Source organism: Colias philodice, chromosome 16 (assembly GCF_061535455.1).
Source record: "Colias philodice isolate Cphi_HAF_F1 chromosome 16, ilColPhil1 Martin Lab GWU primary, whole genome shotgun sequence".
Classification (NCBI taxonomy): Eukaryota; Metazoa; Arthropoda; class Insecta; order Lepidoptera; family Pieridae; genus Colias; species Colias philodice.
The window spans coordinates 9,241,089-9,371,744 of NC_143101.1; the positions used below are offsets into that span (position 1 = coordinate 9,241,089).

The window sequence follows — 130,656 nt, forward strand, 5'->3', positions numbered from 1 at the left end:
TATAAAAGAAGTTGGGACTCTGGCCGTAGCTAAAAGACCATAATATATAGCGTATTTATGTGGAGGAAGGAAGGTGGAATTCCTCCATCGAAAAAGGGAGGATCTTCGACCAGTCTACTCGACTGGCCGGCCGTGAAGGCCCCGATGGATGATGTCGGAAAGTTGTATATATAGCTCTGTAGCGAAAACATTTCGCTTGCGCGATTCAGAGCGAGGTGTCGCTACAGGACTCCCCTCCGAGACCGGAGGTCGTAGTACGAATTGCCTTGCCAGTGCCAGGTATGTTCCAGTGAGTCGGAACAGGAAGCCGCTAGTTCACAGTGAGTCGGAACTGAGTGCGGTGATGCTGCGTGTAATGCTCCAGTGAGTCGGAGTGTGCAGTGAGGGTGGCTGTGGAGCTGACCAAGCATGCGCGATCGCACATGGTAGTGGACAGGACTCCATTTGAAGCCGAGTGCGCTGGCTGGCGGGCGGTGATCGTAGGCGGGGAAGGGATAGGTGGGCATGGACATCATGGATGGACAGAAGGAGTTGTGAACTGTCAGGGGTCACCACTGTGGAGGAAGGAAGGTGGAATTCCTCCATCGAAAAAGGGAGGATCCTCGACCAGTCTACTCGACTGGCCGGCCGTGAAGGCCCCGATGGATGATGTCGGAAAGTTGTATATATAGCTCTGTAGCGAAAACATTTCGCTTGCGCGATTCAGAGCGAGGTGTCGCTACATTTATGTCAGCAATAAAGCTTGAAAATCTCCACTTCTGTATCACTTTCATTTTTAGTATTTTTTTCTATACTTTGGTTAAATAAATGCTGTGGGTGGGTGTGATATACACTGTAAATTGACATTGACAGAAGTCAGAAATACATTTTTGACAAGTGACAACAGACAAATTTTTATTTGCAAACTGCCCACAAGTGAAAAATAAACCTCTTACACCACATTTTTTAATTGTTAATACTACAGCACAGTTTGCCATTCCCTGATAAACATTTATCGTCGTTCTTTGCGTGCACTTCGGTACCTACGTAAAATTCGATTGATTATTCAAATAACGACATTACACTTTCCAATAGGTGAGTATTGTTTGTCCTCGATCGTAATATTTTGTCAATTCTTATTTCACTTTTAATGAATACAATTTCCTTGTTGCCTTTGCATTACTTAGTTTTCATTTATATTCATTGCAGCCTGTCTTATGTATACGGAAGACAAGTAAATATATGTTTATAATATAAATTTGATGTATTATTAAAATGTCAATAAAACCAGAAAATGACGATGATTCGTTTATAATAATCCTTGGATCGTCTCCCGGCGCGAGTATGGATGTGAAATGCAATGGAGGGGATGCAGGCTTAAATAAATCAAACTTGGAGGATGCTATGAAAGATTTACCTGACCAAGCAAATATGGCTTTCAAGGCACAATTTCAATTGGGAGATAGTGTAAGTTATAATCAGTATATCTATGTTAATTTTATGCATCAACATTGATATATGTTTAATAATCAAATTGACGGGAACTGTTGATTGATAATTTTGGTTGAGTTTGATAAAACTTGTCCAAAATAAACATTGATAATACAACTACATTTTCTGATTATTTGCTATTTTTGTGGCCTAATTTGTTGTTTTTTTTTGATATTTAGTTGTTGTTTTTTTTATTAATGAACTCAAACTTTGGTAGAGATTAAACATTTAAACATAGATGGTGAAAATATTCAAAACTAGCTTTCCACTAGTGTCCGACCGAAACTGGTTTCCAGGCCGAAACCGAAACCGAATGTTCGGCCGTGGCTTCAGTTTCGGCCGAAACCGAAACCGAAACCGAAACTCACGTGGCCTAGTATGAAATTTCTAAAAATACTGAACTTTGGTGCATTTTACCTATTATTTTGCCTTAATTAGGGCATGAAAGGAAAACACAGTAGGTATATTAAATTTGTTGTAATCATTTATTCAATATAAAATAAAAAAATAATATTTTTTAAATATTAATTTAATTTTTATTATTTTTTCAAATTAAGTTCTCGGTAAAATCAGTCATCTAAATCAAATCAGTAATTGTTACTGTTACTTTAAATACTAAGTTTTGGTATTTTGAGATCTTTCTCTTTATTAAAGAGTCTTTAATACTTTGGATTGGTATTTGTACTTAGAAGAATAATAAGTCTCTTTTAGGTACCTCTTATATAAAAATAATAATTATAAATTACAATTACACCCAGTTCCAATCTCAACATAGATAATCAAAAATTGTTTCCACCAGCGTGGGTCAACCAACGTTTTGACAGCGTCCGTCAAAGCGTTGCCGAGGAAAACGAAGTTAGGCGAGCGTGAACGTGTGTGAACTAAGTTCACTGAACTTGCGAAATAAGTTTCGGTTTCGGCAAAAGTTTCGGCCGATTTTGGCCGAAACCGAAACTGCGGCCGAAACTTGATTTTTGGCCGAAACTCGGCCGAAACCGAAACCGAAACCGAAAGTTCGGTCGGACACTACTTTCCACCCTCGGCTTTGCCCGCGTTTACAAAGGAAAACCTGTTCCCGTAGGATTTCCGGGATAAAACCTATCCTATGTCCTTTCTCGGGTATCAAAATATCTCTATACCAAATTTCATTCAAATTGATTCAGTAGTTAAGGCGTGATTGAGTAACAGACAGACAGACAGAGTTACTTTCGCATTTATAATATTAGTATGGATTGTTATATCAAATGTTTGCATTATAAATATCTGATGCTATTGTATAATAGCTTTAAGTATATTTGATACCAATTATTTTAAATCATGTCTATTCAATAACAATTGTCTATACTAATATTATAAAGAGGAAAAGTTTGTAAGTATGTATGTATGTATGTATGTATGTATGGTTTTCACGCATAAACTACTGGACCGATTTCAAAAATTCTTTCACCATTAGAAAGCTGCATCTTTACTGAGCAACATAGGCTATATTGCATTTTCAAAAAAATTAGAGATCCTTACCAAAAATGCAATAATGTAACCCAAGGTGTAAAAAAATCCTCAATAAAACTTCTGTCATCGCGTGCGCTGCGGAATCTATTGAAGATAGAACAAAAAAATGTTCTACGGTATTATAGAATGGATCAATATCTACAAGAAAGTCCGCGATACCATATGTCCATCTTCGGTAGTTATGTTACTACAACAATTTTTTTACGTTTTCAAAGTAAATAGAAGTGCCGTCAGTAATCAAACCATGTTATCCATACACATATATTAATCCTTATCCCATTAAATTATGTTTTATTATAGACTGTTTCAATACCAGCAAAATACTTTTTAAATGAAAAGAATTGGATATTCCATTCAAAAGATATAACGAATTTTTAAAAGTGTCAATCTACAGAAAATAGTAGGTATACTGTTCGAGCAGGCCGTAGCGCGGGGGTCACGGAGGAATTCTACCAATATGCGTCTTGACGGAACATAGTGGGGTTTTGGTCGGTAGGAATCCGACATAACTCACGGCCCCTCCCCCGGAGGCCGTGGGTATCTATGAAAGATTTCCCCACTAAAACAAAAAAAAATAAAAAAAAGGCCGTAGTGCGGGACGGGGTAAAGGTGATTTTCATGTGAATAAAAATTAAATCTATAGTCCGACCTATAGTAGACTTTTCACTGTAACGATATCGCTATCTATGCGGGTGAAACCGCAGGGCATTGCTAGTCATTAATAATTTTCAAGCACAACTACCTTTGCTATTTAAACATACTTATTTGTGTTTTAGAATCATTATTCTTATTAAAAGACAATCTATTCTAATATTATAAAGCCAAAAAGTTTGTTTGTTAAAATATAAAGCCAAAAAGTTTGTTTGTTAAAACGCGCTAATCTCGGGAACTACTGGTCTGATTTAAAAAATTATTTCGGTGTTAGATAGTTCATTTATAGATGAAGGCTATAGGCTAGATATCATCAAGCTAAGACCAACAGGAGCTGAGCCACACGGGTAAAACCGCGGGGCTCAGCTAGTGTAAAATAACAAGGAAAACAATGTACTGATAAAAAGTAAATAAATAGGGACTTTACCTATAAGTCATTTATAGCTTGTTCATCATAATATGATTCTTGATAACTTTTGCATAGGTGTATTGTTTTTACCACATATCAAGTTACATATGTAAATAGCAGTGTTATATTCTTAGTAGAGGAATTCAACTATTATTTATGTGGGTAGTAAGATGACACTGCTATTTTATGAGGGTAATCTATAAACACAATAGTATTTTTTATCAATGGATTACATTTTTTTTAAATTAATTCATACAATATAACAAACATAATCAGCTAACCTTTTATAATAATGTTTTGATGATTTATTACAATTTTTCTTTTGACCTATAAAGTACATTTTCTGGTCTTTTACTACACACATTCACATCATTTAATTATTTCAAATTGTAAATAGATGCATATGCATATTAGTCAGTTCAATAAAGAAACGAATCTTCAATGGCGGCCAAAGCTGACTTTGACAGATGGTAGGATCAGCAAAAAAGAAAATAAAAATAACGTAAATTGATAATTATTTTATTAACTATTTCAAATTGTTTGTTGACAAACTTTTTTGTTATTGTATTTGTGTATTTATATGAATTATCATATTTACGTATACAGAATGTAATAAAATCCCCATAATACTTGTAATAAGCCCATAAAACTGAACAACTTTTCCCAAAGAACATATTTTGTCAAATTCCAATAAAACATTATTTACTTTCGCAAATGCATAATTGTCATTGTAAATTTATGATAAAAACTATTATAGGGAAAATCAAATACATTTTAGTGATTTTATTTTTCCATTTTTTTTTTGCATACCGTACGGCCGTGTGTGAGCGAGAGGGAATGATAAGCGCCGCCATTGAAGATTCGTTTCTTTAAAGAACTGACTAATACATGCCAATGGTGCCAAATAGTAAATTATAAAGTTGTATATATTAATATAAATTAATCTGTATGATCCACTATTTTTTGCTTGTTCACATGTTATACAGTTGTTGCCATTTATGTTTAGTCTATGCTCAGCCTAAAGTAAATAAATATTTTAATGATAATGTAGCTTTACACTGTATGTTTAGGGTATGTTTATTATTGTAGTTCTTCTCTTTATGGTCATACTTCAAGTCAATTGAAAATTGTATCTATTAATAATGGTAATATGTTTTGATTGCAATTATTTTTAATATCATACTTATAAGTGACAATAACTCTGACAGCATATGATTTAATAATAAAATACATACAGTACAGGCTTATTTTTGAATATTATGAATCAGGAAGTATTGCACTTATTCTTTTTCTATTTTTATCTGATAAGGTATGTAAATTTATGTATTGCACCACAATTTTTAAATGCCACAGATTTGGACAAATGAGGTTTATTTATAAAAACTCCATACTTCAAAAAAATACTTGTTAAATTGCAGTGTTTTATTTTCTTAATAAATTACAGAAAACTTAAGTATTTAAGAATTAAAAAAAAATATCTTTCTCTTCAGAACTGTATTGCTCATAACCAATCTTATCTTCCAAGCAGATTTGGTTTTTATATGTTTCTCAAATTAATAATAGCCAAAATGTCAAGCTTCATTAAGATCAGTTCAGCTGTTTGATTTTAAGTGGTGTGATTTACCTGATTTACTATTTCATATATGAATAGATTATGCTATAAAATAGTCATTTCCATGTTTCTTGTCAATTAGCTTAGCGACATTCCAATTTACAGAAACATAAAAAAAAGATGTGTGGCACTCGGGGGCTGCCGCGGTAAAGCTATTGCATGCTATGCCTTCAAGCCACACCTCCGTGTCCGTCGGAGTGGGGAGCGTGAGGTTTTTTCGTTACGGAATTTCTCGATTCGGTCCCCGCGCTCAAGGCCCGCGAAGCCCGCGAAGCTATGCAATAGCTTAAAAATGATTATCCATAAACACAAAAATTAACGAAATACATTACATTAACAGCCGTCCCCAGCCAGCATGATGGTGGCCAGCACAATCATAACGGACGACAGAAGTACAGAAGAATTACAGAAACGATTCGGTGAGCTTCTCGACGAGAATGTAGTACTCAAAGAGACGTTGAAACAAAACAACGATTCGATGAAAGAACAGTTTTCGTTGATAGCCTCATGCCAAGAGGATATGGTGAAAACTCATAAACTGCATAAGGAGAAGTTTGATGAAACGAGAGAGCTTGTGGAAAAGGTATTTGCTTGCATTTTACTTTAAAAAAAGAGCGCATGTTTTGGCAAAAGTTAAAGATACCAAATTGTCGCCTTACTCCATGGTATTGCTATGACGCATTGAAATTTTACTCTCAACGCGCCTAAAGAAATTTCACTTCAAAAATTATAATAGCACACCATCAACTTTTAAATTAAATGTTAATAAAATGAACTAATTAATCATGTGATTTAGTTGTGGTTGACTTATCTGCTACAAATTGAATAAAAAGTGCTTTTGAATCATGTGCGTTAATAAACCAAAGGAAATGAGATAAATTATAATAAATCTAGTTTACCCATTAATTTGCTTATAATTTGTCTAATTTGAATAATGTTATCATAATATTTTGGGATTCCAGCCATTCTTCTGTTTTTTTCTTATAAAATTCATTGAATCCATACTGTGATATTATAAATGCGAAAGTAACTCTGTCTGTCTGTCTGTTACTCAATCACGCCTAAACTACTGAACCAATTTTCATGAAATTTGGTATGGAGATATTTTGATACCCGAGAAAGGACATAGGCTACTTATTATCCCGTGAAAATGATGCAATCCCGGAAATCCCACGGGAACGGGAACTACGCGGGTTTTTCTTTGGCTGCGGGGGCGAAGCCGCGGGCGGAAAGCTAGTGGTCTATAAATTTTGAATGATATCTAGTCTATCTATAATGATATCTAAATTTTGAATATATATATAGATAACTTCCTCATAATCTCTTTACATAAAACTTTCAACACAACCTCATTGGTTAAGTCCGACCGTACACGGACTTCTCGAGCAGTAAACGGCTGAGCGACGTACAGGGACTGCTCGAGCTGTCGCTACAAACCGCGCAGTTGACGACTTGAAGCGGTTTCGACTGCTCCAACTTCCGTGTACGGCAGCAATGAATATATATAGTTCACTGCGCGGTCGCGGCTTCAAGCCGTCGGTCTAAACTGCTTGAAGCGGTCCGTGTACGGCCGCCCTAAAAAGAAAATTTAAACTGTGTATATTTTAACCGACTGACCGGTTGGCTTGGTTGGTAGTGCCGCTGCCTTCCAAGCTAGAGGTCGTGGGTTCGATTCCCACCCGGGGCAAATATTTGTGTGATGAACATAGATGTTTGCTCTGTGTCAGGGTGTTAATTATCTATATAAGTATTTATTTAAAATTATATAATATGTATATTTATCAGGCATCTGGTTTCCAATTTCCATAACACAAGCGAAAGCTTAGTATGGGATCAGATCGTGCCGTGTGTGAAAATTGTCCTGAAATATATATTTAATTTATTTTATATTTATTTAATAAATCTATTTTACAGCTACGTCTAGAAAACAAAAAGCTCAAAGACGATATAGTGCGTCTATCTCAAACAGATATACTTACAAACGGTGACGTGAAGTCTGGCGCGTCGTCCACAGTGGAGTTTGTGACGTCACCAGATGATGATACTATCAACAAGTTGACAGCACAATTGGAATTAGTTGAAAAACAACGGAGACAGGTATGTTATATGTATGGTGGAGTTAAAACAGATTTAAGTAATCCCCTACTAATATTATAAGTGTGAAACTCTCTCCTTAACGCTTAAATCACATAGCCATGCACGAAATTTAGTACAAATATATGGTAGTGAGAAAGGACATAGGATAGGTTTTATCCCGGAAATCCCTTCCATCCCTTCCCCTTGGATATTCATTCGAAGTGGACGTCTTTTTTGTTTAGATTTAAATTTAAAAATAATTTATATCAAAGTAATTCAGTGTGAAATAATAGGAGTGCATAAAATAAAAGCAGTGTTGCTCAAGTGACGCGTGATCAACTCGCATAAGTAAGTTAATCTAGCAGAGGTCTCGCTTAACTGGACGGAATGGTTATTTGTATGAAATCACCGATCGACGACCATTATACAAGACCTCTCCGCTTGTAATGCATAAACGATAACTGTTCGATACTTCTGCTTTCCTAGTACATTTGTTTCCTACTTGGAGTGTTATTTTAAATGAAGATAAGTTTGGAACTAAATAAATTGTAATTAAAAACACCACCTACTATTTTATGATATCCTGGTATATGAGTGCATATATTTTATAAAATAAAAATGCCGCTTAAACGAACTCCTCCAAAAACTAAACAAATGATTAATATTACTTCCGAGAACATTTCATCTGCTGCGACAGATACCGAGACGGAGGGCGCCACTTGTATTATGAAGCAAAGAACCCGTACACGGAAAAGACAGCATGATGACGAATTGTCCTTATTTATGACAGAAATGAAGAAAACTTTTGATGAATTTAAAGAAACTGTTATGTCGGATCTCCATCGGTGCCTGAATGAATTCAAAGAAGAACAAGAAAAAAAGTTTTCTGAACTAAATAGCACTGTGTGTGAAATTAAATGTCAAAATAGTTCTATTATGGAGACTGTCGCTTTCATTTCTAAGCAATATGATGATATGAAAATAAAATTGGATTTATTTGACAAGGAAAAGAAAGAATACCAACACCGTATTAACTTACTAGAAAGTAAAATTGAACATTTGGAAAGAAATCAATTCTTATCAACTATAGAAATTAGAAATATACCTCCACAAAAAAAGGAGAATACGCATGATCTCTTAGGAATTGTATCAAAAGCCACGAAACTAATTGGTGTTCCGCTTAATCCGAATGATATTTCTAACATCTTTCGCATAGGTTCGAAACCAGAATCAAAACCAATAGTGGTTAAGTTCTCAAACGTTTTTATAAAGGAAAAGGTTTTGTCAGGTTTCAAGAAGTACAACAAAGATCAACAGGAAAACAAACTATGCACAGCCGATCTAGATATTGTTGGTAATAGCAATAAAATATATATGTCGGAATATCTCACTCCTAAAACAAAAAGACTATTTTTTCTTGCTAGAGATTTTGCTAACACATCTGGCTATAAATTCTGCTGGACTGCGAGTGGAAAAGTGTTTCTACGCAGGAAAGAAGGTTTACCACCAATTAGAATCGAAAGAGAGGAAGATTTGGATCAACTTAAAGCCCATCATAAACAGGATTAATATATACATTTTAGACATAACTTCTCTTCATTCTGTAATTTATGTTATATTAGTAATTTTTTTCTATCATTGTTTAATTAACTGTAAAATCTACTTGAGCACGTATAACGCTAATATTATATATTTAATACACTCATATTACAACACAAAAAACACACCTAAAGACTCACACAAACACGTTAACATATCATCTGTTTTACGTATAATCTCAGCATGTATCATAATATTTATATCGGGTTTTATAGTATGGCATTTATTTTTCAACTCTTTATGTGGTCTAATCATGCACTCTTTCAGACTTATTTACAATAGTTGCTTTATTACTGTTCTTTATATTATAAAACTTAAAAATGGCTTCGTTAAATGATATTCAAGTAGATCTTGATATGGTGACGATAGCTGACTCAAGGGTTTGCGATCCTGACCAGTGTATCACTTTTATGGACTGTGTAAATGATAAACTAAAAATAATGACGCATAATATTCGTAGTATATACAAAAACATGGATCAATTGGAGCTCCTATTAGACAGTATGGGGTTAGATTTAGATGTACTGGTCCTTACGGAATGTTGGTTGTCTGAGGAAAAAGATCCTCCTAATCTTAAAGGCTATAATCATCATTTTTCATCCCATAATATTAACCAAAATGACGGTCTTACTTTATATATCAAAAGCGATTTTAAATATCATGTAAGGGAACCGAAATTTGATGAAGCGAATTGTCTAATTCTAACTGTTAATGACTGCGCTATTATTGCTGTCTATAGGCCTCCATCATTTCGTTCCACTGATACATTTTTAAACGGCTTGGAAACTGTTGTGAAGAGTGTGAAACATGTTAAAAATATAGTTTTAATCGGTGATATGAATATAGACATCAAAACAGATTCTAGAGACAAAAATTCGGGTTCCTATCTAACTCTAACCTCTCAGCTAGGTTTATTGCCAGCTCATACCATACCTACAAGAGAATTAAATTGTTTGGATCATGTTCTTTTAGGCTCTCATTGTAATGCTCAAGTATTTATTATAAATTCTTTCATAACTGATCATAAACCGATTGTGCTCACAATGGACACCGATGCACGTGCTGTCAAACCTATGATCTCTGAAAATTCTGTAAATAGGACTGATTGGGAAGAGGTTTCTCGTGATCTAGATAAAATCGATTATACTACTGTCTTACAGGCTACGAACGCAAACACTGCTGCAAACATATTAGTTGACACCATTAAGGAAATTATCCAAGCTCACACTAAAAAAATTATTAGATCTAAGCGCAAAAAAATTCTTAAGCCCTGGATAACCCCGGGTATACTAAAATGTATCAAAAACCGCGATAAATTGCACATTAAATCTAAAAAACAGCCTAACAACGAAATTTTAAAGTTAACTTATACTAGATACAGATCATTTTGTAATAAATTGCTGAAAAATGTCAGAAAAACTTATGAGAAGTCTAAATTGCAAACATCCCTTAATAATCATCTCTGTCAAACTCACTGTGACAAGTACGTTGTTCCCTTAGTTCTTTCCAAGTTTTAAATATAATTATCGCACAAACACTTGTTAAAAACATCCCATTTTAGTGATAACCACTTATTAAAACTATCAGCTGTTGTGAATTATAACAATCGTGCATTAATCTTCCGTAACATTCCATATTCCAAAGTGTACTGTCGTCGTGTTCTTATCTATAATACGTCATCGTCGTTGCGAGCGCTTGCCGGGACTACAAACCTTCGGCATGGATAACATAATATGTAAACGTTGTGATGAAAATGTTTTAGACGGTGCGATATGCTCACTGTGCCATGTTACTTACCACTATTACTGTGTGAGCTTAACGGAGGTAGGTTGGCGAAGGCTCGGAAACAGACAATCATCCTGGATGTGCCCAGAATGTAGAAAGAGCCCGCTTCAAATAGGCATGACTTCCAAAAATTGTACCTCACAGGATGATACTACGCCCTATCGTGTACAATTAACAAGAATTGAAGAGATGCTCGCACCCCTAACATCCTTGCCAGGGCATGTTGAACAGTTACGGCTTGAATTAAATGATTTAACATCGAAGTTTAATGCGAATGTTATTGAAGAGGTTTACACCCGATTGGCCGATATCGACCAAAAATTGAGCGTTGTGGAATCCTTAAAGGATGAATTAAAAAGATCTAAAGCTCAGATCGCCAGCTTGGGTAATCAAATCCAGACCATTCATTCTGATATTGCAAAAAAAGACACCATTATATCTAATTTGGAAAAAAAAGTATCGGTGATAACTACTGAACACCAACGTTCACAACAGAAAACGCGTTTTCTAAATATAGAAGTTGTCGGCATTCCTGAAAAATCTAACGAAAATTTAATCGATTTACTTCTTCGTCTATCAACTATACTGGGCTCTAATCTAGGTAAAGACGATATCGAGTTTATCACAAGAGTACATTCTATTCGTCAAAAACCAGGCCAACCTAAGAAAATTATTGCCAAACTCAAAGACCGAAGATGTAAGGATGACCTATTAGCCAATTTCAGGAAACATAACAAACAAAATGGTCTTACTTCATGCGACCTTGGCTTCACTGAGAATTCGATGAAGATTTTTGTCAACGAACACCTCACAATTGCCAATAAAATTCTCTTAAATAATTGCAAACTGCGCGCAAAGGAACGTAACATTAAATTTGTTTGGGTGAAGAACTGCACTATTTACATGCGCCGTAACGAAAAATCACCACCAAAAGCAATTACATCTGAAGAAAACTTGATGGATTTTTTAGGGTCGCTTTAATAGTTACATATTATTCACTATTATGGTTTCAAAAACTTGTTATATTGGTAAGACGTACCCATACATATTTAAATTATAATCATCTAAATAACACTACAATATTACACTTCAAAACTTCATCCATAATTTTTGTTTGCTTTAATTTTAAAATTTTCATTATATTTAATAAATTACTCCAGAATACCAAAGGTTTAGTATCTCTTAACATCTATGCTTACTGCGTTAATATTACAAAGTACCCGCAAAACTACAACTTTTTTGCTTATAAGAAACGTAATAATGATCCGATAATTGTTCATTTCAATTTTATAGTTAATAGGTATGAATTGTTTTATATTATAATATTTTGTGCAACCGTGACTCAAGATCTCAATTTACATCATCAACAATCATTTTATCCACTTCACAATTTAGTACAATGGAAGGCTTAAATACACTAAACATTTATTATCAAAATGCCCGCGGTTTGCGCACAAAATTACATTCACTATATAAAAACATTGAAAGCAGTACTTACGACATAATAATCATTACTGAAAGTTGGCTTTGTGACGGTATTCTGGATTCTGAAATATGCAATAACAACTATGACGTATTTAGGTTTGACCGTAAGCACAAAAAAAGGGGCGGAGGTGTGTTGATATGCGTTAAAAAAATTCTTGCGGCATTTTGTCACAATATAAACTGCCCACAACTTGAGAGTGTATGGCTTACAATACCTAAATCTTCTTTTAATGTCAAGTCTCGCTATAACAGCAGTGACCTACATGTTATAGGTGTTTATATTCCACCTAACTCTGACGCTCCACAGCTACTTAGAGATTTTGATAATTCTTTGAAAATGTTTCATAGTAAAACGTTAAACGACAAATTTTTGGTAACCGGTGACTTTAATCTTCCATTTATTAGTTGGTACAGAGACTTTAGTTTTAATTTTACAAAACAATGTAATACAGAACTTTCAGATTCTGCTTTAAACTTGTTAGGTACATTTAATTTATTAGGTTTAAAACAATATAATTTATTTCAAAATAGCTGTGGTAATATCTTGGACCTTCTGTTATCAAATACACATTTATATTGTAATATATGTCATGGACCCCTCGTAAATGTTGATCAATATCATAGCCCTTTAGAATTTGTTATTAAAGATTTATATATAAAACCACTTCAAACTAAAGGCCAAGTTATAAAAAAGTACTTTAAGGCCGATTATGATACTATAAACTGTAAGCTGAAAACCATTGACTGGCATAGTCTCTTGCACTCGGGTTCTGTTAATGATGCTGTCAAGAAATTTTATGATATTGTTTATTCTATTATTGAATCGTATGTACCAACTGTAAAGCTTTCATCACGTTACAGGTATCCTAAATGGTATACACCTGCACTTATAAATTTAATTAAGGAAAAATCTAAAATACATACAAAATGGATACGCTTTAAAAATCCTCGCGACTATAGTTCTTTTTCTTTGCTAAGAACCCGAGTTAAGAAGTTACAGTCAGAATGTTATGATAAATATATATCTCGTTGTCAAAGTAGTATTAAAACATCACCTAAAGAATTCTGGACTTATGTTAAAAACAAACGCTCTAATCACGGCATTCCCCAAAACATGTCTTATAAAGGCTGCTTATTGACTAATGGTCAAGACATCTGTAATTCTTTTAACGAATTTTTTCAAAGCGTATTTCAGCAATCTGATCAGTCCACCCCTACATTTTCTAAGGAGGCCGATATCTCCGATAATCTCAATTACATTGAAGTCAATGAGAAACTTCTTCAAAAACTGTTGCAACAGTTAGATCCACAGAAAGGCGCTGGTACGGATGGAATACCTTCAATTTTCATAAAAAAATGTGCAACTGGTTTGATGACTCCTTTGCTAATACTTTTTAAACGTTCTTTCTCAGATGGTATCTTTCCGAGTCGATGGAAGGAAGCACAAATAGTTCCAATTCATAAAAGTAAATCAAAATTGGACATAACAAATTACAGAGGTATATCTATTCTTAATGTATTAGGTAAAATTTTGGAACGTATCGCTTATGATAACATATATTATTTAGCATTAAAATGTATTCCTCATAATCATCATGGTTTCATTAAATCACGTAGCGTTACATCCAACCTTCTTGAATTTACTCATTCTATCAATATGGATTTAGATGACAAGTCACAAGTCGACGTCATCTATACTGATTTCGAGAAGGCATTCGATCGGGTCGACCATAATATATTGTTGACGAAACTTTATGCCATCGGCATAAGAGGAAACCTCCTTAGATGGATTGAATCATACATAAGGAATCGTCATCAAGCTACAGTTATCGGTGGATTCCGATCAAACTTTATTAAAGTAACATCCGGTGTACCGCAGGGTTCGCATCTCGGCCCCTTATTATACAACGTATTTCTTTACGATTTATCTGATTGTTTTCTTGATTCCAAGTTCCTTGTATTTGCAGACGATAAAAAACTTTACAAAAAAATCAACAGTCTAGAAGACTGTATTAAGCTGCAAGGCGATCTCGATCGACTGACACTGTATTACAAAACTAATAAAATATCTGTTAATATTAGCAAATGCCAATTAATTACTTTTACCCGGAAAAAAAAGGATGTCATTAATTTCAATTACAAACTAAATAATGTATCACTCGAAAGAACAACACAGGTTAGAGACTTAGGTGTTATTCATGACATTAAACTTACGCATAACGATCATGTTGAATTTATTATACAAAAAGCGTACAAAAATTTAGGTTTCATACTTCGGACTTGTGATGCATTCACAGATATCTTATGTTTAAAAGTGCTGTATTTTTCGTATGTGCGAAGCGTACTAGAATTTGCGAGTCCGATCTGGCGTCCCTCTTATCGCTGTTATATTGACCGCTTGGAAAATATTCAAAAAATATTTGTTAGAAAACTTAATTTTATATCGAAGACCTCTAATTGTGCTAATTACCTTGAAGGATGCTCTCTCCAAAGGATTAATACACTCGAACAACGGAGAGATATTATCGACATGATGCTGCTTTACGACATAATGCGTAATAGACTGGACTGTCCAAATATTCTCGGTAATATCTCACTACAAACACCGTCATTACGAACAAGGCATTGCCAACTATTAAAGGTTCCCCTTGCTTCAACCAAACACCTGCAAAATTCTACACTCTTCCGTCTACCTGATATTTACAACAAGAAATTCTCAAGTGTTGACATATTTCATCTCTCCCGTAACAGTTTTAAAAAAGCAGTAACAGACAATATCACCAATTCAATAATTTCTTAGTTTACCTTTAAACATTCTCACCACACTACACCATTATACACTACACACACAGTACACACATTCACACATCCATACCAAACATTCTATAATGGGTACGTTTTCCTCTTTTTTTTTTGTATATCATGTCCAAAAAAAAAAAAAAAATAATAATTTTTTCCACTTTATCATTGTAATAATTAATGTAAAACTACTGTCACATTAATTGTCTTATTATTGGTATTCCTTTTTATTGGCGTATTGTTTTGTTAAAGTTAATTATAAATATTGTAATACAAATAGCTGTAAGGAATCTATGTATGTAAAAATAAATAAATAATAAATAATCCAAAACTTTTGTGGCGGTCCATAAAAGAAATTGCTCAAATGAATATTAATAAAAATTCCCCAACACCTTTAATAAGCGGTAAAGATTCTCCAATAAATACATTAAATAATATTAATAGGTATTTTTCAAACATAGGCCGGAAATTAGCTGAAAAAATTCCTGATTGCTCTAGTTCCCAGTCACAACATAAAAACGTAAATTTTCATCCACCCTGTAATTCATTTGTACTGCTACCTACTAGTGAATCCGAAATTTTATCAATAATAAATAATTTAAAAAATGATTCTGCTACTGGCTGGGATGGTATACCTACCCATTTAATCAAAATGAACAAAAATATTTTGGCTAAGCCACTAACTAAAATTTTCAACCTATCCATTGAAACTAGTAGTTTCCCTAACTATTTTAAGAAATCTCTCATAACCCCGGTATTTAAGGGCGGTGACAGGAACAGTGTCGAAAACTATAGACCTATATCAGTTTTACCAGTTTTCAGTAAAATTTTCGAGAAAATTATAAATAAGAGATTAATGAACTTTTTTACTATTAACAAGCTTATAGCTCAAAATCAATTTGGTTTTCAGGCGGATAGATCTACAGAGGGAGCAGTATTGGACTTAACTAATTATATAACCAATAGGCTAGATAAAAGAGAAAAATGTTTAGGCATTTTCCTCGACTTAACCAAGGCTTTCGACACTGTTTCTGTTCCCATCCTTTTGTCTAAATTGGAAAGTTTTGGAATACGCGGGGTTGCACTTGATCTTTTTACTGATTATTTAACTGCCAGAACTCAAAGAATTAAAATAAATAATCTTGTGAGCACCGATATGCCTGTATTTTATGGCGTTCCGCAAGGCAGTGTACTCGGACCTAGTCTATTCTTAGCCTACATCAACGATCTGTGTCTTCTAAATTTAAACTGTTGTAAAATAATTACATTCGCGGATGACACGGTCCTGCTTTTTAATGGTACAAGTTGGAGGCATGTTTTTCACAACGCGCAAAGTGGTTTTCAAATCATACTGGACTGGCTTCGTTGTAATAAGCTCACAATAAACCTTAAAAAAACTAAGTGTATTAACTTCAGTTTAAAAAATGATGTTTTGCCGATCGACCTCTCAATCAAAGCTCATACTTGTAATTATAACAACATAAGTTTGTGTTCTTGTCATACAATTGAGATTGCTAATAATATTAAGTACCTAGGGGTTATTCTAGACTCCCGTCTGACGTGGCAATTGCATATCGATAATTTGTGTTCTCGTACTCGTAAACTGATCTGGACCTTTAAAAAACTACGACAGGTAGCTGAACTTAACCTACTTAAAACTGTTTATCTTTCTCTCTGTCAGAGTATACTTAGGTATTGTATTGTAGCTTGGGGTGGCACTCATAAAACTATTCTTCTACCTTTAGAGAGATGCCAGAGGTCAATACTTAAGGTGTCAGCTTTTAAGCCAGTTCGTTTTCCCACAAAGGTTATATACAGGGTGTAATCGTTAAGTGTGCACAGGTGATTATTCCGTAACTATTACAGATATCAAAAAACTTTAAACTGATATCGAAAGTACTTAACCTAATGAGTAAAATGGCCATAATAAATTTTTAAAAATAATACGAGAAATATCTAAAAAATTAACTTTAAACCCTCCCATACATTTAGTATGAGATATGAATATCCCATGTACATGGGTTGATCCAAAAGTAATGATAATCAATATTAAACAAGGTCATTACAGTTAAAATAATTATGTATTTCTCTAGATAGTCTTCTAACTAGATAATATACTTCGATATTTTTTTTCCTTAACTTAGAAAAAAAAAAACTTTGACTTCATCTACAAAAACCCCTCAAAATCGGCCATCACTTCGCTGTCGTCTTAAAATTTCTTGTATCGACGGTGTTTCTTGTGCCGAGGTAAGAGATAGAATTAACTAGGAGCTAGATCTTACAAACAGGGTGGGTGTTTAAGCATTTTCAATGCCGATTTTTGATTGGCAGCCATCGCAACTGACGCTTTGTGATCTGGTGCGTTGTCTTGGTGAACCAACATTCAAGACCGAAGTTTGCCATGTCTCTTTTTCTTACTAACCTACCCGCAATCTTTTAATTTGGTCTGTGTAGTAAGAGCCCTGTGTAGTAGTGGCTACCTTCTTAAAATATTCCACATTTCTTCAGCGTCCCAAAAAACTACGGCTTTAATCTATCCCACTAATTTTCACTTTGAAAATCTTCACCGTCACTTTGGAAGCTCGCATCCAGGCCATTGATTGTTTCTTGGTTTCAGCATAAACATGGTGAACCCAGGTAACGCCCATGGTCACAAATCAAAAATCTCATTAAAAATTTAGAAATTCACCCTCTAAATGTCGAATCGTTGTTTCTTCTTTTCGTCGGGAAACATTCTGGCTCGCACTGTTCACATTAAAATTAATGTTAATATGTACTTGGAAACGTGGCCTGTAGATATAATTTTTTTGTGATAACTTAGTGATTACATGAGCAAGCATAAAACATTTATTTTATATTTTTATTTGCACAGGAAATACCCAATTATCATTACTTTTGGATCAACCTATACATTTAATATGAAAGATTTTAGCTTTTTTTTGTTTTTTTGGTTTTCTGCTTTAATTACTTCGCAAATTTGGAGGGAAGTTCATTTAGAAACTGTAAATAGACCTCCTCATTGTATTGCACAATAAGGACGTCACTTCGAAAATCTACTATGAATACAAAATGTATGGGAAATAAATTGTATGGGAGCGTTTAATGTAACATTTTTGGTTATTTCTCGTTTTATTTTTAAAAATTTATTATGGCCATTTTACTCATTAGGTTAAGTACTTTCGATATCAGTTTAAAGTTTTTTGATATCTGCAATAGTTACGGAATAATCGCTTGTGCACACTTAACGATTACACCCTGTATAATTTATTCAATGTATTATCTATTAGACAACTCTATATATTAGACACTGTCCTTAAATTCCATAATCTAATAAACATTAATGTAAGTTTCTCTAACATAAACTTAACTCAGCGTTCAACTAGAGATGTAGTAAAACATCAAACTTTCAATACGACCTTTTTCCGTAGGCAATTTCTATATTTGGGACCACACTTATATAATGTAATAAATAAAGAGTTGAAAATATTTAATTTATCACGATATAAAAGTAAAAAAACTATAACTAAATGGCTGCTCTCAAAGGATTACTACTACACAGAAAATGTAATTATCTCTAAGACCCGCTGTTAACGTGAGAGTCTATATAAGTTATTCAAACGTAAACACATTCTACTCATGCTCTTCTACCATTATATGAACCCACACTCCTCCAATCATGCACACACGTAAGACATGTCACACACACACACACACTCACACTCACACACTCATACACTCACAAACACACCCACAGACACAACTTTTACATTATATATACTATATATATTTTACTTTATTCTCTGTTTAAATTACGTCACTATATTTCTCAACTGTAACATGGAAGGACATCGGTACCTGTAATACAGACTATAGTCTAGTACGGGACCATCGTTTTTGTATATTTTGTAATTGTGGTTGTGAAATAAAGATATTTTTATTTATTTTTTTTTTTTATCCCGGAAATCCTACAGAAACAGGAACTATGCGAGTTTTGCTAAATGGGCGAAGCCGCGGGCGAAAAGCTCGTATTTATATAATTTTTACAATATTCTATCCTACTTATTACTTCCTACAAATATTATAAATGCCAAGTCTGTGAGGATAGATTGATGATGAATGTATGTTTGTTGCTCTTTCATGTAAACACCTCTGAACGAATTCTAATGATGTACTAGAATAAATAACACAGGTGCTATAGAAATACTTGCTTTTGCGGATGAAACCGCGCGGCACAGCTAGTATGCCGCAAACATATGGATAAAACTACTTTGGACCGATTTTGCTGTATTTTTACCCAGTTAATAGTTTATACTGTAACAAAAACATTTTCAATAAATAATAATTTTTTATCGTTTTTTCAGGTTATAGTAGAAAATGAGAAACTAACATGGCAGAAAGAATCCTTAGAACATATAGTCGATGCGACGTCTAAAGAAAGGGATGATGTTAAAGAGAAATTGAAGAATATTGAGGTATAATTATTTTATTTTGCAGTCACTTATTAAAGTAAGTATTAGACCGGGAGATAGTGACAGAAATTATTGGGTCATTTGTACCACAATGGTGGTTCTTCAGGGGTCTTAGTATGCAATGACAAAGAAAAATGATGGTGGTTTTTGATAGTTAAAAGTGTAAGATTAAAAAATACAAAACTGCTGCATCTATTTTGATAATATATTGGGTTGTTTCAGTTGGAGTTCTCACATTATAAATGCGGCATGAACAATATGGTCAAGAATTATAAGGAGCAAGTAAAAGAATTGAACACAAAACTACAAGAGGCTTCGAAAAATGTAAGTGTATTAAATTTTTTTTACTAAAGGTACCATGCTATTTGGTATGGTGCCATTTTCGTATATTTCTTAACTATTTATTTATTTAGAGATATTTTTCGAGGTTTTTTAAATTAAAATTTTACTCCTAGTAAGTACATAGATATTTTGAAAAAAAAAAATCTCAATTGGGATATGGCAACATATTATAATAAATTTTAAGAATTTATTTGCATAGAAATCAAACCAATAATTAACCATTGTACAAATAAAATTAACTGTTATAACTGTGCTTCAGGAAATTTCTCCTCAAAATTATGTACACCAGATTTAGAATACGCTACAATAAGCCTACAGGCTTAGGGCGTATTCAGAATGAAAGCTGGAAACTTATAAGCGCTTACCGGCTCTTGTCAGCGCTGGTAACCCGCGCAGGAAAATATATGAACAAGCTCCAATAAGCGCCGACAAGTTCCGACAAGCGTCAACAGGCGCTGGGCGTTGCCATATAAAATTTTTATTAGTCTGCTTCAACCTGCTTCCTTTGTGTAGAACGAACCAGCGCTGACAAGCGCCGGTAAGCGCTTATAAGTTTCCAGCTTTCTTTTTGAATATGGCCTTATATCGAAAATATTTTTCAGGATACTTCGAGTTCTGAAATAACTAAAAGAGATGAAGTTATTAAACAGCTAAATGGGAAAATAACGGCTCTTCAAACTGAATACAAGGCGGCACAAATGAAAATATTAGATTTGGAGAATATTAAGGTAAGGTTGTGGTGTTGGAAGTAAAATTGCAAGGTCGCGTCATGGCAATACCGTCACGTCATGGAGTAAGGCGACGATTTTGGTATCTTTGAATCTTGCCAAAGAAGTTTCACTTCTGACACGTGTTTTCGTCACTCTTTTTTATCTAAATATGTATATATGGTTTTTTTTTAAACCAAAATTAAACAAATTGCTCTATTTTTTGCAATTTGGTTAACTTTGATCTGAGACAAAAAACTGTTTTAACTTATATATTATTCTGTTTTTTCCCAAGAAAAAATGGCAGTTAAAAATTATTCAAATCATTTTTAATGAAAGCAATTTATTATGTACATTTATTGTTAATTTCAGTTGGAGTTTGCACAATACAAATGTGGTATTAACGATATGGTGAAAACGTATAAGGAACAAATACAAGAATTAAACCTAAGGATTAAGGATGTACAGAAAATTGTGAGTGAAAATACTATATTTGATTCTAATGACTTTGCTTATAAATTGTTACATATTATAATACCTGAATGTTAATGATAATAAAATGTTTAAAATTTATCAATTTAATTATATTATTAATGTAGTATTGGAAAATATATTATTCTGTATTGGTATTAAATTGTTGTAGTCTTAAATTTTAGTAATTAGAAAGTGATTTAAAGAAGATTCCTTTAAAAAACGTCTTAACCTTTAAAGGTCTTCAAGGGTTTGACTATGAAAAGTGCATTCTAAAAATCTGTTTTTATAGTAATACTTTTTGTAATGCTATAAAATACACTGGTCATCAAAAAAATCGACCCACCTACACTATGTTTGCTATTTATCGATTATTTCACAAATAAGTCGTCTTATATTGTTGTATTTTGTTGTAAGGGTCTGATAACATGCTAATCATTATGTTTGTCGTAAATTTTACTGCACTTAATGCTTCTTAACAAATTTTTATACAGAAATACTGTACAGTGTTGTTTTGACGGTTTACGGCGGGACAAATTATGCCCGTGTTCCCAGTTCTAAAATGACTTTTTTCGGGATCTCTTGTTTATAACGTTAAGTTTAATAATTCATGCTGTAGATTTGATAAATTTTGTCTCAAAATAACGGATACTACTGTAGCTGAGGGGGCCCAAACTGTGGCTCTACTAAAACAGGGGTTATGTCAACTTGCCGTGGCTAAAAAGTAAAATCTGAGCTGTTTTGCAGTTCGATGAGTTTACCAAAGGTTTCTAGAGACTGGGCAGTATCGATGAAAACATTGATCTGCAAGAAATAGGGCGGCAACTCAAAGGGACGACCCCTAGATAATGTAATCAACTCTACAAAATCGACATCTGTCTGGTGTAGATCTCTAGTGACGCCTGCGTGAAGATAAGGAGGTGGGTATAAATGACAGAACTGTTAGAAGAAGACTTTAGGAGTAGAACCTAAGACCACACACGCCAGAAACAGGGCCACAATCAGCCACAGCTCATCGACAAACCAGACTTCAATTGACTCGAAATCACGCAAACTGGACTATAGGCCAATGGGAGTCAGTACTTTTGGGTGACAAGATGCGAATGACTTTATATGGTGCTGATAGACGTTTTTATGTCATGCGATGACCAGATGAACGATTTGTTCAGGGCTAGGTAAGAGAAACGGTTGATTATGATGGAGGCTCTGTAAAGTTCTAGAGTGGCATTTCTTTGACAAGACGCACGGAGCTTGACGATAAAAAGATGCTCATTAAATGCTGTTCAATACATTACCGAGGTTTTGGACTATCATATGGTGTAATATGCCGGCTGTATCTGCAAAAACTTTGAATCTATGCATGATAATGCTCGGAAACACGTAGAGCGAATCGTGATCCAGTATTTGGAAGCGGTCCGCATTACAGTTACACTCTGGTTAGCAAAAAGTCTCGATTTAAAACCTACAGAGCACATGTGGGACAGTTAAAAAATAAAGCTTAGAGCTCGTAATTCAGCCCCTACAACAATAGGAGACCTGAAAACCGCCATGAGGGAAGAATGATAACGAATTCCTCAAGAGACCATCAAAATCTTGATTATTTCTTTAAAATGGTGAACGCAGGCTATCATTCCAGAAAGAAGAGAAAGTACTGAGTATAAATTCGAAGGAAACATGATCATAAGTTTCATGATTACAAAATAAACTGCATTTGAAATTAAATAAAGAAAAAGCTGAAAATTGAGGATTTTGATCTTTATTCGAAATTGACAATTTTTTTTATGATGTTAATGATTTTATGTGTTTATATTCGTGTAAATATGCACGTTTAATTAATCAGTTCAGTTTCCAAATAAATTTTTTCTTTAGTTTGTGAGAAAACCGCAATTTTCCGTAAAAATGCAGGTGGGTCGATTTTTTTGATGACCAGTGTAGTTTTATAACTTAAGCATATTACTTTTTATGCTATAATTAAATTATAGGTATTCCAACCAGTATATACAACAAGCGATGGTGCTGAGAAATCTTCGCAATATGCTGGCTACTTGACAAACGTGCAAACGTATAATCGTACACTTAAGCACTTAGCTGAACACTTAAATAACTTGACCAGTGGGTAAGTTACACATTTATGTTATTTTATGTTTGTGGCTTTATTTTAAGCTATATTATTTTATCTCAAACTTTGAGCGCAGCGACCGAATGTAAATTCCGTAACGAAAAACCTAACACCCCCCACTCCAACTGGCACAGCGATGCGATGCTATGCAATAGCTTTACCGCGGCAGTCCTCGAGTGTCACACGTATTTTTTATTATAATATATAGGATGTAGAAATACCCGTCTAAAAAGATTGAAGTTTTTGGGAAATTATGGTGTTTAAATACAAACAGTAGAATTATTACCTAAATAAATAAATACTTATATAAAATAGGTGGAATTTACTTATTAATTTCCGTAAATTAATGAAGTGATTTTTCTTTAATTTAGTTGTTTGTCCAAACTGGTCCGTTTGTTCATTTTTCACTGTCATAAAAAGGAGCTTCTATGTTCCGATGTACTATGACATATTTATTTAAGAATAATCAGCCATTTCTTCGTCACTTGTGGACGAAATTTTTTGTTTATTCGAAATTCTATTTACAGTTTTTTTTATTCGTAAAAATCGTGAAAGAAGCGTTTGTCGGACTTTATCGAAGCCTTGCAATTATGTTGTCAAAATTCATCTAAAAATTGTGTTTTTATAATGGTTTTCATTGAAAAATGTTGTTATGGTTTTCAGATTATCCGATGGTCTAGTAAAAGTACTGGGCGCTATAATAACTGCGCAAGAGTTGAAACTGGAAAGGGCCTCGTTAGAGAAACTGCGCAGTAGCCTCGTCGAAGTTAAACAACATATTGAGAAACAACATAGCACTGTTGTTGGTAATATGTGAGTATTATACGCGATTCGCTTCGCATTCGCTTCGTTTTCGCTTCGCTCTTGTAAAATTTTGAAGTGAAACTTCTTAAAAGAGAGTAAAATTTCAAGGTCGCGTCATGGCATTACAGTCACATCATGGAGTGAGGTGACGATTTTGGTATCTTTAAATCTTGCCAAAGAAGTTTCACTTCTGACACGTGTGCTCGGCACACACGCTCTTTATTTGTACATTATAATATTTGTGAACAGTCGCACTCGAAACTTTTATATTCGCGTAAAGTGTAAACTATTATTTCAGTATCACAACTTTTAAATAACAAATCCTACTAATATTGTACATGCGAAAGTTTGTATGTTTGTTTGCAAAATCTGCTGAATCGTTTTTGACAAAATTTGGACAGATATAGCTTGAGGCCAGAGGCATGGACGTATAAAAAAAGACGGACGGTATATCGCCTAAACATTGAGTGAAGCCTAGTAATGGCGGCGAAACATCCATGTGTGTGTGCCATGTTGCCATGGCAACAGCAGTCCTGATGACAATGGCGGCTGTATTTTTTTTCTATAAATTTTGCCGTAATAATTTTGTCATTAAAACATAAAAGAAATAACTTGCTTCCCTGTGGAATGTAATCCCTTGTGTTTTGTTATTTAAAATTGTACTGTTGCGACACCATTTAACCACGCAAGACGGCATTTTAAATATTTTTTGTGAAACAGTGACGCAGTTAATCAGTCGGTAGTTCACGACGTAATGGCGGCCGACTAGCTTACTATGGTGAGAGTGTGTGCGTGTTTATTGTCTTTACACGATCGCTAGCTTACTATGGTGGCTTCACGTTGTTTGTTCGTAATACGGCGTCCGTCTTTTTTTATACGTCCATGGCCAGAGGATAAATTTTATCTCGGAAATCCCACAGGAACGGAAGTAACTACGCAGGCGAAGCCGCGGGCGGATAGCTAATTATAAAAGTATTGGAAAACTATTTTTAAACTTTTTAAACCATTTTAATTATATTTGAAAAACATTGCTTACTTTATGGTGTAATAATATTTTTTTTTCAGTGGCGAAGTGAAAGGCACAATGTCTATATTTGAAGGGATATTCAAGGATTACAATGAATTATTGAAGAAGAAGGTCACGAAACAAGATAGTGTGAGTGCAATTTTTGTGTTTTTTTATTTATTATTAATATAAAGCCTTTGATAATTCAAAACTGTTCACATACATATTTGTCAAAATTCTAGTCGAAAGAAACAAATGTTAAAGCAAAACCAAACTTATTAGCATTATTTTAAGGTGCATTGTTGACAAGCAGGTGTTGACAAGTACTAAAAGTATCGGCCTATACTTGCCGTTTACGCTTATACTGTTTAAATTTATTTTACACGATTTTTGGTCGAGCAAGCAAGCGTGTGCGTGTGTGAGCGTGTGTGCGTACATTTGCGTGCGTGTGCTTGTGTGAGCGTGTGTGCGTACATTTGTGTGCGTGTGTGCGTACCTGTATGCGTGTATGTTGCTGTGTTTATTGTTAAGCTATTGCATAGCTTCTATCGCGGGCCTTGAGCGCGGGGACCGAATCGAGAAATTCCGTAACGAAAAAACCTCACGCTCCCCATTCCGACGGGCTCGAAGGTGTGGCTTGAAGGTTTGCTATGCAATAGCTTTACCGCTGCCACACGTCTTTATTACTTTTCTCATACAATTGCAGCCTCCGCCGAGCGCAAGTGTGGAACAATTAACAGCGGCGTTAGTTGCTCGCGGTGAAGATGTGCAAGCGTTAGAGAACGAGATAGCCATGTTGATTGGGAATAAGGAGGACTGCGACTTGTTAAAGGCGCAAGTCGAGTTGTACAGGTTAGTGATAGTATTATAGTCGTATTTTTAATTGAAGAAGCTAACCGACAGCAGCTTATGTCACTTTGTAAATAATGTGGTAATAATTTAAGTAATAGTGATTGAGTTCTCATTCAATCAGATGAATTATATTATTTCTATTTATAATATACTAGCTTACCGCCCGCGGCTTCGCCCGCTTTGTCCAAAACCTAATAAATTACATACTAAAACCATCCTCTTGAATCACTCTATCTATTAAAAAAAACCGCATTAAAATCCGTTACGTAGTTTAAAAGATTTAAGCTTACAAAGGGACATAGGGACAGAGAAAGCGACTTTGTTTTATACTAAGTAGCGATAAAGCTATATCTAATACATATTATAAAGGCGAAAGTTTGTAAGGATGTATGGATGTATGGATGTATGGATGTATGGATGTTTGTTACTCTTTCACGTAAAAACTACTGAACCGATTACAATGAAATTTAGCACACATATAGAGAGTAACTTGGATTAACACATAGGATAGTTTTTATCCCGGAAATCCCACGGGAACGGGAACTATGCGGGTTTTCCTTTGCAAACGCGGGCGAAGCCGCGGGCGGAAATCTAGTAGGATATAAGTTATAGTAGAATGTAATTACAATCGGTTTTTTTTATTTTTACTGTTACGCTGTTTTTTTGTGACGTTGTGTTTGATGTTATTGTTGTGTTTATTTGATGTTATATTGTAACACACAAAATATTCACTTCATGAGCGAGGTAATTTCATTCATTCAGGATTTTATCGATCTTTCACTTTGCCACAACACTATTTTTATTTCAACAAAAACTGACATCACCGTAAACGTCAGTTGACGTCGTCTAATTAAAAATACGACTGTAGTTAACTTACGGTGCATTTACACCAAACGAACAAAGAGCTAGTTCTACAGCAAGATCATACTTTCGTGATCTTTTAGTGTAAACGAAATCTCGTATTCAGTGTTGTTCAGTATAAGAACATTGCATAGAATCTTTTCGAACGCATTAAGAACAACGACAGAATGCTCTGCGACTGTTTATTCAAAAAGAATTTGACATAGTAGAATAAGAATGAGCATTCAATGTTTGCTGTAAATGCACCGTTAGAAGAACACCAAAATTGACGTTACGCTTTAAGTGCATTGAAGTGCGTCGGAGTTGTCGTATGTGAAACTAGTGTAAAGAAGGTTGGTGAAAAAACATGTTAAATTGTTTCAGCTTGATAGCTGTGTTTCTTAAAACGGAATAGCTTCAAGCAGTACAAATCAATATTTACGTAATAATGATTTGTACTGTTTTTATTTTTGTTTATAGAAGCGACTTCGAAGCGGAAAGACAATCTCGCGAAATGATGGCCAGCGAAAAGGAAGTGTTAGCTACTGACCTCAGGGTGTTGCAGAAGAAGCACGAGGAATTAATCAAACACGTAAGTTTTTTTTATAACTTTAATAAAAACTAACCGCCATCGCCTTGAAATCGTCAAAACTAGACCAAATTTAAACATTGAATCTTCTAAATCGGTTCACCCAGTCGAATGCTCTGAAAAACCAAAACGCGCTAATCTCTAGAACTACTGGTCCGATTTGAAAAATTATTTCGGTGTTAGATAGCACATTTATCGAGGAAGGCTATAGGCTATATATCATCACGCTAATACCAACAGGAGCGGAGCAATGCGGGTAAAACCGCAGGGCTCAGCTAGTTTATACTATCACCGAACTTTAATTAAATCCGTCTTTTTTCTTACATACAAACATAAAGGCTAATAAAAGCATGTTAAAACGTTTTTATTTGTTTTTTCACAGTTAGAAGAAGTGCGTAAAGCAAGTCCATCCATATACAGTACTACTAAAGCCAAAGCGCAGAACGGAACACAGAGTACGGCAAAACGAATTACTTCCAATGAACAAAGAAATGCTACAAATGCTACTTCTGTGAATACTACTTCTGTGAAAACTACTTCTGTAACTACTCCTGGGGCTACTGCTGGAGCTACTGCTAGAGCTACTGCTGGAGCTACTGCTGCTTCTGGAACTACTGTGAAGAAAACAGTGAGTTTCTTTTTTCGATTTTTTTCAATTGTTTAATAATTTACAGTAATGAAAAATAGGCGATATTTTTTTATGCTTAAATGATACTTCTATGAAAAAAAAAACGCCTAAAATAACTTTAGGACTATAAAAACTAAATCCTTGTGACGTGTCTTTTTGTTGATAATAGATCAGGTTTTTAAATCTATCTAGCTGTCCGTTCTCCAAAAATATATTACTTCCATTTTGCAATTTTTATGTTCCTTTTTTGTTTTTTTTCAATTCCCGACATTAGCACGTTCAAACCATCTCTTCAGCCAAACATATTTATTTATTATTATTAATAATAAGGTGAAAAAGAAGAAACCGTTGGAGCAACAGCAAGAGAACGGCGTACACGAAACTACGCCACCGCCGCTGCGATACGACTGTCCAGTGTGCGACAAGCCTTTCAAAACTTTGATATTGTTACAGCAACATGTTGATAGTTGTCTATTATAACCTCAAAAGAAATAATTAAAATAGTCAAAAAATATATAAAAATACAACTGACGTAAAATGTGGCTAATTTCGCACATTTCGTAGTGCCCATAGAAATCTAAATAACAAGACACATAGAAGTGCTGTAATGTCATAATTCGTATGAAAACCGCTGTCGCCAAAATCAACACATTCAAACCGAAAGCTAAACAGTACACACAAGTAAACTATGCCTTTTATTGGACAGCTTGATTTTAGTGAAAACTAACTTATCTATTAAATTAAGCTTTTGAATATGTATCCTAACGCACGAATTTACGGTTTATTTTAGAATAACATCCCTAAGTATATGAGACTTTTTGGTCCAATACGAACAAACGTGATAATAAGAATGGTCGACTGTGTCATTCATTGTTATTTCGATTACTATGGTGACACTCGTAATACTTGTAAATATTCTATAATTTTAAGGAAAAACGACATTATTTCTAAAAAAAAATATTTTTCGATGAAATATTATTCCTTTATAAGTATAATTACAACTTGTGGAAGAATATCCGCAATGGGAATTGCTGAAACACACCATGTATACACTCATACGTCTCCAGAGCAACTGAACAGTGACGAATGCACTGGTGATGTGCAAATCACCTGAGTGGCGACAAGGTCACGCACGCTTACGACTTCTAGTGTCTTGTTATTTAGATTTCTATGGTAGTGCCACTCCCGAAGCGCTAATATAATCTACGCTGTACGTGGGATAGATTCAAATTCAATTGTATTTATTTGCTTAAATTGGATGCATTTAACAAAACGATCTAGGTTTTTGTAACAATGTTAAAAATTAATTTCTAGTCATCAATTTTGATGTCATTTTTTATGATATGTCTTCAGCAACTCCGCCATTTTGAAAAAAATACGCCAATTTTTAGAAACAAAATGCAGTTAAAAATGGCACATGATGTGTTATATAGAGAAAAGGATGGTTGCCTTTTATAGCACTCGTGTATGGCATTAGTTAGGTGTCGTGATTTCGTCAAAGTGCTTTTATGGCATTTTTTTTTTGGAAAACGTGAAAAATTTAATATCTTCCAAAGGAAAATACTATAGTTATTTTTTTCAAAATACAATTTTTTTAACAGTATACCGATGGAACAGCTATTTAAGATTTAGTTAATTTTATGTGTGTTTTAGAATAACTTAGATAAAATTGCAATTGTGTTCAAAATACATATTGTTATTGTAATAATATATAATTTTAATTTAAGCGTTGATTTTAACATATTTTTGTTGTTTTGTTAAAGTTTTTTAGCATCAAAACTACGAATCTAATATGCATTTTTTTTATTTACTAATATATTTTGTTATTAAATGTATTTTATAGTTTTTTATAATATAATTTTATTATTACATCCTTCCATATTTGATAGGATTTTTGTTTAAAATAGGTGAGATATTTTACAGTGTTTATAAGCATTGTGTCAACTAACAATATGTATATGTATGAGTTTAGATGTTAGATGTTGACGGCATTTATAGTCATTTGAATTTAACTTTATCTAACATAATTTAATTAACCAATTTCTAAAAGAGTTTTTTCTGTTTTTTATATCTGTGCGTTCTTTTTCAGATTTTTTTTGAGAATTGATTTGATGGTTTCAATTTTGATGTTGTTTTTGTATAATGCATGTGATAAAGGCCTATTCAAACTAGAGCGGTATCCTCTACCGCTGGCATACCCCGGACACTCCATACAAAATTATCGTTCTGAAAGTCACACTGTAGAGTGCAAATGTGTGTGTTAACGCTTTAGGGTTCGCACATTAATTGTGACTAGCGTAAAGAAATTCGCGTTTTTCTGATGAAATACAATCGTAAACAGCACAATATCTAACCATGTTCTACGAAAAACGATAATCACAAATCCAAAATAATAAAATTACCTTAAGTCAATTTGATTAATGTTGTCAATCTTCGTTGCGTATCGTCCTTGCAGAAAAATGCGGGCCATCTTATAGCGTGATCGTGCGGGGTGAGGTAAGTGTTTAATTTTGGCGGGAGGCGGAGAGTGTCCGTTCTGTAGCGTTTAGCTACTGTGGCTACTATTATGTATTCTGTGCCGCTGGGTAGCGGTATCCCGATGGATACGTGATTAAATCTCTTACGTAAGTTATTATAGGGACTCTAATCGCGTACCGATCGGCTGTTCGCTACCGTACTCGGATCGGTACGCGATTACATTCTCTATAATATACGTAAGATACGGATACCGCTCTAGTTTGAATAGACCTTAAATCAAGTGTGATTATGACGAAATTTATGTTGTTGTGAAGAAAAACTCTCAATAACCTTTTAAATAGAAATGATGTTGTGTGGTTGTGTATTGATAACTGGTTTTTTTTTTTTAATAATAAGTAATAACTAATAAAATGTTTAATGTTTTTCAGATTTACAAGTGTCCGAAATGCTTACATTTCTCCAGTGACCAATATAAAGTGATGGAAGACCATTTCGACTACTGTCTAGACGACTTTTAAACTATAAACTAGGTAATACGTCGTGTATACGATTTCACATATGATTAAATATTTTTTTTTCTAATTAAAACTATCAAATAAAAATATTACTTACAATCTATTAGAAAAAAATTCGTGGCCTAAAAATTTTAGATAGTTGAGTATATGTGATGAGAATTTTTCTTTGTTTCAATTTTGTTCTGTACTTTACGTATATGTTATAGTAAATGGCAACATTTATACATATAATTTTGATTTTGATTATAATAAATTCTGTTTCAAAAGAAATATCATCTATCCGTTACAAAATTTTTCTGGCTCTAAAAATATATAAAAATTGAGTATAAGTGATGGAAAAAATATTTTTTTAGTTGATTTTGTTCTGTTTTGCAGCCTTTTCTTTTGACTGATTGAATTGTAGAATTTTAATATTTAATAATTATATTCTTTCTTTCTTTAACAAATATTATACAGAGGAGTTAATTGTTTACTCCAATTCATTTCATTCCATAAATAGTAGGTTACTTTAAAAAAAATATACCTATATCAATAGTACACTGTTTTTTCAAACTACTACATATTTATGGAATTTGTCAATTCAAATTATTTTATATGGTAATAATGTAATTTGTGTACAAGAAAAATACATTATTTTTTAATTTTATAAAAATTCAGGTGCTAGAATACATTAGTTTCTAATAGATAAATAATTTTATTTTAGTTTCGCACACAATAATTATACTTAATCTTTAATGATTGATGGAAAAAAAATTGCAAGAAATTGTTAATGTCAAATTTTGATTTTCTCTTATCTATGGTATGTTTACTGATTCACAAACGAATTTCTAATTGGGTCTTAATTTTTTCAAAAGCAAAAATAATAATTTGCGCATATTTCAGTCGAAGCACAAGTAAAAATCTTAAAATAAAAGTAAAATTTATATTTTAAAACAGCTTTGATGCGATCGGAAAGTCGTTTGCGAACACTGATACTAAAGTAAAACTTGTGAAAATTGTTAATAGTAATTTTAAATATCCTGTCAATGAAATATGACAGGCTTCTTCCATAATGTTACCTATAGTGCCATTATTGTAAAGAGAAGAAAATAAATATAAAGTATAGTATCACGTTATAAGTTTCCTATAGATACGGATACAAATGTTATATTTTTAAATATTTACAAGGGTAAAACAATTTAGTATTATTTTATCAACGTTGACATTGTAGGCTGTATAATTTTATGTCATTTGTGATTGTGATAGTAAGCCGAATAAAAATATATTTTAATAATATCATCAGTAATAACTAATAAGTATCGTAATAATGTTTATTTTTACTCTGTTCTCGATGGTTTCTTGGCATCATCTGACATCTACCGTCCGTGACTTTAAGCAAGAAAAAAAAATATCTATGGTTTTTTGTTTTGTTTGATCAAAGACACTGTATAGACAAAACATCTGGATAGATTGAGATACTCTTTGTCCCTAATAACTGTAATATTCCATAAATAGTGTCCGTAAAGATTATTACAAAGTAAACGATGATGCTAAGATATTATTAAGACGGAGTTCAAAGTGTGATTGACAAAAGACTGCTCATGTTATGTGTTAGTATGATTCCTAGGTTAGTTCTTTGTAGTTTCAAATAAAATTAACGCACTGGATCATTTGTGTTTTATTTACACTGCCTTAAAATGACTATTTTTTAAATATTTAAATAAAAAGTAAATATATGGAAATCGTCGGATTAACTTGAGGGTCAGTTTCGTGGCACTCATAGGCAATTGTACCCTTAATGGCATAATGGTGTAATATAATATTTTTATAATTTATTTATAATCTTAACTGGTAGCTAAGCTGTTTAGTTTAGAACGTATCGAGAAATTGGGAAAACTGCGCAAGATTAAGACATGTGCATATAAACATTGCAGCAAGCAGCTAATTAGTTAAATTATTATTTTCACTAATAAACTTTAATTAGGTATTGATGTTATTGGAAACTTTAAATAAAACTATTTTCTCATTTTTAATCTATTATTTCTGCTACAAACAAAATTGCGTCTCCAACTAGAGCTAGCGCTATAATACGACAAAATTGCCAAACATACCTGCACAAAACGAAAACCTGTGCATCATTATATACATGATAACAGTCGTCACACATACGGTCTAGACGAACGAATATGGAAGTATCGTAGACCCCCTTACACTTCAGATTTATGAAGGAAGATTGAAAGTCTGCGAATACAGCTACGATCACCACCACGAACACACCCATAGCCATAAAATACGTCGTAGATTTGTGAAGGTCATTGTATAGAATATTCAGTTTATCCTGAAAATATGTCGCAGAAAACGTCATAAATGTGTGGATCTGTACGGTGTAATATGATATTTTTATGTCATATTAGAGCGGGCAATATAGTTGGTGGATTGCTTGATGGTAACCACCACCGCCCATGAATTTCTGCAGAAGTAGTGCGGCCTTTGCATATGAGCTACCCGTTTTTTATGGTTAGAGGATAGAAAGGCATTGACGACGGGAGTAAGTATGAAATGGATTAGGGGTAAGAAGAGTATACGGGCTTCAGATTATATTTTAATTCAGGTTATTTATAAAGCCAGTGTTTCTGTGAAGTGGGCACAGAAGTGGGGTGGTGGTGGGTATACGAGATAATAAGATGTGCCAATATGTTCGATATTTCCTTATTGGAGTTAGAAATAAGGACATGTGATTTATAATTTCGCAGCTTGTAGCGCAGTCATAGTCTTCTAAATCTCATAGTCATAGTAATCTTGAAAATTTAAACTTTAAAGTATTTCAGTCTCCAGCAGGTATTTTACTTCGGCTGCTTTTGTTTCCACCACGCTTAAACTTTTTGTCTTACTATGTAGGTACGTCCTTATATCTGAAACCTCTTCGTAGACGGATGCAACATATTGTAAAATTTCTGCTTAAATTCAATCAAAACCAAAAACGATTAGTACCTTAAAAACACGTAATAAGATTAAAAGTTAAACTAGAAAAAAATCATTTTCTTATTAACATACGTAAGTAGGTAATAATAAAGTGTATCGAGACATTCCCATGTGAAAATAGCATGACATTTTTTTGTTCTAAAAAATAAGTGCAATTTGTTTCAATGATTGTGAATTTATTACGCATTCCCTTAGTGTAATTGTTTGTGATCTCAATATTATTTTTATACAAGTTGAATTCTGCGGCGCCACATTTCCTACTGTGCTTAATATTCGATTCGTAATAAAAAAACTTCAGAGGAAAGACTGATCTATAGATGTGTAGTTAGGTAAGGAAAGTAGACGGTTGTCCTATATTTAATTGCGACTTAAAAGGTGCTTGATTACGATCACGAGTTAAATTAATATTAACCATATAAATTCTTATTGGTACAATTATTATTCAAGAATTTTTTTTAGAACAAACCCCTCCTACGTCAATAAAAAAAAGTAGTTGCAGGAAACTCGTGCATGCAAAAAATAATTTGGATCACCACTTAATGGGTGAAGAAAGACGAAATAGCATAGAAGAATACGTCATGACAAGGCACACAAATCACAATTCTACAATAACTACATTATGCAAAACTGCATTTGATAGGCAGTTTGAAGCAGTGTTTCCACTGCCACACATACTGCCTGATATTATGATGTTATACGATTTCAGGACAGGACAATTTTCACACACGGCACGATCTGATCCCATACTAAGCTTTCGCTTGTGTTATGGAAACCAGATGGCTGATAAACGTACATATATATAATTTTTAAATAAATACTTATATAGATAATTAACACCCAGACACAGAGCAAACATCTATGTTCATCACACAAATATTTGCCCCGGGTGGGAATCGAACCCACGACCTCTGGCTTGGAAGGCAGGGCCACTACCAACCAAGCCAACCGGTCAGTCAATGATCATGAATATTATGATGATGACATACAAAAACTTTTTTTTTCATAAACAAACGTACAACGTACTTACAATGTATTGATACCGATTAATTTCTTAGGTGTGAAATAGGAGAGTAATTAAAAACGAAACGAGTTACCAGTATTAATTATGAAGTTGGCGATTATACTCTGTTTGCTAGGAGATTGCTTGTGCTGTGGGACGACCCCTGAAGCCGAAGAAACAATCGTGGGGCATGGGCCAAACGACACGCAGTTTTTGGGCAATCTAACAGGATGGGGAGTGCCTGATACGGACGGCAAAACTTGGAAGAATTATATCAAATATTATAAGAATGTAACGCAAGGCAACAAGACTTTTGATGACGCGGACGCAAGCTGGAACAACTTTATGTCGCAGAGTCATGGCAAAGGGTTTCCAAAGGAGTGGCAAGGTTGTTCTTAAGTATTAATACCTACAAATTTTGATCTTTCGTACTTATACCATTTTATCAAAAATACTTCAATTGTGTTTTTCAGGGATTATGTCGCTATATAAAATGAATGAAAATAGAAAAAAATCGAATCTCATTCACTCAGTGATACTAGTGATAAATAATATTAAGAAATTTTTATAGGTTATGGACCAGGTTCGCCCGGTAATGCTCCTCCACCCTGGGCATACATAGCTGGGAACTATGGCAGACCATACTTTTGCTTTCAATTCCCAGCTTATGGTACTTGTGATCGTAAATATGTCAGGTATGAGTTCCATAAAGAGAAAATTAGACGAAACTAACAAAGTTAAACTGTAGGTATTAACAACCTATATAACCTACTAGATCGATTTACCTGAACTGTATCCAAATATGTAATAGATTATTTCATTAATAACATAGAATACCTATATATTTATCTAAGCAAGCGAAGCCGGCGATTGGAACTAGGTAGTTCATTTTATTATTTACTCGTTCTTTGTGACCATGACAATGCTCAGTGAAGCAATGGAAATAAATAATATTAAAAATAAATATAAATAAATATATAAAATAATAAATATTACATACACATAAAATTTAATACTGGAAAATAAAAATGCATTTTATGCATACTAATAAAATAGACACACTGTGGGTGGGTATGTTTATTACGTTTAAACCAACCTAAGGTCCGCCTCGTGATCGAATTTTTTCTATTCTTTATAAATTTATACATATTACGATTTCAAATGTTTTCATTTCAGATGGGCTTTCAACCCCCAAACGCAAGTTTGTCAAATGTTCTACTACAGTGGGTGCGGAGGGAATGAAAATAACTTCAGATACAAGGCGAGTTGCCAAGACGCTTGCTCGAACACCCCCGCCTCGCCGTGCGAACCGCAAGAGAAGATAGACTTTAAGGAGTTACTCAATGGATGACTTCTACAATACATATTTAGAATTAAAGTCTTCGAAATAAATTGACGAGATTTATTCAATACACGAGTTTATTGCAATGCTTCGATTATTACGGTGAAAATCCAAATTAATATTTTGAATAAATCGCTTTTAAATCCGTCAAGTCTAATTTCATTTATAAATATCGTAATTAAATCTTTGATAAAGTGCAATTATCGTGGTACGTATCAAGGTAGATTACTTATTAGATTTCTTAATGCATAAACGGGGAAATAAAAAAACGTAAATAAATTAAATAAGTAATTTATTTAGTAAAAGGTTAATCTTCATCTTCATCCTCGTCTTCATCGCCTTTTGCTTCTTCTGTGACATCAGGCTGCAAAATATAATAACGCACCATAATATATATTTTTTCAATAAAATAAATATGTATTTGGAACCAAATAATTAGTTAGTCGTGAAAATGTAACAAATAAAAATAACATTGTTTTTATTAAAAATAGTATCTGTTAATAAATTTCACTTACTTCAGCAGATTCCACAGGTTCCGTTACCTCGACCACTTCCTGAAAATAATTACAAAATTTAAAAGAAAATCTACATTCTAGGTTGGCGATGTGTCAAAATTTACATATCCAAATTATTTCATTTCATTTAAAATCAATTCATGGAAATCAAACACTAACCGCAACCTCCTCCTCCTGAACGCTTTCCTCCTCGAAGTAATCATCCCCGTAGCCCACCGGGAACATGGTGAGGCACTCCTTCTCGCCAGACGCCACGTCAGAGGAGATGTAGCACGGGTTCAGACCCGCTAGCTGCAGGAGCGCCAGACTTCGCTTGCGGGACACCATTATAGCCAGACGGTCTTTGCTGGCAGTTAAACATAAATACATTCATTGCTTTAAATGGCTGTAATAAGTGCTAAAAGAACAAAGTTTAAGCAACTCGTTGCACAGTTGCTACCAGCACTGCGTGTTGCAGAGTTGACAACACATGTTGAAAAGATCATGCTAGCTAGAAGGTAGAGCAAAGAGTGGGCGGAGTACCATAAATTATTTAATAACAGTAGGCATGTCGATTCAAATAGGTATATAATAGAAACATAGGTTACGCTTTTTATTTAAATCTCATATTTGAATGCCGTAAGCTCAAAATATGTAATAAAATAAAAATGTTGTGTGGTTTTATGAAACCACGGTAAAAGTGAAACTTTTCGAACGGTTCCGAACACTGCTTTGTGTAGCGCATGTCGCGTGACGGTCGGCTGCCGAGTAGGTATACCTACGCGCTACACAGACCAAAAAGTTTGAGACGATGTAATAAAAGTTTCACTTTAAAATATGTAGGTAACTATGTATGTAGTATGTAAATAATGTGTTTTTTTTTTAATTACAAAAAATTCGATAATGAGGATTCGAACTCGCGTCTTTCTAAATTATGTATTATTTAGGTGTCTATTAAATAACTTACTGTTTCCTCACTCTCTCCATCTTGTTATACTGCTTGATCGTATATGCTAAGTGCTCTGCGGAGTAGGGGTCGTCGCCAATGAAGATCCCATACTAAAAAATATTTTATCGTTATATTATTAACTAGCTGTTGCCCGCGACTTCGTCCGCGATTACGTCGTTTTTCGTCATTCGTCGTTTAAAAAAAATACGTGACACTTTATTTTTGAATGTTCTTAATTGTCTCTTATAAAAATAAACTACATTAAAATTGAATACTCTGATTAGAAAATCTTAAAATCGGAGGACATCGAAAATCTGAGGAAAACATGAATTTGATTTAAATTCTACATTACTTAGTAATTCAAATAATAATCTAAATTAAATGTAGATTAACAGTTTGAGCGCATCATTATATAATATGTACCTAAGTATTAAATTACGTTAGTTTACATAGTAATTTTACTAAAAACACGATGACTTTCTTTCGCGCTCGGTACAACAAACTAAGCATGTTTGTGGTACGTAGCCCGCGTCACTTGACCCCCCGCGAGTTCCCCTCCGTTACTATGCGAAAATACATTCGTCGCCCTACTGTAGGAAAAATTGTAATATTTTAAATTCGAGAAATATTGATTTCTTGTATTCGACTTTTCGTTGTAGTCGAATACAAAATATATTTGAAGAAACTTAGGTTGGCCTTCAGGCAAAAGGGATCCTATCAAATGATAAACTTGACCTTGTATCTTAAAAGTAAGCATGAAAGGATCCTCTGATAATTGTTGAGCACCAAAGGATCATTTAAAACGCACTACTATAAGAGCGAATATTGTCTAAGAACTGTTTAGATTGCACATGTTCCTCTAAAAGTAGTGATTTCAAAGGTTCTGGTGTATCTTCAAACGAAAGCCGACTCCTTACTCCTCTTTAAAGCATTACAAAAAGAACATACTACGTTAATATCGCCTATACAGAAGATGATCTGTAATCAATTGTGAGGTTATAAGCAAACCCACTTTTATATTTGTCGGACCACACCACCGAATTCGTAGATTGATCTTCTATGTTTACCTCTTAAGTCATTAAGACTGTCGAAATCTGTCTACAGTAAGACGGGCCTCTCGCTATTCGTCCGTTTCAAGAGACCAAATAGTTTCAATTCTTAATCTTTCATTAAACAAACTTATTAATCGTACTTGTCTCAAATAATCTTGTCTCAAATAATCTTGTCTCAAATAATGGTAATATTCGCGTCCCTACTCTAGTCATTGCTTATGCTCATGTTCATCTTCAAGAGATCGAATAATATTATGGTGCATCCTATCATTTGTCAATCGGTCTTCATATTGAGTAAAAGTTTCAGATTATCGAGATAAAATATGCCATTTGCGATCAGCTGTGAGACGTTATACCCTCTCAGTGAAGGTTTCGGTCTCACAGGATAGTACATGCCGTTCGCGGTCAGCTGTGAGCCGCAATTCTCGTTGTGAAGCGGTTTCAGGTTCTCGGCATAACACAATATGTTGTTTTCGGTCAATAGTAAGCCTCTTACCTCTAACGATCCTTGAGAACTCTTATTTCTCATTTTCTTAGCTTTGCTCGAATTTCGATATAAAGATTTTTTAGGTGGCACTGATGCGAGTAAATAAAAATTAAGTTAAAACGGACTGAGAGTGTTATAATCATCAATCATCATCATCATCAATACATATAATAAAATTGTGGAAAAGCGATGTCTGTACAATGAAAATATGTAGAAAAAAATTAGCAGGTGTTATTATTAAATCGATCTTGAACCCAAAACTGTAGTTAAAAATTTTTTTGTCTGTTTGTCTGTATGTTTGTGCACGCTAATCTCAGAAACGACTTATCCGATTTAGATGCGGTTTTCACTAATGTATTGTGGTAATCTTCATTTAACAGTTAGTGTTTATTTCATGTCAATCGGTTCATAAATAAAAAAGTTATGACAATTTATAAGTAATCACGGCGAACATTTGCTAAGGCATTCTATTGTACACTGTACAGTGTACGATAAAACGTAATTTATCTGTTATACGCTACAGTTATTCCTTTACATGTCCAGATGATCATATCAAAATTCCCCAAGGGTTTGGGGGTAAGCTGAGGTAGTAGGGGGGGCGGGGTCAAATTAACATTATGGTTACTTCTAATAGGTAAATTTTCCACACAAAATGTCCTTTAAATTATGTCGTATTATATTTTTAACCCCCGACGCAAAAAGACGGGTGTTATGTGTTTGACTGCTATGTAATTCTGTGTGTGTGTGTGTGTCTGTCTATGGCACCGTAGCTGGCTAACAGGTAAACCGAATTAGATGCGGCTTTTTTTTGTTAGGCAGCATATTTTCCGACGCTGGTTCTTAGATAAATTGTATCGAAATCGGTTCATCCACTTATTATACCTACATAGGGGTAAAAGTGGGAATGAAAAAAATGATATAATAATTTATTTTTAAAGATCGTTGGGAAGTTTATGAAATTATTTATTCCTTTTTCTATACACTTTTCTTCGTCTAAACGGTTAAGTTACGTGCTCCCTCTCTCTCTCTTCAGCCTTTAGTTACGTGCGTGAGACAGGAAACATCTAATTTGGATTTGTTGCTGGATTTGATAAAAATTGAGTATCGATTAAGCTGATCAGTGGCTACACCATACATTATTAAAAACATCCATTTAAGAAAGGAAGGAAATAGAATTTGCTCCTCTCCCCCCCTGGTTCCTAAAAAATAATATGACATAATTTAAAAGAAATTTAACGTAGAATTAGTTAGGCATTTCTTTTTTGATTTTCGATATTATATACTAATCATAATTTTTAATTACAATATTATGTAGTAACTATTTGGTATAGGTTAGGCATTTCATTTCTTGATTTTCTTTAATAAGTTGGTACGTAAGTTTTTTAGCTCAGTTTAGTAAGAAATTTTAATAACAATTCTTTTAATTATATTTTATGGTAGTACGTATTTACTCAATAATTGTATGTTAAGTAGTAATTCAGCATGGGCGTAGCCACGGTGGGGCTGGGTGGGGCGCTTACCCTGGCTTTGATCTGGTAGGTACCAATTGTGAAGGGGAGTGGGCGTGGGCGTTGGCGTGGGCCTGGGAGTGGGCGTGGGAGTGGAAGCATGAAAATAAAAACAATTATTGTTGCCCCACCCTGAGCCCATGGTCATACCTATAGTCACTATTCCACGCGGACGAAGTCGCGGGCACAGCTAGTAGACAAATATAATCAGAAAGCTTTGAACTCTTAAGCTCAACCATAAAAGATAGACATTAATTATGATGTCGGGAGATATTTTTTATATAATATGGAGAACATTTCTTTCATACTAATAATTGTACCAAGTTTCGTTTAAATCCGTCGAGTAGTTTTTGTTTCTATAACGGTTATACAGACAGACAGACGGACAAAAATTTTTGGCGTCAGTGTCGATCCCTAATCACCTCGTGATAGTTATTTAGGAAATATATTTCATGTACAGAATTGACCTCTACAGATTTAATATAAGTATTATTCATATAATTAGATGCCAATTTCCATGTAACGTTAAATTCGACTATACAATAACTAACAGACAACGCAGGTTACTCTCGTTTCCGTAAGTTGAGGCGGCTACATATTCGGTCCTCATAACTTCACTTTTTGTGAACGAAACGACAGCGCGGTTTAATTCGATGCCAACACCATCAAAAAAAGGAAATATTTTTAATTGTGAAAAAATATTATGATTTACACTATTAATACTATTTTAACATTAACACAAAATATGAGATTGTGAGTGTGTAAAAATAAATCCAGCTAGTTTCACATCAAACTTATGTTTTTAATTAGGTATACGACATGAAAATATATTAATTACCAAGCAATAATCATACAGGTAAATACTGAACAAAAGTATTAACAGTCAAAGTATATTTTTACTTACAACATGTAAATGATGAAGGAATAATAATTATCAACGAACTAACCTTTTTGTATTATTGTTTATAAATATAAATTCATAAACAATAAATTTATAAAGAATAGAAAAAATTCGACCACTAAAGAATGCTGGTTCGAGTCCCGCCTCGTTATCGAATTTTTAAAACACGAAGATTTTTAAAAATGTAACCAATGAACACAATCAATATTAGATTAACTGTAATGGTGTCTAGTTTGACTTAAAATAATAAACATCTACCCTCACTTTTAAAAATGTAGTATATTCACACGAATTATAAGCGCACCTTATAGGGAAGGGAAGATATGGGTTAAAGAGTTAAATAAATAAATAACATAATTATATTTAAATTATTAATTTTTAACATTGTGTTCAGTAGTGTTAACATGTAAATTGATTTGATTTTTACGAAATCTCATAGATGGCGCTGTTTCAAATTTGTATACTAATAAATTCATTAAACTGATTCTCTGCCCAAATTACGTAAATGACATAGTTTTTATTGTGTAAAGCTAGATAATAGCATGGCTTACCCGAAACCAACATTTAAACATGAGTCTTTAGATTGTACGCTGTCGTAATACACGGAATACGTAAGAAAAAAAAAGGTTCACAGCTCCTCCCCCGGAGGTGATAGCATGATAATATGTTTAAAAAAGCCTCACCCGACCTGTTAGTAATATTCATGCAAAATTTGAAGTCAATCTATGCAGTACTTTTCGAGATTAGCCTGGACAAACATACAGACAAACAGACAAACAGACAAACAGACAAACAGACAAACAGACAAACAGACAAAAATTCTAAAAACTATGATTTTGGCTTCTATATCGATTATAGATCATGGATTATGTATTCTTTTAAAAAAATATTCAATGTACAGTTTTGACTTTCCTACGATTTTATTATATGTATAGAATAGATATACCTATTCTTGTGAAACAGAATACATACGGTAGTGAATAAAATAAAATCTTAACACAGTTAATATTGTGAATGTTACTTCATCCATTAATATTAGGGATATTCTTACATTAAGGATGTCCTCTGGATACTGATCCATTATCTCTTTAACATCTTGCCGTTTATCGATAGAGAACATCACTAGCACGTGCGGCGGGAGGAACTCCGACTCGATTGTGGCTAATTCTGATACAATCTGTCGAAATATTATAGCAGAAATTCATTAAGAGCTTCGATACTTCTATACTAATATTATAAAGAGGAAAAGTTTGTAATTATGTATGTATGTATGTATGTATGTATGGTTTTCACGCATAAACCTCTCAACCGATTTTGATGAAATTTGGCACAGACAATCTTTAGACCCTGAGAAAGAACATAGGCTACCTTTTATTGCGAAATATGTACCACGGGCGAAGCCGGGGCGGACCGCTAGTATTTCATAAACACACTATTAACAAGTAAGAATATTTTAAAATAGCAAGATGTAGGTAATATGCTATACGTGGATTAAGATTTGCTATCTTAGAGCTAAGAAGAAAACATAATGTTTTTTTGGACCAGTTCAATCGACAAAGGCCTTACGATATAGGCCTCAACAATAGATTATTTAATTCATTGTAACTTACCTTTGGATAGAAGTAAGCAAGACCGTTAGCTTTGGCCAGATCGTTGGGAGGCGAGTAGAGTCCAGGCACGAACAGACCTCCCGGAGGGATGTACTCCTCTCCATCTACAGACACGTCAGAGTGGAACTCTTCTTCCTCTTCTACTTTCTCTTCTTCTTCGGGCTTTAAAAAAAAATAATGAAATGTCAAGAATCAATTGATATAGTCGATTGAAAGCAAAAATCTCTGTGCGCCTTTTTTATAAATTTGAAATCGAGATATTTAGGTAAAAATATAATACCTACTGATAAGGACTTAGAATGGTGCATGTATAAAACAGTTTTATGTATCAACTTGATTTATCTAGGAATTAATGAAATAAAAATAAATCGTGGAATATATTATTAAATCGTAGAAAGGATTAGTTACACTATTTGACAACATGTAAATATATATGACTTGTAAAATCTATACTAATCTATACTACTATTATAAAGCTGAAGAGTTTGTTTGTTTGTTTGAACGCGCTAATCTTGGGAACTACTAGTCCGATTTGAAAAATTATTTCTGTGTTTGATAGCCAATTTATCGAGGAAGGCTATAGGCTATATTATATCATCTCGTTAAGACAAACAGGAGCGGAGCACTGCGGGTAAAACCGCGGAGCACAGCTAGTATTATAAAATAAAGGCATACGTTGTCTCCTTGCTCAGTCTCCGCTTTTTCAGTTTCTTCGGCTTCCACTTCCTCTCCAGTTTCCTGAGGCTCAGGATCCGCTGGTAACTAAATTTATTAAGAAATCTATTTTAAAAGGTACCTATGGCTATGTATAAAGGTAATTTGTCTAGTTTTAAATTAATGTGCAATTTATTAATTATATTAATACCACAATTGATTGGAAAAGTTCTCTTTCGCAAAAACGAAACTTCAACTAAAAATTGTAAAGCTGATGGATTTAACAGTTAGCATTTAAGGACTTTTTAACACATATGTTATCAAATAATACACCATTTTACAAGAGATTAACATATAATGTTACAACTTATACCCCAGCTTGTATCCTGGCCATCCGTTCTTCTTCCTGTCTTTGCTTCTCAATTCTTTGCCGTTCCTCCTCCGCCTCCCGCGCCAGTCGTGCTTGTTCTGCCGCTAGACGTTCCCTCTCTTCTTTTTCTTCACGCTTTGCGTACATTAATATAAATTATACTGGTAAATATGGTTTTGATTGTTTGATTACTATTTAATTGTACACTATACAACCAAAGCTATAATTTGAGCATATAACCTAAAAAAATATGTACTTACGTTTGTCTAAATTTTGTTCGGGCTAAACTTGGTAGTTTATTGTCATTTTAATAAAAGTTTTGAGTCAATTTTACATTAATTGTAATCCTCTCGTCTCGTCCTTTGACTTTAATAAATAAATAGTGAATAAAGTAGTACCAATTTCTGCATCCGAGCCTCATACCGCTCTCTGCGAACTTCCCTGGCCGTCTTGCTGATACTCGCGTATCTTTCGTACGCCGGTATCGGGGGCACTTGCTTCTCTGGGGGCACGTCCTCTTTTGGTATTGGGATCTCTTCGTAAAGCGCGTGCCGTAATAGTTCTGGGATAATATGAGAATACAAAGAACAAAGATTTGTTTCCATATGTAATTTCTTTTTTTCTTTAATTTATAGTAAACTTTAACAATATTGTTACAAGTTAAATTTAGAGGAAAATATTTAAAAAATCTTTATTGTAAATTGTAAATTCGAAAGTGTGTTTGTTAGTCTTTCTTTCACGTCACAACGTAGACTCTATTTTATGGTATGATTTTTTATTTGTATCCGTAGAAAGGTTAGAGGCTAGTGATATTTTGCTCTGACTTACAGAACTAAATTCAAATAAACTCGAGTAATAATAAGATTTAATTATCCAATATAGAATGATACATACTAACAAAGTCCCTATTATCCGTATCGAACATCTTGAATACAACGACCAAGGTTTCACCATTCATGAGTGCGTGCAAGCAAGCCTCGTTGGGCTCCACGTCGCTCATGTAGAGGGCCTCTTTAGCACCCTCCTCTGTTATTATGAACGTTTCCTTTGCTGCTACTTGTATGTCTGTATAATAGAGAGATGTTGGAAATTGGGTATGCTATGATTTTTATGTGGACAGTGATTTTAACTCAGCTCAAAGTAGTGTAAGTAGCTGTTTTTAGGGTTCCGTAGCCAAAATGGCAAAAACGGAACCCTTATAGTTTCGTCATGTCCGTCTGTCCGTCTGTCCGTCTGTCCGTCTGTCACAGCCGATTTACTCGGAAACTATAAGTACTACAGTGATGAAATTTGATGGGAATATGTGTTGTATGAACCGCTACAAAAATATGACACTAAATAGTAAAAAAAAGAATTGGGGGTGGGGCCCCCCATACATGTAACTGAGGGATGAAATTTTTTTTTTCGATGTACATACCCGTGTGGGGTATCAATGGAAAGGTCTTTTAAAATGATATAAAGTTTTCTAAAAAACATTTTTCTTAAAGTGAACGGTTTTTGAGATATCAGCTCTCAAAGTCGTAAAAAGTATGTCCCCCCCCCCCTCTATTTTTATAACTACGGGGTATAAAATTCTAAAAAAAATAGAGGTGATGCATGCTAATTAACTCTTTCAACGATTTTTGGTTTGATCAAAGTATCTCTTATAGTTTTTGAGATAGGTTGATTTAACTGTAATTTATTATATTTGCTGCTACGGAACCCTTTGTGCGCGAGCCCGACTCGCACTTGGCCGGTTTTATTTTTTCTACTTTAGTGTTAGTTGACATAGGTACTACTCAGAAACGGTTTGACCGATTTTATGTAATTTTATAAATGTGGCTGTACATAATATATGTATTGTTATTGGTAAGTCTGACAATATGGTACTTAGACTATGTTGGATATTAAGTGTTGTAAGTAACTGGTAAAACAATATTAGCCGGTTAAACTACAATAGGTACAAACAAACGAAGAACGTACTAATCATGTCCCACTTCTCATACAGATCATAATGCGCCTTGTGGCAATGCGGCCAGAACATGATGAAGTTGATGCGTCTGACGTGAGCTGCGAGTCGCTCGCAGACACGCTTCTTGCGCGCAGCTAACGTCAGCACGCGCAACCGTTCCGTGTTTTCGCGCGCTTCTTCTTCTAATTTCAAATCTTCTTTGATTTTAGCCTATTTACCGCTTCAGTTAAGGATTTTAGCATTCAGGACATACAAAAGGAAGTTCTGTTGTAGCTTTTCTTTATTCTTTTCAGATCCGTTAGATATATATTATTGGGATAATGTGCTTACGTTCCGATTTACAAAAGACAGATTTAATCATAGGGATTTACATTATGAAAGAAGAGAAAAAAAATTGGCAGTCCGGTCAGGCGGACCGCGATAGCAATCACAAGCACTTGCAAAAACTTTACAAAGAATTCATAGGGATTAGTTAATATGACAAAGAAAGGGAGCCTCCTAACGTAGCAGTAGGTATTAATTTTAAAAGCATACAGCTTCCTCAGGCAGCATCTCATGAATCTCCTGCTTGTGCCTCTCCACTCCGGTGTCTTTCTCTCTCTGCATGAACCCTAACTCTTCTTCCATGATGCGACATAGCTCTATGCCGTTCGCGCCAAACATGGCACGCGTTAGTTTCCCTTTCTGAAATAGATTTTCTTTATTTCGTTTCTTCCTAATAAATGGTGCTCGAATTACGTGAATAGTATATAATAAACATTACCATAATAAAAAGGAATACAGGTTCACTTCTATTCTTAAACCTTGCTAGAGCATCAATATTATCTGCAAGTGCCTAGAAACAAATTAGATTTTCAGTCTATAAAAACTTACTAACTTTGAAGAAGCGATTTCAAAATTTATGTCAAAAAGCGTCAAATAAGCCAACAGGGACATTATCAGCAAGCGGTGAATTCGTCTCTAAATTGCTTAGAATTTAGATCATAAGCATTTAATCAACTCAATCTCTACCTACCTTGATATCTTACCTTGACCATAGCGATCCTGTCCTGCCCTATTTCTAACTTCCCTTTTCTGATAGCATTACCTGTGGCGAGGCAATAGCCACAAAAGTCAGAATATACTTCCATACCTGTATGGAATATGTCTTTATCATAAAATCCTAAAACACTAAGTATTAAAAACTATAGATTTCCTTGCCATCTCTTCTCTGCCAGGCTTTGAACCAAATGATAAAACTGTGTTATGACGATTCAAGAATGCAATTCAAAAATAAGTCTAATTAAATAAATGTTTGAGTTTGATATTGCATATTGCATACACTGGCAACTACAGCCCTTGAACTAAATTCATCGAGGATCAAGAACATCGACGAAACATCATCAGTGTGGTTTTTACAAGACTTTACTATAGGATTTACAATATGATTAAGAAGCGTAGGAAATATTTATAATAAAATCATACATATCAATTGATGGAAATGCGACTGTAAATAAGCTTCGAAGTCTTCATTTGTCTCCACCGTATCTTGAATCGAAACCTGTCCTTTACGAGCCATTTGTTATTATTAATTATTTTTATAATTTAATTGTAATAATAATTGTAACTGTGTCAATTATTTAACCCTCCTCTGAAGGATAATAAATTGACATTGTATGTGGCTCTGCAAGAAGAATAAGGTTTTTCTAGTTCATTATATTTTAACGGTTTAGTCGTGGAGTGGTTTATTCTAACCACCGGTTCACAGGATTCTAACTTTTGAAAAGGAGACCATGTTTGTAGACATAAAATTAAATAGAGCCTACGTATGAAGCTGTAAATGAAAAAAATTCTGATCGAAAAATTTCTGTATATTTTTCTGAGACGTGTGCATTACGAGGTTGCATTGACGAGGTGCATTTACACCAAACGAACATAGAGCTAGAGCATTCTTTCGTGATCTTTTACTGTAAACGAAAACTCGTATTCAGTGTTGTTCAGTATTAGAACATTCCATAGAATCTTTTAGAACGCACGAATAACTAAAGAATGCTCTACGCTCTACACTAACAGGCGTAGAGCATTCTTTCGTTATTCGTCATAGTGATTAGTGACAACAACAGTTAAACAATTTGACATAGTGGGGCTAGAATGAGCATTCGCTCGTTTGATGTTAATGCACCGTTGTAGCCTTAGAGCTTTTTATCTACGTATGTGTAAATTGGAAAGGATAAATGAGGGGATGATAAAAACAAACAAATTTGTTGTAAAAATATATTTCGTATAAAAATTCACATATTCATAGAAATAACCTTTACAAATATATATATATATATTTCCACTAATATTTTAACTAAATTATAAAAATCCACCAGGGATAAAAAATATATTATTTAATTATATCGATACAAAATATATCACAATTCATTTATATTGTTTAGTATAAAATTCCTTGTCAAATTGTTAAGAAAACTTAAAAATACAATTATAAAATACAATTATACATCAACACGATTAACAGTTTAAATAACAATATAATATAATGCAATTTTCTATAATAATATTAACTAGATTCACAACTCTCCTTAATCCTAATCCCATTAAAAAAAATTACAAAATATTTTCTAATTATACCTATATTAATTAGGTACCTATATTTTTTACTAAATCAATAATTTGAAAGAAATCGAACCTGCGATTCCTTTGAAAAAAAGCTCAATAGTTTTACTAATACACACCATAAATACCCACATGTACCAACAGTGGGGAGCGTGAGGTTTTTTCGTTACGGAATTTCTGGATTCGGTGCCCGCGCTCAAGGCCCGCGATAGAAGCTATGCAATAGCTTAAAATGTAAAATTATGGAGTAATTAAAATATACAATGTAGTAAGAATATCAGAAAATACTTAAAATAAAGTAATTTTTTATATTTTCGATCTGTAAGGAAGTAATCGCCATTGTGATTGAATCATCTCTCTGTTATTTTCGATTGCTAATAATTTCTTCTCATCTGAAAATAAGAAACAAAATTATTATTATTTATTAAATATGTAATAGCGTGACTTTCATCAACACATAGGAAAAATTGCGCAAGAATTTAAATATTTTTTCTCAGTATTTTCTTAGTATAGTCTGGGTGTTAATTATCTATATAAGTATTTAATTAAAATTATATGTGTATGTTTATCAGCCATCTGGTTTCCATAACACAAGCGAAAGCTTAGTATGGGATCAAATTTATCGTGCCCGTGTGTGAAAATTGTCTTTTAATATTTACTATTTTATTTATCTTACCTCTGTCTTCAATAAACTGCTGTACTAATTTCACAAAAGCTTTAGCAGGGACCGCCATATTGATATAGGGGAAACACGCGCCTGTTTCAGTTTTAGCGTTACTCACTATGATGCCGAGAACTCGCACTTGAGCGTTGTTTGTTATTTGGAATATTGGCCCGCCACTGTTAAATGTGAAAAATGTTTTAATAAGGTGAATAATGAAAAGCTAAAAAAAACAAACAAAAATTTAATGAGCGCATGAGCGACATTGTATATTATAGAAACCATACCTAAACCCAGACTGCACACAACACGACGTTTGTATCAAAGATGGCGACACGTTATTAACATGGCCGCTCGTTACAGTCGGTTTTAGATCTTCTAGATTGTTCTCGTTGAAGTACGGGTAGCCAGCCGCTAGTACTGACTCGCCTGGAAGAAACTTGTTTTTGTGATAAGTCTGGTTTTAATTACTTCAAATGTAGAGAGTATTTGTGCGAATCGATAACATTTTTTTAATTATGAATACTTAACTTTTATGGTTTAAAATATACAATGTGAAGGTCGTGTTTGAAACCAATATCTTAATTTTTTGAATGTGTAAATAAAAAAAAAAACTAATCTAACAATTTTTGGAGGCAGACAAAAAATATGATTAAAAAAAATATTTTACTTATAAATTTTATATGATTGACGGTGCTAACACGCTAGAGCATTCTTTCGTGATCTTTTAGTGTAAACGAAAACTGGTATTCAGTGTTGTTCAGTATAAGAACATAGCATAGAATCTTTTCAAACACACTAAGAACAACGAAAGAATGCTCTACGCCTGTTTACATTAAAATTTGACATAGTGGTATTAGAATGAGACAAAAATATGAATATGAGACAAAAATTATTTCACATAGGTACCTTTTTCCACAGCCTCATCATGAAATACAGCTGGTAATAAATGAATCCAACACTGAGGGTTTGTAAACAATAACGCAAGATCATACGCTTTATCATCTACGTTCTTGTACCGAACTATAGCCGTCTCTTTCACTCCGCGGCAGTATAGCGATACTTTGTGAGAGGCGTGCTGGAAAGAGATGGCATTATGTTTGGTTGTGTTTCTTATATCATTGTGTATTTTGTACTGTCATTGTAATTATTTATGTAATGATTTGATTTGTACACTGTTGCAAACACTGCCATATTATCATGCATGGATTTTTGTTAAAAAAAATACTACAGTTTCGCGAATCTTTTGTATATGAACCCAATGATAATGTATGTAATCCATGTAAAATTACCATGATCAAACAGCACAAAAAACTTTCTGAACATAAAAATATTTGTTTAAAAAAAACCATACAAGCAATAATTTATACTAACATTATATACTACCACTAATTTGGATGAATATCTATAAAATAATAAAAATGAATTATTATTAATAATTAATAAGGCACCAAACCAAAAAAAACATACATTCTTAACAACATGCGCGCACGTGACGACGAACCCGTCCCCGAGGTACACGCCCGCGCCCCACGCCGCGCCGCACCGCACCACCAGCGTCACGCGGTCGATGCGCTCTGCATACATTACACTTTATTTATTTACTAGCTTTCCACCCGCAGCTTCGCCCGCACAGTCAAAGAAAAACCCGCGTAGTTCCCGTTCCCGTGGGATTTCCGGGATAAAACCTATCCTATTTCCGGGGGTAAAAAGTAGCCTATGTCCTTTCTCGGGTATCAAAATATCTCTATGCCAAATTTCATGCAGATTGGTTCAGTAGGTAGTTAAGGCGTGATTGAGTAACAGACAGACAGACAGAGTTACTTTCGCATTTATAATACTAATAAGGACTAGTAAGGACTAGTAAGGATAAATCACTTGAATCACTCTATCTATTAAAAAAACAGCATCAAAATCCGTTGCGTAGTTTTAAAGATTTAAGCATACAAAGGGACATAGGGACAGAGAAAGCGACTTTGTTTTATACTATGTAGCTATGTAGTGATACTTTATTGTACAGTGTAAGGAAATCTAGTACAATCTAATAAGGTACAAATATTTTGCACAATAGGCGGCCTTATTCCTACACAGCAATCTCTGCTAGGCAACCTGGTAGGAAAGGAAATGTAAGAATAGTGTAAAGTTTAGAAAAATAACATAATAGAGGGAGATGGCAGATTATTCTGACGTTTTATGTTCGAGTTGACAGAGCTGATAGCCCATCAGCATCGCTAATGATCATTTACAGAAGCGAATAAGACACACTAGGGCCAAAATTCAACTTCAATCACGCAAAACTTACCCAATATGTCGATCGTTACACAATGAAATCGAGGCTTTTTCGAGGCTCGACAAAAATAAATATACCGGCCGAATTGAGAAACTCCTTTTTTTGAAGTCGGTTAAACAAAACAAAAATCAATAAAATTTCTCCTTAAACTACTCAAATAACCGTTTTGTAATTGAGTAAAATCTCGTAGAGCGTGGTAACGAGGAGACAGTCTCCCCGTGACTACGCTCGCTGTAAAGTGTTCGAAACGTCGGGAAAATAATATAATGAATAAATCGCGTTTAAAATCTGTTAAAGAAGTCTTAAATATCTAAATGTATAATACATGCGTAAAATCAAACACTAGAAAATACTATCTCGTATCTGCAGCACAGCACACGGCTCACCCAGTATGTCGGAGTGCAGCGGAGACGGCGCCGCTCTTGGCGCGGCGGCGGGCGGCACGCGCAGCTTGGCCGCCAGCACCGAGCGCAGCGGCGCCGCCAGCGTCAGCCCGACCCACTCGCCGCGCCACCACGACACGCTGCACACCACTGCGCCTACCAGCTCCCTCCTGCGATAACAACAATATATATGACTAGCTGCTCCGCGCGGTTTCACCCCCGTGGCTCCACTCCTGTTGGTCGTAGCGTGATGATACATAGCCTTCCTCGATAAATGGGCTATCTAACAGCGAAAGAATTTTTCAAATCGGACCAGTTGCAGTAGTTCCCGAGATTAGCGCGTTCAAACAAACAAACAAACTCTTCAGCTTTATAATATTAGTATAGATAATGTACTTATAACGATCAAAAAAACACATTTAAAAAACTTTCAAAAGTGTGTTTTAAATTTAATTGTTTGCCTGTCACAAAAATCATTCAACGAAACCGATACATTGCGACCTGAAAGAAAAAATAGCGTGCGTACAAAACTCAAACTCAAACATTTATTTATTCAATTAGTCTTCTAGAAGCACTTTTGAAACGTCATTACATATTTTTAACATTTACCACCGATTCGGAAAGCAGTATCTACGGAGAAGAACCGGCAAGAAACTCCATATTACAAAGAACGCATGTCAAAAGTGAAACTTCTTTCCATGCTACGTTCGCCGTTTCTGCTGCCCAGCTTCGTGGCGGTAGTATTACCTTATACCTATAATTTTACCCGCATTCGCCGAAAGAAGTTTAATTAAAAAAAAACTAATACGTTTATAATTACAAGGGTAAACTTACGTAGGCCCATCAGTGAACACGGGCCCACCCTCCGATCCCAACGCAGTCGCTGCGTCAGTTAGCAACAAAGATGGCCGCTTGCCGACCACGCCGCACACTGAGCCGCGCGTCACTGCGTTTAGAAACACCTGCAATTATTGTGTACTATAGATATTTTAGATGGGAATAAATAATGTTTGGAAATTATTATTCGATGTTTTTTTTTCTCTCTCTTTTTTGATATACTTAATGGTCATCTTCATCATCCTTTAGGAACGAACGTTAAGTAAACGATAACGAAATCATAAAGATATAACGCATATAGAATAATGAAGATGGAATGCACATCTATGTTATAAGTATGCTATCTTGAAAACAATTTTGTCAATAATACCTCAGTAAAGAAGTAGTTAGGTATATGTAAAAAAATAAGAAATAGAAAACATTATCGCACATTAGTCAAGTAAAGAACTATCAGATTTTATTAGTGAAAATGCATCACTAAGAAAGTTAAAAAGCCTGGTATATCTATGGGTATTAAAAATGTTATCCCTCATATTATAATAAGTCGTGCAATTAAACCTAGAATAAGCTGTCTTATGATAATTAATAATTATGTTGTTGTTCCTACCTCACATCCAAACGGTGTGGAATGAACTTGTATATTCGTCCCCCGTTCTGGTGGCAGTCGGACCAAATCTAGAAGCTCTGATAAAGGCCTTAGAAACTTAAATCCTGTAACATTTAAATTATTTTATGCCAACATTATAACGTTTATTCTTGTTAAAAAATTACTATGAAGTACTAAAAAGAGAGGTCGAGTTTGAAATTGTGGTCTCAGTTTACGATAGCGAAGTCTTAACGAACTAAGCTATTCATAGTTGTTGGAAAATAATCTTCTATCAAGTCTTTTAAAATAATTGTAGAGATGTAGAGGTAGAGTGGTTCTATACATACGCGTTTTTTGGCTTTCCTCTTTCTATTACTAACTTTAGATCACAAATTACCGGCTAATTGTAAACGCTTATGACCAGTGACCAAGGCGAGTGACCCAAAATCTGCATATTACACAAAACCCTATTTTACGTAAGTTTTTGTTCATGAAAATAAACACTGTAGAATAATAAGAAAACTCTTTGATGTATAAACCTATTTCATTGTGTATTTATTTTTAAACGCGTCAAGCGTCAATCTGACAGAAAATTATAATAAATAAAATTCATTAAATTTCCCCAATTATTTATTAAATAATGTCCTGTGAATGTAAACAAGTAAAAACAAATCGTAACTACTACCGATATTATGATTCGCCGGAGGGATGTGATGTTTTCAAAAAGGTAAACGTTACTTAAAGAAAGTGAAGTGTGAGGTATGGGCAATGAATTAATGACTTCAGTAACATACATAAGTATAGGTTCTTCCTGTAATTAGTGCGACTAGAATGTATTTCCAAAGACTGGTTAATTTGTTCTACCTACAATATATATATTTTTTAATAACTTTGACAATCTCATTAGACCGCCCAAACGTGGTTAGTCTTACGGATAACCAGCTTCCTAAAATCTAAGCATACATAATGACAGACGGATAGACGACGGGAAGCAACTTTGTTTTTCACTTTGTAATGATTATAGTAGATAATTTGATTATTGTTCATATTTAGATGATGGCATCAGCTCGAATCGGGGCAACGGCCGGTGTACTCATATCGACACAAGATGTACTGCTGTACTCTCATGCTATTGGTCTGGGACCTATTCTTAGGAGGTGATGATCTTTCAAAAAAGCACCAGTTATTTTTTAAGTGAACCGCTTGAATAGATTTATTAACATAATTTTAATTGGTGGATAAATAATTATAAGTATTAAAGCGAAAAATTTGAGTGGAAACTGACTTATCACACACGATCGAGTCTTAAATAAATATGTTAGAGTAGCTGGTTAAAAACGGGCAGATTAATGAAATCGTACATTTCAATTAATGATAACTTATGGACGGCTAAGAGTAACTTCAGCTTATTTCTTGACTGGCGATGACTTTTCTGTAATGTGAGGTAGTTTATTAAACAAGAGGTCTTCGACTTTTTCGAAATTCATTATAAAAATATTATTTTAATATCGACGTCTGTTTCAGATATATGTACCACACTGCACCTTTGGCTCTAATGGGCGCTACGTTTGCTGCCGTGGCTAACACCGTGTATCAGTACAGAAAAGTAGACGACCAATGGAATTACTTTTTAGGTATTTTTAATTATAATATTTAAATGTATAAATAGGTGATAACCAGTATCTGAAAAGGACTAAATATATTTTGACCACAATGGCTTTTGACTCATAAAGACTTTATTTCTGTTTGTATTTTTTTATCATAATTATTAAGGATATACTACTTTTTCTTCGCTCCTATTTTCTGTTGAACGAAAATTTATACTGTGCAAAGGGCTCGACTTCTTTTCCCAGCCTATTTTACTTAGTACAACCATACATGATCCATTTCTATAACTCCCTAAGCATATCGAGTTTTTCCTAAAACATATTATGATATGCATCTTTTTAAGGCGAGAGTGAATAGGGTTCTCTCAAGCGGGCATGTCACCATCTAGATCACGTCAACTTACCATCAGGTGGACCTGTGGTCAAATGCCTGTTTGATCTAATAGTAAAAAAAGACGTGTGGCACTCGGGGACTGCCGCGGTAAAGCTATTGCATGCTATGCCTTCAAGCCACACCTCCGTGCCCGTCGGAGTGGGGAGCGTGAGGTTTTTTCGTTACGGAATTTCTGGATTCGGTCCCCGCGCTCAAGGCCCGCGATAGAAGCTATGCAATAGCTTAAAAAAAATATCGAGTAAATGGTACAATATTTCCAGGTGGCTTCGCATGTGGTCCCATACTAGCTGTATACTTGGGCTCCTACCATGCCGTACTACTGGGTGGCCTTGCTCTGGGCACGCTAGCGGCAGCCAAGAAGGAATGCTTGCTGAACGGGATCGACTTCTTCCCTCATGTATATAGTCACATGCGCACTGTTAACCATTGGAGAATGGACTATTCTCTCACTAAGGATCCTCTTGAAGGTATAATAGCACCTATTGGGTAGGGATAGAGTTCTATTTTGAACGTGGTTATAAACAATGATGGAGGACATTCAGTATTTATTTTATTGAAAGGTTTTTTTTAATAGACCTGATGTGCTTCCCAGGCTACATTATTACTTTCTTCCTTGTTTTCATTGTTCTCTATAAACAAATAATTTTTAAGATTGATTTAAAAAGTTGATACGTAAAACAACATTTATATTTTACGCCGAATTACATACAGTAAAAGTTCCTTATTCGCGGGGTATATGTTCCATAAATATGCCGCGAATACAGAAACCGTGAATACGGAATGGTAATTTATATGGGACTAGCAATGCCCTGCGGTTTCACCCGCATAGATAGCGATATCGTGACAGTGAAAAGTCTACTATAGGTCGGACTATAGGTTTAAATTTTAGTCACATGAAAATCACCTTCACCCCGTCCCGCACTACGCCTGCTCATTGTATTAAACAGTATACGGTCTATACTATTTTCTGTAGATTGACACTTTTAAAAATTCGTTATATCTTTTGAATGGAATATTCAATTTTTTAAATTTAAAAAGTATTTTGCTGGTATTGAAACAGTCTATAATAAAACATCATTTAATTAATTATCTATCTAATTCTAATCTAGCTCTATTTTCGTTTGATGTAAATGCACCGTCATAAGAGTTCCCAAATTTTGTTTTACTATACGGAAATCAAATGAGCATTGATTTTGACTCGATTTTACTGTTATACAGTGACGCATTAGGCCAACACGAGCGGCCAAAGTGTACTTTACGTTGCTTGTACGTTGGGCAATGCGGCTGCTGTTGACGCGTTGCTGGACTTCTCGCTGTCGGCGGTCGGGCATTCGCAGGTGAATGAGTGAGTGGGTAAGTTAGTGGCTGGGTAGAGTGAGTGGGTAGAGTGAGTGAGTGGGTAGAGTGAGTGAGTGGGTAGAGTGAGTGGGTAGAGTGAGTGAGTGGGTAGAGTGAGTGAGTGGGTAGAGGGAGTGAGTGGTTAGAGGGAGTGAGTGGGTAGTGGGAGTGAGTGGGAAGTGTGAGCGGGTGGGTAGAGGGGTGAGTGGGTATTGTGAGTGGGTGGGTATTGTGATTGAGTGGGTAGAGGAGTGAGTGGGTGGAGGAGTGAGTGGGTGGACGAGTGAGTGGGTAGAGGGAGTGGGTGGGTAGTGTGAGTGAGTGGGTAGAGGGAGTAGGTGGGTAGTGTGAGTGAGTGGGTAGATGGAGTGGGTGGGTAGAGGTGTGAGTGGGTAGAGGAGTGAGTTGGTAGAGGGGTGAGTGGGTAGTGTGAGCGGGTGGGTAGTGTGAGCGGGTGGCTAGCCTGAACGGGTGGGTAGAGTGGGTGGGTATTGTGAGTTAGTGGGTAGTGTGAGTGAGTGTGTAGAGGAAGGGAGTGAGTGGGTAGAGATAGTGGGTATGTAGTGTGAGTCAGTGGGTAGTGAGTGGGTGGGTAGAAGAGTGAGTGGGTAGAGGGAGTGAGTGGGTAGATGGAGTGAGTGGGCAGTGTGAGTGGAGTGGATAGAGGAATGAGTGGGTAGAGGAGTGAGTGGGTAGAGGAGTGAGTGGGTAGTGTGAGTGAGTTGGTAGAGGGAGGGAGTGAGTGGGTAGAGATAGTGGGTATGTAGTGTGATTCAGTGGGTAGTGTGAGTGGGTGGGTAGAGTGAGTGGATGGGTAGCGTGAGTGGGTGGGTAGAGGGAGTGGGTGGGTTGAGTGAGTCGGTAGGTTAAGTGAGTGGGTGGTTGAGTGAATGAGTGGGTGAAAGAAAGCATTTTCAAAACATGTGAATGTGTTTCTTAAATGGGATCCTAAAGTATGTTGTATGATACTTATACAGGGTGTCATTTCTATAATACCGTAGAACATTTTTTGTTCTATCTTAAATAGATTCCGCAGCGCACGCGATGACAGCATTTTTATTAAGGAATTTTTTACACCTTGGGTTACATTATTGCATTTTTGGTAAGGATCTCTATTTTTTTTGAAAATGCAATATAGCCTATGTTGCTCAGTGAAGACTGAAGATGCAGCTTTCTAATGGTGAAAGAATTTTTGAAATCGGTCCAGTAGTTTATGCGTGAAAACCATACATACATACTTCATACTTACTTAATACACATACATATACATACTTACATAATTACAAACTTTTCCTCTTTATAATATTAGTATAGATTATAGGGGATACGTTCCTAGGTGACGATTGAGATTTTTTTCGTGTCGAAAGTTTCGACGAGTTTCGACTCGAAACTCGTTTCTCATTTTTTTTAGTTGACAATATAAACTAGGAAGAGTGCAGTAGACGTTACTCGAACACAATTTTTGTAACGAATGTGAAAGACGAAACAATAAAACACGCAAAGCAGCTTTTACTATAAACGGAACTACATTTAAAAATATACTTTATTTATTGAGTTATAAGGTTGCTTCCATTCTGTTTATACTTGATTTACATTCTCAAAAACATCAATCGCGGCAAAGGCGGCTTGCGACAAAGGCGGCTTGTGTCAAGTACTTTAGGCAAACTTGTAATAAGATCTATTTTACTTTCTTATTAGTCCATTTGACAAGGATATTGGGTTAGATACCTATTGGAATAATTTTATTATTAAGTAAGTATGTACTTATTAAATCCGCGAATATAGAAATTGGGTCGCATTTTTTTAATCCGCGAATAGTGAAAACGCGAATAAAGGAAGCGCGAATAAGGAACTTTTACTGTATTAAAAAGTTGAAGAATGATTTTCTTTTTCAGAAATGCAACGCACTTGCGACCAGGGGAAAAAGAAGTGAATTATTTATATATGTATGAAAAATTTATAATAAATATTGATTATGATTATTGAAAGCAGTTCTCATTTTCACTTAGTTTGTAAAGAACCAATCATATCGGTTGAAGCGATACTATTGGTTATTTATTTCTTGCCGAAGCATGCGTGACTCACATTTAACCCAATCTAAATAAACTACAATAACTACCAGTATTATCGCACTCCAAGTCAATAAGCACAAACACAGAGAGCAGAGCCTTGCCGAGCTGCGTCTGTCGTTCCACGTCACCGTCTCGATGGCCAATCGTCCAGCTGTATAGAATGTCGTCCACGCACCGGTCTAGTATGGGACACTGCCAGAGGTGGCATATTCTGAAACAGGACATCTATTCTTAGATAACAGAAATAGTACCATACAGTAGTCAATTAATATAATTTATGTATAGCATGCAGTATAGTTTACCGAAATGTATAAAAAGATAAGGAAAATTAATAGCTTGAAAAACATAAAGCACAGAAATTATTTCGTGGGTTTGGTAAAGTTTTAAAAGCTAAGGTCGTAGTACATTTGCGCGAATTATTTATTATAAGTTAAAAAATATTTCCTATATGTATTTTATTAAAAAAGGTATCGACATATGGAAAATATTTATTGAAGTGAAAACTTCTTTAGCGGCGTTGGGTATAAAATCTTAAACTCGCGTCAGGACACGTGACCTGATCGAAAAAGCGTGACGGATGGATATCAAACATGCTGAACTTGATGCTGAACGTTATACTCTGTCCATTATATTATTTGCTTTTTGACAGCTCCACGCCTATGAAGGATTGTATTGTCTATGATAAAATGTCATACAAATAATTATTGTACTTCATGGACCGGCCCCGCCCACTTAGTGATGTCTACACAGAATTATTCAATGATGGGTCGATAGATTATAATAATCGATAGAAATGCTCTGTAAAATATATCCGATACAGAAAAACTCTTCTATTATGTTATATAATTTAAACGTAAAGACAATCAAATTGAAAGATAGAAACCAATAAATAATAAAATATTAGTTTAGTTTAGTTTTAACATAAAATGCATAGATATGTGGTCTTATTATCACATATCTTATTAGTACATTTACGTTGTAATTATTATTTACGTACCTAATTCGATTTTTGATAATATTTTGAATTTATAATTGAAATGGTATCACAATCGATAATCTTTTAGACATCACTTCTGGTATCACCCGTCGAGCTGTCAAAAAGCAATTCTTATAGTGGACAGACTATAATAATCAAGTTTTCACTTCTGCCGGCACTCCCGGAGTGCAACCCGTCTTTTTTTTAATTTTTAAGCATTATGCAATTTCAGATCCTTACCTGCCCGTCATCACGCGCGCCTGATAGCTACTATGCTCAAAGTCAGTATCAATGTCCAAGTTCCTCTCTCTACTCAGCCTCTCCACTCCTTCATACACATTAGACCCTTTCGATTTGCCCTTTTCACACGTCACATAGATTTCTGGCAATGTGTTGTAAAACTCATCGTTTACTATAGGCTTTCCTCTGGCTTCTTTTATAATTTTCGCCTGTTTTAAAGGAGAGAGAATAGATCCATGTGTGAGAACCCAGCGGTTGGAATATTTGATACCAGATGCTGCGACTGTCAGAATATTGGCTAGTTCTCCATCATCAGAGTAGTTGTAGGTTACCATCACACCTTCTACCGCCATTTTTGCTGGAACAATCGATTTTGAACTTTAAGTCAAGACGTTAGAGTTGTATTTGATGATATTGGTTTATGATGACGTCAAAGGGAACTTTTTAATTTTTATGCAGCTGGATTTTTTGTTAACGTTACATGTAACGAAATACTAGTGAATGAAATAATGTATTTTTGTTAGCTTATATTTATTGTTGCCTATATTTATCCAAATCGGTTCAATGTATCATTTCGTAAACATTTCTCGGACAAATATTTATTTAATCTTTTACGCATTTTGTTCGCGTCAAAACAATATAAGCATTATCGAATATTTTATAGTGAATATTATTTGCATAGGTACCATAATTAACTCGTATTTGGTCTACGAATTAACCATAAAACATAATAAAGTGACAGGTACAATTATACCGGGAATCAGAAGAATTTTGTGTACAAAAATGTACATGTCTTGACATTGTTTAAGCTTGGACATAGCTTGGTGCACCGATAAATGCTTGATAAGATTACATTACTAAAGAAAACTATATCTACCTATAAATTACAGCCCCCCCTAGACAAGTGGCTCTCTATTAGCGTAAAGTTCAATAGAATAGATTATGAATGTATGAGATTGACGTTTGATTACGACGACGACGACGATTGATTACGTCAATCTCATACATTCATAATCTATTCTATTGAACTTTACGCTAATAGAAAACCACTTGTCTAGGGGGGCTGATCTACATAGACGTTGAGTTTGTACCTTTCGTTTATGGCGCTAATCTCAGAAACTGCTTAACCAATTTTTTAAGTAATATTTGTGTTGAATAGTCCTTTTATCGGGAAAATCAAATTTAATATTACATAACCAATAGGAGCAGAGTAGCAGCGGAAGAAAAAGTTGCAAAAGAGCAAAAACATTATTCTTGAGTTTCATTTTAGAGTTTTTTAGCTCAATAGGAAAAAATACGGAACCCTTATAGGATCACTTTGTTATTAATACCTATCTAAAATGTCTAGTCTATTTCTTTATCGGCAATCGACTGTTTTGGCATACAAACCAATGATTTAATTATTGTGTCCTGTGGTTTTACGCACCCAACCACAGAGTATCATCAACCACAGAGAGACTTTAACAATTTATTTAGTTAAATCCGTTGTAAATTGTAATCTTCACTACATAGTATAAAACAAAGTCGCTTTCCCTGTCCCTATGTCCCTATGTCCCTATGTCCCTTTGTACGCTTAAATCTTTGAAACTACGCAACGGATTTTGATGCGGTTTTTTTTAATAGATAGAGTGATTCAAGAGGAAGGTTTATATGTATAATAAGATCCATTAAGTAGTGGAGAAGTACTGTTATTTTTGAGGTTTCTAATGTGATGTCGTAAAAAAATACATTTATTCCGCTTACATTGCAAACGCAGGCTGAACCCTACGAGTTTTATCAAAATAATGTACTAAGTATTATACACATTGAAAAGGTCTACAGAAAAGTCCGCGATGGTATATGTCTATCTCTTATGGATAACCCACAATAACTTTTTTTTGTCATTTACTTTTTACGACAAATAATGGCTAATTTTCGAAGCGATTTTAACCAATACAGCATTAATCCTTAACCAATTAAATACCATGGATACATTGTTCATTTAATATAGATCTATATGGCCCTTTACACCGTATGATTTAAGTGAATATTTTCGAAGATATTACAGATTTAAAAATTGCAGGACGTAGCGTTTGCGGCCGCCCGGCTATGTATTTTATACCCGTGCGATGCCGGAGGCCGGAGCGGGCCGCTATATTTTTATACCTATACAACGTTCACAATTTTTCTGTAGTGTATTTAGTATCAGCATTGCACCCGTGCGAAGCCGGGGCGGGTCGCTAGTAATATATATATAAATCTCGTGTCACAATGTTTGCCCTCAATGGACTCCTAAACCACTTAACCGATTATAATAAAATTCGCACACCATGTGCAGTTCGATCCAACTTGAGAGATAGGATAGTTTAAACATGTAAGTACCACGGGCGAAGCCGGGGTGGACCGCTAGTCTTAATTTATATAAATCTCGTGTCACAATGTTTGTCCGCAATGGACTCCTAAACCTCTTAACCGATTATAATAAAATTCGCACACCATGTGCAGTTCGATCCAACTTGAGAGATAGGATAGTTTAAACATGTAGGTACCACGGGCGAAGCCGGGGCGGACCACTAGTAAATTCATATATACTAGCTCTTGCTACTGAGATCAAAGGACTTTTCACAGGCGAATTAGTAGTTCCAGAGAATACTGCAGTCAAATAAACAAACTTCAACTTTATGGTACGAGTTCTAAAATACAACCTCTCGGTTAAAATATGACCACACACAATTGTGGCCAATTTGCCATTTGTTCTGCTATAGAAATAAATTATATGAGAGCGTTCACACTAAATATAGAATCGCAATACAGACTTATTTATAGAACACGCTACTTTTACATTACATACTTTATGCCTTTGAGTGATTTAAACGGCATATGGAACGAAATGGGCAATGTATTACGTACACCGAGGCAATTGAAAAAAGATGATAACATGAAATTATATGAATATAGGGCGGCACAAATTAGTACCATAACCACACCCTCGGGATGAAATGTAATGAGCTTTATTCAGCGGGTGGTCAATGGGATCGTAATTTGTTCTAGTATATAAGACAAGATGGCGGAACACCGTCAAAAGTTTGCTTCGCGCCATCACACAGGGCGACCATTTCCCGCGCTTTTTCTTTCGAAGCATTGTGTTTTCTGTTTTGCCTGCTATTTTCTCTGATTCCGAGGTAAGTAATAAGTTTTAATATTATTCACGCGTTTAAGCTTTGAAAATAGTCTTCAGGATAGTTAGTAAGAATTTGGTAAAAACTGCAAGATATTTTTTAAAATATCCATAAAAATACTTTTTTTTTTATAAAATGGTTCGTGACTTAGAAATAGTATTAAAATTTCACTTCACCAACATAAGTTTCCGTAGTGTAGCGGTTATCACGTGTGCTTCACACGCACAAGGTCCCCGGTTCGATCCCGGGCGGAAACAGCTTTTTTGTTTTTATACTATAAATTATATATTTCATTAATTAATATCTTGAGTTCATGAAATTTCATAAATATGCAGTGTACATAAATTGTAATTTACTAATAATTTACCATTGAGTTACTATGTTCTACGTACTGCATAGTAATTCAATGTAATTTACCTAAAATTTACATCATAAACGTTTTTATTTACGTGTTTATTTTTATATTTTTATGAGATATGTTTGTTTTTCTTAATTTATAAAAGAACTCTGTCGAATTAGGTTAACCTGTAATGATAGTTAGTTTTATGTGTAAATAAATAAATACTTAAATAAATAAATAAATGATCACTATTTATGTGCAATTTCACAACATAAATGAAAAAAATGAATTTAAATAAATATTATGAGGAGAAAAACATATCTTGTGTATTGTTTGACTATTTGTATAACGTAATTACATATTAGTGTTGTACATAATATTTCAATTGGAATTAAAAAAGAAAAAATATAACAAAAACATTCCTTCGAGCCGGATTTGAACCAGCGACCTATGGATATCTTCAATTAACACTACAGTCCACCGCTCTACCAACTGAGCTATCGAAGGTTGTAAGCTAACTTCCAAATTAACAATCTTATTCAAGATACATATATACATTAATTACTAGGTTACGTATATAGTCCGGGATACATCGCCCATTTTTGCAAGTGATTACTATCAAGCTAATTTTTCGTGAGTAGCTTTATTTTGATGAGATGCCCAATAATTTCATGTACGAAACTCTCGATTGTGGTAGCTTACAGAGGTAACAACTATAAAAATGTTTGATTTGACGGTTCTCAAATATTTATTACGCAATTTGTAGGACAATATGTCTGTTGAATTATATAAGTATTAAATAAGTGAAAATAAAAAAATCAGCTGGTTAGTAATCATTTATGATGACTTCGTTATCGATACACATTGGAAAGGGGGACTCTTTGATCAAACCATAGATTTTGTAGGACAAATATTTTTTCGAATAATTTAGATAATTATCTTTAGATTGAACAAAAAAAAACATTCAGTTAGTAATAAATATTTGAGAACCATCAAATCAAAATATTTTATCCTTGTTTCCTCTGGTAGCTACCACAATCGAGAGTTTCGTACATGAAATTATTGGGCATCTCATCAAAATAAAGCTACTCACGAAAAATTAGCTTGATAGTAATCACTTGCAAAAATGGGCGATGTATCCCGGACTAATACTTTTGTAAGAAAAAAATATTTATTCTTAAAACACATATTATATAACGTTATCATAATTGAAGTTTGTTCTTTATTAAAGTTTTTTTTTAAAATAGAATAACTTTCCTCCCAGATAATAAATGTTATTCAAAACAAATTGTTATACGCAAATAAAATAATCAATAAATTATGTTTCATCGACCTTAAAAATATAATTTTGATAAAATTAATATTATTTCAGTCTATAATATAACGATTATTTCATATAATTTCAAATCATAAGTATGTAATAACTAATAACAATATTTTCCTCAAATGCTCATTCCTATTATGTTTTAGAAGTCAAATGATATCATAATTAAAGATTTTAACGAATAATTATGTTATATTTCATAGATTATTTTCGTTTATTACTATATTAATAGAAATTAATGCGATACGTTCAATTTATGCATTTTTTATCATAGAACAAATAAAAAGGCAGTAATAAGAGTTTAGATATTATGGCCAACCGATTTTATATTCCGTGCGATAGTATAAAATGGAATAGAATAGAACAAGTTTTTCCATGGTGTTGATGTGTATGTATTGAATTATGTAGTTACTCGAAATGTTTTACCATATTACTTTGATATTAATTTAATACTGACTAATCGAAATATCTGCGATACCCCATAATTTCTTAATCCTATTATTAGTCTATCAATTGCATCAGATTGTGACCTAGATCTATGAACCTGGTCTTTATCATTCAAATACAATGTTTAAAGCCTTAACACGATAACTGGACAGTTATGTCCAGTTATCGTTCAGCTCGTAACCTCGGCATGTGTGTATTTGGGTGACTAAATAACAATAATGTTGTATCTGTCTGTTATCAGTTACAAGGATCACCTTTGATGCTTGCAACGATCTTATCATTTAGAAGCAGAAATAGAAAATGTTTTAATCAAGAGCCTGCGGTATCATTGTAAAATGGGTTACCTTCTATTCATCAGTAAAATTTATTTAATGGTATTTGGTACACTAGCTTCTGTTAGGTTCTGTGCGGTGGGAATAAGTAGATAAAAGAGTATTCTCTGTAGTCTATTCTAAGTACTGTTTTGTCCATTAGGACTACATGGATACCATGGATTACCATCAACATACAACATGTTTTTGTATTTCGTTTTTTGCAACATCTCAGATTACACTCAAACTCACTAGGTACAAGAGAAACTTCTATATTTTATTAAGTCGATAATAATATTACATAGGTAGACGACTAAAAAAAGGAATTGTAAAAATTAACTGGAGTGATTAAAATAAAAATACAATTATTATATATATAGACCCTATATTAAAGTCTATAGTTTCGAACTGTGCTTCGGATAATGTGAGTGATGAGAATATTTGCAAATAGCAGGTGATTATAAATTATTTATTTACGTGTTTTAAGTTTAATAATAGCATAATAAAAATTATGTGCTGCCATCCAATACTAATTGGTGGTGAAACGCCCACGTCGCGCAAAAAGGTCAAAATTTTATCAAACTTTAGAACAATGAAATATTGCAGTAAATGAACTTAATTAACTAGTAACAGTTAACATACACAGATAAGATTATAATACATTGAGTAAAATTCAGAAATTTATCTTATATTCAACACACATTTGCTAATTATTATTTATTTATAATGATTTTGATAATTATCGATACTTATCCAATTTTCTATTATTACTATTTATTAGGTAATTATACTATATGAATTGAGTACCTCGTTTTATGGCACTACTTCTGAAGATTTGCCAAATTTACTTTTCATATACCCTTTATGTAAAGGGTATTTGTATCAAGTGGTAAGAGGAGTAAGTAGAATAAAATAAACTGACAAATGCTACGGATGAAACGGATTCCACGTAAAACTAGACGAATCTGGACATAAGAATTAATAAGCCTTCACAGTCCATGCTCGACATATCACCTGTCATATGAAACTATTTTGTAAATTAATAATACTTTTAAAGTTGACCTCATCCATCAGTTGCTCCTATCCTTGATTTGGACCGTAACAAATCGTCTTTAGTTCCGTTACATCCGATTCTTATTTCATCGCCATTATAGTGTTACCATTGCTAGTAGACGCATCATCTTTTTATGTCATCGTTGGTTAAATCCAGAGTTTGTTACGGGGTTTCATACGGGGAGTTTTATTGAATGCTACACGTATCAACTATGTTTTTCCTGAGACGAACTAGTGCTATAATTTTTATGACTACGCTAAACCAGTATGAACAAATATCACTTGTTTTCCTCAAAAGCCCCTTGTTATTGTTTTTAAAAGGATACCGAAACGATAGTGACATCATCATACTCCGTTAATAAGTAACTTTAATAGATGACAAACATATATGAAACATATTTATACTAGGTACTTAATAACAAATCCATAATAGAGATCCTCAGTTCTCTTGACTTTTCTTTATTCGAACGCTTCGCTATTGGATTTAACTTTATTGATCTTATATAGACACCATTAAACGATTATTTCGTATAGGTTCCAGTACGAATTAGTTACGAAAGAAAGAAAGAAACCAAGCTATGATGTAAATAAAACATAGCTTGGTTTCTTTCACCTAATTGTCTCTCGATAACTGTTGTCTTCCTTTCCCAAACCACCAGTATCACACATTCCCTTAGTTCCTGTGTGAAACAACGACGGATATGGCTGGCTTCAGCTTCGCTACTTAACTGTCCAATTGAACAAACGAGCGTGAGTAACACAGGATCCGGTCCCGTGACTTTATTAAATCCCATAATTGTTTTATTTTCGTTTATTTTTTGGACTATTTTGAAAATGGAATCAGGCGATTGAAATTTAAAATGCAAAAACACAGTTATACACAAATCAACAAACTGAATCATCAAAACAAGCAATTTGTCATTCTTAAATTTCTCCTGATTTAGTTTTCCATTCTATAACCCGTGTCCCAGTTACTTGCTGTCCAAATTTCAATACTTACACCGTACACGTATATATCGTACACGGCAATTTAAGGAGACAGGCGATACGATAAACCCACGACAATACAATAATGGTCGCTCTTTTGCCTAATGGGTCGTATCCTGTACGGCCGAAGCGCAGTCCAGTCAATGCTAAGAGTCCGTTTCTTTCGCTCCCATGCGCATTTACGGTCAATTCCAGAAACAAAAATCCTCGGTTATCCAATTCTGCGTTCGTGCCGCATTTTATTGCTCACATCCTCGCGTGGGCCGTCCACTGATCATTTCAACGACCGAAACAACAACGAACGATGCGCTCCCGTGGTAATAGATAACGAAACGTGTTTCTTCCATCTTGTTTCACTTGACTTTCGTGGGGATGCAGTGTTAGTGAATGTTCAAAGAGATATTCTTGTGTGCATTGCAACGGATATGCCTGCGTACCGTCTGGCGCCGAGTGTGAAGAAAAAGAAGCAATCGACTTCATTGTTAAGTCACTCGAGTTCTATACATTTGATGCGATAACGTTTTAGGTGAGTTGTGTTTGAGTTTATGAATAGCTTTTCATAACCGTTTACCGTACCCATGAGGAATTGTTTCTTACTTGTCATGTTAAAAAAGTGTAACACCTTTACTTAGTAAATGGACTACTAACGTAGTTCTTTTCCTAATAAGGTTTTATGGGATTTAAGAATTCATAAACTTGTACGAAAATAATTAAATTGTTTAAAAAAATGTTTTTAAACCCTACCTATCTTTAATTTGAATATTTTATGTTCATAATGTAAGAAATAAAAAACAAATAATATTACCTCTGTCCGTAAAGTGAAATATTATGGTACACCTACTGCTTCAAAGGAATGATCGATGAATGATATAAAATTACGCATACTATCAACAAACGACGTAATGTTAATGTTTTGTGTAAAGTATGCATTTGTAATCTGGAATCAAGCAGTTCTAATCCACAAAACAGAATAAATAACTAATTAACACATGACAATTGACATTATCATTAAACCCAGTACTAACTAGAATATTAAGAGAAATCAAGTGTAAACTTTGACCCATTTAAAGTTGCAAAATGAAAGAAAAAAAATCACACATTCAATGATAATAATGTTTTATCCAAAACATAAAAATGTCATTTACCTTATGAACTTATTTGTTTACTTTTTGAGGTTATAAATCCGAAAAAGTTAACTTCACTAAAAAATACGCACACACCGTACAAGTTTAAGCTAAACACTAAACACATTATACTGCCATTTACTACATTGTACTATTATTTTTGTTGAAAATATTAATTATAAATAATTATTTATTAATTTGACCTGCTGATATCAGCTGTTGAACTTTGTTACACAGTGAACTATGTATTTCTGTTTACTTCTGCCTTCTCTGCACAGATACCTACAATTTTATTAGCTTGTCATTTGTCATTTCATCCAATAGCCAACCAATACCACAACGTAATACCACGTTCAACCGCTAGATGGCGCTTATATAAATTTTGAACTATTATTTTTCATGTTGCAAAAATTGAAACTTAAAAAAAAATATGAAAAGGAAAATAAATTAAAGAATGAAATCCAGCAAGACATTTTATAGAGGTCATAGTTATTACGAAATAAATTTACCGCTGCTGGATCAATAATCAATTACTTACGGTTAATTAATTATTGTTTTGTTTAGAAAATTGGTCAGTTTCGTATAAAACAAACTCCAAATAATTATTCTGATAATTAAAGAACCCTTATAAATAAATGTTATTGCTTTAATTGACGTTTCGATAGTCGTTACGGGAGGTAAAATTCCAAAACGATTTAATCAATTTCATTTAGGTATTTCGAAACAGTTTGATTTGTTATTTTCAATGTTTAGATGACTAATTGATAATATTATGACCTAAGATTATGACTATAAGTTGTATACGTAGTATATTATTATTAGTCTGTGCTATAAGTATACAGTAGCTATATCGTTGGCCGGCAAGTTGTTATCCGCAGCTTGGCCTGCAAAATGAAATGTACAAATAAAAAACAGAATTTCGTGAAAATTTGTTCTAAGAAATTAAGTGTCTAATTAAAAAAAATCGGATGACCCAGCTAATAATAAAAATGCCACGCGAATGCCTTTTCTTTTTAAAAATAATGGAAATAAATTATGGAGTTGCTTAGGAAATGAAAGAACTTTTATTTTTTAATCTTCTTAGTTTCGGAGTTATTATTAAAAAGTTATTAATAATCTACCATCTTTATCAACTAAATTTGTTCTATGTACTGCTTCCTAAACATTTTTCTAGACATACTTACAATTACCTACCTAAATCTAGAAATTATTTTTCACCGTTTTAACGTTTTAACTTAGTCTAGTAACTTCTATTAGGAAACTATCGATAAATATGTTATTATCTGTTACATTTAGGTGTTCAAATTTTTAGGTTAGCTATTTATCAAATTGAAGAATAGAATAAGCTCTTGAATAGAGCACAATAGCGATACTGTTAGAAGAGGATATCATAAGATTTATCGGTCGTTGTCGACTGAGGAACTCTCACAGGGAACTCTATTGCAGGATTTTACCATAATATACAAAACTTCAATCATGTATCTATAGTCTACTAGCGGTCCGCCCCGGCTTCGCCCGTGGTACATATGAAAAATAGATGTTGGCCGATTCTCAGACTTACCCGATATGCACAGAAAATTTCATGAGAATCGGTCCACCCGTTTCGGAGGAGTATGCAGACTAACATTGTGACACGAGAATTTTATATATAAGATTAAATAATAAATTTCTTTCGTAGCTAATAAACATACGTGAAGTCTCAATTGTGACTAAAAAAAACTAATAAGATATTATTTTATACTCTGCAAAATATATTTTTTTTGTATTACAAATTAAAAGTTTCCACTGATTAAGCAATTATGTTGTATCTAAGAAAAACGTTCTAATATTTAGCAAAAATATTTCAATAATTCAATTGAAATTATAAATTGCGATAATTATCATCAATTTAATATAACATCGTAGGAAACTTACAAGTCATCAAATTTCCATGAAAGAATGCAATGGAAACGGAGGAATAAAATAATCGTCACGTAGTAAATAGAGTAATTATTTTCGATTTAGTAGTATTGTGGAAAACCACTTCATTGTCGCACAAAGATCAAACACGGATAGATGAATCATAGCCCCCTGGCTATGACGTCACTATGTGGTTAGGGGCCCCAAGCGACCCTATCTCGCTTGGGGCCCCTCTATCAATAAAATTATGAAAAACTCTAGTTGTAACCATTGTGGCAACTACTTTTAGGGGCCATTGAAAACCAGCGCTGTGCCGTGTGCGTGAATAACTATACAATATTTAGCTGGGTATCCAACCCCTTTTTCAAGAAAACTTTGGTATTATACTTTATTATTCATATTCTCAAAAACTTCAGACCCTTATCTGAAATACCACTTGGGTTATTAAGACTTTAGAAAAATCTATACCATCTATACTAATCTATACTAATATGTATTATAAAGCTGAAGGGTTTGTTTGTTTGAACGCGCTAATCTCAGGAATAGCCCCTTTATTGAGGAAGGCTATAGGCTATATACAAGTTTGTATAATCACTAAGACAAACAGGAGCGGAGCAATGCGGGTAAAACCGCGGGGCACAGCTAGTTAAATATCAGATATATTTTTGTCCAAAACCCTGAAAAACCCAGAGAAACAGGACTTAACCCTATACTTTATTCGTAGGTACCTTAGATCATTACTTAATGATCTAAGGTACCTACAGTAACATTCTTTAAAATTAACCGTAACTTTATTTCCCAGAAGGTCTATTATCGGCAGCACTCAAAGGGAACTTAAATATATTGTTTGTGAGTCACTAAATAAACCGCCAAGTATAGGTGAGATTTATAAATGGCATCGGTTATATCAGAACTCGTTGACTTATTAAGAAAATATTTCTATTACCTAGTGTTTCGTACTAGTACTTAGAATTATGTGGTATTATGTATTTATCGTTTGACTGATGCCTGCCACTGCAAGGCTGCACCTTGTTTTTCGAATAGGTACAGATCGATAGTTAGGTGCAGGTGCGAGTGCGAGTGTTCACAGGTCCCTTAACGTCCCGCTAATACCTAAATTTGTTTTCTGCACATCTATAATTAATTGTCTTGATGATGGCCAATTCATCAAAACTTAAAAAAATATTAGACTCGTGTTTTAATTTCAAAATACAACAATTAAATAATTCGTAATTAAAAATTCAGAGTAATTCTCGATTAGCTAATATTCAATCAATGAAAATCATGAGTGAAAGTTTAAAGTACAATATAACCTACAACGCGAGATGAAATAAGCCCCCCTAGACAAGTGGCTTTCTGAACTTTACGCTAATAGAAAGCCACTTGTCTAGGGGGGAAGTGCATGAATTGATATGGACTTTTTCAAAATGTATGGTGAAAAATCTCATAAAATTCGTTTGCACTGTTATGTAATATTTAACTGAACCTAAACAATATAGCTGCATATTTTTATTGTTTTCGGATTTTATTTAAAAAGATGTCATCATTAATTTTAATATGTCCAATGTCCATTCATTGTACTATACGTCAGCCATGGGGTTTATTCATCAGTTGAAATGACTGTAATTCATCTTATGGTATTTCTGAGAACTTTATCCTCTCCGATGTGCTAATGATACAGTAGATTATTATTTATATGTTATTTATTGCAGTCATTTGATTGATTTCTATTGAAATATCATCCGCAACGAGCAATTACTTTTCAACCGACTTGAAAAAAGGTTGTAATATCGATTTTTGACGTGACAACGTCTTATAATTCGATTGAGCCGGCTGCACGCACGAAAAAACATGACTCATGCGGCGTTACCTCGCTCTGAGGCGTTCCATGTAAAGGTAGCATTCGGATCTGGGCTGTCGCGACCTGGCAGCCGCGGCCCTGCAGCCGGGAAAATTGTCACTGCTGTGCGGCGCTGCCAGAAGCTTACGGATAACAGCGTCCGCGACCCGGGCAGCGACTGCCACACGCAGTAGTCAAACAGCACTCAGTCAAAATAATAGTCAAATATACGAAAGCGAGAACTCGTGAAGAGACTGATAGAGGACGAAGAAGAGGACGACCAAATAATGTTGGTCTTACTATCATCAAAGAGGAATAAAATCAGAGATCAGAGGATTCATTATATCATAACATTATCCTTATAGGTTTTGAGTCAAGGATCGTAAAGTGGTGGATTTTTAGCAATTAATTCAACTAAAAACTCGTCGTTTTCATCGGTAAACGTCGCCAGCAGCGCGAGTCGCGACCGTACTGCTCCCGGAGCGGCTCGGCGGCGCTGCCAAAGTCGCGAGCAAGCCACGCCCCTCGGCCGCGCGGCTCGGTCGCTTGCGTCGGACACTATCGCATACAATTCCCTACGAAGCGGTGCCTCGCGACCACGGTCGCGGCTGCGGGGCAGCGGCTGCCGGGTCGCGACTGCCCAGATCCGAATGCTACCTTAAGGCTTGAAGTGCACGCGAGAGCGCGGAACGAGCGACAAAGAAGCACAATCGGACGTTGTCACGTTCAACTATCGTCAGTAAACCGACTTTACAGACAACCAATTTTTTTTAGTTGTTTGGTATCCGAGAATTTTTGACTGATTTTGATGTTTTTTTTTTTGGAAGCTCTAGGCTCTCCCGCTCTCGTGTGGTTTCATTTAAATGCAGGCAGCAGGGGATTAGATTTTTATCTATACTAATATTATAAAGAGGAAAGGTTTGTATGTATGTATGTATGGTTTTCACGCATAAACTACTTGACCGATTTTGATGAAATTTGGCACAGATAATCTTTAGACCCTGAGAAAGAACATAGGCTACCTTTTATTGCGAAATATGTACCACGGGCGAAGCCGGGGCGGACCGCTAGTTAAAAATAATTACATAGGTATTCTTAAAAATCGTCGTAGGTATAATATGTACCTATAAGTCATAAATTGGCAAATGCACAAAATCATTCGTCTTTATAATATTGTTATAGAAAACTACCTATAAACATCTTATTCTGGTAATTTACACGGTTCAAAGTTTAAGTCATAAAATTGAATTAATAATAGAATTTGTATATTCCTATTTGAAGAGAGAGAAGTACTTGAAGTGGTGAGTTTCTATAAGTTTTATATTATTAGATACCTAACAATACTAGCACTCCGCCCGCGGTTTCGCTCGCGTTGTATAGACTTAACCAATCACACTAAAACCTTCTCGAGAACCAATCATGAGTGAAATAAAAATGAAAATGGATGCAGCATGCAGCACGTTTAAAGTTTTTCGCAAACTGACAGACAGACGCGACAGAGGTTTATTTTATATGTACATGTAGTTTGTTTCATACGATGACTGGAGTCTTTGGTCGAAATCCTGACCTTAAAACCTAGTCTTTTCCTTTAGTTTCCTCTATCAATAAATTATTTCTTCATGCCTTCCTTTAAATAAACCAGTATAAGACCAGCATATACCTGGGGCCGTATTATGGCCTCTTATTTCCAGACAGTTTACTCCTTGAATTGAACTGACTGGCAAATTCATATTATTATGATCGCAATCACCACCCTATACATACGAGTTACGACTCAGAACTCTATTAGCTAACTCTTGCATAAATAATGTAATAATAATATATTTAATAGGTAAGTAATAATAAAGATATTATGAATCATTTATGCCCTGGCGCCGCTGTCGCGTTAGAATAATTTATTACAAATCATATCCGGATATTTTTTGTTATGTACAAAATATTCAATCGGTTACACGCTTCACTATTTTTTTCGCGGTTTAGTTTTTATCCGTTTTTTTGTTAAAATAGAATCGTGAGAAGATTTATAGCATACTTATTGGTTAATTAGGATTATATTTAACGGTTTTTTGACGTTTATTGATTTATTGTTAACAAAATATACTTTGGTGCTCGCTCTATATTTTTAGTTATGACACGTTGTTGTAATAAAGATTGGTCAAGGGTTCGTTTTTTTTTCTAGGCTGTAGGTATTTTTACATCGTGTACCTACATCTCTACAATTTCTGGATTTTAAAAATTGAATCTAAGCTCGAAAAATTTATAAATAAATAAAATTGCCTCATTCTCTACTAGTACTGGTCGATACTTAATAAAAAAAAAATATTTGAACCTTTTAAAAAAGTTTATTTTTACAATATAAACTTACACGTGTTAGGTATATAAAATATTTTCTGTAACGGAACATTAAAGCCATAGTTAAACAGTTCAGCAAATGATTAACGAGTCGCGCTGAAAGCATGAAGTAATTACGAAAAAAATTAACTCTTTATGCCTTAGAGAGTAACACAGTTATATTTAATACGGGTTTAATTACGGGACTTCGCGGCTGACTGAATACTGACATGTCATTTGCTTCCTGTAAAGGCACGTTCACATAGTTGCTTGAACCTTATACATATTATAATATATCATCTCATGCCTTTGCTATGTGTGTACTACACGTTATATCGTAGCTTTTCGCAATATAATATATAACTAGCTGTTCCCCGCGGTTTCATCCGCATTGCTCCGCTCCTGTTGATCTTAGCGTGATGATATATAGCTTATAGTCTTCCTCTATACCTAAATGGGCTATCTAACACCGAAAGAATTTTTTCAAATCGGGCCAGTAGTTTCAGAGATTAGCGCGTTCAAACAAATAAACAAACTCTTCAGCTTAATAATATTAGTATAGATTTACTCTACTTAAATGATACTGAAACGACGTAGTTTTGTGTCATAGATGTACAAAACAGTTTGACTTCTAGTAATTCTTTATCTAAATTAATATATTAGTCTCGAATCTCGATGACTACCTACAATAAGTACTTACAAGCAAATGGTTATTTTATTTCAATAAGTTTATTATTGGTTACAAACGATTTAATATTTATAATGGATTTTACTATTTGTTTTATTCAGTTTTTTATTGGATACTATACAGATTTTGAAAATTATTTATCTGTAATAAGTTATATTATTTTTTAATGGCAAGTAATAAATATTATTCAATGTGACCGAGCCTTATCGCTGTCTCTACCACGTCTCTACTCTTCACTGATTAATAGCGGTAGGCTTAGCAACAAGTGACATTGGTACATGAATGATGCGAAAGTTTGTGAGATTGTCTATTCGTAGCTAGAAATTGCTGAATCAAGAGGCGAATTAAATACAATCAGAGATCAATCGATTGAATGCTTAATTAATTTTTAAAGCTTGCAATTTTTATGTGAAAGTTAATCGTAGGTAGGTACCTACTTAGGTATCTTATAAAAAGTTCAATTACTACAACTAGTACTAAGTATATTATCTGTGCTTTATCTATATTCTATACAATATTAGTTTAACACACACCACACACACACTGTCTATTTAAAAAACGTAAAATTATATAACCTCTATGTCTTTTATCTAAACTCACATCTTGAATACGTTTACTTTATAAACTAACTAGCGGTCCGCCCCGGCTTCGCCCGTGGTACATATTTACGTTTTCTCTACATAAAAACCATCTTCGTACTTCAAGGAATATAATAAAAAAAGAATTATCGAAATCGGTTCAGCCGTTCTCGAGTTATGGGCTTACCAACACATTTTGCGATTCATTTTTATATATAAGATAAGAAGAAGATTATAAACTAATTATCACTATTACATTATAATTTATAATGCTTTATAATACTTCACTGATCTTTTAGCACTTATCAAAATTAGGAACTAATGCTACGTCATCTTGTAAACGTCATTTGTCGACAAATCGTTAATTTGCGATTATGATGGGCCTCTTCACAATGGGCAACGTTGGCCCAACAATAATTGATCGTCGATGTTTGCCGCCATTACGGCGATTTGGGCCGGTCCTAACTTCCCTGTAAAAGGGATTTTTTGCCTCACCTTATTTGAAACCCACGCTGTCCGTGTAGAATTATATTTATTTTATTATCATTATCTCCTTCAAATAATATTTATTTGAATTAACAGCACAACCACGTATAACTCGATATAAAACACAATATTTATTATGATAAAGTCATTTCATACAGCATTATATTATCATTCTTCCCCACACTTAACATAACCATTATAGACTAGAGTAGATAATTTTTGAAACAAAAAAAAATCGCAGTCGGATGAAACCCATTAGAAAAGGAGGGGAATATGATAAAAATGTAAGGAAAAATAAATTACGGTCAATCCGAGTTCGGGAAGCAGGAGGGGGGAGCTTTTAAGAGAAAAAAATGGTTTCTCTCGATTTCCGACAAAACTACAAGTCCTATAGAAAAAAGTTCAATGGCAAAGTTGTAGGTAATTAAAAGTTCTACAACTTTTGTATTCACAATTTTTTCACATAACCTAAAAATTTAGGTGAAAAATTCAAAAAACCAAGTTTTTGGTCTTTTATTTCTATCTATTTCAAAATGTATTTTTTTTCTACGAAATTTGGTGGAAACTTACCTTATTATGTCCCAAATACACTGTAATTTATTTGATTGAAAATATTTATTTTTTCGCCTTATTTTGAATTAATACCAAAAAAACAACCTAATTTTCAATCGAAAAGTCACCCGTCAAAATATCAGCTTTTTTCAAAAACTTGGGGTGCCTTTTATTTATTGAAATCTCTACTTTCATATGGTGTAAAAAAAATAAACACCACAATAGTAAATGTTCTCAGGAAATGCATACAAACAGTCTGAAAATTAGCTTTTACTAAATCAGACACACTTCTCGAACTACCTGAAATGTTTTTATCGACATCATTTTGCTTTTGAATATGCTGTAAAATATTAAACTTAGAACAGATAATTATTTTTCTTTTGAAATATTACCGAAAAGCCGATACAAGAGAAGATATAGAGTTCAAGAAGTGTGCCTGATTTAGTAAAAGCTAATTTTCAGATTGTTTGTATGCATTTCCTGAGAACATTTACTATGGTGGTGTTTATTTTTTTTACACCATATGAAAGTAGAGATTTCAATGAATAAAAGGCACCCCAAGTTTTTGAAAAAAGCTGATATTTTGACGGGTGGCTTTTCGATTGAAAATTAGGTTATTTTTTTGGTATTAATTCAAAATAAGGCGAAAAAAAATAAATATTTTCAATCAAGTAAATTACAGTGTATTTGGGACATAATAAAGTAAGTTTCCACCAAATTTCGTAGAAAAAAAATAAATTTTGAAGTAGATAGAAATAAAAGACCAAAAACTTGGTTTTTTGAATTTTTCACCTAAATTTTTAGGTTATGTGAAAAAATTGTGAATACAAAAGTTGTAGAACTTTTAATTACCTACAACTTTGCCATTGAACTTTTTTCTATAGGACTTGTAGTTTTGTCGGAAATCGAGAGAAACCATTTTTTTCTCTTTGAAGCTCCCCCCTCCCGCTTCCCGAACTCGGATTGACCGTAATTTATTTTTCCTTACATTTTTATCATATTCCCCTTCTTTTCTAATGGGTTTCATCCGACTGCGATTTTTTTTATCTTTTCATTATTTTCAAAGGCTTCTACCCCAGTCTATAGACTATAATTTGTTTGAACTTGCTGATTGTAATGGTTCTAGAAAGAGTCATCAGTCAAAATTATATAATTTGATGATTCATTCGCAAAAAAAATTACCTGAGCTCAATAGCCTTAAATACACATTTTTTTTAATTTCTTATTTTAAGTTTAAGGTCAATAAAATATAATTTCAGGTTGAAGGTCGCAGAGTCATTTTTTATCTGTTTACTTAAATGGCGCCAACTTTTTGTCAGTCTACGATGCGAATTAATAATGTACATAGTAATATTTATCTTTTTTATATGATTTAACACTGTCCAATTATTATGGAATATATATTTATCAATATTTGATTAATGTCCTTATCTTTTATTAAGGTTATGCATGTTATATATTACATAATAGATACCTATTATATGATCTGTGTCCAGTGTCTAACTTTTTATATTTAAATTTTAACCCATTGACCACCGTAAGCCCCGATCGGGGCGCGACACAATAGATTTTCTATTGTGTCTGTGATTCCGAGGACTGATGGAACAGACTTATGGTTGTTAAAAAGTGAAGTCCCGTGTCCCCGTAGTGGGGTAAGGGGCAGATGCATTATTCATACATCTGTTTCACTGATCGATTTTCTTTACCGCTTCCTTGGTACAGTGGTTGACGCGTGAGCGTAGAACCGAGGGGTCCTGTGTTCGATTCCCGGTGGAGACGAAGAAAAAAAAATGTCTCGGTCTGGCAGGACACAGAAGGCTGATCACCTACTTGTCCCTAAAGAAAATCGATCAGTGAAACAGATGTATGGTTGTTAGCAGGTTCTCAAATCTCAGCAGAAAATTTTCTAGGGTTGCTCGTAATGTTTGCCTTTCTAAGATAAGCTGACTAATTCTATTTTGCTATTATTTTTCGATAATAGTGTTTAAGTTAGATTTAAAATGAAATAGAATCTCTTTCAAAATAATATACTTAGTAATACTTTTCGATTCCTCGATAAAGAAAAACATTGTCATAAATTGCTCATAAAAATTAAGATACTTCATAATATTTGTAAGGCGGGATGAAATTATAAGTTAGGCAGGCCTCTATGCCTTTACCACCCTTAAAAAAATATTCCCTTTTTTCATTGGTCTATTTAAAAATAAAATTTTCTTTTTCAGCTCTTGGATAGAAATTACTTTACGTGTTTGAAAGCGCTTATTCCCGGTACTCTAAAAAACATTGCAGCAAAAATGCAATTTGTAATTTAAACTCTAGGTACTGTCACGAATGACCTAAATGTAGTTAATTAGGAAATCCCGGTATTGATCATATGTTAACGTGATTGTTTGATTTGAATCATGTGTTGATTACATAATGGTAGAAGGCTTTTTGCATGTATGCCTTTGCTAATGCTATTTGTTATTTGTTTGTTTAAATAACCTTTTACCGAGTATATAAAAAGGTCACATATAATGGTTATAGGTTAGTCACAAAAATTAGGGATGACACCTTTCTTCTGTTATCCCACTTTTACGAATTACTCACGATCCCATGTCTTAAGAGCCTTTATTGAAGCAATTAATCGAACATTGTATGCAAAATGCAAATACACGCAGTAGTTTTTGGAATGCGTGTTCAAACAGACGGACTTAAAAAAAATCAGTTTCTATTAAGTTTCATAAAGATATTTTACATTTTTATCATCTATTACTATATCTGATAGAAGCATCGAATGTGGACAAAATAACGCAGAGAAAAAATATGGTCTGGAAAACCACATGGTTTTATTACTACCATGCGTGATGCGAGTGGAGCCACAGGCTTAAGCTAGTAGTTTAGCCTCTTTAGCTCTATGATATTTGGCTTATACCATTCAAATCTATGTAAACCTTGTAACAAAACACTAAACTATTTGAGTTTCGCACGTCAAAGATTATAAAAACAAACAGAGATCATAATAAATTTTATGGACCAAAATTCCTGAATGGGCAGCGGCAAATACATTTTTGCCCACGGTTTATTAAGCTATTTTTAATAAGTCGACTTCCGCTCAGTACTCTAGGGGATTGCGTCAAAGATTGTTTTGCTGTCTGTTATTATGTACCGGCGCTAAGCGGTCAAAGAGTAATTGAAATTTTGTGCAGAGTCGACAAAATTTTTTATTTTCTGTTTTTGTTTGGATTGCTTAGTGTGAATGATTTATTAATTACAGCCTATTACATTTTTGATCATCACCTTTCACTAAATTATCTATCACAATCAATTGTGACTGATTAGTCCTCGTTTAATATTTAAAATCTCTAAAAAATTAATTACCTATTGTAATAATGTTAATTGCTAGGTACTTTGAAAAATAGGCATAGATAGTGAAATTTGACATTTATAAAACATGAATAAAATTTGTGACGAGTTTATCAGGTTACCCTAATATAAATTCAAAATTATCACTTCAATTCAAAAATATTCAAAACTATATAAAGGTCAAATAAACTACAGCCTTTCGATTAAATTTAAATGTCAAAATTAATGATACAATGGTGCTACAATTTTTGCATAATTTTAATTCAATTCAAAATCAATCCGGCGTTTTTTTTTTTTGGACAATTCTATTGTCAGACATCATAAAGTAAAAAAATACATGGATTTTTTACTTTTCAATGCGAAAAGATTGGGCATTTTTTTGAGAATTCTTACTGTAGATATTTTTTTAGAAAATTTATAAATATAAATGTCATTGACGCATTAAAAGTCAGAAAAGCTTTCATCGTAAAGTTAAATAAAACGAAGCCCTTAAAGCGTGTCACACACGGTGAAGATACTATAATATTTTATCTTAAGATACTGTAATATTTTAACGAAACACTGACACAAAATTTCGGGTCATTTGTAACAGGATGGCGGTTCTACAGGGGTCTTAGTACGCAATGACAAAAAGAAAAATGATGGTCAGAACGCTGATACCGGATACCTTAAGATACTGTAATATAAAATATTACAGTATCTTAAGATAAAATATTATAGTATCTTCACCGTGTGTGACGCGCTTAACAGTTAAAGTCACAAACTAAACTTAATGTAATTATAGGTATTATGCATTGCTAAAAGTCAAAACTTATTAATAGTACATGAACAACCATGTGGCCTTGCATTTTGTATAAATAGCGAAACACACTCATATAATATGCCTATATTATTATTATATTGAAGTGCATTTTCCGTCTACCACTAAACCTGTAAACGTCGATCGAACGTTGAACGAAAAAACGTTCTTTCCATGTTCATCATCCATTGCTCTTTGAATATGGAGGAAGTTAAAGATTAGTGTAAAAAAGCGGCAATGTATTGCAACTTTGATAACATTCGCTTTGGATGACAGCAGACAGCGCGTCGACGGATTGTGATGCTTGTAACTGTTGTCATGTTATCAATCTTTAATTTAAACATAACTGGCAGTTTGGTAAATTCAATTTTTAAAATTGTTAAGATTCTTTGGTTAAATTTGAAAAACGACGAAAGGTCCCGTATTGTTTTTAATGTACAGATAGTAAAAAAATAGTCAGAGATTTTTTTTCGCGTCGGTAAGAAAAATAAATATTGTAGAGATAAGAGATAATGGATAATGAACGCATATTTGACGAACTCTCATTAAATAAATCCGAATTTTAATTTAGATTTAGTTTACGTCAATATCGAGGGTTTGGATAAACCCCTAAATAAACAAAAAAACTTGTTTGTTAATTTGCGTCATGAGCAGGTCATTATTACTGTATGTATTTTAATGGTAATCAGACGCATAACAAAATCATTTGGAAAAAACCTCAGTTTGTAGGCTTTTCCCAGCGTCAATCAAAAGGAAGAGAACTTAAATGTGTGCCAACTAGGTATCTATCTCAAATAAGAACCTAATTTATTTTGAAATAGAAATAGAAAGCGTTTTATTGGCCTCCATGTTAAAAAATATAATAATCTAACACACAGAACAGAAAAAAAATAGCAATGGTGCAAAAAGGACTCCCCGTCAGCAAAGCATATAGGTATAATATTATATAGCACTGATTTTCAGAGGAGACCACGTGACGTTTTGTTAGTTTTTGATCGATAGAGTAAAGCGCGTGACACACGGTGAAGATACTCCTGTAGAACCGCCATCCTGTTACAAATGACCCACAAAATTTCGCGTCATTTGTAAGAGGATGGCGGTTCTACAGGAGTCTTAGTACGCAATGACAAAAAGAAAAATGATGGTCCGAACGCTGATACCGGATGCGTTAAGATACTGTAATATAAAATATAACAGTATCTTAAGATAAAATATTATAGCATCTTCACCGTGTGTAACGCGCTTAAGAAAGAATAAAGATACATACATTTTGTACATGTACGATGTTGTACGTTGATAATATTGGAAATTTTTCAGGAGGTTAGAAGGTTTAGGAGAAATTTTGTATTAAACTTTTCATCAAATAATCTGTAGTAGCCACTAGCCGCACATTTAATAATTAAAGGGACTTTTTATATATTTAGGGTGCGTTTCAGCGGTAAAAGCTTATTAACCCATTGAGCCCCGAACGGCCCAATCGGGCCACGACACAATAGATTTTCTATTGTGTCTGTGATTCCGGGGCCTGATGGATTTAAAATATATAAATAACTTAATAAATAAACAACTTATTGATTGAGAAATACATTCTTTACATTCAGCAGAAGATGAAATCAATAATTTATTTTCTTCCTCGTCGCCTAAAGAAGCAAAGTCATGGTATATCGAAAGATAATGTAATTATATCCCAGACCCATGAATACTTCTTCTTGGTAAAAGCATTATGAATAATAAACATATACGTTAAGAACCTCACATCGAATCATTCGATTGATATGATATAATTAAGCTCTTGAATACTTTTGTAGTTTCTAAGAAATATATTTGAACTGCGAACGAAATATTTCTTGAAACTGTACATACAGTGCCTTTGTCATGTAGTTCTAACGGAATTTAAACTTGTTGAGTATCAGTACATATTTATAGTAATAAAAACTGGACAATTTTGTTATAGTTAGCGTTGTAAATCGTAATAAGTGAGAATATATAGTCACATAGTGGATCTTTAATGTGTAGTTTTACATAATTAAAAAATCCTATATTCTACTTCTTTTTTTCCTCTTTCCTCAGATACCTCCTCAATGTTTTACAATTTCTTATTTCTAACCTAAGTATTCGTCATCTTATTGAAAAGGCAACTCTCCCATTGAAGACAGATGCTGTCAAGATCATATTTATTTGACTCCGAACATGATACAATAAAAAACACACAACAACAAATTGCGGGTAGTCGTGAATCATTTTGTGTAACATGAATCAATGGATACCGGTTGAAGTTTTTTGTTTCAATGATAAACTTAGAATGCGTGCGCAGACAGTGACGTAGCCTATAGCGGTCCAATATTCTTATGAATTAACATAAGTTATTGGGTTATGTTTGAAATATGTATTAAATTAACCACAAACCGCAATTAAACAGACGGTGAACTTTTATTTCAGTGAGCTAATTATACTTAAGGAAAAATTACAAGGAAACGTTTTTGGCGCATAGTAAGTTGTAGGTATGTCATTCTCTGGTATTACGTCTTATATTATTTTATCTACAAAACAGTGCATTGCTTCATTATGGTGTACTTACATGAAACGAGCGAATTGTCCTTCTAACCCCACTATATTAAATTATTTTTGTGTAAACAGGCGTAGAGCATTCTTTCGTTGTTCTTAATTGCGTTCGAAAAGATTCTATGCAATACATATTCTATAATACCAAATAACACTGAATACGAGTTTTCGTTTACACTTAAATATCACGAAATAATGGTCTTGCTCTAGCTCTCTTTCTATGTTCGTTTGATGTTAATGCATCGTAAAAAAATATAATGGAAGATCAAATGAACCAATCTTATTATTTTGTTTGGCAAAATTTGGACCTAATTCCTAACCTACCAATAATCGATATGGCATTATATTTCCTAAATTTAACATAAGCTTATGCCTTATATAAAAAAAAAATGTGTGCGTGTACTAGTGTAGGTACACACGTAAGAAGTGAAACTTATTTTTCAAAACATAATTTATTGTATGCAACTTTACAGAAATACGTCGAATCACGTGTGGTAGGGATAAGAAAAAGATGGCGCGTAACGGGAAACGTTACACTAAATTTTTTCCAACCCCGATAAAGAAGATTCACTTCAAAAAAAAATGTGTGGTTTTATGAAACCACGGTAAAAGTGAAACTGTTCGAACGGTTCCGAACACTGCTTTGTGTAGCGCATGTCGCGTGACGGTCGGCTATACACGGCGATACACGCGACGCTACACAGACCAAAAAGTTTGAGACGATGTAATAAAAGTTTCACTTTAAAAATAAACCAAAAAAGCTTAATAAACTATTTTCCCGCCTTTAGACCCAAGAATGCGGTCACAACCGAAAGAAGTAAATATTCCAGATTCCTCGGATACACACATTTGGAATGTAAAAGCAATGCAAACGGTCAAGGAGCATGCCAAATCAATTAGCGCTTATTTTGAAAGTAGCCGCGACCTTACCCACGTTAGATGACGGATCATAGACATATGTTGCGTCAGTTATATGAAACCCACGTGCTTCTAGTTCCCTACTCCGTCCAAAATTAGATATAAAATTCCCGGGCATTGGAATTTTGATAACCATACGAACTACAATTAAACTAATTTAAATTTTAATAAATTGTACCACTTAATGTAAATTCATCATAACCTTATTGAAAAACCTAGATTGGTTTTGAGTATGACAGTTGAAAAATGGAGCAATTGACGTAAATTAAAACAACTGTAAAAAGTAGATGTAATTAAGCTCTACAATTTAATTAAATTCCAGTAAAAACATTTTTTTAATATGTTAGAGCTATTAGATTTTCTTAATAACGAAAAACCAAAATACTTTAAAACAATATCTACTAAAAACTACGTGATCGTTCTACATAAACTGACCATTGTATTGGTAAAAATCTTCCTTAGCATTTACGTAAAGGCTGCAAAAGCAAGATAATAGTGTTATACACAGTATCATAGGCGTAGTATAAAATATTTTATTGACGTAGGTATCGTTCTTGCATAATATATATCCTCTGTTGTGAATCATAACATACATATTCCGGATTTAACGTCACAAATCTTTACATGCTTTTGTTGATTTTACATGAGTGCGCGACCTACTTTTAATAAGCAGAAGTGTAATCAATGATGCTTGTAGATTCAGAATATCTAAAGTACAATAGGATACACAAGTTTTGTTTATTTTCTTCGATACAGATGCATAAATTAACTAATACATTGAAAGGAAGAAGGAAAACGGATACCATTATATTAATCTAATTTTATCAAAAATTAATCAAATCATGACGTAAACCGAAAGGACGTTTACTAAACTTTAATTCTACTTGACTGGTACACACATGGACATTTGGCTACAGTCACACGAGCATGGTAAAGATAACAAACTGAATGAAATAGAACTTTATTTTATGTAGTAGAGACATTTAAAAGTGTGTAGGCACAGTATTACAATACATATTTCCTAAATAATATTGTAATACTGTGGTGTAGGTACCTACTTTTAATCATGGCTCCGTGGCTCTCAATTTCAATTTAAAGTTGAAATTGAAAACAATAACATGCTCCTGGTGCTTTTGGAACGACAAATACAAAAAAATCGATGATATTGGTGAATCATGATCTCACAAGGCACAAAAACGAATACCATGAAAATAAGCTGAAGTTCAGCCCCTCAACATTAGCTTTCCGCAAACCGTGATTCATCGGGAGTTCCCATGTTATTCGAATGTGCAAATTATATTGCACTTGTAAAACTTTCCGAAACTAATTTTTTACTCGTACCCACAAAGGTTAATTAGCGCTAAAATTTTCCGAGATCTCTGGTGTTCTGTATGGAGTTTGATTACAAATAATTATACAATGATTTGTAAAAAATGCAGGCTTACATCCTTTGTAGCTGTGTTTATAGTTTTTTTCAGTGTGGTGGAATATCGCTCGTACTGAAATTGAATATTTAACTTCGCCACGGCACAGATAGATCTACTTAAATAGAAGATAAGTAAAGGCTTTGTTATTATTGTAAATTTCTCTCATTATAATGACAAAACAATATTGAACTATGATTCAAAACTGTATTAACTATGTCTGCATAATTCTTCATCAATTCTAAATAGACGTAGACGCTAACAAACTTCTGAATCTATCTTGATTTTTTATGAATTCAATCTTGGTTTCCCAAAAATCTCAGTACCGCAATTTGTGACGTCACAATTACAAATAAGACGGTCACCTTATAACATGATAAGGTTCTATTTTGGTTATATAAAACGGTATTAAATAGATTATGTGGTCGCATACAATATAGATGTTTCATGCATAACAAGAATGTCATGTGATTAGTTATTATTATTATATATTGCATACGTCACAACGCCACGTGTCTTTCTCTCGCTAATGCAAACAATACCATGTTTGGAATATTACATAAATACACATTGAATTAGTACAAGGTAAATAAATACATTGTTTAAAGTACAATCTTGATAGTTAGGCTTAGTAACACAATGTGTGTAGAGAGAAAGAGCACGAATAATTTTTATGGAAACGATGCAAGTGCATTATTGCACGCCTCATAAGCGAAGCGTTGAGGTGGGTACTACTGTCACTTCGCGCAAAACATCTGATTTTTCAAACTTAAAATGTCTTTATGTATTGCATACATTGCACTTGTAAGATAATACATACACACACATATTAAGAAAAAACACTATTTTTAACGTTCATGATATTTTTGATGTCATTTTTGTTATTTAAACTAGTTAAAAAACAGTTTAAAAAAGTTCTGTCTTGGACGTCCGTGTGTCTGTATGTGCGGATCCTTTTTCTTGTTAACACGATAGCGACCGAAATACTTTACTAATCGAGTCTTTTTTTTTCTCTTACGCTTGAGTATGCTCAGGAATAGAACCCTTTCATTTTTCAGGGTCTGATTCGATGTGGTTTAATTGTTATTAAATAAACAAAAATAATAATTAATAAATATTTATTAAAAAAAAAATTATGAGGCGTGCACTTTTGGATTTTCCAAATTATTTAAAAATATGAATTGTTCCCCGGCGGGTACAATTTGGGGGTCTTCAAGCGTAGATTGAATACCTTATAGGGAAGCGCGTACCATCTTAGACCACATCTCAGCTTAACATCAGGCGAGATTGTGGTCAAGCGCTTCCTTTACATCACTACATAGTATAAAACAAAGTCGCTTTCTCTGTCCCTATGTCCCTATGTATGCTTAAATCTTTAAAACTACGCAACGGATTTTGATGCGGTTTTTTTAATAGTTAGAGTGATTCAAGAAGGTAGTATAAAATTTATTATGTTTTATACAAAACGGGCGAAGCCGCGGGCGGAAAGCTAGACCACAATAAAAAATGTCCTTTGATTTGATTTTCAAACTATTGTATAATATTCTGCAAGTGTCTTGAAGTATTCTATAAGACGGAAGTTCTTATTAAATAGAACAATCACAGTATCTAAGAATTCATAGCTATCTGGGTTTTTTACCAATGAAAAAATTGTTTGTCATGATTTGTATTGACTGACTTTCATGTCCGTACTAATAACCTGTATTTACTTTATTAGTTCCTTAGTCATCCCTTGTTGAAGGAATTTAAAAAAAGTGAAACTTCTTTAGCAAGATTCAAGATACCAAAATCGTCGCCTTACTTTATGACGTGACGGTATTGCCATGACGTGACATTAAAGTTTTAGGTACTCTCAACGCGCCTAAACAGATTTCACTTCATATTATGTAAAGACATATTATATCTTTTAAGTCATCGCTTCAGAAATTTAGTGGGGGTAATCATAGAACTTTTAAACCTAGGTTTACCTAATGTCCGGATCTCTGAAGATTAGATAAAATATAATAAAATCCTCAATTCAGCACAGATATCTGATATGTGTTAATGTCCCACTTAAAACCATGAAAACATGGAAAAGGGTAAACTTTTCTTCAGTCTTCAATAAGATTATTACACTTGCATTCATGACTCTAGTAACTTTTAACTTGATTCATGAAGGCAAGTACATACTACTCACATACACTACTACTACTAAATAAAACTCTAGCTAAATATTTCTTCATTCACATAAGTAACTGTTTTCATTTAATTTACCTACTTTCATAAAAAATAATCCAAAATGTTCTTTTTATGAAAGACGATCGCGAATCACAATGCTCGGCAGAATTTTTCTACGCGCAATTTTAAAACATTTAAACCATTCAGCAAATTTAGTTCACCCATTGCCTACTGATATCGACACTGCTATATCAATCGTGCGGGTATATTGCATCATTTTAACGCCTCTCACTTTAAAAAATAGTTACCTAGATATACGCAATATACTAGCGTGCTTCTTTATTTTACTCTCCTGGAAACGCTTTTGATACATCACAATACATAAATATTATTTTTCCCCATTTGGAAAATAGTTTCTACGAAGAAGAGCCAGGTTTCAGTCGAAACGTCTACTACTCAATCAAATGTTAAATAATTAAAATATTATATTATATAATGTTTTAATTATATATTAAATAATATTAAATCTATCTATTTCCATAATACTCGGGTACCATCATAAGGAAGGTACCCGGTCCTTTGGAAGGCATACGTGGGGACACAGGTCCAACACGCAGAGGCCCTTTAGAGAATTTTAATGTGTTGTGGGACACCAGCCGCAGCCTGCCCATGACTGCACTATAGAGATACAGCCCTGGGCAGTCCGCGGCCAATGTAGGACTATGGCAAAATATGGGAATTACAAATGTGGGCTATGGAAAGGAGGTGTTCGGTGGATCGGTAGGTTGGGTCTATGGGGACTATGGACGTCTGCCTTTTCAATATTAAAAATTGAAACATATGGCAAACGGTGACTCGCCAGTTCGGTCGATGGGCTCCCAAAAAGGTTACCGATAATGGCAACAAGGGGGCAACATCAGCTGAACGGCTAGGGGTGTAGAGAAGTGCGGCATTAAATAATATTAAATAATTAAAATATTATATTATATAATATTTTAATTATTTAACATTTGATGATAATAAATATTATTATAAACTCAATCAAATAATTAAAATATTATTTATATAAATATGATTTCTTGCTCTACTTTTATTTCATCGCCCCTTTAAATACATACTTGGACATACCTGATATCTATTTACTTTATTTTCCTTACTTTTCCCCCAATTATTTAACCTGAAAAGGAAAATTCTCGTTTACAATTATTATTTGCCACCTTTTACTTGCATCCAAACAGCATTATTGCTATCTCAATCGCACACAAACAAATTTAATCATGCTATTTCACTTGCACCTGAATGGCATACAATTTAATTTTAATTTTAGTCTTATTAGTCATTAAGGAAAATATTTAGAACTAAAAATAAATTAAAGAACCATTTCATGGATACAGCGCTAAAATACTGAGAATGACGATTCATTCTTTCGTTTCTTGCTGAGTCAGAGAGTTTTAGCGCCTACGAGATCTAGTATATTTTTAATAAGCTGTGTAAATATTTACTCTTTTTTAAGCAAAACTTTTTAAATATGTAACTACGTTCTTTTAGAATAATAAGAATTGAGAAAGTTTAGAATAGAGGAATAACTAAATCGGTGCGCCAACGCTCACAAGGTGTAATATATACAGAATATAATATGTATATTATGTATTTGTTTAAGTTAATCCATTGAATATACATATCTATAACTGATTTCTACTTATTAACTAATTTCCTGATCCATTAAGTTTCGTTATGCAAAATTTAAGTAACACTATTTTTATTGCGAACTGAAACAAGGAGAAAATAGAACAAATCATGATTAATTAATTAAGTTTAGATAAATATGAAAATATTTTCATGTGTATGTTATAAATTATCCAGACCTAGAAAATAATTTAAAATAAATATGCAATTATGCTTATAAAGTAATAAACATCAACTTAACCATATTTCCTTACTAAGAACTTATATCATACATATCTACAGTCATAAAGACAAGCACATATAAATAATTTTATTGCATAATACGATGCAATAAAAGTTATAAATATACACACACACTAAAATAAATATTTATATTTAAATCTGAGTTATTCTCAAAAGAGGTTAAGTAGGAAGGAGGAAACAACGTAGAACATGGTAGGAAGTGATTATTAATCTTTTTATAAACATAAAATTATGGGTTTATAATTGAATGGAAAATATGTTGTGGAATATTATGCCCTTAATGTGTCGGGTATTTTCTTGTACCTATACTTGTGTATTTATCTATAGGTACTAATAATTAAGAAGAAAAATTCTAGACATGTTAGAATGTGGTGTTTTTACGAACTGTATTGGCAGTTTAGTGGTAAGATTTAGATTTTTTTTTATTATTTACTTACATTTATATTGTTACTAGCTATGCCCCGCGGTTTTATCCGCATTGCTTCGCTCCTGTTGGTCTTAGTGTGATGATATTATAAAATAGCCTTATAGCCTTCTGCCTTCCTCGATAAATGGGCTATCTAACACCGACAGAATTTTTCTAATCGGAAATTAGTAGTTGCTGAGATTAGCGCGATCAAACAAACAAACTCTTCAGCTTTATAATATTAGTATAGATTAATTTTTATTCAAACTGTTATAACAATGTCAAAGGCCAGGGCAATTTCCATTCAAAGTCTAGACGACCTAGAGCAATATTATGCAAACTTGTGTTCATAAAAGTTCGCCATATAAATTAACGTTTGTTTTATTTGTGCTACCATAGACAAATAATTTAAATTATATTTGTCCATGGTGCTACATAATAATAACTTCTAAATTATTTCTTTATCGATCGAAGCATGTCCGTTATAAACTTTTCTTTAAATAAGTTGAACTGTATTGACTTTTAAAACCCGTAAAAAGTCTACCATCGTAAAATCTTCTTATCTTATATATATAAAATTCTCGTGTCACAATGTTAGTCTGCATACTCCTCCGAAACGGGTGGACCGATTCTCATGAAATTTTCTGTGCATATCGGGTAAGTCTGAGAATCGGCCAACATCTATTTTTCATATGTACCACGGGCGAAGCCGGGGCGGGCCGCTAGTTACAATATAAATATTATGTTTGGATAAATAACACAAAATTTCCCAACAATATTTTGCGGATTGACTCAACCAGTCTTACATAATCTTGTAAATTATATAACATATAACTACACATAACAATAAATGAAAATAATATATATCGTAATAATAAAAATGTTTAGGAAGTTTATTCACCCGCACGTAAATCTGAGGCTGTGACGTCACAGTATCATATTGTAACGTAATGATAACAGATAAAGTGATAACGGTATAAAATATAAACAATTGAAATAATCTGGGTTTAGTAAAAGAAAATAATCGTCACGAGCAGAAGGTTTAATAATCTACACTAATATTATAAAGCTGAAGAGTTTGTTTGTTTGAACGCGCTAATCTCAGGAACTACTAATTTCCGATTAGAAAAAAAAATATAAAAAAAAGCTGAAGAGATTTTTTGGTGGAATGTGCTAATCTCAAGAACTAATGGTTCGAATTGTAATTTTTTTTTAGGTTACTGTCTTTTAAAATGCTGTAAAAGCGGGAAAATATTCCTTTCGAGTGCACGAAGACGCGAGACGAAGTTGGATGTGTCAGATCATTGTCAGATAGATGTATTATACTTACTAATATATTTTTTTATTTAAATTTAAGCGTAGGTAACAGTTTTCCGATTTACCTACTGATATTGTCACTAATAATATAGTTACAACTTTTAGACGCTTATTTCTGTATGTTGTTTGAAGATCATATAATATGTTCAACTTCAATTTTGATTTATTGCGAGTAAGAGTACCTATTCTGTATTGTTCACTTAACTTGTTGTAGTTTTAATGTTTATTATAATTGCACGCCTCATAAGCGAAGCGTTGAGGTGGGTACTACCACAGACTAATAATAATATACTACGTAGTACTACTGTCACTTCGCGCAAAACATCTGATTTTTCAAACTTAAAATAGAAAGAAAGAAAGAAAGAAAGAAAAAACATTTAATCCAACACACAAAAATAAAAGAAATAAAACATACAAAGAAAAAACAACAAAGTAACATGCATCGAACAAAAACAATATGAAAATTACAATAAAAAGAAGTATGCATGCCATTTACATTATACAACAATAGGTCAAAGGTATTGTGTGGTTGAATATATGTGTGTTGGATAGGGATACCACTCAGGAAATCTGTGGCTTTAGAGCCGCAGCACTGATTTTCAGTGGTTCCCATATCGCAACTGACGTTTGCAGTGATAGGTGCTACAAAATTATAAATTACTTAAAATTAATTAATAAATTATAAATCTAAATACACATTTAAAAATATACATCCATTATATGCGTATACATAAGAATATTTAAATATACTATTTACTTATATATCATATGCTAATACTATTCTAAGGTAAAAAATTCAACACACTGATAAAAATAATAAAATAACAGATAAAGTAAAAATAAATAGACTAAGATAATATTGCCTTATTTTTATATACATAGTTATATATATAGATATTTTTTTTATTTTATTAAAGAGCAACTAAGGTTGGCTGATTTGTTGCTGTATTATAAGTTTTTTGAATCCATTACGAAAGCTCGGCAAACTGCTTTTATTTCGTAATGGTGGAGGCAAATTGTTCCAACATTTAGTTGCTCGATATTTAAAGGCACCTCTGAATGCCATGGTGTGGTGTCGAGGCACAGCTAAACCAAATAAAGACGCCCTCGTTCTGTATACCGTGTCCGAATTTCCCAACCAGGATAATTTTTCGAAAAGGTATGAAGGTACATTAGACCGTATGACTGCAAACAGCAGAACGGCAAAATGCAGCCTTCGACGATTTTGCATGTTTAAAATCCTGGCGTTGTTCAGGTATGGCGTTATATGGGATCGGGGGGGCACATCCCAGCAAAAGCGGGCGCACGCATTTTGTACTCGTTGTATAGCTTTCTTTGAACGCGCGAGTATTCGATCTCCATACAACGCGTCCCCATAGTTAAATTTGGACAACACTAAGGCATCACATAGTCTAATTCTGAGCTTGGTCGACAAATGGCTTCTGATACGGTAGAGAACTTTCAGCCGGTAGTAACAATTGGAAATTGTTTGGTTAATATGTTTTTCAAACCGCAGTGACTCGTCGAAGACGATGCCGAGATTGCGAGCCTCTTTCACCCGCTCTATCGCCTCTCCATTTACGTATATTGGAGGAATCGTTTGCTCAATAGTTTTGATGTGATGTTGAGACCCCAGAACCATGAATTTAGTTTTAGAAGGATTTAAAACTAAGGCATTTTCTTCAGACCATGTAGCTATGCGGGTGAGATCGGAATTTAGTTTTTCGATGGCTGTAAGCTTTTCCTGAGGCGTAAATGAGATATACAGCTGAATATCATCTGCGTAAAGGTGGTATTTACAATGATGTATATTGTTAATTATATCAGCGGTGTAGAGGATAAAAAGTAAAGGGCCCAATATCGTACCCTGAGGAATTCCTCGCTTAAGACCTACAGGTTGCGAATAGCAAATCTTGCCATCATCATCTTCTACAGCCACACTTTGACATCGCTTACTAAGATAACTCCTGAACCAATGAACAACTGGGTCATTTAAACCGTAGTAAATTAATTTAGCTAAAAGAAGTTCAATATTTATGGTGTCAAATGCTCTGGAATAGTCCAACAAGACCAAAATGCTGCACTTACCATCATCCTGAGCTTCCAATATATTGTCCACTACATCCAGTAGAGCGGTTGTAGTACTCCTACCTTTTCTAAAGCCTGATTGTCGATGTGGAAGAATGTTTTTAGATTCGAGGAAACCAGAAAGTTGTGAGTGAACAATTTTTTCGATTACCTTGGAAAAACAAGGTAAGATACTAATGGGGCGGAGATCTTTGATTCCCTGTGGATTAGGCACTTTTTTTAACGGTCTGACTATAGCCTCCTGCCAAAGGTCCGGAAAAATACTGGTATCAAAAGACTTGTTCACCAAATGAGTCAGGGCTGGCACTATGAGCGACTGAGCAAGTTTAATCATCTCTAAGGATAATCCATCGACTCCAATGGCATTGGACTCAAGAGCTTTAAGGGCTTTAACAGTGTCAGATTCACGTATGGGAGCGAAATTAAACACATTATGGCTAAAACGTTCCGTTTCATAGTAATTTATCAGGTATTGTGATATATTGTTGTTTCCTGGTATGTTCATGAAATGTGCATTAATTAGATCCGGATTATTTATGTGCGCAGGTAACGACATCTCTTTTTCCGGCTTAATATGTACTTGATTCTTTATGTGTTTCCATAATATTTTAGGTTTATCGATGTTGCAGTTAACATATTTATTAAAATAGGCATCCTTTTCTCGCAGTATTGCGGACTTAACATATTTTTTCAGATCATTATAGTAAGGTTTGTATCGAGCATATCTCTTCGCCTTAACCTGAGCTTCATTTCGGCGCGCCATCATAAGTTTTATATTATATGTGATCCACGGATAATTCTTTTCCTTAATTTTTGTTGTCTTAAGTGGGGCATAATTGTCAAAAAGTACTATTAAAAAGTTTGTCATATATTTTACCATTTCATTAACATCGTCTAAATTAAATATAAAATCTAAATTTATTCTAGTCAGGCAATCATTGAATTCTTCCAAATCAATGTCTTTAATCGGTCTGTAGGTAACCCATCTCGAACCAAATTTTTGCTTTCGAATATTCACGTCGCAAACAATAAAGGCGTGGTTGCTAAGAGGTTCTACGTGATCTACTTGTATGTGCGAGATTGGAGCGTTAGTGCAAACTAAATCTATCAATGTTTCACTATCATTAACAAAATGAGTTGCCTCAGTAACGTGCTGGGTAAGATTCGCTTGTCTTTATGTATCATACATTGCACTTGTAAGATAATACATACACACACATATTAAGAAAAAACACTATTTTTAACGTTCATGATATTTTTGATGTCATTTTTGTTATTTAAACTAGTTAAAAAACAGTTTAAAAAAGTTCTGTCTTGGACGTCCGTGTGTCTGTATGTGCGGATCCTTTTTCTTGTTAACACGATAGCGACCGAAATACTTTACTAATCGAGTCTTTTTTTTTCTCTTACGCTTGAGTATGCTCAGGAATAGAACCCTTTCATTTTTCAGGGTCTGATTCGATGTGGTTTAATTGTTATTAAATAAACAAAAATAATAATTAATAAATATTTATTAAAAAAAATTATGAGGCGTGCACTTTTGGATTTTCCAAATTATTTAAATTTATTGACACGATCGTAACCAGAGCCGGACTAAGGCGGGAGGTCAGAATACTTAATAATTTCAACGGAGCCCCACTCGCTTGGTGAACTTTTAACTTTAAATGTGTAGTGTTTCTTATATTAAAGTTTTATCTCGCAAGATTTAGATTACCGTTACCTTATTACATCATACCTATTTTTTTTGTAATACTGTGGGAATAAAGTGTAGTGCAAACATATTTACCTAGAACTTCACTGCAAATACAGGGCAGTTATTATATTCGCACATGTGAGCCAGTGAGCATGCGTCAAACAAGCTTACACAGAATCAAGGATAACAGATACACAATTATGAACAGCCACAGATAACATTAATAACTTTTTGTGAGTGACATGCGTCAAAAATTACAAGGAAATAATTATTGAGCTTGTATTTCCCGTTCTCCATTATTGAAGGATGTAAACTAAGATAAATTGGAAATCTAGATAACGCGCAGCACTATTAATTCAACCTTTTTAATGTAGTATTCCTGTAATTCAAGATGGACGTCATTTATTGAACAACGTCACTTGTTACGTTTCTTTGCTCTAGCTGCACGACCCGGCTCCGTCCGGGTTTATCCGGATAAAAAACATACTACGTAATAAAGTTTCTACTGCTACAATTTTTCAAAATTCTCCAATACTTTTGGAGTATTTTGAATAAATGAATAAGTTAACTTTCCTCTTATATTCGTGTTGAACACTTCGTGTACATACATAAAAAGAAAACAAAAAAATTGCCGCGCTTTTTATAAACATAGTGGGAGAAATATAAAAATATCAAAGTTCAAGCATATTTTTATATTTCATTCATATTTTAAAAAGCTCAAAAATTCACTTTAAAATAAAATGTAGAGCGCTGTTAAAAATAACTCCCTATAAATAAATATGTATAATTGCCTTTTAAGTTCACATTAAATAAGAGGAAAACCGTAAATAATTATTTTCCATAAAAGTAAAATACATCGCATAATAATGTTGTATTTTATGAATTAAATTATGTTTGAATGTGTTTATTCATTAAGCCTGTACAGAAGTTATGTTCATGTTATGTTTAAAATTTTGCGTATTCACCTAATTTTATGGAAGATCACTGCAATCCAGGAATTCGCAGTCATCCTCGCGTCTATATTCACACTTTTATAGTTTACATAAATAAATCTAAATTGAAAAAATTAAAAAAATAAATCTAAATAATTGTTCATAACTAAGAAATTAAACTGAATGTCATGTAAAGTGCGAAACGTAGGAATAATTAATTACATATTTATTATAAAATTTAAGCTTTACCATAAATTGAACTAAATAAAACTCATAAGGTAAATAACTATGAGTTTTAAAATTTAAAACCTACATTTCCTTCCTCCTTTTACAGCCATGGAAATAAACATTTGACACTTTACGTCGATGAACAATCAAATCATGCATTTTGCATTGCACATCAAATCATGCATTGCACACACAAGGTATGTGGTATCACAGGTATATATTGTATTTCTCTGACAAATCTCATATTATGTCATATTTCTATAATTGATTTTAAATTTTTTTAATTGAAACTTCTTTAGGCGCGTTGAGAGTAAAATTCCAAGGTCGCGTCATGGCAATACCGTCACGTCAGAATAAGACGACGATTTTATCTTTAAATCTCGTCAAAGAAGTTCCACTACTGATACGTGTGCTCGGCACACACGCTCTTTTTTTAGACATTATGGTCCTGAGGACCGTATAACAAAATTTCTTGCTATAAGCAACAAAAAAAGTCGCGAATTCGCGCCGCGGAAACGGAAGTTCCAGTGACGCATGACATCCATCAGATTTGACTTAACACTAAGCGCATAACATAGTTAATTATTTAATAATACCACAAAGATAAGGTCAATATCCTCTATACATTTGTGCTTATTGGCGCGACAAGATACAAACTTAGACGCTTTGTAATTTTTTCAATGAATTCTTAGTAAATTAATAATAGCTTTGAGAGAGAGGTTTATTAATAATTTGCCAATTATTAAGTTGTACTTGTATGCTATGACACCAATACCGGATCTCACATAAAATAACTTTTTTCAATTAGGCATCGGATAATTTATTATGAGAATATCTTTATATTTTTAAATATTATTTGAAGACAGTGTTTAAGTAGTTTACACATTGATAAACTTATATTTTATACTGAATTCATGAATACACAGCTTAATTTAAAAATAATAAGCGCTATTACGTAAAACCTGACAACTCTAGGCTCTATGATAAGGTAATAAGGTGTAATAAATCTCAACCTTTTAGATATAATTACATTTTCCAAGAGTTTTTCTTCGTCGTGTTTGATAACTTCATCAATTTATACTTATTATTGAAAAATAAATTGATATACTCAAAGTAATTTTCAAAAGTCAAAGTTTCAAGATATTTTTCTTGCGATAAAATAAAAAGAAAGAGGTAATTTATCCGTGAAAACACGTATTATTAAGTTTTTACCAATATTATCTTTGTATGAAAAGTTACCTCTATATTTTCATTATTATATATTTATTCTATTTCAAACTCTTACTACAACTACGCCTTCATAATAAAAAAAAAATTTTTTTCTTGAAAAAGAACCTACTAAAAAAAATCTAAAAAATATATTTTATCTACGAAAATGATTTTATAATGTGAAATTGAAATCTACACTCGATAGGTCTTCATTATAGTTTTTTTTTCTTTCGCCAACGTTCACGTTATATAATTCTAAAATTATAGAGCAATATATTTTCTGGAAAATTAATTTATTAAACGTTTTCTAGTGCTCGGTTTTACGCAAATATCTTACTAATCTAAATGATAAATATTAAATACATAACGAATAAATCGCGTTTTATATCCGTTAAAAAGTCGTTTAATTTCTAAAAGTTTTATGAAGTTTACACATTGCACTACGTAGAGCGTAGGCTTGGCACATTCAGCCAATGGAGTGCCTTACCGCCCCATAATATATTCATGTACAAGCCACCAGCCGAGTCAAACTACGTACGAACGTCGCTGTGTACGCACGCTCGCGAGTGAATTTGTGCCTCAGTTTATTTTGTGTACATCACGGATTCAACAGTGAGTACGAACAGTGTTATATTTTACGCTTATTTGCATCGAGTTTCGTTCGAGTCTGTTCTCTATCGATTTAACGATAAGCTCGATCATGTTACACGTTACTTGTCACGATACTCATAGTAAATGGGGGATAGTTTTATTTCAATTGTAAATACGTTTAACTGACGCAACATTCGTTTCCTTTGCTGCTGTCCTCGGTCAGCAAAAAATGCATAAACTGTCACGCACACTGCAACACGCATTCCGCGTTTTTTTTTTAACTCTGCACAATCAATCTTACTGACAGATGCAACAAATGCTATCTGTGATGTATTTTATCTTTTTTATCTGTTACGTAAATAATGGCGCCAGTTTTGACACAAATGATTACGGGATTATTTTAAAATTTAAGAGTCGGATAGCTTTTAACATACTATTTGGGCATAGAGGGATAATACATTTTCTTGAGTAAAGTATGACACTAAAGATACGAAAATTAAAACATAGTGAACTTGAATTGCTTTTAAATTATTAAAATATCTAAATATCAATGGATACGTGACAGATAGCAGGTGAAAATGCAGCTATGATCAAATATCTATGATCATAAAGATAGCTCTACAAAGATATAGAATAAAGCTAGTTTTTATATTATACTAGTCATGTTAAATGTCTATAACATTGAAACATTGTAATAACAGTTTTAAAAGTTATTAAGGATAAATTAAATTTACGCAAAATAACATACCATAGATTTAAAAATATCACGTAAAGTTCTTATAATTTATGTCGTACACATAGAATAAGAAACCGCATAGCAAAGTAGACAAAAATGCAACAATGAGAATAAAATACGAGATTGCATCAGCAAATATATACCGATGGATATAATATTTTAAGGTCAATGTATTGAGTGAAGGTTTATTACAGTTATTTTAAGAATTTATTCGGAGAGAAAACGAATTTAACAGCTGTTTCAGTGAAATCGATTAAATATGATTTTATTGTTTAAAAAAGAACAAAGTTAGGATGTCAAGTCCTTCGGTTTTAAGTTTCTAACACAAATCCTTGATTATATGAATCCTTCGGCATTTTTTCCATTATTTATTTACCAAAACCATGTAACATACTCCACGAAGATAAACAAGGATAAAATCATAAAATAATTGAAAATGCAGGAAAATGACATATCTCATACAAAATAGCTAAATAAAGTTTTCTTCATTGAACTCGCCGCATAAAATTGACATGGAAGATCATCATTTTTTTATTATGTCTGTTAACTATTACCGACAAATATTTCAAAGTATACTTGAACATAAGTTATCATTTTCAGTTTTTCGAATGACTTCATCAAACCCACACTTGACCTGAAGTTGAGTCCTACATCACTTACCAAGTTATTTAGTAATAAAACTAACAATAATTGTTACTTTTCCGTTACATTTCTGTAATTCCAAAAAAGATTTCGATTTCATATTTGTAATTTTTCTTTGAAATCCGTTTTGATATTTTTCCTATTAACACAAATTATATAATTTCATGTTGTTAGCTATTTCGAATAGTTTTAATAATAGATGTTAATAATAGATGTTTAAATGTGATTGACACCTGTGTACAAAAAAGGCTTCAAAAGTTCAAAACACAATTAACGTAATAGGTAATATTTGGCTCCTGCAAATGTTAATAGACTATAGTCTATACTAATATTATAAAGCTGAAGAGTTTCTTTGTTTCAACGCGCTAATCTCAGGAACCGATTCACCGAAAATTATTTCGGTGTTAGATACCCCATTCTGAGGAAGGCTTTAGGCTTATAATCACGCTAAGACCAACAGGAGCGGAGCACAGCTAAAATATATATCTCTTACGGCTCATTTATTCATTCATTCATGGCTCTACACAAAATTTGAGTACTAAGAGATTATATCTAAATGTTATCTTATTCAAGAATGACTTGGTTTTTTAACCAAAGACGAAGATTGATCGATATATTGAAATTACGTAAAAGTGTGTTTTTCCACTATATTAGAAATATAGGTACATATTTAGCTACAGTAACAGACACGATCTTTTGTGTCATATAAAAGGTAGTTTTATAAAGTATCAAAGTAATTGAAACATCGTCGAGGGCAGCAACTAGTAATTAAAATATAAATCAACCAATTCCCAATTTGCAGTCATAAAGTTGTTCGTAATTTATTATATAAATATATAAGAACGATTTTAATCCTTATGGCTTACATAATAAGGACTAGATTTGTAGCTTAGTATGCAAGTTAGTAACGGTTTGGTTAAGATTTGCGCTTTAACTGTTATTCGCTAAGTGAACAAGTGATAAGTATAGCTACTGTTGATTGTTGAAGTATGTGACGAGCTAGGGTTGCCAACATTTTTTATAATAAAAAATAATAATATTCGTAATTGGCAACCTGTTAAAATAGTATATCTTTTTCTTCTCTAAGTATATAAAAAATATTTCTATACTCTTTAATCAACGGTTTTTGAGTTCGAAAAATAATACAATACGCGATGGTTAGTGCGGTTGGCAACCCAAAGCTTGTCCTTCTTGGAAACGGCTGCAAAAATGAACGTTTATTTAAAAAAAATAGAAAGATGCCGTATTTGACTTTCAAAAAATACAAAATTAAACCTTTTTTGTTACTTTTTAATTTGGTGTCATGACGTAAGCAGTTAAATTCAAAATATTGAAATGAGATTAATTAAAGCAGTTGGAAATTTTTAATTTTATGAATGAACTATAATTGCTACAGTACTTTCAGGCTAAAACACATAATCGTTAACCATAAGGAGTCAAATAAACATAACAAAAAGATAATTTCTCAAATATGTACAACGTATTTTTAAGGAGGAAAATGTATGATTCTTGTACGTTAAAATCATTCTTATGTACACTTTTAAATAATGTCATTAGCACTCCTCATACGATAATAATAATTTATTTATTTTCCAAAAATCTTCCTCAAACCTCGATCCTTAGAAAAGACATCAACGCGGTGCGTTTTATACTTTTACCAATTTTTATCAAATCACGTTAAAATCGTAATTTCTGTCACATAGATAAGATGAATATTATTAAGGCCACAGGCATACATAGAATTAAATTACGTTTATTTCGAAGGTTTATTTATAGCATCCATAATTAAATTAACATAAAACGTCACAAAAACATGACCCAAGTAGGTAATGTATATTTTACTCATTGAAAGCACTAATGATTTCAACAAACATTCGTATGAAAAACTAACTATAGATACACATAACCTCGTTAATATTAATAGAATACCCAAAAAATATATTAAATAAATGTAAAAAGGTTCTTTCATCAAGACGCAGCCGTTCCACCATTAATTATTATAATTTAGAATTAGTATGATATTAAAGTAAAAACAACGATCTCCAACACCTGTGCGTAATACGACACCGCATCAGTTTATCAAACATACATTATAATAATTAATGGTGTATTAAATTTTTATCACCGTGTTTTTTATTTTGTACCGTTCGATGTAAATTTTATATTTAAACAAGATCTAGTTTTGACAGGTTTCAAATGTATAAAGACGCCGACTAACTTATATTTGTATACGTAGTATATTATTATTAGTCTGTGCTTATATTATATGGAGACTAATTCAATATTTACGACTGTATTTTTCTAATATTTATTAACTCTATGCGTTGTATACCTATTTTTTAAGTTTGGATATGACACATAATTTGAATCACTCACTAATTTCAAATCAAATGCCAATATTTGTAAAATTGTCTATTTTGTTAAGTTGATCATTTTTTGTTTGATAAAATCTTAAATCAATTTCATTTCATAATATTTAATAATATTGACATTTCATTATATATGATTGCCTCTATTCTCAGTACTCACTACAGGTATTGATAAAAAATCAGTGAATCTTATAAACATTAATTTACAAAAAGCCAGTTAACGGTTCAAGAATGACTACTTATTCATCTCAAAAGAATAACAATTATCTATTAGAAATAACACACTTCTGATCAAAAAGCTATGTACGTTTAAAATATACGTTTTGTATAATCGTGTAAAAAACTACAATCCCTTTCTATCATTCATACATTTTTCACATAAAAGACAAATCAAATCTTTCAATTAATACGTAAAGTTTTATATGAAAATGTTCACGTCACGTATTTTTTTTTCTTTCAACCATATCTGTCTGTACGTGCTTTTTAAATGCATTTAACACTTCTCAAAATACCTGACCATTCGGAGCCGAGTAAAAACATCAATGACTCATTCAGTTTAAACATTGAACTTCGCAGTTAAACGTGGTTTTACACGAAATTCGACCTTCACACACGCACACAAGAATTTTTTTCAACTTTTGTGAAACCCAGCCCATTTATGAAGAAAGAGATCAAGTTAACCAAATATATGACGTGCTACGATCACAATAGATACTAATTTCCTGTGCGTTTGGTTAAATATTTCGCGATTCGGTTTAAACTTTCTAACGAATTTAACTTTCTGTATAAGTAAATTGTATCCATTGTACTACATGTGTTGATAGATATTAATTGAATCAAGTAAACGGAAAGCATTCGAAGCATTCAATTATATTTAGAAAATGGAACTTGCAATAACACTTATCTTCTCAACAATTAACTGCTCAATAATAAATTGTACTAAGTACACACTAAATTTTCGTGTTACATTTTATATTAGTAAATAATGTGTTAAATTTCACACGAAAATCGTCGATAAACTCTATAGATATAAGATATATTATGAAATGCTAATCAAACGATAACGTAATAATCACAAGACGAATCCGCACTTCTAGAAAAAAACAATTCCATCATTGTGAAAATAAGATTTATGAGCCATTGATCTTAATGTAAATTTTCATCTAATCTCCGAGATATGATCCAATCAGGAATTATATAATCTTTCCTCCAAGTATCTTTTATCTTATCTTATCTATCGATATCTATCTATATGACATTTCCGCAAACACGTCATTTCTGCATTTCTATGTGAAAACAAAATATGTATTTTGAAAGCAGCTTTTTGAAATTTGCTAAAGTCACGGTGGGTAGATAATGCATTTGAGGCCATCGAGATATATACATACTATCTCGATGTTTGAGGCACGATTTTTCGATCTTTGGTTTATTTTTATTATTTGATAATTATTCTTTGACTAGTATTACACAACTATGTATTTCAAAATTATGAACCATTGCTCGTATATTTACATTTAAGTGTCATTTTCATATTATTGTGTAATAGTACTTTATTCGTCGGATGTTTTGAAAAACCGCCCCTAAAATAATATCGAAATGAAAATATAACTCTACAATCTACATTGTCAGTTGCAAATGCAAATTTATGTAAAATATTATTTAACAAGTGTACTTTCAAACTATTCAGTAGTGCACTGTGCAGTCCTTTATAAATATCAATACCGTTTCTCAGTTTGTCCGTTTGTAAATGGAGACCGTCGATACACGGAAGTATCAGCCCAGAGTTATTCACACTCACACATACAAAGCAACATATGTGCAAATAAAACAAAACTTTATATAACTTTACACTAAAATGTACGGCATAGAGAGGTTCATATAACAAGAATAACGTAGTTAAAAAAAAATAAATTCTATATTGAAAAATCTATTTATTAACTATAGACAGAGTTTAATACGACATTTCTAAGAGCAGCGAGCGCGGTCACGGGCTGACTTTGTGGTTATATATCTCATTTCAAAACGTATGTACAATCTTTTCAAACGATTTACCGTTTCCCTTCAACTAAGATTTCTTATATCAGTAGGTAAAGTCCTTGTTTAAATTCACAATACCAAGATATACGACAGCATTATGTAAAGACGTTTTCATTTTTTCCAGAAAGTGTTACATGTATAAAATGAAAATGTTCTCGACCACTTCCATACAATTTTATAACTAATCTAAAAACGAATAGAATAGCGAACATCAGAGACTGTGCGGCGGCTCAAAGCATAATTGCAGTACTTGCTACATCGCACTCGCTCGACCGGTCCTTTCCACTGCAGATTATTAAAATTAACTACTCTATACTTATATTGCGTATACCGTGGCAAGCCTTACTGATCATCGATTTACAAAATTGAGGTTGTTTTCGAAATTATTGGACGGATTAAACGGAATTAATCAGAGCCTTGTTAAAATTGGATTTAGAGCTGGATAATTGCATAGAATATGTTGATACGAAAATTAAGATATTGATAGCTTGCTTCGATGCGAATTGGGTCACCCTTGTGGTAGAATGCTCATAAAATATCGTCTTTGAGTGGTCGAGTCTAATTGTAGGGTCAAAATAACAATTTGGCTGCTGTACTTCATCTTGCAACCCGATCTTAGTTAAGTCAAGGAGTGACAGACAATAATTAAGGAAGATGCATTCTAGCTAGCCCCTGTTTAATTGTATTGTGGTCTCCACTCTCCACCCTTTTTCATAAAAGTACTTTTAATGTTTGGAAATATTGAATTCCATTGAATCTGAATTTATAATTGAAAAGAGAATGTGCTAATAATCTTTTATAGCGAAGAGGCTTTGAATAACATTTACAGATGTTTGTTATTATCTTATTAAAAACTTATACAATCATCATTAAAATCAATTGCAATCTCAACAGAATGAAATAGATAGAGAGCGATTAGACGAAATTTGCAAGAATTATCCACACTGAGATAAATTGATAAAACAGCACTTTACAAACTAATTGACGCACACAAGAAGCCATGAAACAAAATGTGTGATGTGTATAATCGTAAAGTGGATTAAGAATAGGTATATTTAACTTGTGTATCTGCCAAGTTTTGTCACGAAGTCTCCTGGTCACTAAATTATCCAGTCTTGATTGAGGATGTGTGAAAGTTGCCATTTTAATGCATTTAGTTATATTTTTCAAGCATCCTTTGATCTCGGTACTAATGCACTAAGGTTGAATGACGATGATGGTCTTTTACAAATGGGGCAATAAATAGAAATATATTTTAAAGACAATATAAATCTAACTGAAAGTCTCATTTTTTGTCACGTTTAATTTTTATGATGTTTGTCTGATCCAAATAAATTTGAGAATCGAACACATGTATTTTTCTGGCTATAAACAAAAACTACGAGCACAGTTTTCAAATAATCTTGATTAATCTGTAGTTCCATTTGTGTTATCTCCACAGATTATATTAAAAAGTTATTTGTGTAAGTAAAAGTTGGAAGGAAGTCGTGCGTGAGCAAAGTCAATTGGAATAGTGAAAGGCGATCGTAATTTAATTAAATGTGCGTCATCGACTCCCTTGATTTCAAGCAAATTCGTTTTGAAAAAACCCATAGACAACGTATTGCATAATCTGTACTTTAAAGCTTTAAACAGGTTACATAATTTGTGGGACATTCGATGCTTGAAAACAGTTGTTTATGGTTGTTAACAGGTGCAACACATTAGGCGATAGGGAAGTCATTAGAGATAGTGTAGACACTAATTATGTACAATTGTACAATTATTCCGGACACCCATTAACACGTAAAAACGCGCTATTACACTGAATAGCTATTTTAAGATATGCTGATAATTCATAAGTCTGAGACTAACGGCTTTGTGCTTTTTAAAAAAGTGGCATATGTTATACTTGTTGGAGATAATATTTTATTAATTAATAGCTTAACTAAGTTAAATAACTCTTTAAAAGTTTCTTCTGCCATAATATACATCTTTTCTGCACGCAAACCCGAGCTTTAGGCACAAAACAAATTGTTCAATGTGTTAAAAGCACAAACGGCTTTTAATTGTTGAAAAGTTATTTAGAAATCGTGTTTAAAACACAAAAGTGTACAATTCTGTAGAATTGTGCAGCGGTCAAGCCAAAGTACCTACCAACACAATATCGCATTCAGACATTGTTTTAAGAACACGGCGATGGCGTCAGGTTGTCTGTCCGTGTACACACACATACATACACGTATAATGGGCAAAGATGTGTGTACAAAGGTAATGGCTTTACGTTTAGGCTTTTGTTGTGGGATAAAATGAGCATAAATACATGTTAGTAATATTTGTACAATTCGCGCCTTGTTAGCTGAAAAGGTTTCTGTCAGGAAAGCTCGAAAAGATCTAGGGCTAATTAAACACAAACTTCAGATAAACAATTTTTAGTTAAAACTTTTATATAAAGTTAAGTATTATAACCTATAACAGTTACACACATACGTTAGACCAAGAAAAATAAAAATTTCAAATTATCCCATAACGAGGGTGATTGGCGCAATTACGAAAAAACGAGCCTCCGGGTATGGGCATAATGGTCTATTAGGTACTATTAATGTAAAAAGTGGTTCAGTATGAAAGGGCCCTTATAGCGTTCGTTGCCAAGAAGTCTGCCGAGCCGCACGCACACGCGGGCACTGTGAAACCTCACGCACACACGCGTCGGGGAAATCAGCCTGCGCGTACGCAATGGATGGTAATGATGTCCCCAAAGTTTTGAATTCTATCCACGTACGGTGTAAATGAACGCTTGTGAGCATGAATTATGTCAATTTATTTACTTCTCGACGACACACTGTCTGCATTACATTTGCGTGGTCGACTTCTGAGAACCGCTGGCGTTCCTTATGCATTTTGTTTATATGAAATACATATAAACTACGATATACACTAAAGTATATGGACAAGGTTTTTCATTGTTTGAAAGAAGTTTAAACTTGAACTTAACCTTTTATATCGATTTTTGTTACAACTGAAAGGTCAGTCACGAGAACAAAACTAAAATGAAATGAGTATTTTACATGTTATAAGTTTTCATTGCCACTTGAAGAGCTTTATTGAGACTACGCTCATTTAAAAGTCATCATTTTTAGTCGAAATGTTGTAGTTAACAATTTATTACAAAAATAAAAAAATACAATTGTGATTAAATTATATTTCAACACAAATATAAGTATAAGTTTAGAAATCTTAATTACAAATTAATTTAAAATAAATAAATCATCCGAAACACAGGGTAATGTTATTTAAGATAAATTATTCTGCCTCTGGATATCATCAAATATCAATAAACAATGTAATATGAATGTGAATATTGTTGTATGATGCATACAATTTACAATGTTGCTGAAACTACTGTAGAAAAGGACAGAAGATAGGAATAAGCCTAGGTGAGAGAGAGACGTGAACTGGATAAGTTTCATCAATTGACTCAATTTAGCTTCTTTGGTGCATTTTGTATTACGATTACGAAGAGACACAAAATATTATAGCTACAAAGAAGAAATCTACTATCTATGAAAGAGAGTTATTATGAGGTACTAACTCTTATTTAATAAAACCAAAAACTAAAGCAAACCATAATTCATAAATATCAAATAATTGCCATAAATATAAAATATAAATTGTCAGTATAATTACATAATTATTTCAGTAATTACCAAGCAAATATAAATGAAATCACAGTAATAATTAGTCATCCCACGGCTATCCGTCATGTGAAACGATCTGCCCTTGTGATCTAGCTCTAATATTAAATATCTATGACCTGAAAACGTCATCTTCGATTACAATCAGCAATTATAGTACTATCTAGATTGAAATAAACCAGTTTTACGTGCACACTAAATGCAATAATGCATTTTACTGCATTAGTAATGTTCTAGTTACTAAAAATAGAATGGAGTATACGAACTATTAAATTTAATTTTATCTTAGGTCCATTATTTAATAAAGTTACGTAATAATATTATGTGATACGAAGGTTTAAAAGAATTAAATTAATAGAAGCGTTTAAAACTGGAGCTCATTTTGACAGATGACATTTCACGCATCGGTCGGCCATATTGCTTACTATCTAATAGGTACTTATAAATACTAGATACTATTGTGATAAAACTTGACTTAATTTATATAATTTAAAAACCGTCAATATGAAAGAAATCATTTTAATTTCCTCGTATCGGCTCTCTTCTCATTATTTATACACCAAACTCCATTATAAATATATTAAAATGTTCGTAGACATAAATGGAGCAATAAATAAATTGTAACATATTTTTAGCGTGGGCAACGATCTCCTTACCTCCCTTGGGAAGATACCGCGATATCTTGCGAATCCGCCCTAATTTGATCCCTTATATTTCCAGTCTTACTTTTATGAGACGCTTTTGAGAAGACTTTGCATTTTTGATAATTTCACATCCTTTTAAGAAGAATAATTCGATTTTGCAATTATTTTAAATTAAATTAGAAACAAAGTCGGTTTCTTTGTCTACATAGCTACTCTATCTGGCTCTATCTTTTATTTCGTAGATGTAAAATGTCCTTTTTTACCGTTTGAATGCTTTTTGTTCCACCTTTATATCGACTCTCTCAAATAGCACACAAGAATATAACAAAATGACGTCATCAGATCAAAAATAGCTCAATCATCTCGTATTACACTGCGTTAAAAGCTTTCTAATTAACATCACACAAAAGGACCAAACAACAAACAATAAACATTTCAATTGTCCGTTTGATTCATAATGCACTCGTTACTGTGATGTTTGCTCAATTTGTTCTGGTATGCGTTTCGAAACATACAGACAAGACAAATGAATCGAGAAAGTGTAATAGATGAATTTGCAATGAGGCCGAGTCTATGTACCTTCTATATACTATAACTTACAAGTAATTTGCGTGGATGCAGGAATAGGTTATCTGTACTAATATTATAGCTTCTTACTATTTAGGAAGACGGTAAGTTTCAAAAGAATCATGAAAATTCTTACACCAACAGACTCATAGGTTTCTGTGATCTGTGATCTGTGGATTGATTATTTCTTAACCCGAACAATGTCAGGGCTAGCATCTCATTGCTTGTATAATAGAAAATGTATAATTCGTATTTTTTCTAGTAGATAAATAGTCTCAGTCTAATTGTAAAAAAAAACGTAAGATATATATATAACATCTATATGCAGTTTAACGATTATATTTATATATTTAAGCCGCAATTAACCTTCATGTATACTAAGCCACGTTGTATGTCCTAGCTCTATTTTTTTCAGTACCCGTTCTTTTCTTATCTTTTTATTAACGTCCTCGTAATTTCTAAATAGTGTTATTTTTAAGCACTTATTTTATCCGCGTTACAATTGATTCTTAAGAAATAATCTGACTTCATCTCTCGCTTACATATGTACTTAAAATCTGCTTTAAAATAAACATTAAAAATAAACATAAGGAAATACGTCCATAAACAATCTCTGTTTTACTATAATTGCCATATAAAAAGCAAGTTATAACTGTAATGGATATACATATAATTAACCATTGAGTTACGAAATGTAGACATTAGATTAAACCGCTCGCGCTAGTTTAACTCGAAATGACGCGATGTGATAAAAATCATCCCATCAAAAACATCCTGTAAAAAACCCAAGTCTCGCAGCTCAGTCTTTCTACCGTCAAAAGTTGTGAGATCCATGTAATACCAAGTCGGTTAATCTATTTCTAGTGTCTACTTGAAGGACCTTCTGTCTTAAGTTATTACATAAGTTATTATCATGCCAATATTAAAAATATTTAACGTTTTAAACAAATAGATCGACTTGGACATCGCTTGATTTGATTATTAGTATGTATCACACTACACAGCACGACGGGCCAGCGACCAACAGGAACGAGAGTTTCAATCGCGTGAGGCGCGAGAGACTAAAGAATCTAATATAATATTGTAATATTCATTTTGTTTTCATGCGATGTCCAAGTCGATCTATTTGTTTAAAACGTTAAATATTTTTAATATTGGCATGATAATAACTTATGTAATAACTTATGGTTAGGGAGCCAGGTGCAAATTTGGTTAACTATTTCCTCTCAAGAGATAATTCGTCAGACGCATGAGAGTATAGTATTATAAAGCCTCGTGAACGTCAGCTGGCGCTCTGTTGGGGGGGTGAGCGGTTGTAGCCTCACACGCACATAGGAAAAAAAATACATTCATTCATTCATTTCCTCTCAGCTAAAAATTTGTCAAATTGTAGCTAACCCAATATCTCAACGAAAAAAAATAGTCAGCTGGTTACAACATGGTGTATTATACGTCAGCTGGTGTCTCGAACATGAAAGTTAAATTTAAAGAAAAATTTATTTTCCGTTATTTCCTCTCAAACAAAAATTTACCTGATGATAGCTTATATGTAACTGTGGATAAATATATATGTCAGCTGGCTGTATCTTGGTGGAAAAACCGTCAGCTGATACGGGAGGCTACAACCGCTCTTCCCCCCAACCGAGCTCCAGCTGACGTTCACGAGGCTTCATAATACTATACTTTGATGCATTTTACTAATTACCGCTTGAGAGGAACTTGGTCATAAAATCTGCTGCTGGCTCCCGGACCATTAAGACAGAAGGTCCTTCAAGTAGACACTAGAAATAGATTAACCGACTTGGTATTACATGGATCTCACAACTTTTGACGGTAGAAAGACTGAGCTGCGAGACTTGGGTTTTTTACAGGATGTTTTTGATGGGATCTCACTTCTTTTTGTAGAGCCTTTCTTTTTGATACCACCACCAACCACCAACTGCATAAATAACTTTGTAATCCCATATATTTATATGGGATTACAAAGTTATTGATGCAGTTGGTGTATTTGGAAAACTGGACCGAAATTACAAAATATTTAAGTTTTCCCATGATTAAGACACTAAACTCTATATGTATTCCAAATATGAAGCTTCTAAGTCTGCTACAAGTGCCTTGGACTTTTGATGATCGGTGAGTCAGTGAGTGACAAAATTTAGAAACTTTAACAAGTTGTCATTCTTAAACTACTGGTTCAAATTGACTGAAATTTTAAATATTCCGTGTTTATACAATGCCGGATTAGTTACTGAAGATTCAGGTTTCTTGCTTTATCAACAACCGAATAATAGGGGGTCGAAAAAGGCCCGAATTGCTTCGAGAAAAGGATGGTACGGCCGTGCCGCTTTTTTTTTGCTCGACTTGGCGGGGGCACTGCCGTGCCCCCAGATATGACAAATAAAACACACAACAAATGATTATTCACAGTTCAAACAGTATACGTTTATTTATGTAAATAGTAATCTACTGCAACGTGATAATTAATTTAAAAAAATTATATGCATAAACGATAACTTAAAAAATAAGCATTTTTCATAGTTCTTCTAATACAGATTATAAATTAATGTACCTAATGTCAAAATTCAGGACATTTTGACAGATTCTAAAACTTATTCTAAATTCAAATTGTGTAACCTAAGTTGCCATTTGTACTGCGGTCGCGAACAGTCTCAACCTCGGCTGACCGACGAACCCGCCACGTCTCGAGGCCCATCCAACACAAACAAACGATGGACTTATATTTAAACCATAATAATATTCATTAAAATATACTCCTTCTCCTTATTCTATTTACACTGCGAGAGATAATCATCATTTATGCACTTGGCAGATCAAAGTCGGAGAATATATGTATCATCATTTTTCATACTGGCGAGTAAAGTAGAGCCAATGACAAAAATATATATTTTAATTCAAGACGTTGTTTATAGTTTTAATTTTACAATTTCTTCATTTTGTAGAGAACTGTACGATTATAAAAGTAAAAACTGTCAAGGCTTTGGCGCCTTTTTTCCAAAGGGCTACAATCGTACGCGAAAATTACGTAATTGATTACACAATTGAGCTATGACGCGTTAACCGATCTCACGCTAAGATAAATAAATCAATTTGTTTACAAACGTATATTGCGTCGGTCTCTTCTTTCTAATTCTGCAATTTCCTAGAAATTTATCTGTTATAATTGTTCATAATTACTTGAAGAAATTATCTTGTGAATCATTTGTGACCACGGCATTTTCGCTGAACAAATGCAGAAATAAAGAAATACATAATAATATTTGTATGTCGAGTTCAAGCTGTGACAGACACATTATAACAAGTTCTATTGGTCCCAAAAAATAAGAAAATCATTAATGTATTATAAAACGAGAAAATATTGAAACACCTGTTGATCACATCCTCTATTTGCATAAAATATCGTATTTCCTCACCAAAACAATATTGATAAATTGTAACATAATTTATTTTTAAAAAGTTATAAAAATTATAATATTAATAATCTAGTTCATTATGAATGGATTGCTCATGCTGCGTTCGTGTGAATGGGAATAAATCGTAAGATCCTGCGACGATAAGCATTTGGAGTGTTGCCAACACTGAAAACTCTGAGAACTGTCAAGTCTCAGGGTTCATTTGACAATAAATAAAAAGTTAATTTCGCCGGGCAGACGGCGTTGACAAGTTTACTTTGCGGCCAGACGATACAAACTTGATAAAAATGTAAAAAAACGAGACGCGTTTATAATCGCGCGTTGGCCGCAGCCGTATGTTTTAATGTCTTCACACATATTCGCGTACAATAAATTGATCGTCGCATTTGTTATTTATGATTATGACTATTTGGATAGCATTATTTTTTATATAACGACCCAATAATACTACTTACTCGTTTATAAATAATAAATAATAAAATAAATAAATATTATAGGACATTATTACACAAATCGACCTAGTCCCACAGTAAGCTCAATTAAGGCTTGTGTTGTGTGTGTAGTACCCCTAGGCGACGATAAATATAATATTTAATAAATACATATATAGATAATAACACCCAGACCCAAGAACAAATAATTGAGTTCATCACACAAATATTTGCCCTGACCGGGGATCGAACCCGGGACCGTCGGCTCAGTAGGCAGTTACTTTACCACTGCGCCAACCGCGTCGTCGAATTATTGTTTTTATATTGAATTTAAATAGGCGCGTGAAATAAAGTGACCGAGTCGTTGACCTTATTTCGTATAATCTCAGACAGTCTAGATTCGCGGCACCCACAAAAAGTATGACTTGAACCCGTGTGACTATTACATAATAAATAATAATTTAGCATATAAGAATCACACGTAAACCAAGGTCTACAATGATCATTTAGGTCAGTGACATTAAACAGGTTTCATCTCCGTCATAAAGACAATAGTTACACGAGTACTTAGGTAAGAGTACAATAAAAACATAGCCTGATGCTATTATAGCGTCTTAATCACTCTAGTATCTATAAATGAAATCTATTTTTAGACATTCTTCACGGATTTATCGATTTGATTTAAATCGCTTTTTAATCGAGTCACAAATATATATTATTATCTATATTGGTAGGTAATCTTTGAAATTGTATTTACAATGCAAAACAAAATTTTAATAAAATGTACGAATTCATAGGAACATAACTCTACTTAAGTTAACCCAAATAATTAAGTACTTACGTTGAGTCGTTTAATTCAGTCGAATACCGATAATTTTTCATTTATTTGTTACATATCACACCAATTTTCCTTACAGGGATAAAACACGCATCTCATCTTTTCTTTTCACAACATAAATTACCTACACAAATAAAGTCAACATTAAATAAATTATGAGACAGATATATTTTTCACTTCGTTCCCATTATTAAATTGTACTTTAAAATCGAACAATCTTGAGTCTATATAGAAATAAAAACCACACATTCACGTTATATATTTTAACACAGACATAGGTATTATAGGTAATATCCTTAAAATAATAATCATAGACGTCACACTTCACAGAGCCATATATATGTATACAAATGACTAAATGATTGCAAAATTTAACTAATTGTTAGGGAAAATTAACCATGTTTCGTAAGCATTACGTAGTTGAAATTCTTCATAAATACGGGAATTTATGATAATATTACGTAGTTATTAATGGCATTTTATTCAATCGATTACATTTATCTACAATATTTTTTCTATCACGTTTTTGAACACAGAAATATAAATGTAAGTAAAGACGTATCCTATATTATCCATTATAGGTAATTATTGTTTACTTCTTACTAGGTATATATTATTTTTATCGTGTACCTAGTATACTATGTTATTTACAAAAAATTCACTCAACAGGTGGAAATGTGGAATAGACTACATAGATCCTTTGTCTATTTTAAGAATGCAATTATGAATGGCATAAGGCCTGCAAAATAGCTCGTATCCGCTTCCCGCTCATTATTTCCGGATGTAACATTTTTTTTGTAATTGCCACTCTAGAAAATTCTTAGAAGTGCTTCATAAAAACAAAACGGATACCTAAACTAGTCAAACGTATAAATTTTGTTTTTATTTTATTTTCTACTCGTAATATCTTTCGGAAGTTTCTTACTTCTGACTCTTAATTTACATAAATATATTGACGCTCGACGCTCATTGTATATTTTTTATAATGTTTATTAATAAAACGCACAGGAGCTCTTAAATAAGATGATATGTTCAGCGGACTCTCATTTTCATCTTAAGTCACTCGTCACTCGGTAAAGACTCTATTATTAAACTGAATTAAATTTATCTTGTTATCCAACCACCTGTGCGGTTCAACGGCACTAAACCAGTCTGTCTGGTTATTTTAACCGTCCAACATAAATTTACACCTATCGATTTATATCTTACACGATTCTAAACCTTAATCTGAACACTATTAGTAACATTCGATTGACCATAGACAAACTAGCAATAAGCATTTATTTTTTTAATTTTTACTTGGATATTCGCAATTGCTGGAGCCCGCGAACGGAGCTGTCATTATTTTTTCTTCTTTTTTTGAACTTTCAGGGTGGGCTCTGGAAGAGGACCACACAGCCGATAGCCAGTCTGATGGATTAATGTATGCTTGTATTAATTTACAGTCTGGTATTAAGTGCTCTGAACAGTCAGGGAACAGCAATTTTGTTCTAAATTTAAAATATAAAAACCTTCTTTTTTTGTTACCGACTTGTATTAGGGCTTGATACAAAATTAACGTTCTAATATTTATTAATGTTGAATGATTATAGTGAACGACAAATTATAAATTGGTTTACAAGTGCTGTTAAAATTAATTTTACACTACCAAACCAATTTCGCAGGTAAAAGCTGTATCATAAATGTTTATAACACGAGTATAAATCAAATATGCGTCAGTGATTAATTTGAAATAAGTATTCAATATTGGAAACTTATTTAAATTATTACATGTTTCTGGTGTCGACTTGTCTGTTGCAACGAACGCACACAACGTTTTATGTAAAACGCATAATCTAGACTGTTCGACGCTTTCCTGCCGAACAAGTCGACGACAATTTTCTAATACTTGCCCTCGCGTTTTTATAACCACCTGTAATTCTAGTCGCTCTAGTACCAAAGCTAGTATTTTATGTAAATAATTTAGTATTAAGGTAACTTCATTTATGTTATACACGTTGGAAAAGCCGATAAGTACAAAATCTTTTTAGCAATTTTACTATTTAACGAGGACGTATCAATTTGAATTTTAATGGAAAGGTATGCTTATACAATACTACAAAAGGTAATAGACACAAATATTCTGTAATCTATGCTCATCACGAAGCACTATGGCATTCGGTACAGTCGCAATCAAATGTCCTTTCTAAATAAACACCTGCTTCCAATAATTGCTTTAAAATATTGTTGTATGTGTTATGATAACAAAGGGTCCAAGAAACAGATCGATTTATCGGTACATTACAATAATATGCATTCGTATGCGTGACGTTCCGTTTAACTCAACATAGGATAGTAATTTAAAGCAATACGGAGACAGCATAAAAAACGTATGCAATGTTGCAATGATTGTGATATTGATAAAACATTTTAAGGGTTTATTAATAAAGTACGTGATGGTATTTCAAGGCATAAAGCACTACAAGTACCGCGGTCAGTACTTCTCGATAAGGGAAAATGTTCATGTAAAAATGCGTTACGTTGATAATATGTGCGTGAGTGTGCGTGCTATAGCAGACTGCGGGGCGCGCGCTCCGTGCTCACCGATACTAGGACAACGGCTTCTTGGCTTCGCTTCAAGCATAGATTATAAACACAGGTCACAGTACACAGATTATATATTCTTGCATACATGAATTTTCCAAGATGCAGTCTTATCAAATTTACATTCAACTGAACAGGATAGTGGTTAGGTTAGGTTTGTAATAAATTTGTCTACATTAAACTGTTAACTATCTAATGTTTTTAGAACTCATTCAAATAATAATAATTTATTTCGCCTACTAAAATCATTCATCTTTATAAGATTTAAATCATCAAGTTCCAATAGTAATATAGCTATATAAACTTTGAAGGCTTTAAATTTACATAGATCAAGCAAATGAACTCAATCAAGTCTAATGCATTTTTAATCTGTATAAATTCTGCGCAATACGTAATAAAAGTTGCAGGAATTTCGAGGCGAGCATGTTTATGCAATTTGAATTTCTTAAAGTTTTGTGACGTACTTTCGGCGTAATTCTGAGCTGACCTACATACATGCACGTGTCTAATTGATGTTCATTGGTGAATGGTCATCGCGCCACCGACAAGCCTCTTGGCCTGACCACGCACTGTCATTAACCATCAATCGGACGTCAATATTCGGCAATTATAAATCTTATTGAATTGTTAAATGGGTTAATTCGCAAGGCAGTTGTTACGAATTCTAATTCAATTTTCTTTGCAAACTTAAATTATTATTTGAACAATTCTCTACATCTATAAAAACTCATAATACTATTCATAATCGTTCTACTGAAAGTAAAAATGATGAATCTGTATGACCATGGAGTTAGCAGCGTGCATACGTTAATTGATATGAATCAATTTGTTTCATACAATATGTGCGACATGCTCTCGTACACGCAGTTTTAATCGCAAGTGTGACGACAAATTAATTGAACAAAGGACTCTGGATTGGCTGAATAAGATAGTTCCATTGCCTGTGTTCTTCTTTTTTTTAATTGCGTGGTGGGAAACCTTTTCAAGGTTAGATGCATTTTTGAACTCCCAAGTTTTTTATTATTTATACCTTACGGACTTCTGCACGCAACAGTAACGTCAGATGATTGCAATGTACAATACTCGTCTATTGTCCCTCACATTTAAATTATGTGTTAATTATCCATACAATAGAAATGCTTTGCCAGTCATAGTTGGTTTCATATTCCTATATGAAACCAACCTATATAGAAAAGTATTCACAAGGAAAAATCACATTGAAGGCTATAATTATATAGGTACTGTTAAATTATTTTTATTGCAAAATAAAGATGAATTTAACAGACATCGATTCCCTTTTAGCGGACGTTTAACAGGCATGTGTCAGTTAAAATAATGAACTCTACAATGTGATTGATTTAAAGGAAAAGTCAAGGGTCATGACATTTTGGACCACACGTAACTTCTCTTGCATATTTTATAAGTGCATCTGCATGTACATATGATCTTTCTTAACTTAATTTTACTATATTAAACTTGTATTTTGATTTTAAATCTAACTCGTTGCCCAGATGTAAGCGTGTAGCGCCATCTACCCATAGACTATAGAACTTCGAATTTAGGTACTAAGTTTAGGACGTGCACACATTATACGCATTATAGAACACTAGCGGTCCGCCCCGGCTTCGCCCGTGGTATATGTTTACGTTTTCTCTACATAAAAACCATCCTCGTACTTCAAGGAATATAATAAAAAAAGAATTATCGAAATCGGTTCAGCCATTCTCGAGTTATGCGCTTACCAACACATTTTGCGATTCATTTTTATATATAAGAAGATATGTTATTGAATGCTATCTAGTATTAAATGAATGATTTCCAGTTATGTACTTGCTTTAATAAAATCTGCAATTTTCTATGTCATCGTAAGTACTTTGAGAACAAATGTGTTCACGTGCATAGATAATACGCTAATTGGTTAACAGATAAGAAATGATTCCAAGAAGCATAGACAATCACCAACATTTAAGTCTAAATTTATTATAGGATAGAATAGATATGTTATACAAATTTCAATTATTATCAATATGCGAGACTTGTATTTGAAATTATTGCCCTAAAGTAGAGCTAAAATGGACTTAAATGCCCTTAAACTGAAATGCCGAGACCGCGGTGCCGCTTTGTCTCCACAACGACCAATATTATATGACCTGCAATAATCATAAACACCTAACTAAATTATAAGCGAAGAAGGCCACATTACACTGGCGTCCACTTATAAGAGTTTTCAAGCTTCGGATGTTTTGTAAACATTATAAATTCGATATGTTTATTACGACTAGTGACACTTCCAGTCGTTAAAAGCTTTCAAAAACGAGTACAAGTAAAACTATGTACCTTTAATATTCTCCATTTCATTTGCGGCGAAAAAAGAGGTTTATAAAAGAGGTTTTACACGATCATTGTGACACATTATAACATCCAACGCGGTAAATGAGTCCACGTATGATAAGCCGCTTTAATTCGCTACGATCCCTTCTCGGTGATAAAAACTGTTAAACGCATACAGAAATGCTTTTACGTACAATTATTCTATGACGCTATTTTCTAAAGTTGTATAAGGAAACTAATTTCTCAGTATGTGTATAATTATAAAAGTATGTAGGCTGGTTCTATTAACAAGATGGCGCGTAATTATTCTGAACGAGATAGTTTTGAGCAAAAACGAGAGTATCCCACAAGTACGCACTTCTCTGTGGGTGGCAGCCGGGCTGTCTGCCGACCCGCGAGTTAAACCTACTTGCACGCATACCATCATCTACTTTGTACACTTTCTTCGATCGCTTTTTTCTACTTACTCTAATTATATTAAAACTAAATAGTTTGCTACTCCATTCTCCAGCTTAATATGCTGAATTAATTTCTAATCATGTACAAAATATATTCAATAAGTGGATAGTTAGTTATAATTTGTATAAACCATATTAATTCATTTGAATAGCACTTACCTGATATAATAAATAGATAATAATCTAATAAATTGTATCCAGTAATGCACAAAAGTATTTTATCACGCATCATAAAATATTTCTAATCATTTCATAACGTTAGCGTAATATTTACTGCAATAGATACGTCATTATACTTCCAGAAGTTTCAGTATTGCGAATGCGCTTATTAAAATCGGTTCTCACGCGATCTGCGGACTATAATAATAACTCTATACCGAGCGCATGAATCAGCGGAGGCCTAGGGCGCCGGCGTGTGTCTCATTAAAGACCCGCTTGTTTACGACGTAGATACAATCTTAACATATATAGGAGTAGGTACGTTGTTGCCGTTCCTTTTTTAAAACGAGCGCGATTTTTTCACAGATAATAAAGTGCAATTTATTATCTATGAATTATAGATTATCCTTGCTCCGATACCGAATGGTGTAAAAGTTCATACAGATAATAAATTTAAAATTTTAACCGCTTATCGAAACGTATACTTAAAGGGCCATTATAGAGTTGAAGTTATTAACCAAGTTTAATACAAATGCTCTAACTAGAGCGGTGGTCTTAATCGGTTCGAGGTATTTACACGCCTCTATAATTTATAGCTAGAGTAATAGCCAGGGACCGTAAATAGATATAATAATATATTCTACCATTTCCATTTTATATATTATGCATAATTTATTTATTTCATTAGATCATTATATAAAATAAACAAGTAATTTAAGTATATATTATATCAACTACCATGTAAAACGACTAACAATGAGATAAGAATTTAAAAGCTGTTTTTTTAAACAGAGCTTTGGTAGGAATCAATTTTACATTGTAATCACACGATGACACTGTAGGTATTTTTTTTTTGTGTTTTCCCAATTTACATTATATTATAAAATACGTCACGTTGCACTTATTTTCCTCTCTACTAATTATTATTAGTACCATTTGTGAACATAAATATTACAATTTTTTAGAGGGAAAAATCAACAACAGGTATATAATTAGAATTTTCTTTATGTACACAAAATCATAGTATTTTCCTTTTATCAGTTAATACACAATGTGCTGCTGTTATAAAACTGCAAGGAAAATGAACTTTGAATGCGGTTGGTTAATAATAAATCAACAGTGGCTATAATTTATGAAGCCCGTTTTCATGAAAGCTGTAGGTAGTCAAACCGTGGCCTACCGCGTAAAACTGGCCCGATTAGCTTGGCTTGTAATTATTTGTAATAAAGTTGCAACACTGATAGAGCGATTAAGTGACCACCTGTGATAAAATCGATTTGTACTGAACCGCTTAAGTCTATAAATAGACCAGTTCCAGTAATTATGTTCAGTTATTGTATTGAAATTTTTATTTTGTCCAGCACGACGTAGTCTTCGAATGCATCAATTGAAGTCAAGTTTTGAATAGAAATACACCATTTAGTACTACATTAATATAGTTTAGGTTACTTATACACACTAGGTACACAGAACATTAGATTTATGTTTAATATTTTTGTATGCACTTTTTTGGTTATACGTGTAACTCAAGTTTCAGTTCTCAAACTACATAATAATGAATTTTAAAACTATTAAAACCGAATCGGATTATAAAAGAGAAACGAGTCCGTGTAGAAAAGTATACCAAATAGCATGATTCACTCATTACTTTATTGTTGGAACAGTTATTTCCGCAATCAGGTTTTAATGACATTTTGTGCTTTTACAATCGTCATTTGCTTTAGTGCTTTTAATGCCAATGATTTCAATGCACTTTTATTAATAGCTAAAAAAATAAACCCACGTTTAAAACAGCAGTTGAAAGTCTTGTATTATAATTTATACGTCCTAAGTATAATACGTCATCCAATTATTTATAGTACGAGTATTTTGTGAAAAAAAACTTAAAACCTTCTATAGATTATACACATTATATAGTTTTGGAGCCGGAGACTGATTTCCTCAATTATCCTTATGCCATTTTTATAACTTTATTATACATATTATATATTACTTAATATTTCCTAACGAATATTATAGTCTAATCGCTAATGATCAGCTACCAAAAAGAGTACTACCAGAAAATCTACGAAAGAAGGTAGCAAGAGCAAAAATAAGAAAACTGTCCTGTCCTTGTCCTGTCCTGCCCTGTCCAATTCAGCTGTCACTAAGAAAAAAAACTAAACTGAATCTCGTTCTTTCCAGATGCATCTAAGCTCGTTACAAGTGTGCACGGCTGTGTTGACGCTGGCGTTGGCGGCGGCAGTGCCTGCCTCCACGCCGCACCACATCGCCCGCCGGTCCTTCTTCAACCTCCAATGTAAAGGTGTCTTTGACGCGGCGATTTTCGCGCGCTTGGACCGCATCTGCGACGACTGTTACAACCTCTTCAGGGAACCGCAGCTCTACAGTCTATGCCGGTACAGATTATACATGTTTTTTTTTTTAATTTTACATGTGAAGTTTTTCAGACAGATTAAAAATATGTTTTTGTATCCATGAAAATTTAATATTGAACCGAAACTGTCACGGCACATGTGATAATTTGAAAGAAATGTTTTTCAACACAGATAATATAATATGATTGATTGTTGGGGTACAGGAAAGACTGTTTCAAGACAGACTACTTCAAAGGCTGCGTGGAAGTACTTCAAGAAACCGACCAGCTCGATACGTTCAAGAAATATATAAAGCAGTTAAATGGGGCGGATCCAAGGGCTTAGGTACCTACCAACGAATATTATTTGGGCACGCAGGCTGGCTTTGAGTTTCCGTAATTTGCACGTATATAATTATTAATTTTATCACTAACATAATTTAACTAGATTGACTCTACAATTTTTTGGCAATATATAAATGCAAATTACAATATTCTTCTTGGGTGACCTTTCTGCAATATTGGAATATCTTCTATGGGCTCTGTAAGGACAAGCACTTAAGCACTATCTCCGCAACTACTACTAAACTATCCTTTCTCTACACTAATCGCATGTACCTATATGATAATACTAATAGCATGTAAACCTTCTTATGCACTGTACCTACTTAAGTTATTATGTAATGATCAAATACTAAAGAGAAAATTACATTTACAATGACTTAAATTATTACTAGTCTGACACTCGCAAAATTTTCTGTAAATATTTTTGAAAGTACTTTTATTACAATTTTTGCTAATTAGTATTTTAGTATTTGATCAAATATATTCTATTCACTCTTCTATTCTTATATAACTTCCAAATCTTGTAATCTCAAATGCATGTTATCTTTACAACAAAGAATACTAACTAATAACTATTACTGCTTTAAAATTCCTAATATGTATAGATTATGTAAGCTATTTAATAAAACATTAGTTGTACTTGTAGACTTGTGGTAACATAATTATTATGTGATTAACTATACGTACCTACTTAGGTACCTATTCTTAGGTATTTTGTGTTAAAATGTAACCTTAAAATAACTAATTAAAACTAAAAGGTATAATTTCAGTAGGAACCTACTTTTTGCATGTTAAAACAGCAAAAATTATATAAATATTCATAAACTCAATTATAAGGACTGTCATACTTAGCAATATGTATTTTGAATTGAATTAACTAAAATTTTATTTAATTAATCTAGTAGAAATAGAAATAAGTACACATTTTGTTAATATATATTATGTATCTGCATCTGTTACTAACTTGAATTTTTCATCTATGTATCAGTAATTTTATTTTAACGTTTGATGGCGTTTTTTTATTCATTAACTCATTTATATTATTCTCGTTTACAGGTCGAATTGTTTTACTACGCCCTATTTCAAGGGTTGTATGGAGTCTTTGTGCCTCATGGACGAGGAGGAGGAGCTGGATCAACTGATCGATTTCATCGGCAAACGCTAATATCCAACTGACATACAACAATTATTCGCGCCATCGTTTGACATACCGCCATCGGAAAAACTCGGGAAACAACCATAGATAACACAAAGTTAGGTATAATTAAAAGCTAATGTTGCTATTAATTATATCAAACTTGTTCTGTGTTGCCCGCGTTTAATAACATGAACAATTATTTAACATTATTAATGATAATGTATTATAAAATTTTCATTGCTTTGCGTACAAAAACAGAATCGACATGTCAAGTTCCTCCAGATTTCTATCCTCAACGTATTCTAGTCTATATCGCAACATAAAATTATTTATGTTTGCAACTAATTTTAATGTTATCATAAATTGTATTAGATAATGTTTATACAGTTTTAAGGACATTTATTTTGTGTTAAGTGTAAGCTTTTCGAGCTACGGGAGTGTAAAGTACATTAAAGATGAGTTTTATAATTATTATGTCACCTATTAGAAAAAAAAAACAAAAAAATCTTAGGCAGATTATCCTGGACGATGCTGGTCATCTTTTTATCTGTCTTGAAAAAATATCTTCCCGACTGAGATTGCTATTATTTTCGTAATTAATTATGACGCATTCCATACACAGTATTTTATAAGGATTACTTACGCTTTTTATCTAAAACTAGCTGTTGCCCGCGACTTCGTCCGCGATTAGGTCGTTTTTCGTCATTCGTCGTTTAAAAAAATACGTGACACTTTATTTTTGAATGTTCTTAATTATTGTCTCTTATAAAATTTAACTACTTACATTAAAATTGAACACTCTGATAAGAAAATCTTAAAATCTGAAGAAAACATGAATGAATGTGATTTAAATTCTACATTACTTAGTATCAAAATATAATAATCTAAATTAAATGTAGATTAACAGTTTGAGCACACCATTATAGAATATGTCCTTAAGTATTAAATTACGTTAGTTAACTTTACTAAAAACACGATGACTTTCTTTCGCGCTCGGTACCACAAACTAAGCATGTTTGTGGTAAGTGGCCCGCGTGACGCGTCACTTGACCCCCCGCCCCCTCCGTTGCTATGCGAAAATACATTCGTTGCTCTATTTTAGGAAAAATTTGTAATACTGTGGCCTGGGCGTTATAACACGTCCAGGGAGTTCCTGAGTGCCGATATCACCATCTTGAGGAAAAGCTTCTAATGTCGATTTAAAACTGCATACATACGAATTAACCTGTTCTAAAATTGTGAAATGAGTTCAGTTTTAAATTTGAGAAATATTGATTTCTTGTATTCCACTATTCGTTGTAGTCGAATACAAAATATAGGTATTTAAACAAACTTAGGTTGGCCTACAGGCAAAAGGGATCCTATCAAATGGTAAACTTGACCTTTTATCTTAAAAGTAAGCATGAACGGACCTTCTAGTCATTGCTTATACTCATGTTCATCTTCAAGAGATCGAATAATATTATGATGCACCCTATCATTTGTCAAACGGTCTTCATATTGAGTAAAGTTTCAGATTCTCGAGATAAAATATGACTGTCGTGATCAGTAGTGAGACGTAATTCCCTCTCAGTGAGGGTTTCGGTCTCACGGGATAGTACAATATGCCGTTTGCGATCAGCTGTGAGACGTCATACCCTCTCAGTGACAGTACAGATAAATACTGAACATAAGTGGGTATAATAGATATTAAGTAGTATTAGTTAAAATATAGGTACTTTGACTGTTAGTCAAAGTTTATTTTTACTAACAACATGTAAATGAAGAAGAAATAATAATTACCAACGAACTAACCTTTTCTATAATACTTAACACGGCACATTTTTCAAATTATCTTGCTCAACCCTGCTCAAAAATTTGAGGGTTTTGTTGGAACTTTAATATGTCAAAACTATGATATATCTAAACTACGATACAACTTGCTTGCGGAAATGCTCATTACAATTATTGTGAATCTAAAGAATAACTAACAACATACTATTCAATTTTATTGAGCTGATGAATATCTTTTGCCTGGAAGAAATCACCGTCGCCTAATAAATATACTGTGTTTTCTTATAAAACCGTTACATAATTTATTTTATCTACTTAAATAATGAAAATGATATTATATTTATAAAATATAAAACATATTATGTAAAATGATTAAAAATAAATAAATGAAGCAACTACGATTCAAAGAAAACATCTTTTTCAGTGTTAAAATGCTCTTAGCAATCCTGGATGATGAACTGTATCATGTACTCTGATCCCAGTACGGTCGGTACCTCGATAGCCATAACGATAAATATTACAATCATCTGAACCGCAAAGTCAAAATAAAAACATTACTTGTACAGTTGTGAGTGCAAAATTTACGTTTCATTTGGAATAACATTTTTTTCGGTACTAAAACGTAGTCGTTTGATATGTGGTTGGCTGCCCCTCCTCTCCTTCCTGATGATGAATGATTGAACCATTGGACGTTGGACATTAACTTCAGTCAAAAATTGACGAAGCGGATGATTACTAATTTCCACTTAATCCTCGCTGCTACTATCTTTATCATCAAATCATCAATTTTCAAGTGGTGTTGTAAAAATATCAGCAGAAATCGTCTTCCAAAGGCGATATAATTTTATGAGCATTGAATCTGTAAATAACAAAATCAAAAGTTAACTGTAAATCTATAAAAAAGCTACTTACAAATAAAATTTTATCAAAAACTACTGTTCCCAATGCACCTCAAAATAATAAAAGAATTCATCATTTTATTATTTCATTCTAAAAGTGTAATATATAATACCTACCAACAAAAAACATGAATTGCTATCATTATAAAAAATAAATACCTATAAGTAACAACTTACTTTTTGTGGGAACGCATGATGTATGTAAAGCATGATGTAACGCATAATGGTGAAAATTCACAAAACACGAAGATTGCATTTGATATTTTTGGTTTTATGGCATTCAATTGCTTTATAAATATCACTACAGTCGCTTTCTCTGTCCCTATGTCCCTTTGTATGCTTAAATCTTTAAAACTTCGCAACGGATTTTGATGCGGTTTTTTTAATAGATAGACTGATTCAAGAGGAAGGTTTAAGTATATAATTTATTAGGTTTTAGACAAAGCGGACGAACCCGCGGGCGGTAAGCTAGTAAATTTATAAAATACGAAGATTTTTAAAATTGTAACTAATGAACGCAATCAATATTAGATTTAACTGTAGATAATGGTGTCTAGTTTTACTTAAAATAATAAACATCTACCCTCACTTTAAAAAATGTAGTATATTTATTATTTACACGAAATATACCTTATAGGGAAAGGGATAAATAAATAACATAATTATATTTAAATTATTAATTTCCAACTGTGTATTCAGTAGTGTTAACATCTAAATTGATTTGATTTTTACGAAATCTCATAGATGGCGCTGTTACAAAATTAACATTATACAACTTACATTCTTTAAACTATGTTTCTCTTCCCAAGTTACTTAAATAGCATAATTTTTATAGTGTCAATCTAGATATTGTCAAACAACATTTATATATGCGTCATTTGATTATTAATTTCCAATAGTTAACGTGTATTTGATTTTTCTAACACTTCATAGATGGCGCTGTTTTCAAATTTGTCTTTATACTGCTAAGATTCATTTAACTGTTTCTCTGCCCAAATTACGTAAATGACATAGTTTTTATTTTGTAAAGCTAGATAATAGCATGGCTTACTCGAAACCAATATTTAAACATGAGTCTTTAGATTGTACGCTGTCGTAGTACACGGAATATGTAAGAAAAATAAAGGCTCACAGCTCCGCCCCCGAAGGTGATATCATGATAATATGTTTAAACTATCCTCACCCGACCTCTTAGGAATATTCATGCAAAATTTGAAGTAAATCTATGCAGTACTTTTCGAGATTAGCTCGGTCAAACATACAGACAAACAGACAAACAGACAAACAGACAAACAGACAAACAGACAAAAATTCTAAAAACTATATTTTTGGCTTCTATATCGATTATAGATCATGGATTATGTATTCTTTTAAAAAAATATTCAATGTACAGTTTTGACTTTCCTACGATTTTATTATATGTATAGAAGATATCATTGTTTTACATACCTACTAACGTGAATTATAGTATTTTGTGTTTGTATTATGATTGTATTTTATTTTTGTATTATACTTAGATAGCTTCCTTATTTCATTTAGTTAGTTGTATTTTGTACCTATTCATAATTATATCGTTTATCACACAGTGGCTTATACAATTTTATGTATCTTTCATTTGTATTTCGCCTTTTAGTTTTAATTTCATGCATTGTATTTAAATCATTATTTTAACTGTTAGAACGCTCTTATATTTTCGACGCATACAAAGACCATGTTGTAAAATAAGTAATATTGTTATGGTCATAACACACACCAAACATTGTTTTTGAAAATATATTTATTGGAATTAATGAACTATTATTAATTAATCGTATAATAGCTACACAATACAGCCGGTGCTCCATACTCATTTCAAAAAGCAAATTTTCTTGCCATAGTAAAAACTACCATAGAGCATAACGTCGAAAAAGTTAAGTTTCAATTTAGAATTTAAATTAGTCATAAGTATTTATAAAGATTTATTTTTTATATACTTCCGACCTATTTATTTGTTACTATTTACGTTTTATTTATAATAAGCGGTATTTTGCAGCCGTAGATATTACCAGTGTTTTAAGAAAACTCATTCATTGATTTGTTCTGGATTTTAATCTTTAAGTTGCGGTTAATACTTATTCTGTTAGATCAGCGAACTCTTCTCTTTAATTGAATCTCAACTTTGTCTCTTTAAGCGTTTCTTAAAACTGCGGTATTTTTTTTAAGAAAGTATAAAATTTATTAAAAGTGGTGCCAATCTTATAAACCCAAGATGTTATTGCATAGGTATAACGAATTTAGCTAATTATAAACAAATATTAAACGATTTATAGGAACTGTGAAATTATTGTAAAAATATTGATTTATTAGTGAAATATTAATCTATTTGTATACATTTTATATGAATCAGCTAAGAAACGCTACGGGTTCCATGAAATATATTACAGTATGAAAAACAATAACGCATTTTATTTATCCTTGAATATCAACTTACCTATCTTACCTTACATACTTACCTTAGCTTACCCTTCCACATATATAGAATCCAAAAACATCGGATAACAATGCAGCGCCATCAAGTAGGTACAACACTGTGTCACACACAGACATATAGAATAACTAGATTTCCGCCCGCGGCTTCGCCCGCGTTTGCAAAGGAAAACCCGCATAGTTCCCGTTCCCGTGGGATTTCCGGGATAAAAACTATCCTATGTTTTAATCCAAGTTACCCTCTATATGTGTGCTAAATTTCATTGTAATCGGTTCAGTAGTTTTTACGTGAAAGAGTAACAAACATTCGCCTTTATAATATATATTAGATACTAGCGGTCCGCCCCGGCTTCGCCCGTGGTACATATTTACGTTTTCTCTACATAAGAACCATCCTCGTACTTCAAGGAATATAACAAAAAAAGAATTATCGAAATCGGTTCAGCCGTTCTCGAGTTATGCGCTTACCAACACATTTTGCGATTCATTTTTATATATAAGATTAGATAGAAAACTAGTAGCTAGCTAACTGTGTGATCTCTGCGAATCCTAGATTAACACTGATCACCAAAATTTAATATTGTTGATATATTTTTGGAAATATACAACTAAACAAAATCAACATTTGGTGTTTTTAATAATGAATAAACACAATGAGATCCATTTTTTACGCTCATTTATTTAATTCCTAAAATTAATCCAATAACTTCTAAATAATTAGTGATTCCTTTTTTTAAGGCTTAGAGTTGGGGCTAGTAGCTATGGTTAGAATATTATAAAAATTATTCCCTCCGACTGATATTAAACCTTACAAATTGGCTTAAAAAAATTTCTTTTTTTTATGTGTTACCTCAGCACTTTCGGCTGGGTGAATCGATTTTGATGATTATGTTCTGTTATGTTCCTTATTCGAAAATTGGTGCTTTCCGTATGGTCCCATTTAAATTTAGACTAGTTTGAAAAGTTGTGTAAAAATAATTATGAATAGGTACTAATTTATCAAATAGCTTCATCCGCATAGTTACCGTTCTCGTAAGATATCCGGGATAAAACCTATTCTATGCCCTTCTCAAACTATCTATGTACCTACCAAATTTTAAGTAAATCCATGTAATACTTTTTGAGTTTAGCCCGGACATACATAAAGAGAAATACACAAAAATTCTAAAAACTATATTTTTCCAGTCGATTTTGTTAAAATGTCATAGAATTTAGATTGATGAACAGGAACATGTAATAGGAGTTTATTAAATGATCGTAATTTGATAGAAAAAGAAGCACGGTTTACGACTTGTTTACGATATGAGATTAATATTATTGTCGGTTATAGTTTACTAAAATTACTTATTGAAAATTTCTAATTTTTGCTTTTTGTGTCGTATAAAATCATGTAGCAAATTAGCTCCCTTTTTATTTACTCTGATGCTAAAGTGGCCACCTTAAATTTTAATGTCTTTTAGCAAACTCTTTTTCATGTACAAAATAAGTGTGATTCTCCTTACCTCTACCCTCCAATAATTTAAATGTACAGTTTGAGTCTCCAGCATTTTCGTTATTTTTGACCAAGCAAACTATTTCTGATTTTAC

General features: G+C 33.2%; 7 protein-coding genes and 2 non-coding genes across 13 annotated transcripts; 6 read left to right on the forward strand and 3 right to left on the reverse strand.

The window, feature by feature from the left end:
• Positions 1 to 872: 872 nt before the first annotated feature.
• key (NF-kappa-B essential modulator kenny) lies at positions 873 to 32,861 on the forward strand. 2 transcript variants are annotated; one of them, XM_089705066.1, is made up of 15 exons: positions 873 to 1,074; positions 1,189 to 1,446; positions 5,992 to 6,234; positions 7,566 to 7,748; positions 19,757 to 19,867; positions 20,087 to 20,188; positions 20,809 to 20,934; positions 21,286 to 21,387; positions 23,367 to 23,500; positions 24,167 to 24,316; positions 25,373 to 25,463; positions 26,020 to 26,165; positions 27,486 to 27,597; positions 27,977 to 28,222; positions 28,553 to 28,717. In XM_089705066.1, exons 2-15 carry the CDS (start codon positions 1,255 to 1,257, stop codon positions 28,700 to 28,702), a joined length of 2,088 nt encoding a protein of 695 aa, XP_089561192.1. In that variant the 5' UTR covers positions 873 to 1,074; positions 1,189 to 1,254; the 3' UTR covers positions 28,703 to 28,717. The 2 variants fall into 2 exon arrangements, with proteins under 2 accessions (XP_089561192.1, XP_089561191.1); XM_089705065.1 differs by lacking the exon at positions 28,553 to 28,717 and adding an exon at positions 31,129 to 32,861 and having other exon boundaries at positions 874 to 1,074.
• Positions 7,937 to 9,296, forward strand: LOC149481894 (uncharacterized). The gene has a single exon (XM_089705291.1). It carries the CDS (start codon positions 8,346 to 8,348, stop codon positions 9,294 to 9,296), a length of 951 nt encoding a protein of 316 aa, XP_089561417.1. The 5' UTR covers positions 7,937 to 8,345.
• A 2,313-nt stretch (positions 32,862 to 35,174) lies between the features above and the next one.
• Positions 35,175 to 36,575, forward strand: LOC149481895 (uncharacterized). The gene is made up of 3 exons (XM_089705328.1): positions 35,175 to 35,564; positions 35,748 to 35,871; positions 36,353 to 36,575. Exons 1-3 carry the CDS (start codon positions 35,282 to 35,284, stop codon positions 36,525 to 36,527), a joined length of 582 nt encoding a protein of 193 aa, XP_089561454.1. The 5' UTR covers positions 35,175 to 35,281; the 3' UTR covers positions 36,528 to 36,575.
• Positions 36,576 to 36,793: 218 nt separating this feature from the next.
• On the reverse strand, positions 36,794 to 48,052 carry LOC149481896 (uncharacterized). The gene is made up of 15 exons (XM_089704756.1): positions 47,959 to 48,052; positions 47,523 to 47,626; positions 47,258 to 47,329; positions 47,029 to 47,178; positions 46,506 to 46,704; positions 45,438 to 45,608; positions 44,942 to 45,105; positions 44,547 to 44,678; positions 44,195 to 44,281; positions 43,520 to 43,681; positions 42,961 to 43,086; positions 37,980 to 38,071; positions 37,193 to 37,379; positions 37,034 to 37,072; positions 36,794 to 36,882 (listed from the first exon to the last, which is right to left on the reverse strand). The coding sequence occupies exons 1-15, from the start codon at positions 48,050 to 48,052 to the stop codon at positions 36,826 to 36,828; spliced, it is 1,836 nt and encodes a 611-aa protein (XP_089560882.1). The 3' UTR covers positions 36,794 to 36,825.
• Positions 48,053 to 49,324: 1,272 nt separating this feature from the next.
• Positions 49,325 to 69,479, reverse strand: LOC149481897 (peroxisomal leader peptide-processing protease). Of its 2 annotated transcripts, none has more exons than XM_089705073.1 (11): positions 69,242 to 69,479; positions 60,477 to 60,834; positions 59,308 to 59,471; positions 53,871 to 53,974; positions 53,261 to 53,388; positions 52,430 to 52,596; positions 51,224 to 51,330; positions 50,663 to 50,831; positions 50,041 to 50,182; positions 49,769 to 49,932; positions 49,325 to 49,484 (listed from the first exon to the last, which is right to left on the reverse strand). In XM_089705073.1, the coding sequence occupies exons 2-11, from the start codon at positions 60,827 to 60,829 to the stop codon at positions 49,399 to 49,401; spliced, it is 1,584 nt and encodes a 527-aa protein (XP_089561199.1). In that variant the 5' UTR covers positions 60,830 to 60,834; positions 69,242 to 69,479; the 3' UTR covers positions 49,325 to 49,398. The 2 variants fall into 2 exon arrangements, with proteins under 2 accessions (XP_089561199.1, XP_089561200.1); XM_089705074.1 differs by lacking the exon at positions 69,242 to 69,479 and adding an exon at positions 68,902 to 68,999.
• LOC149481898 (NADH dehydrogenase [ubiquinone] 1 alpha subcomplex subunit 11-like) lies at positions 54,490 to 56,340 on the forward strand. The gene is made up of 4 exons (XM_089705292.1): positions 54,490 to 54,576; positions 54,903 to 55,006; positions 55,374 to 55,483; positions 56,111 to 56,340. The coding sequence occupies exons 1-4, from the start codon at positions 54,490 to 54,492 to the stop codon at positions 56,338 to 56,340; spliced, it is 531 nt and encodes a 176-aa protein (XP_089561418.1).
• On the forward strand, positions 63,819 to 63,891 carry TRNAV-CAC (transfer RNA valine (anticodon CAC)). Its single transcript has one exon. It is a non-coding gene; the product is annotated as a tRNA-Val (tRNA).
• On the reverse strand, positions 64,395 to 64,481 carry TRNAY-GUA (transfer RNA tyrosine (anticodon GUA)). The gene is given in 2 exon segments: positions 64,395 to 64,430; positions 64,445 to 64,481. It is a non-coding gene; the product is annotated as a tRNA-Tyr (tRNA).
• Positions 69,480 to 99,094: 29,615 nt separating the features above from the next.
• On the forward strand, positions 99,095 to 129,041 carry ITP (ion transport peptide). 3 transcript variants are annotated; one of them, XM_089705088.1, is made up of 5 exons: positions 99,095 to 99,213; positions 122,277 to 122,491; positions 122,674 to 122,794; positions 123,850 to 124,595; positions 128,034 to 129,041. In XM_089705088.1, exons 2-3 carry the CDS (start codon positions 122,277 to 122,279, stop codon positions 122,792 to 122,794), a joined length of 336 nt encoding a protein of 111 aa, XP_089561214.1. In that variant the 5' UTR covers positions 99,095 to 99,213; the 3' UTR covers positions 123,850 to 124,595; positions 128,034 to 129,041. The 3 variants fall into 3 exon arrangements, with proteins under 3 accessions (XP_089561214.1, XP_089561216.1, XP_089561215.1); XM_089705089.1 differs by lacking the exon at positions 99,095 to 99,213 and adding an exon at positions 120,276 to 120,410; XM_089705090.1 differs by lacking the exon at positions 122,674 to 122,794.
• Positions 129,042 to 130,656: the final 1,615 nt, after the last annotated feature.

Bases quoted from the DNA above. Each gene is read 5' to 3' on its own strand.
- LOC149481895 (XM_089705328.1), top strand. From the start codon at position 35,282: ATGAAGTTGGCGATTATACTCTGTTTGCTAGGAGATTGCTTGTGCTGT. The intron at 35,565-35,747 runs GTTGTTCTTAAG...AAATTTTTATAG, and splicing joins GTTTCCAAAGGAGTGGCAAG to GTTATGGACCAGGTTCGCCC. The intron at 35,872-36,352 runs GTATGAGTTCCA...TTTTCATTTCAG, and splicing joins TGTGATCGTAAATATGTCAG to ATGGGCTTTCAACCCCCAAA.
- key (XM_089705066.1), top strand. From the start codon at position 1,255: ATGTCAATAAAACCAGAAAATGACGATGATTCGTTTATAATAATCCTT. The intron at 20,189-20,808 runs GTAAGTGTATTA...AATATTTTTCAG, and splicing joins TACAAGAGGCTTCGAAAAAT to GATACTTCGAGTTCTGAAAT. The intron at 21,388-23,366 runs GTGAGTGAAAAT...ATTAAATTATAG, and splicing joins TTAAGGATGTACAGAAAATT to GTATTCCAACCAGTATATAC.
- ITP (XM_089705088.1), top strand. From the start codon at position 122,277: ATGCATCTAAGCTCGTTACAAGTGTGCACGGCTGTGTTGACGCTGGCG. The intron at 122,492-122,673 runs GTACAGATTATA...GTTGGGGTACAG, and splicing joins CAGCTCTACAGTCTATGCCG to GAAAGACTGTTTCAAGACAG.
- LOC149481897 (XM_089705073.1), bottom strand. From the start codon at position 60,829: ATGGCGGTAGAAGGTGTGATGGTAACCTACAACTACTCTGATGATGGA. The intron at 59,472-60,476 runs GTAAGGATCTGA...GTCCTGTTTCAG, and splicing joins GCGCGCGTGATGACGGGCAG to AATATGCCACCTCTGGCAGT. The intron at 50,832-51,223 runs GTATGTTTTTTT...ATCTCTTTCCAG, and splicing joins GCGCGCATGTTGTTAAGAAT to CACGCCTCTCACAAAGTATC.
- LOC149481894 (XM_089705291.1), top strand. From the start codon at position 8,346: ATGCCGCTTAAACGAACTCCTCCAAAAACTAAACAAATGATTAATATT.
- LOC149481896 (XM_089704756.1), bottom strand. From the start codon at position 48,052: ATGGCTCGTAAAGGACAGGTTTCGATTCAAGATACGGTGGAGACAAAT. The intron at 44,679-44,941 runs GTACTACTTTAT...ATGTACGCAAAG, and splicing joins AGGCTCGGATGCAGAAATTG to CGTGAAGAAAAAGAAGAGAG. The intron at 36,883-37,033 runs GTAAGTGAAATT...TATATTTTGCAG, and splicing joins AACCTGTGGAATCTGCTGAA to CCTGATGTCACAGAAGAAGC.
- LOC149481898 (XM_089705292.1), top strand. From the start codon at position 54,490: ATGTCCTGTGAATGTAAACAAGTAAAAACAAATCGTAACTACTACCGA. The intron at 54,577-54,902 runs GTAAACGTTACT...GTTCATATTTAG, and splicing joins GATGTGATGTTTTCAAAAAG to ATGATGGCATCAGCTCGAAT. The intron at 55,484-56,110 runs GTATTTTTAATT...CAATATTTCCAG, and splicing joins CCAATGGAATTACTTTTTAG to GTGGCTTCGCATGTGGTCCC.